Source organism: Bos indicus, chromosome 7 (genome assembly GCF_029378745.1).
Source record: "Bos indicus isolate NIAB-ARS_2022 breed Sahiwal x Tharparkar chromosome 7, NIAB-ARS_B.indTharparkar_mat_pri_1.0, whole genome shotgun sequence".
Classification (NCBI taxonomy): domain Eukaryota; kingdom Metazoa; phylum Chordata; class Mammalia; order Artiodactyla; family Bovidae; genus Bos; species Bos indicus.
The window spans coordinates 43,172,622-43,295,119 of record NC_091766.1 but is presented as its reverse complement, the minus strand read 5'-3'; the positions used below and the strand labels follow the sequence as shown (position 1 = coordinate 43,295,119).

Sequence of the window (122,498 nt, the reverse complement as noted above, 5' to 3'; positions counted from 1 at the left end):
CCCCTGCCACCCACACCTGGGCCTTCCCCGGCTAACCTCTAGGCTGCCCTCGGGAACCTCCAGCAGTTCTGCCCCCTCCCCCACTCAGATTTGCCCATCACCTAGCCAGACACTCTTTCTCCTGTCTTAAAACTCACTCTAGGACATCCCTGGTGGCTCAGTGGTTAAGAATCCACCCGCCAATGGAGGAGACATGGGTTCAATCCCTGGTCCAGGAAGATCTAACATGCTGGAGTAAGCCTGTGAGTCACAACTACTGAGTCCAGGCACCCTAGAGCCTGTGCTCTGCAACAAGAGAAGCCACTGCAATGAGAAGCTTGTGCACCACAACTAGAGAGTAGCCTCCACTTGCCACAACTAGAGAAAGCCTGTGCTCAGCAGCTAATACCCAATGCAGCCAAAAATAAATAAAACCGACTCTAGACTGCCTCTCTTTCTCCCCCGGTCATCCACATCTCCAATTTCTTTCCTCCCATAAAGAAAGTCCCCCTCCCTGGATCTGCCCTCTGTGGTCACAAACAGTGGCCCCTGGGCCAGTCCCCTTCTCAGTCTGCAGACCTGCTTTGACAGCTGCTCCATCCCCCCTCCTCCAGATACCTCCTTCACCTGGCTCCCTCTATTCTGTTTCAGGAACACTTAGGTAGTGCCAGCACCCTGCAGTCTTCAGCCAAGTACATATGCAGTGGGTGCTGTTCTTGCCCCTGTTCTACAAAGGGGGAGGGGGACATTGAGGCACAGAGAGGTTAAGTAATGTGCCCAGGTCACCCAGCCAGCACTGGAGCCCAGGTAGCCACATCTCTTTGCCTTCTGCCGTTTCCTTCCCCCTCCTCCCAGCTTCAGGGCTCAGGCCTGACTTCTGACGTGCTCCGTGACCTCATCAGACTCTCAACTCCAGTCTGCACTGTGAGCCCACAACACCCACATCAGCCTCCACTCCAAGCTCATCCTGAGTTTCAGGCTTGTACCCTACTGTCCCCTGGATGTCTCCCCGTAGGGTCCCCCAGGAGTCCCAAGCTCACTATGTCCAAGATCTGCTCCTGATCTGCCTCCTACGCCTCCCCACCGAGGTCTGTTCTTCCTCCTCTGCTTGTCTCTGTGTCTTTCCACATCCTGTCCACCTACAGATCCTGTGAGCGCTGCCTTCCAGACACCCTGGACCTACCCACAGCTCACCCTTCACTTGAAGCCTCATCTATCTCTGGCCAGGATGGTCCTCCCTAGCCCACTCCTTGGTCTCCCTGTTTCTGCCCTGTGGAGATGCTGAAAATGGCTGCAAACACAAACTTCTCAAACCCAACCAGCAAGGGCTCCCAAGATCTGCCCCACCTGACCTTCTGACCCACAGGCCTCCTTGCTGCCAACACACTAGGCCTCAGGGCCTTTGCACACGCTGTACCCTCCACCTGATACACTTTCCTCGACATCCCCAGGGCTTCTACCCTCTCACCCTTTGGATTTTTGTTGGAACCTTCCCTGACCACATTTGAGAGTGCTCTATTTTTTTTTCCACAACACTGTCTCCTTCTAACACACTGTATCATTCACTTATGTCTACTGTTTCTGTCCTGTCTCTCCCTGGCATGTAAGGATGCTTGGTCTGTTTTGTTCCCCGTCCCTTTGGCTCATTAAATATTGAATCATTGAATTAATATATTACTGAATGAGAAGTTACTGACACAAGTAAGCTGGGCTTAGCAGGCCTGAGCAAACCTCCTGAACGAACTCGGAGGGGAAGGGCCGATGCAGAGGTTGTGCACTCTTGGGGTATCCAAACAGGGGCTGGGCTGGGCCTCAGGGGACAGGAAAGGGGGAGAAGAGAGATGGGTGCATTTCATAAGCACCAGGAACTATACCAAGCTCCTCCCAAGTACGAGCATCTCTTTAGATCCTCTAAAATGGGGGACACTTTATTCTTTCCGTTATAAAACGGAAAACCGAGGCTCCTCTCACACCTCCTCCGACTCTCCAGATTCTAAACACTGTCCAGACTGAAGTTGAGCAAAAACCACCACTCCCGAGAGGGCTTGCGGTCAAAGCATCGCGAGAACTTCCGAGGGGCGGGTGGGCGGTGCTGTTTGAAAAGCTGCTCGCGCAACCAACAGCCGCTTTAGTAAGGCTGGGGCTGCCCTTGGCAGTGCCGCTCCCGAAGGTCGCTGTATTCAGGCGTTCGCCTGCGACAGCCGTGCCCGGGTAGACGACGTGTTGGGGGCCTGATCAGGACTCGGAGTAGGCACAGTGGGCGCGGGTCGTACCGGTCGCAGGCGCAGTGTGTGAGAGCGGCGGCAGTCATGGACGACGAAGAGGAGACATACCGGCTGTGGAAGATCCGCAAGACCATCATGCAGGTGAGCCGCGCGGGGGCCGCCCTCCTTGGAGAACGCGGTGAGGGCGGGCCTGGCTGCGCCAGACGAACTGGGCACGCGGCGGCCGAGGCGTGAACGGCGGGTGCAGGGCCCACTGATGGTGACCAGCCTCTCCATCCGGGGCCGCGCGGCTGGAGCGGAGGAGTCGAGCCCCAGAGCCCCCCGAGAAGGGGTCAGGATCTCGCTCGAGCTGGAGGGAGGGAAGGCGGGACACGCTGGGCCGCCGTGTATTTGTGTTCCTGGAAGGTTGTGGTGTTACAGCCCCTGATCCTTGAAGTTCTTAATCAGTAAGAATTGATAAAAGGCCAGACTAGAAGTTCAGGCAAGGCTTTGTTGGAGCTTATGCTGCAGCAGGAGGGAGCGAAAACAACAGGCGCCCTTCTTAGCTCGTCTTGAATGGGGTGAGGGTGGGCGCGGGTCCAGGGGTCATGCCAGAGTGATGACTTGGGTGGTCTGCCTACCCTCTGGGTGGTGCTGTGTGCAGGGATCACGCCTGGCACCCAGCTTTTGCTCCCGGCACCTCAGAAGTGGCAGTGGAGTTTTTTACTTTTTGTTGTCTATCATTTGCTCCAGCTGGGCCATTGCACAGTTATTTTTAGTCCCGCATAGTTTCTGGGTATTCTTTTGCTGGAGGAGATGTTTGTCCAAGTGCAGGCACTGCTGCAAAGGGTCTCAGCTCCCAGCCTGTCTTATCAGCACCACCTTAAGTGCATAACGCAGAATCCCGGGTTCTTGACGGTGGAAGGAACCCTGGGGCTGGTCTGACCCCTGTCTGGTGGTTACTTAGATGCCTTGCCCACCAACTCAGTCTCAGTGTCACAAAAGTCATACCAGCTTTTTCTGTATACCACATGCTTTAAGCCACCTTGTGAGAGGGGTCCAGTGTGATGCCTTGGGGACTTGATCAAGAGCACCCAGCCTCCTGGGAATTGTGTTGGAGCTAAGGCTGGGCTGTGACCTAGCCTCTCCAACACTTGGCAGAGCTACCCAAGACAGGGCTGGACGAGCTGCGCTTCTACCTGATGGTGTCCGGGCCGCGGGAGAGGAGACCCGGGTCTCTTAAGTGGAGACTCGGTGGGGGGGTGGGGGATGTGGGCAGGGCTGGGTGGCAGCTCCAACCTTCCTTTCTCTGTCCAGGTCCTCACCTAGTCTGTGTGCTCACAGAGCCCCAGTTTCTGAGCAGGACCTTGAACTCCTGGGCCTCACGCTTAGGCCTGGTTTCCCAGCCGACACCCTCCCGGCCTGCTGTACCTGTCAGACCTACATCCTGGGGCCTGGCTCTGGACTCAGCATCCCCGCTTGCATCCCAGGCCTTTCCCCAGTCTCCTCTGTGGTGGCCTCACCCACCGGAGCTCTGGCTGCTGTCCCATCTCCACTGTGCGATCACCTGCCCTTTCTCTCTGCAGCTGTGCCACGACCGTGGCTACCTGGTGACCCAGGATGAGCTGGACCAGACTCTGGAGGAGTTCAAGGCCCAATTTGGGGACAAGCCCAGTGAAGGGCGGCCGAGGCGCACGGACCTCACGGTACTGGTGGCCCACAACGACGACCCCACCGACCAGATGTTTGTCTTCTTCCCAGGTGAGGGCTGCTCAGGGCCAGCTCACAGCAGCCACCTGCTGTGCACCCCAGAGTCATGCACCCACCCTTATCCTTCTGTCCCCTGCCCTCCTTGCTGTGGGGACCCCTTCTCCAGCTTCCCTCTTCTCGATCACCCATCCATTCTCTCTGGGCCTAAAGATCACATTTCCAAATACAGTTTCATTCTGAGATTCTAGGGCCAGTACCCCAACAGAGGGACTTCGGGGGCAGAGTGGGTTAGTGGAATGGGAAGTGAGAGCAGCTTGCGGGGGTGGATGTACTGCACACAGACCGTGGGACTGCCTTAGGTGCTGACCTGCTGGGCTCCTAGGGTCCGGCTGTTCTGTGGTAGGCCCTGCGTGCTGCCAAGATCATGAGGACCCCCACTGCTGCAGCATGGAGATGGGTGGTCTGTGTCTGGCAGGACCATGCTTTCCGGGTCATCTCACCTCAGCTCAAACTCTGAGAACCCCAGCCCTTGTCTTATGAACTCCCAGACTAAACCACTTAATCCAGGGCTTCCCAAACCTCAGAGCCACTGAGTCCTGGGCAAGCCCAGACTCCCAGACCCCACTTCTAGAAGAGGTCCCCGAGGTCCAGGGCGCCTAGGGCACTGTCATCTCCCATGTGACCTGGAGGCAGCCAGCCCCTCCATTCTGGGAACCAGCGCCCAGTTCTTGCTTTGCACATGGGGAGGCTGAGGCCCGAGAGTGGGAGTGGCACCGCAGTGCCTTGGCAGAGCCAGGCTAGAACCTGGGTGCCCGATGGGAAGGGGCCCAGCAGCACAGACCAGCCTGTGCTCTGCCTGCAGAGGAGCCTAAGGTGGGCATCAAGACCATCAAGGTGTACTGTCAGCGCATGCAGGAGGAGAACATCACGCGTGCCCTCATTGTGGTGCAGCAGGGCATGACGCCCTCTGCCAAGCAGGTAAGCCTGCCCCACTGGGGTGGGATGGAGCCTGGCCAGCACCTCTGTCCCCAGGCCCAGGGACCGGCTGCCACACTAGCTCCCAGCAACCCTGGGAGCATCCTGACAGGTGCTCACCTTTCTTGATGTGAGACCAAGGCCTTATTACTGTGCTCAGAGCCTGGGCGGAGTTGGGTGGTGTTTCCCAGTTTATGATGCGAGATGTCTTTCTGAGCCACAAGGGTAAACCTTGCTCCATTTCCAGGGTGCCAGCTGCCCACGAGGAGGAGCTGGGTTGGGGCGGGCCTGGGGGCCACACAGGGGCAGGCAGCTGCCCCTGCTGCACTTGAGGGTTGATGTCTCTTCCAGTCCCTGGTTGACATGGCACCCAAGTACATCTTGGAGCAGTTTCTGCAGCAGGAGCTGCTCATCAACATCACAGAGCATGAGGTAGGGGTGCGGGAGCTCGGGTGGGATGAGATTGGAGACCCACCCCCCAGCCCCTCACCTTTTTAGGAACAGCAGACGTCCGGGGGCCCCCCAGTGTGGAAAGAAAGTAGGGCGATCCAGCCTTCAGTCAGGAGTTGGGGGGCGGGGTGCAGTTTCTATCTCTCCTGGAGCCCTGGCTCCCAGGATTGTGCCCTGTGGCCCATCTGCAGGGCAGGGTTGTAGGCTCCAGACACCACCCCCTCCCTCGCAGTGTGGAGTTAGGACTGGCGCAGACGCCTAGATCCCGAGCTGTACCCATCCCCTGGGGGCTCCCAGGGTCTGTCGTCCCATGGAGCCCGGGTTCTCTTCTCACAGCTGGTCCCGGAGCATGTGGTCATGACCAAGGAAGAGGTAACGGAACTGCTGGCCCGGTAGTATCCTTTCTGGCCCTTGACTGGGCCTAGCTCCTCTCCCCACCCTGCCTTTCACCCCGACCCCAGACCCCCAGTCAGTCCAGCAAGGCCTTTTCCCTGACCTACTACCCAGTAAACTCCGAGAGAACCAGCTGCCCAGGATCCAGGCAGGAGACCCTGTGGCGCGCTACTTTGGGATAAAGCGCGGACAGGTAAGAAGCCCTCCCAGGGTGGAACTAGAGCCAGGGCTTCTGGGCAGGGCGGAGGGAACCCAGGCTGCTACTCCTGCACTGCTCCAGCTCTGCTTCCTGCCCCTAGGTGGTGAAGATCATCCGGCCGAGCGAGACTGCGGGCAGGTACATCACCTACCGGCTGGTACAGTAGCTGCTTGTGGACAGACAGCTGGTGTCGGGCCACGCAATGGTGTTCATCCCACTCCTGTGAGCGCGCCACACCACTTCCCTCTCTGGAGGCAGCCCCAGTTCTGGCCTGGTTGTGCCCAGCTTCTGTGATGAACAGTCACAGATCACACGACTAACTGCCCGTTTTTCTGCCAGCATGTCCCCTGGGGGACAGAGAGATAGATGGTCGTGACCACCCCCTCACCCTACCCCACCCCCGCTGCTCCTGGCCAGGAGTGTGGGAGCTGGTTGCCTTAGGAAACTTGCCTCTGCTTCTCCTGGATCCTAAGGCACTTCGCCTTGGGCCTTGGATCTGCCGTTCCTGGGCTGAGAGTCCCTGCAGCCTCTCCTGGATGCCAAGCCGTGGCCCTGGATCCCAGCTGACGGTGCCTCTGGAGGGGCCAGGACACCTCAGGGTGGCCCGGCATCCTCTGGCCTCCCCTCGCTGTGTCCCCCACGGTGGCCCTGATGCTGCCTGTCCAGGGGCTCTGAGGACAGTAGCAGTGAGAAGAAAACTGGAATTGGTTGCTTTGGAATGCTGGGTGTCTTAAAGAATTAAAGCTATTTTGAGTCATAAGTTCACTCATCTGAAGACCAAGGCAAAACAACGCTGGGTTTGCTGTGAGCAGACTTGCTCAGGCTCTAGGCCACTCCACAGGGTCACTGCCCACTTCCCCTGGAGGAGGCAGGGGTGGGGCTCCAGCACACCCTCTAGCTTTGCTTCTTGGTGCTCTTCCATAGAAGTTGGGGGTCAGACCACCTAGTTTTCCTCTATACTAACTTCAGAGGCCTCCCTCCCCAGGCTAAGTGCCACTGTTTGTATTTCTTATTAATAGCTTCTTTGACGTGCGATCTACATACCATACGGTTCACCCGTTTAAAGTTCGTGGTTCTGTGATTTTTAGTACATGCACAATTGTGCACCACAGTCAACTGTGGAACACTCCATCACTCTAAAAAAAAGCCCCATCCTGTTAGCAGTCACCCCAGCCCGACTACCACTAGCTCTGTCGATCGGCCTGTTCTGGACATTTCCCACCAGTGGAATCACACCCTGTGTGTCCTGTGTCTGCTTCTCTCCTGAGCATTGTGTTCTCAGGATCTGTCCACGTGGTAGCCGTGTCAGGGCTTCTCCTTTTCCTGGCTGAGGGACACTGTGTTTCTTCTTCAGTTGATGGACCCAGGTTGTTTCCATTATGAGTAGTGTTGCTGTGAGCATCCAGGTACACATTGCTGTGATTGTATTTATTTTTCTGGGTGTGGTGTGTACATTGGAGTAGAATTGGTCTTGCAGAAGCTCTGGTCACGCTTTGGAGAAGCTGTCAGACTGTCTTCCCTGTGGCTGCCCCATTTCTTGTTCCTGAGCCCCATAGAGAGGTCCCACTGTCTCCACCTCCTTGCCAGCACTGGTTCTATGGCCTAGGGGATGGGGAGGGGGTACAGGGTGGCCAGTGGTGGCGCTGTGGTTCCGGTTCCCTTGCCAGGTGCTGTGGTGGTGAGCATGGGGCTTGCTGGCTGCCTGTGGGTTACCTCAGATACGTGTCTGTGCACAGGTCCTTTACTTCTTGTTTAACTGGGTTGTTTTCCATTACTGAGTTTTAGGGGTTCTTTATATATCCTAGGCACAAATTACAAAACGGTTTCCCCACGTTTTATATCTCTTAGGTGTCCCCATGTAGTGTTTTTAGTTTTTGACTGCCTTGGGTCGTAGTTGCAACATGTGTGAGATTTTAGTTCCCCAACCAGGGATCAAACCACCTCCTGCTGTGCTGGCAGGTGGATTCTCAACCACTGGACCCCAGGGATGTCCATCCCCCTGTAGTCTTTATTTGTGGGTCTCAAATTCTGGGTTTACTCCTGGGCATCGTGTGACCTGGGGTGGTCACTTTCCCACAGACAGATGGTGCTCTTGACGCTGCTTACTGAGGAATAGTGCTGCCCTGAGTCTCCGCTCTTGGAGTGAACGCATAGACCCATGCGAGTCTGTGTGGAGATCCTCTTTTCATTGATAAATTTAGGTTTGTTTTTTTTTTAATTTCATTTATTTTTAATTGGAGCATGATTGCTTTACAATTCTGTGTTGGTTTCTGCCACACATCAACATGAATCAGCCATAGGTATACATATGCCCCCTCCCTCTTGAACATCCCTTCCCAAAGCTTAGATTTTAAAATCGTAATTTTACAGTACATCTTAACAGGCAAACAGGTCTCCCCTTTCTCCAAAACAGATATACATTGTTTTCCAAAACTGTCTCAGCCAGAATAAGCCAGATGTAGATGGACAAATTCTGTCTGATTCCATTTACCTGGGATCTCTAAGCAGTCAGGTCCACAAAGACAGAAGTAGATGGTGCTGGGGGGCCAGGGACTGGAAGGAGAGAGGGAGTTGGTGTTTCCTGGGGACCAGAGTTTCGGTTTGGGAAGATGAGAAAGTTCTGGAGATGACGGTGGGAATGGTTGCACAACTGTGTCAATGTGCTGTGCTTGTGAACTCTGCAGGTTAACATGGCAGAAACAGTAAACATGTAGTTTACAGTCTTGGATGTTCTTAGATTTTTACTCTTGCTAATGAACTCCAGAATCAGTGCATTGATTCCCTGAAAACTCCTTTTCTTCTGGTTGGGGGCCTAGTGGGGGGCACTGGGTGCAGGCCTGTCCACAGGTATGGGGCCTCAGATGCGAGGTATAGATGTTCCACCAGCGGTACCAGCTCTCCTTTGGGGTCCCCCCCAACCCCCGCTTGTTGCTTGGGGATCGGTTCTGCTGCCGCAAGTCCCTGAGATTGGTCCAGACGCCAGCCTCAGAGCTTCAGGAAGTGGGCACCTTCCCGATTGTGACTCTGGGTCAGGCCATGCCTGAAGGTGGCACAGCCTGTTAAAAGTCCTTTGGTGGGGTCGCGTCTGGAACCGTTTGCAGGCCAGGCCAGGCTCCTCACAGGCACTTGGGTGCCTGGAGCCGGGTGCTTCTTACCTCCTCCATGGAGAAGTGGAGGTCCCCTCTGCCCTGCGGAGCACCTGGAAGTGTTCATAGATCTTTTCACGCATTCTGTCTTAAAAACTTAGGGGTCAGCACACTTGTTCTGTAAAGGCCAGAGGGTGAGTGTCTTGGCTGTGCTGGCCAGGTTGCCTTGCTGCAGTTACTCAACTCTGCTACCCCGCGGGGCAGAAGTGGCCATAAGTCACATGCAACCACAGGGTACGGCCTGGGCTTTTATCTTTGTTTGCCAAACTGCAGGCCACCTTCTGGGCTCTTAGGAAGCTTAGGCAGGGGCAGAGCTCTGACCACCACAGCTGGTCTTACCTAAGCTTGGGGAGGACAGCCGTTTTGGGGGGCTGTCCTGTCAGAAAGGGAGACCTAGCAGGTTCTACCATGATGGGATGTGAATCCATGTCATTCATCTCATGAGTAGTTGGGTCTCTGCTTAGCCATCCCTGGCCCTCCAGGATAAACCTGTAGGAATGGAGGCAGAGCCTCGCCTCTTCCTGGCTATGCTGTCTTGGACAGTGGCTACTGTCTCCCTGAGGCTCTTTAGTCCACGTGGGTTTCCTGAGCCAGGAGTGCAGGGAAGTGATGCCTTGTGTCTATGTCCCCACGGCCACCTGGGCTCACACGCCCTATTGGGGTTGCCCTGCCCTGTGGTGGAATTTCTATTCACAGCTCCCCCCACTGCCCCAGGCCCAGCGAGGAGCTGGGAACATTGCTGAGGAGCTGGGAACATTGCTCAGGCTGCTGCTGCCAGAGGAGGCAGGCTCAGGTTGAAGACTTTATTGTATGCAAAAGGAAAGTACACATTGGAAAACTCCACTGTGGGAACTTCCTGTATCCTAACACCAGTATCCAAACCCGCTCATCTGTAAGAACCAGTTTGTCTTGAGGCCAGCTGGCCCACTCTCCACAAGGCGTCCAGCCCTCCTCCCAGGTGCCCTGTGACCTCCTTGGCCTGGCTCAGAGTGGGCAGGGTCCTCCATCACATCAAGTCTGAGAGCGGGTGTGCAGAGTAGCGCAGGCAGAAGCTTCTGGGAAGGCGGATCAGTAATGCCCTGGCCGCTGTGGCCGGAAGGAGAGGCCTCTCAGTGACGTGTCCACGGGGGCGGGACCTGCCCACTACCCCAGCTACACAAACTCTGGCTGCCTCTTGCAGCTGTTGCCCCCTACCAGCCGCCCACCACGCAGCCTCACAGCTGGCAGCCAAGCTGCAGCCACGTTGTTGCACCGGTTGGTGGCGTTGCACTGGGTGGTGGTGGTGCACTGGCTGGTGTTGTTGCACTGGTTGGTGTTGTACTCGGAGAGCCTCCGGGCTGGCTCCTCCCCAGGGCCCTCCCAGGCCCCAGGCCCGTACTCGCCGGCTGTGGCACCCAGCTGCTCTTCGCTGCCGCTGCGGCTGCCCTGACTGCCCTCTGTGCCTGCCTCGCCGCCCTGCCTCTCCAGAAAACTGAGCCGGTGCAGTGCAGCCCCACCCACCGGGGACTGCAGGTCTGAGGCCTCCTCCAGCTCTGAGTCGGAGTCATTGGAGGCGACATGGGGTTCTGAAAAGTCCAAGGGAGAGGGACAGAGATTCAGAGGGACAGATGGACGGCCTGTGAGCTGGGGGTGGAACCACTGGGCATCTGCCTCTGGTGACACCAAGAGGCTCCCCCACCCCCCCAGCAGGCCTGTCTCCCTGCTCAGAACCCTCTCAAATCAGGTGCAGGGTCTCAGATACATGGGGTTGTTTCCACTTCTGCGTGCCTGTTTCTTGGACCTGGCAAAACACCTTGAAAGGGTATCTCTTTGCAAGGGTTTGTAACAGATTAAAGACAGGTAACACTTGTGTCTGGGGAAACAGTTCAGTCTGCAGCCCTTGACATGGACCCACTACATCACCCCCCATCTGCCCAGCACCTCCAGGGCCACCCAACTCACCAAGGACCCCATCCTCAGCCTCCTCTGTCAAGGGAAAGGCTGCACCCCCGCTGCCCCCCAGGTACGGTGCCTGGACCACCACCTCGGGTCGCTGGCTGGATACCCCATCCTGCAGAAGCAGAAGAGAGGTCAGGGAAGCGCCACGGTTCTGGCCATGCCACGTTCCATTTACTTTCTTGTAAGTTAACCAAGTAAAAACCCTAAAAACCATTAACACCCGCTGCAGCTGAGCATATGAGGGCTCTCAGCCCCCCATCCCATGTCTGGACAGTCTGAGCTCATACAAAGGGGGCTGAGTCCCTATGGACACCAGCACTGGAGCCACTGTCCTGAAGCTACAACCAGGCATATCCCCTCCACAGCCTGCCTCCCCTAAAGGCAGCTGATGAGGCGTTAAAGATGTGCAGTGGGGACTGAGCATGGGAGCCAATGCTGCCTGGAAATAAGACCCTCTACCAAGGAGAGCAGCAGGCTGGACCCAGCTGAGCTTGTGGGAGCCAGGACACAAGGACAGGCTACAGAGCGGGCAGAAGTGGGAAACCAGAGGGGCCAGGACGGCTGGTCAAGCGCAGGTTCCACCCACAGATCTGAACCCACACTTCACCCAGTTCTTTGCTTAAAATGTGCCTTGAATGCCCCGGACAGCCCTGTCCAAGCCAAACATCTCCCAGCAGAACCCCCTGTATAATCCCCCCATAGGCAAGCAAGGTTCCTAGCCCCCACCATGCTCAGCCCTGCATCCCTTGTCCACAGTGGGAAGCCCTCACCTGGCCCCCTGGGGCCTCTTCGGGCTCCTCCTTGAAGACCAGGCTGAAGTGGGTGATGAGGGTCTCCACGATGCAGGCCTGGTGGGGGTAGTCCACCAGGGAGGAAAGGGACACCGTGGCCTCAGTGGGCCGGGGCCGCAGCAGCGTGGGCCCAAACACAATGCCCAGGTTCCCTGGTGTCATCTTGTTGTCCTGTTCCACCTCCACGATCCTGGGGGGTTGTAGGGTGCAGGGGCAGGTGTGAGCAGCTCCCAGGACCCTGCCACCCTTGACCCTGGCCGACTCGGCCCTCACCTGCGCAGGTGCCGCATCAGGTACCGCAGTGTGGCCCAGTTATCCCGAGGCAGGTCCCGTAGGAGTTCCCGCAACCGGCTCGCCATGGCCATGGCTGCAGCCTCCCTCTCTGTGGCATCCGGCCGACCCCGAGATGCTGCCTTGGCCTCGGCCTCGGCCTTCAGACTGTCTTTGGCCATCCCCACAAGCTCATGGTAGAAGCGGAAGGAAATGAGCGGCTCAGGGAGCTGCAAGGTGGCAAGGTCAAGTGTGGAGGGTCAGTAGGCAGGGCCCACAGACTGCTAGTCCTGCACTGGCCCCGCCCCTGACAGCGGCCCCGCCTCTACGTACAGGTCCCATCCACTCAATACTGACCATGCCCCAGCTTAGCAACCACGCCCCTTCCTAGCGCTGGTCACGCCCCCAGCAGGCTCCCTGTCCAGCCTAGGAATTGCTCTGTCTTGTCACCATTTATCTTACCTGGCGCAGATAGAGCTTGAGGACATTGCTGATGTCGTGGGGTGAGGCTTGCGACAATTCCACCAGCTCCTTGCCATTCTCGAAGGCCTGGCACAGCTTCTCTACACGTGTCTTCACCCCATTGACCCGGTAGATGCCCTGTGAAAGCCTGCAGTCAGCAGGGGCCCATGCCTCTCCCTCCCTGTGCAGTCCCTTGGCTGTAGTCCCCGCTGTTGTGCCGGCGGTGGTCACCTTGGTGCGCAGCGCCCGCTGCTCGATCTCAAAGATGCACTTCTTGATGATGAAGGGCACGCCGTCGGGGGTGCTGCAGGCAGCACGGCTGAAGTCCTGGCCAAAGAGCTGCAGACGGCCCTGCAGCTTCTTGTGGCCACACTGGATGGCCAGGGTCTCCAGGCACTTCTTGTGGCAGGCCAGGCAGCACTGGGGGTGGGCAGTGTGAGCAGCCCTACCTGACTCTGGTCCAGCTCAGACATCCCTGGCTCCATCTCCTGCCTCATCTCAGTGCACGCGCACACAAACACACACCCCCACCCCACCCCTGACTCCCCACCACAGTGCAGCTTCTGAAATAGTTTTCACCCTTCAGCCTGGGCTCCTCCCACTGCTCTGGCCCCACCTCCAGACCGCAGGTGCTCTCTCCCGACATGGGACGCACATCCAGGTGCCTGGCTCCCCTGGACCCGACCGGAACCACTCACCTCCTCACACTCGGCGCCCTGGAAGTACACGTAGCTGTTGCATTCCCGGCACTTGGCCGGTGTGCGGAGCTTCCGAAGCCGGTGGGTCCGGGCCGCCTTGGACAGCCCCACGTGGCGGAAGGGCCCGCTGGGCACAGCCACAGGCAGCTCTGGAGTCATGCCATTGAGGTCAGCTGGTGGGGGAGGGGGAAGGTGGTCAGTGTCACCGAGGGAGGTCAAGGCCAGACCCACAGAGAGTCTCCAAACCCTTCCTTCCCCCACTGCCCCGTTTAGAGGCTCCCTCACCCTGATCAAAGGCTGATGCCCCTGCACTGCCCTCCTGGTCGGCCAGCTCCTCGTTGGACGACATGGTGCCACAGGAAGACATACGCTCAAACTTCTTAAAGTCCTCTGAGCAGGAAACAGGGTGTCAGAGGCTCCCCCTGCACCCCCACCCCTGCTGCCCGCTGCACAATGAGCCCACTGAAGCCTGGGATGGGTCGCAGTGTTCCACCTCCCGCTGACCCAGCAGGCCCCTTCACCTGAGCCAGGGCTGGGGTCCAGACTGGCCTCCGAATCGGAGATGGAGATGGGCCACGACTTGTGCACCTGGTGGCCCCGCCCACCTGTGAAAGAAGTATCCCCAGTGAAGGTCTGAGGGGGGCTGCAAGGGGGCTGCGTCCGCCCCCTCTTGGCACTCACCCCTGCGCTCCTTGGCAATCTCTCCCTGGCTGGGCCCGCCGTCCTCCGGGGGGCTACTGGCAGCCTCTGCCCCCACAGCATCGCTGACATTGAAGCTGCTTTTCCGAGCACGCAGGACTGGGGACCTGGTGGGACCAACAGCCAAAAGGAGGGGCTGTGATGGGGGTCACAAGGGCTCCCTGCCCCTGCCCTCATCTCAGGCAGGAAGTCTGGCTCCCTGGGCATGCGCAGAAGGTAGTGTACCAGGCACTGGCGGACACGTGGGGCTCGAAGTCGTAGTGCACATCAGGCTCCTCGCCGCGCTGCAGCTGGCGCACATGGGAAGCGTACTGCTGGCCTGGGTCGTACAGCTTGCTGCTCTCATACAGCATGTGGAAGTGCACGGGCAGTGGGGCCGTCTGCGTGTGCATCATCTGGTAATATGAGATGGTGGCCTGTGGACGGGCGGGAGGTGAGCGCTAGTGGTCCTGGCACCTGACAGGTAGGTGCTCCTCCCACCTCTCCAGGGGAGCCCCAGTGCGCACCGACTTGATGGTCTGGTCACTCTGCCGGATGACCTCCTGGATCTGCCGTAGTGCCGTCACCTTGGTATCCTCCAGCTCCTGCTTCTGTGTCTTAGCATCGGCCACGCATGTACGGTAGGTGGCCATTGCTTCCTCCGCCTGGGGTGGGGGTGGTAGGTGGGCGGTTGCCCAGGGAAGCATTAGCCCACGGTTCAGCCCTCAGGGCATCTTCAGGCCCCACAAAGAAATCAACTAGGTACAAAAGGATGGGAAGGCATTCCTGCCAGGAGGCAGAGCCTGGACAAGGGACCAGAGGTGGGCAATTCTGTACAGGGCGTGAGGATCTGTCACCATGGGCCTTGCCCTCCATCACTGGCCCTCACCTTGTTCTTGGCCTCCTCCTCCAGGCGACGACGCTTGTCCAGGGTCTTGGAGGCTGCACCCCCTGCACCGGGCCCAATGTTGGCTTGCTCCTCCTCCGCCTTGGCCACCAGGAAGCGGGCCTTGTCATGGTCCTCGCAGCGCTGCATGTAGCCCTGCTTGGCCTTGCGGAGATTGGACTCTGCCTCTTGCTGTGGGTGTGGCAGTGAGCAGATGACCCCAGTCAGTCAAATACACATTAGAGACCTCTGCCACCCACATCTCTTGTGCACAGATCCTGTGGCCAGTGAAACAAACGGGACTCTTGGTGGAAGAGCAGGAGGTGACACCCATAGTGGGACCCTGGGAGGAGCCAGCATCTGGCCTGCCCATTTTACAGCTGGGGAAGGTAAGGCTCAGCTAAGCTCTGAAGGAGACACCGACGACATCATCCTCTTGACACCTACACCCACGCCCACCACAGTGACTTGCGCTTCTGTCTCTTTCACTTCCCTTCTTACAGACGAGACCAGTGAGGTCGCCCAGACAGGAAGTGAGGCACCCTCAAAGAGCACTCAGTTAAAACCCAGTGAGCCTTCTGGGGGCCACACCTTACAGCCTACACCATCAGAAGCTCAAACATATAAGAATTCATATGAGTACTAGTAGAAACATAGCACAGGGAAGGCCTTTCCATGTGACACAGAACCGAGAAACCATAAAAGGAAAGACTACTACTAACGATCACGGGTTTCAACTGGGAAAACAGGCCAACGGGTTAAATCAAAAATCAAAACAATAAACTGGGGGTGAAGGAGTCTGTAACACGTATCATCCAAAGCTGGGTTCTCTAATAGGTAGAACGCTCTGGGGAGTCAATAAGAAACAGGCTATTGTCCAGTCCAAGGTAAACAAAGGATACGAACTGAGAGCTCACAGAAGAGGAAGAGCGTGGCTGTGGCTCTGGAGGTCAGCCTCCCACACTCATCCCCCATGACCCAGCCATTATCTTTTGGGCACTGATCTGAGATGAATGCTAGGTCACAGGTCTGAGTAACAGGGGCACAAGCTCATCAGAGCAGTGATGTTTGAAACAGCAACAGCTCAACCACAACTAAACTCCATCAGTAGGGACGTACTGAAATGCGCCACATGGCTCTGTAGCTGAGAATGCCTAGCTAAGAGAAAGGCAGGACGGGTTTCACGTGGACTGAGACGGGGCAAGTCCCTGAATATGGAGGTGTGTTTAAAAGATCAGAAGCAGAATGGGGTACTCGGCAAGCTGTCATCAGGTGTGCAAAAGTTGGGGAGAAGGGCATTTGCCAGACATGCTAGATGGAGCTGCAGGACTCCACTAACTGGAGCTGGTTTCACCACCGACCCTGTTAACACACCTAAAAAGCAACACAAAAGATTCTAGTGCCTTGGAACTGCCCAAAAAGAGGTGAGAAGAGTAACCTGGAGGAAGAAGCTGGAGCATCCACCAGACCTGGTGAGCCCGTTTGGTCTACCCCAGACCTGCTCCTGGCAGCCACAGGTGACCCTGTTCCCCCGTGACAGCGAACTCTGACACTGAGGGGGGCCCCAGGGCCAGGGCCAGGGCCTTTCCTGCCACAGCTTGGAGGTCAGGAGCCTGAAGCAGCTTGGAGGCAGGACCCGCCTCACATGGGCACAGAGCACTCTGCACGATGTCGGTAAAACTCGGGAAATCTTCATCTGGGTGCGTACCAGAGGACTGTGCATGTGTGAGCTGGCCGCCCTGGCCCCTCCCAGCCCCCGTGCCCCACCCGTGGTACCAGCTTCCTCTGGGCGCGGTGCCAGGACTCTTTGATCTCCTTCCTTCGCTTCTCATGTTCGAGCCGCCGCAGATTCAGGGGCTTGGGAGAGACAAGTGTGAGTGGGGACCCCGGCACCTTCCATCCCGCCCACCCTCCCAGGTACAGCCTACCTGCATGAAGGTCTGGGTCAGCAGCGTGCCCACTGCCTGCACCAGGCCATGGCCGAACTCCAGGTCCTGTTCCAGCGCCAGTGAGTAGATGGACAGGAGGGGCATGTGCGGCTGTGGGGTGGGGCCGGCATCAGGGTCACGTGGGGGTGGGCCAGGAGCCCCCCTGCTCCCTCAACCGCCTTTGTACAGACTGGAAACCCCTTTTTTCCGGTCCATCCTGGAGGTATTGAGACTCACATCCAGGCCTGAGGAACCCTGCCCAGTGCCCCACCCACCCAGACACTCCCCCCAAGTTCCCCACCTCCTGCATGACACTCTGTCTGCAGTTCTGGACGATCTTCTGCAGGCCTTTGGCAAAGTCCATCTCTGCAGGGGAAGGGGTGTGAGGGCAGGGGGGCAGAGGGGGCCTCCAGCCAGACCCCACCCTGCAGACCCTAGCTCTCACCCAGCGCACTCCGCTTCTCCAGGTAGCCGATGAGGTCCTTCATGTATTTGGCCATGTTCTTGGCGTACTGCAGGGCAGCGTCCACGCCCCCCTCACAGCGCTGCAGCAGGGTGTCCACGTCCTCCGGGGACAGGCAGCCTGCAGAGTAGACACCCCTCAGCCCAGGCTCCACCCCTGCCCAGCCCTCCCCTGCCCCAGCCCACCCCTCCTCCCATCCACCACCCCAGTCCTCTGCCACTTGCTGGGCTCAGGGACTCACCCGCATCACACTCCTCACCGCTGGGGGGGGCACTCTCACTCGCCTGTCCATACAGGTTCTCCATGGACTATATCAGAAGGAGACAGGTGAGTCCAGCCTGGGCTTGGCCCTGTTTGAGGCCCACCCTGCAGGAGACAGTCGCCACCCCCCTGGACAGAGCGAGTGGCCGTGGTCCACAGAGGGAACAGGGGCACTCACCCGCCCTGCCAGCCTGACCCCAAGCGATATGCAGGCCACCCTTGCTCACCTGGCCTGGGTCCCCAGGGGGCACGGACAGGAGGATGCTGCTGTCCACTTCACCCATGAGGAACTCGGATACACTGCAGGGTAGAGGGGCAAGTGTCAAGGGGCACATGGGTCCACATGGGTCCCCACCCTTCCCCACCCCCACTCGTCCCCACGCCTACCCCAAACTCACGTGCTGCTAAAGGAGACAGCAATGGTCTCCAAGGCCTTCTCAAACTCCTGCTTGTCTGACTCATTGTTGCACTCATAATGGAAGGCTGGGGACAGACAAGGATGAGAGAGGTTGGCCCAGTCTGTTTGGGAGGTGACCAACCGTGCAACTAATTGAGGGGGGAACATTGGAGCTGTTGTGTCCATCACACTCCTATGCATCCTTCAAAACCCACTTCAAACATCCCCTCCTTCAGAAAGCCCTCCCAGACAGAAAGCTCTCTGTGCCTCGTCCCAGCTGGCTGACCTTTGACTTTGGCAATGAGGGTGCCAGCAGCCGTGAGTGTCTCCACAGTGTTCAGCAGTGGGTACTTGGAGATGACCTGGTGCATCACACGGAGGGCCTCACCCAGGCACTCATGGGCCAGTGGCCGGCGGGCCTCAAGGAGTTCTGCCAGGTAGAGTGGGTATGAGCAGGGAGGAAGGGAAAGCCTGTCCACCTAACCACCCAACCCTAACACTTCTCTCCCCAGGTGGGGAGACTGAGGCAGAGGAGGGAGAAGGCAACTGCCTAAGGCTCAGTGTGTGATCTCAGGGGGTGGGGTGGGGTGGACTGTCCCTCTCTGGACTGCTGGCCAGGTCGACAAAGGCCAGATGTCAGTCTAGACAGTCCTGCTTAGAACACCCTTTCCTGTCACTCCAGAAAATAACCTTCCACTGTCGTCCAAGTTGCAAAGCTCTGTTCAGTTCTCTCCTGGCCCTGCCGGCCTGGGAACTGAGGCTTAAACACCCCATTATCTCTCTCCAGACAACCACCCTATGAGGCAGGCCCTGTTATCACTTCCATTTAGAAGATGAGGAAACTGAGGCACACAGGGGAGAAGTCATTTCGCAAGGATCACACAGCTTTTCTAGCTCTGAAGATAGAAGGACACTGCCTGGCTTTATCACGAGGGCAGTGGGAAGCCATGGAAGGTGTCAGAGCAAAGAAAGGTCAAGGTCTGACCTACATCTTTGAGGGAGGCTTTAAGTGCCCTCCTCAGATATTCTTAACTGGAAAAAAAGCAGAGTGTGCAGGCAGAACATGCACCATGTAGTGGAAACAAAACTAAAGAAGCTTGTAGATGGTGAAGGAATGAGCAGACCTGCTGACACCCAGGAGGGTCCTACCTGTACCTCCCCCACCTGTGCGCTTCTGACTCAGCCTGGTAGGTGATACTCAAAAAAAAGGACTCTGGAAATAGGTGTCTGATCCCTTTTCAACACCGAGGACTTCCACTGAATACCAGACTCCCACTGAATACCACCGACAGGGAGACCCCTATGGAGTCCTTGGCCCCAACATTCCTCGGATTCAGGACTTGCGCCTGAATCAGTGGGGAGCTTCGGGAGGCCGGAAGGAGCTTCAGGAATCCAGGGAGGCCGGCCACGCCCCTTCCCCAGACATTCCTCCCAGGCACCCCGCCCCTCGTGTCTCCTGGGCCTCCGCCACCTGGGTCCCCGCAGCACCCCAACCTGGGCAGGTGGGACTCTGACGAAGCCCAGACATGCCCAGCTCTGCACCGGCCAAGGTAAGCGCCCGGCAGCCTTGTGTCCCCAGTGGGCCGGCAAATGCCCAGAGCACCACGTGCTCCTGACCAGAGCCTGCACCCCCACACCCCGCCCATCCCCTCACCTCGGGGCCCTGCCTGGCAGCGCACAGGCCTCTGGTCCAGCGCGGGGTGCACCGTCCCGCAGATACACATGGTATACCATCAGAGCGCAGGGATCGTGAATGCGCACGACGGCCTAGGGTCTTTGGTACCGGGTTTTCATCAGCCAAACCAGCTCTGGCCGGTCCGAAGACCCCGCCCCCGCCGAGGAAAGCTCCGCCCCCGGAGTCCCGCGAGCCCTGGCTGGGGTTCTCGGCTCCCCAAACTCAAGGATCAGGACTCAGACCTGAGTAGACGAGGAGATGTGACTCCATTCGGGATCGGGCTGCCAAGGGCAGACAGAGAAACAGGCCCAGGTACATGGTGTGGAGAGGTGCAGGGAGACCCCGCCCACGTGGATCCCTGCACTTACTGCCTCCCAAGCTGAAAGCCGTTCTGGCTATCCCACAACTATCATTGTAGGCTGAGGACCTCTGGTCACAGCCAGCATCCGTGCAGGGCGTGTCGTTGCCCCATTTCACAGATGAAATACCAGGGTCTCCCAGGCCGGCAGGGGCAACACCAGCATTCAAACCCAAATCCTCTCTACTCCAGTCCCTTCCCTCTGCCCAGGGCTGCCCCAAGGTGCAAAGAAGGGGGCCCCTGCCCTGGCCATCCTCCTGCACAATGCCCACAGGCTCAGCTCCACCCAGGCCTGGCCTCCAAGGAAGCGCTAGGATCGGAAAGGAACCGAGATTAAAGAGTTTCCCCAGGAAACAAGTCCAGCTCCACCCCAGGACCAGATAACCCCACAGGCTGACACCACCCCCACAGCAGAGGCTTGGCCAGCAAGGGAGCTCCCCATTACAGCCTTTAAAGCTGAGGTCCCTCTCCAGGTGGAGGTTGAACCTGGGCTCTGGCTCAGGTGAGCCAGAGTCAGGGGGCCACCCTGGGCCTCAGTTTCCTCATCCGTAAAATGGGCACATGAAAGGAGCAAGCCAGGGTGTTTAGCATGGCACTGGCACTGCGGTTTCCTGCAGGAGAGATCACAGTGCCCTCCTTGGCTGTTAGGGACAAACAGGAAGCAGATGAAAATAACTCGGCAGGAAGCTGAGCTGTCAGCGGACGCGTGGAGAAAACGGAACTGCCATCCACAGCCCGCTCACTCCTGCAGCTTACGTGCCGGTCCTGCCCCTCATCCCTCCTGAGTCTCTCTCTGTCCAGACCTCAGCGTGCCTCTCATTCACTTCAGTCCAACATGCAGATCTGACCTTGTTCCACCTCTGCTCTGACACCTTCTATGGCTCCCCAGCACCCTCAGGATAACATCCAGGGTCCCTCTGCTTGCCATTCTCAATGTCTTCAGCCTTACACATTTCATACACCTGAACCTTATTCCCCCCAATGCATCTCTACTTTGTATTTCTATGCACATGACATTCCCTCTACCTCAATGCCTTTCTTTCCTAGTTGCCACTGAACTCCTATTCATCTGTCAGAACCCTAGCTGCAATGTCTTTTTCCACAAAGCCCTCCGAACCATTTCCATCTGAGCCTCCCCAAGTCCTTCCCCAACTCTGTGCTGACCCCCTAGGTTTTAAGGTCTGACCCTGCTTTCCTCCACCCAGGCCTTGGTGTCCCTGCCAGTTCTCACCATCATGCAGAACACACTCCTTCAGTTTCTCAAGACCCTCGGCAAAGCGGGCCACGTCAGCCAGCAGGTGGGAGATGTCCTCCACGGTGTCTGGGCAGGGTCCCTGGATGGGTGCCTCGGCCGGGCTGGCCGCAGACAGTGGGCTGCGATGGCTGCGGCCCAGCGTCCAAGTGCTGGCCCCCGACAGAGGGAAGCCAGCAGCGCTGGCATGGCGGCTCAGGCTGGTTGGCCTCTTGAGAGTGCCTGTGGCCTTAGCATTCGAGGCCACACTTGGGGGTTCTAGGCTGGGCCCCAGGGACACTGCATCAGCCCCGTCTCTCCTAGGCAGCTCCTGGGAGGGTAGGGGGAGCTGGTAAAGCAGGTGCTCCCATTGGGCCCTGCCTCAGTTTCCCTGGAAGTGAAGTGGGGCTCTGGAGGGTCTTCAGCCTGACCCCATAGGGGTCAGAGGCCACAGGTCAGAGGGCTGAGATTTGGTGTTGGGCCCCTCCCACACCTGTTACCCAACGTCCTCTCCTGGAGCTTTCACAAACAACGTCTCTGCCCAAACCACAGCCGGGGTGGGGGAGGGGCGCCCCACTTCCGGAGGTAAGGAAGGGAGGGGGGTAAGGGGGAAGGGAGAGGGGTAGGGCTGGGGTCTCCTGAGCTGTCTCAGTAGAGGCCACTGCAGATGCCTACTCATTGGTAGACACCTCCTCAGTTCCTGTCCTCTGAGGGTCCAGCAGACTCCTGAGCCCACAGACACCGCAGGCCCTGTAGATGCCCCCAGGCTTGCACCAGGCCTGCCCCCGTGGGTCTCCTTCCACAGTCTGCTCCCTTATAAACCTTCTGCCTAACAGCCTGGCTATAGCTCTCACATCTAACGGTGCCTGGAGACCCCAAATTCCCTGAGCCCCCACCTGAAGGAGTCCAGGCCCAATGTACCCATACCCTGGTACCCACCCCACCACTCCTGGACCCCACAGCCGGCACTGGACAGGGTGGGAGGGTGCATGGCCGTCCCAAGGGCTCCTACCGTAAGCTGAATGCGAGGATCCCAGCCCATCCTGCGAAGCCCCTGCAGTCCAGCCTGGTGGGGGCTGTAGCTGGCTCGTACCCCCCGCCACTGGCCCAGCATGTCACTGCCCGGCCCTGCCCTGCTGGGCCTGATCACAGGGTGTCCTCCTGCCCTGGTGCTGCCCAGCTGTCGCTCTAAGGTCCCCGCCCGCCCCGTGCTCCCCTTAGAGGCTCACTCACCCCCGAGGGCTGTGGGCAGGGGCTTCCCGCCCTGTTCTTTTTCGAGATAGACGGGGTTTTCATGAGCTCTCTCTTCTTCCTGGAGAACATGGCGGGGCCAGGCCCGAGAAGCCCAAGGGGGCCTGGCTGGGGGAGGTAGGCCAGGGGTCTCAGTACCACAGCTCCTGGTGTTGGTGGCCTCGGGACCACATTGCCGCTGGCCACCCCCTCCTCAGCTGTCAGGCTCACGTGACAGGCACAGCCCTCATTGGCGGGCGCTTCCCCCCACAGGAAAAGGCCTCCGGAGGCGGTGACTCAGACCCGCCCCTGACCCTCCCCAGCTTCAGCCTCAGCCTGCCCCTCTGCACAGTGGGCTCAAAGGTGGGGTCCCAGGCCCCACCCCCAGCTTCCGCTTTCCTGAGCTCTGCGTGTGCATGTTTGCTGAGGTGCCCTGCCTGGCGGCAATGCCCCAGGCAAGACACTGATGCCCCAGGCACGATCCCTGCAGGGACACAGCGATTGCAGAGATGCTCACCCCCACTCAGCCACACCCAGATGCACCCAAGAGTGCAGATACCTGAACACGACGGACATGTGGGGACACAGACTTTGACATATGCTCAGAAGCCACCCAGCTCCACTGATGCAATGGGTACCCTGGACACAGGCACCTGCCTTCCAGTCCTCCCACCGCTCCTCTGTGTGGCCGCCTTCCACCCTTTGGCAACTCCCCGTGAAGACCCCAGGGAACAGTGCATGGTATAGTGGGTTGCCTTCCCTCCATCCATCTCCCACCCCCACCCCTGATTCTACATTCTGGGGACACTCAGCAGAACAGGTTAACCCTAACGCTAACTGCTGAGGCCACCATGCCACCTCCTCCCTCCCTGGCTTGGCCCCCAGACCTGGGGTGTTGGCAATGTGTATAGCACTCCCTGTACCCTCTCCCCCATAACCACCTCTTCTCTTGGAACCCCCCTAATCTGAGCCTTTTCCCCTCCCCCAGTCTTCCTCCCCTCCCCTTCTGGAGTCTCACCCTCTCATCCCCTACACCTTCCCCACTATTGGCCCCCACTGACCTCAGGTGGGAGGGGTGGATCTCCCGGGCACAGGGCACGCAGGCCACAGCCCCTCACGGCAAACCCAGTTCTCCAGGCCCGGGTCCATCCACTAACCCATCCCAGAAGGCCCTTGAGGATCCTCTGCCCACCACTCATCGCTCTGGATGCCAGGATCGGAGGGTGAGGGCCCACTGCAGGGCCGGCTAGCTGGTGGGCCTCTGCCTGGTTGGAGGCCTGAAGTCTGGGCCACCCCTTCCGGGCTTCCCCAGCTGCCCCAGACATTCCTGAGCCCTGACCTCATGCCCACTTCAGATCCAGCCATTCACAGGTACCGCCTTCAGGCGCCAGAACTACAGGGGCACTCAGGGGCTCCAGGAGCAGTGTCCAGGCTCTTATGAAGGGCACACCTGCACAGGAGACACTCCCCAGCCACCACACAAGCTTTCACAGCTGGGAGTCCAGCTAGCTATAGCTAGGTTCACATCTGCATCCACACACGCACTCCAGCACACACTCTGTGCCAAGCCCAGTGTCCAGGCACATGTACAGAGCCGTTTTGGGATGAATATGCAACCTGGCACAGGGACACAGGTACACAGTGCTTCACACCACAGCTTCCCTTTATTTCCTCCAGGGCCTCTGGAGTCTGGGTCAAGCTTCAGCCCCTCTGCCCTGCTTTGGTCCCTCCAGCTCCACAGAGGAGGAGGCTCAGAGGACCGTCTCAGCCATGCTGTGGTCATCGAGGAACTGGGTTATGAGTTTGGGGTGCTGCGGGCCTAGCACAGGGTCAGCCCCCACTTCTGTCTCCTTCTCATCTTCCTCTTTGCCCTGATCCTTGGAGAAGTACAAGAATACCTAGAGGTGGATGGCCCAGGGAAACAGGAGGAGAGGTCACCTTGAGGGCCTAGCCCCCAACCCCATCTTTACCCCCAGCCCCGTTCTGGCATGGCGGTCACCTCCTCCAGCGTGGTCTGGCTCACAGAGAAGTCCTCCACGCCATGCTCTGCGCCGTGTGCTGCCAGCAATCCAAAGACTAGCGCCAAGGTGCAGCGCCCTCCTGGCAGCAGCTGGAAGCGCAGGCGGCCACCATGCGCCTCCCGCAGCTCAGCTCCCGGGAATGCCTGGGCCACAAAGTCGGCCGCCAACTTGGATCTCGACAAGGGCACCCTCAGGGTCAGTGTATGGCCAGCCCCGAATCTGGGGTGGGTGGGGGAGACGATAGCTAATGGACCCGCCCATACCATCTTCCAGCCCTCTTCTAGCCCCACCCCTATACTTGGCTCCTCTAGACCCCCAGGCCAACCTGACCCCAACCTCTGCTCCTAGCCCTGGCTACATGCTCATCAGTCTCTAACCCTGCTGCTCCCCAGTCCCACCCACGCAATGCCATGCCCCACTGCAATATCCAGGTCATGCTCACTTGCCGGACCCTCTTTGGCCTCTGCCCATGGACACACCTGCACCCATCAGACCTCCTCCCCATCTCCGTCCAGCCTTGTCCCCTCTCCAGGACAGTCCATGATCCTTGCCTGTTCCCTGGTTAGAACCCAAACTGGCCCCACCTGATCTCCCCTCCAGGCCCACCTACACCTCCACCCTGATCTGCCCGCACCCAGGCCTTGAGGCCTTGCCCCGCTCACCTGCCCTTGAGGTGCTGCGCACTGCCCAGGCAGCAGAACCGCCCATTCACCATGATGGCCAGGCGTGTGCAGAGTGCCTCGCACTCCTCCATGCTGTGGGAGCCCAGTGACGTGAGCTCCAACCAGGCCTGGACCCACGGCACTTGGCTCTGGGCTGCCCCTCCCAGGGACCCTCAGCCTGCAGCTCTGGGCCACCTTGTGCTCTGGACATTTCCTGTCAGTCCCAGACTGCTCGTTCCCCAGGCCCACCTGTGTGAGGTGAGAACCACGGAGCGGCCCTCCTGCACCACGGCCAGAAGACTGTTCCAGAGGAACCGCCGGGCACCAGGGTCCATGCCAGTGGTCGGCTCGTCCTGGGCGCAGAGCAGGGAGATGCTTAAATGCGGCCCCTTCCCCCTCCTCTGTCCTCCCATCCTCACACACATACCAGAAAGACTAAAGCCGGGTCCCCCACCAGAGCCACGGCTGTCGCCAGCTTCCGCTTGTTGCCCCCGCTGTAGGTGCCAGCGGGCTGGTCAGCATACTGAGAGAGGCCCAGGCGTGCCAGGCCGTAGCTTGCTGTCTATGGCAGGATGGAATGGGAAGGGCAGAGTGAGAATGGGGTGCAGGGTGAGTGGGAGGGGCTAGGGAGGGGATATGGTGGTGGTTTAGACGCTCAGTGCTCAGTGGTGGACTCTTTGTGACTCCATGGATTAGAGTCCGCCAGGCTCCGCTGTCCATGGGATTTCCCAAGCAAGAATACTGGAGTGGGATGCCATTTCCTTTTCCGGGGATCTTCCTGACACAGGGATCGAACCCAGATCTCTTGCATTGCAGGCGGATTCTTAACCGGCTGAGCCACCAGGGAAGCCCGGGGATACCGTGGGAAGGTAACTAAAGAGGGTGGGGCCAGAGCCAATACGGGGCGGGGCTGCGACTGGAGACGGGGCCAGACCAAGAGAGGCAGGGCCTGGCCTGGTGGCCGGAAGCAAAGCCCTAACCCAGAGGTGAAAGTAGGCGGGGCCACAGCCAGGAAGGTCTAAGAGAGAAGGGGCGGGCCCCTAAGCAGAGACGGGGCGAGTGCAGCCTGAGGATGGTGGGAAGGGCTGGGGGTGTGGGGGTGGACCCAATGAGTGTGTAGGCGCTCAGGGAGGGCAGGGCAGGGCCAGAGGACCTAAGGTCAGGGGACCAAGAGCAGCAGAGACTGTAGTCCAAGGGAGAGATTGGGGTGGGGACCGGAGGGGTTAGTGGGGAGAGTGATCACCTGGGCAACTTGGGCTTCGGGGACTCCTCGCAGGCGTGCATACAGCTCCAGGTGCTCACGACCGGTCAGCAGCTCGAAGATGGCATCCGACTGAGGGCAGTAGCCCATGCGGCGGTGAGCTGCAGCCGGTTCCTGGGCCACGCTGGGGATGGGGGATGGGGGACAGGGAACTCAGGGCACTGGCTGGCCCTGGCCATGCGAGGGGCAAGCAGGGGCCTTGGGGCTCACCCACCCTGATAAGGGACAGGAGGTAACTCAGGGCCGGGTCCATTGCAGGGGGACTCAAGGCCAGGCTGATCCTGTCCATATATGCGAGAGCAGGGGAAGGTGGGGAGGAACAAGAGCCCAGGAGCCCCTCACCTGTGGCCTTCCAGAATGGCCTCACCCCCACTGGGCAGCGTGTCCCCAGTCACCATGCGGAATGTGGATGTTTTCCCTGCTCCGTTCACGCCCAGCAGCCCGAAACACTGCAGGTATACCCACAGAAGGCACTCATAGAAGCCCGGACAATTGTCCCAGCATCTCTGACTTCTGGGACAGGTTTCTCAGCTTCCACTGGGAGGGCTGTGGGCAAGGGGATCCCTGGGCAGATACTGGGGTGTGTGAGTGGGCACAAGCTGTCACATAGCAGAAGTGCTAGATGACACACAGCATGTATTTAATCAATGGACACAGTAGATGTTCTATAAAGGTCACTTGCAGTCAGTGCTCCATAAATATTGAGGCAAGAGTTGGCTGAATGTTTCCTGCCATGCAGTGGGTACCGACAGCAAGAGCACCTGGTGAGAATTCATGCTGGGCACACAGTCAACCCAAGATGGAGAGGTTGACTGAACACAGTAGGCATTTGCTAAAGAGTGATGGCAATTTATACCAACACACCACAGGTGTTCACAGGTGTGTGCTAGCCCCTAGTAGGTGGCCAGGAAATGGACCACAGCAGACAAGTTTGCACAAAGTAGTTGCTTGAATGTGCATTGGTACAGAGCAGGTGCCTACTAAATATTGGTTGTGAGCAAGTGCTTAATACAGATAAAGTATGGACTCATAAATGTTGGTGTTTGATAAAAGTTGATCATCACAAAGGTGGCATTCAATACACTTTTGGTACACCAATGGTGGGGGGGTTCAACAAGCTTTACTGTATACAGTTGGTACTCAATAAATGCTAACATATAGTAGGTGCACATAGTAACTGGCACATGTATGGGAGGCCAGGAGGTGTTCAATAACAAATTTATCCTCACTAAGATCTTGTTAATCCTATTGCACACAGTGGGGATCAATAAATGTAACCATGCAATAGGAGCTTCATATTTGTTGGCTCTAAATAGGAGCTCAAATACTGACAGCCAGTAGGTACTCAGTATAGGACAACAGACAGAGTAGGTGTTCCATAGGGGGAGGTAGACACAAACATGGTAAAGACCAGTGGGTGTACAATAGGGCAGCCTCTCACCCTTGCACCACCTGGACTTACCTCACCAGGGGGGATCCCCAGGCACAGGCGGTCAACAGCTGGTGTCCTCTGCCCAGGGTACACCTGGGAGGATGAAGTCCATGAGAAAGGTGGGTGGGCCAGTGGAGGCCCCCCCAACCCAGCAGTGGAGGCCCCCCAACCCACACCCACCTTGGTCAGGTCCCTCAGTACCAACACATCCCCCTGGGTGGCCCCTTGTACTACCCGTTCCCGCTCACGGGCCACATCCTCATCCTCCTCTCCCAGGGCGGGTAACGGCCTCAGCTTGGGTCTAAGGACAGAGATATGAGTGGGCCCAGAGCGAGACCCCAGTCCCTGCCACCCTCCCTGGTCCCCACTGACTGTGGTAGGAGGCGGTTGTGGTGCTGAAGCAGTAATGTAAAGAGGAGGAAGATTGGCCCCTGTATGAACATGGCCAAGAGGTTCTTGCCGACCACCTCCCAACGCAGGGGCGACTGGAAATACCCCTCTCCTGTGGGGACACAAAGAGGGATAGGGTCATTTTAGGGTCTTGGTTACTGGGCCTCTCCCCATTCAGGTCACCTTGGGTTCTTAAGGGAAAGCACCAAGCTGAATAGACACTCAACTGAGGTCTAATTGGCATGGAAAACAGTGGCATTGCCACCTCCTTTATTTAGTGCCTTAGACCTCTTGTGACATGACCAAGATGGAGTTAACTTTTATGGCTGCTTTGCTGCACTTTTAACTTTGCCTACCCACCCTTCCAGGTCATCTAAGACCTCAAGTTCTCTTCCTAGGGGCTGCTGTTTGTCCCTGCACTGTAGGATTGACTCTTGTCTGGCACTTCCCCTCCTGGAGAGAAGTTCTCACCCAAGCGCTCAAAGGCATCAGCCATGGCCTGGTTCCGCACCATGTCGATGAGGCCCCGGCCCAAGCAGAAGTGAGGAAAGATAAGGAAGACCTGTTTCAGGATCCGGCTCACCTTCTGCAACTTCTGCTCAGGGGCAGATTAAGAAGGAGGTGGGTCAGAAGCCGAGGCTGAGGCCCAGTCTGACCCCAACCCAAGGCCCAGCCTTGTGGGTCCCACCTGATCAGAGAAGAGCTCAAGCACGAAGGTGGCCATGCTGCCATTGATACCAATGAAGAGATTGATGCAGGTGAGCACAACATAGGCTGTGCTGGGCACGGAGAAGAAGAAGGAGGCTGGGTACATGAGTGGCGTGATCGACCAGCTGAGGGGGAACAGGAGCCACTGTTATTGCCAGACAGGCTGAGCAGCCCTGAGAAGAATATAGATCTCCCATCCCAAACTGTGTTGTAGACCTCTGTAACATGGTCAGGTCAAGATGAGCTTTTAAGGCCTCCTTGGCATACCCCTGAATAAGATCACACTTGGAGTCCTCTCAGATCTCCATATCCTCTCCTTAGGATCTGCTATAGAGTCCCAGCTCCCTCAGCAGAGTTGAGGGAGAACAAGTCCTGGAGGGGCTGGGAACCTCACCCATACAGTAGTAGCAACAGCAGGAGGGCAGGCAGGTTGGCAGGGGCCACATACGCCCTCTGCTGGAAGGCCAAAAAGATGAGCACCACGATGCAGGCTGACACCAAGTAGTTACACTGCATTGGAGATGGTGGTTATACTTCAGTATGCTGAGCTACCAGGGAAGCCCACAGGCATCCTTGGCATTGTGTCCCACCCCAACCTCCCTGTGCTTTGGATAATAGGACGAGGTCTCCATCATCCCCAAGACTTCAGGGGTGCCATCCTAGACAAGTTCCTGACCAGAAAGGGCCAGAAGAGGCAGTGGCAAGTGGTGGCAGGGCCCCCAACCCTCCAGGCGGTCTGCGTACCATGTCCCAGAGAAAGTTGCCAAGCCAGTAGAGAGTGGGGGGCAGGCCCCCCATGCACTGCAGGTGTTTGGCTCGGGTGACACGCTCGTCAATGAGGACAAGGATGAAGCTGGCCGGGACAAAGGACATGGCGAAGACCACGCAGATGGAGACAAGCACGTCCACCGAGGAGGCCATCCTGGGAGTGAAGGGGCATGAGCTGCTCAGAGAGGAGCTGTGCTCACCACTGATGGGACTGAGGTCCCCAGGGCTAGACACAGCTGGTGGGGAATGTCCTGAGCCATTTTGAACTGTTAGGCAGGGAGAGATCGTCCAGGTCTCTAGTAGGATAGAAGTGGATGTGACAAGGACGTGCAGGCAGATGGGGGAGACTGCAGCCCATGAAGCCTGATGATGCCCCATTACCCTGGCCTAAGGGGTGGAGAGGGGAAGTTCTTGTTCTCTGTTTACATAGCAAGAGTGTGGCAGAGCGTAACTTCAGCTTCTACCACCAGAAACAACAGAGAGACCAACCGGGGTGGGGGGATACATGGGACAGGGGGACACGCAGGGTGGAGTGGCACACAAGGCGGCGGGACACACGGGGTAGGGGCACTCACAGTGCAGCCTCAGACAACTGCTCCTTGGTGAGGTTCAGGGGGTGATTGAGCGTGGTGATGCTGTGGGCATGGTGGGAGGAGCCTGGTGGCAGGTGGGCACGCAGGAGAGCGTTGTTGGCTCGGTTTACAAAGGCCACCATGGCGTGCCAGCCCTTGTTGTTAAACCAGATCTGTGATGGAATTGGGGCCAAGGGGTCAGTGACCTGGGATCAGACCTCCCCCACCACAGTGCCAGCTGGCCACCGCCAGTTACCACCTTGAGGCCATCTTGAGTGTCCAGACCAACAGCCCATGCTGTGAGATTGTTCAGGAGGTGGTCGAGGGCCTCGCCTGGTGCGGGGTTCAGCAGTGCCCGCAGTTCCTCCAGGGAGCGGCCCACCTCCAAGCCCGAGGGCAGGCCTGGGTCTCGGCCCTCCAGGGAGAAGCCCCCATACCTGAGGGGCAGTGGAGGTGGGAGACAGCTGAGGGTTGGGAGGGTGGGGCGGCAGGCAGGCAGAGGGCACAGGAAAGGAACCCATGCAAGGGACCCTCCTTACCTGACCTCATTCACCCATTTCTTGGTCTTCAGGCTGTGAGAGAGACAGACACAGAGAGGTGAGTGGGACAGAGACAAAGATGCTGGTGAGTTGAGTGAGACAAATTAAAAGAAGGAGGCACAGAGGGCCCCCAGTAGGCCCCAGACCAGAGCCCCAGCCTGGGCATCCCCCCAACCCCTCCCAGGACTGTACCACATCCTCCCCACTGGACCCCTGCTACAGCTGGCCACGCCAAGTCCAGGGTGGTGCTCACCCTTGGCGCACCAGGCGCGGGTAGGTCTTGACCAGGAAGTCAGACAGGTTTCGGCCCGTTAAGTTCTGGACCACTTCACCAGAGCTGGTTGGCGCCTGGGGTGGCGGGGGACCACCGGCCGCAGCAGGGCAGTCAGGCAGCAGGCGGCGGGCACCAGGCTGGCTGCACTGGCAGGCGGGGGATGGAGACTCCGGGGTCCAGTTGCCACTGGCCAAGACCTCAGCCATGTCCGCAGGGACATCAGGCACCGAGAAGTGGCAGAGGGCAGGCCGTGTGCATGCTGGTGCCCTGTGGGGGTAGGAGCAGGGTGGGGGTGGGACTGGAGGCCCCCTGCTCCCAACCAGGCATGGGGGATGCTCCAGAGCCCAGACAGGGAAACCGAGGCCAGAGAGGAGCCAGGCCCAGGCTGGAGGGCCCTCACCTGCTGGAGTTACTTTTCAGGTAAGGCTCCTCCAGTCCAGCCTCCTCCAGCAGGGCCTCGAGCAGGCGGGCATGTTCAGGGTCCCCTGGAGTGTCATCACTGTGTATAGTGGGTGCAGGGTCAGGGCTGTGCCCACAGGCCCCTGGGCCCCTTCTCCCCACCAGGCCCCTCTCCTCTGCACCTACCTGAAGAAGGACACCTGGGAGCCATACATGCTGGGGCTCAGCTGCAGAGCTGGGTAGTATCCAAATGGGGGTGCAATGAGGCTGAACACCAGCGCCAGGCCCACAAAGAGGGCAGGTAGCACAATCTGAAGGGCCAGCCCATCAGTTCCCCACCCATTGGCTGCCAGGCTCACCTGCAGCCTTCCCTGATCCTGTTCTAGAACCATCCATGGCTCCCCAGTGCTCTCAATAAAAGTGTTCAAAGTGGGGCATACACCTGGGCTTATGGGGATGAATTAGGTCGTAGAGTGTAAGAAAGACACCAAGGGGCTTCCCCCACACTCCCCTACTAGGTGGCCCCTCACCTGAGCAAACAGGCCACGGCGGCTGCGGCGGGCAAGCAGGAAACGCTTGAGAAGTAAGGCCCGGAGTTGCTGGTAGGTGAGCGCCCAGCTGTGTACGAGGCCTGCGGTGGTCGGCCCAGAGCCCTGTAGTGCCTGTGTCTCAGGGGCAGAGCCAACTGTGGGGGATGGGAAGGTCAGTGCTCGGCCCTGGGGACCAGGAAGGGCCACAGGGTGGGGCAGGGACAACTCACCCAGCCCTCCATTCTCCAAGGCTGTCTCTTCTGGCGGAACCTGGAGCTTCCTAGTCGCATCGGGATGAGCAATACCCAAGCACGGGCCCTGCCTGGGCCTACCATCTGCAAAGTCACCAGTGTTGGGGTCAGGCTTAGTGTTTGGCCTGGGGTCTGGGCCAGTGTCAAGGCTCACAAAGGAGGGGTCAGGAATCAGGGTGGAGGTCAGGGCTGTAGGTTGGGTCATGTTAGGCAAGAGTGGGGACTTGGTCTAAAGTCAGGTTGGACTCTGGACCAGGGTGAGGGGTTAGGACAGGGGCCTGCAGGCATACCCTCTGGGCCTGCGTCCACAGCACAATCCTCCACCACCTTCAAGAAGATCTGGGAAGACAAAGCAGGGGGCTCAGACAGAGCCTGGGGACACACAAGAGGGAGGGGGACTCAAGGGCCACATATCCCTCAAACACTGGGGGTCCCCAAGCCTCCCTGAGGGCCTCTGAGCCTCCAGGCCTCCATGTGGGCCCTGCCTCCTCCCTGGGACACCCAGGTGTCCACAGGCAGACTCTTCTTCATCCTTCCAGGCACCACCTCCTCCAGGCAGCCCTCCTCCTGCCCCCCACCTCATCCAGCAGCCACACCTCCTCCAGGCTGGTGTCAGAGATCCCATAGCCAGCCAGTCCCAGCTCCCCCAGCCGCTGGTCCAGATCATGGAAGAGCTCAGCGAAGCTGCCATCCAGGGCACCCTTGTAGGGCAGCGCCAGCACCAGCTCATGTGGCAGATCCTTGACCAGCCGTGTGCCGGGCACGTGGCGCTGCACTATGGCCCACAGCTGGGCTGCACCTAGGTGGGCGGCAGGCATGTCAGGGGCCCTGGGGTCCCATGTTGCCCTGGCTCCTGCCCTACCCCCTTGAGGAAGGGGCTTGGGTGACCCACAAGGGACCAGTCCCTGAGGGCAGAGGAGGTCAGGATTAAGCACCCAATGGCAGGACTTGACCTGGGGTCAGGGCCAGAGTCCACTCAGGGTCAGAGGTAGGTTTGTGTGTCAGCTCAGCTCAGGGGTCAGGTCAGGGGTCAAGCCTGGGGTCGTCAGGCCTGTTGCCCTGAACCAAGTCACTGCCCCCCCACTGGCCCCTCCCTCTGGCTCTCCCAGCCCCATCCACAGCCCCTCACTCAGGCTCTCCCACCCCCGCCCTCACCGGCAGAGCTGGCCTGGCTGCCTGGCTCCCTTTTCTGCCCAGCATCCATGCTGTTCTTCAAGCCGGCTTCACCCTGGGGGCAGAGGGGCACCAGCTGCCATGGCCATCGCGCCTGGATGGGGTCTTAAGAACTGGGGTCGGTCGGAGGTCAGTTCCAGCCCTCACCTTTTTGCTGGTCGCCAGAGGCGGGGGACCCTTGGCCAAGGTCAGGTAGTATCCGGAGCCCAAGTGACGTCGCAGGAACAGAGGAGAGCCACAGCAGCACAGGCGGCCCCCTGCCACTACTGCCACCCTGTCTCCCAACAGCTCCGCCTCATCCAGGTGGTGGGTGGAGAGGATCAGTGTGCGACCTAGGAAGGGGACCCAACCCACACATGTCATCAGGCTGCCCAAGCTGTGGTCCCTGCCCCATGCAGTAAACTCCTACTTATCACTCAAAACCCCATCTTCCATCACCTCTTTGTCAGAAAGATCTGACCTTTCAATCAGCATCCAGGGAAATCTCAGGCCACTCCCAGTTCTTACCTTCACGATATTTGAGCAGTAGCTCCCAGATGCCTCGACGGGAAGTGGGGTCGACACCAGCTGTGGGCTCATCCAGGATAACAACTTGGGAGCCACCCACAAAGGCAATGGCCACTGAGAGCTTCCGCTGCATCCCGCCTGGGTTGGGACAGGGGTCAAGATCTCCACAGTCTTGGGCAGGGCTGCCTCCCTTCTTCCTGTACCTTTCCCTACCCACCTGGACCACAGTGCCTGATTCCTCCTGGGTCCCCAAGTCTGCCCATCTCCTCTGGCATCCCACAGTCCTCAATATAAAGTCCCAGCACCACCCCCCAGCCTCATCTCTGCAGACCTGGAGGCTCCCCCAAGTCCAGGCTCACCTGACAGGTGATGAGTCTGTGCATGCCTCTTGGGGATCAGCCCCATGTCCTGCAGCAGCCGGTCCTGCTCGGGACCCACGGCAGCTGCGCTCAGACCCTTCAACCGCCCATAGAACCAGATGTGCTCATCCACAGTCAGTCTGAGGCCGTGTACAAAAGACAATGGGGGGAGTTACCATGGCAGGCAAGGCCCCAGAAAGCACCCAGCACCCCCACTGCCATGCCTATGGAGACTCACAGGTCAAAGAGCACGTTGTACTGCGGGCAGACACCCAGGCAGGGCCGGATGGCTACCATGCTGGTCCGGACGTCGTGGCCCAGGACAGAGGCGGAGCCAGCCGTGGGTGGAAAGAGGCCACTCAGGATGGACCTGCAGGTGCAGGGGTCTCAGAGCAGCTTCAGAGGGGAGGCTGAGGCTCCCAGAGCAGAGGTACCAGCATTTACAGGGCACCTACTGTATGCCCAGACCAAAGAGGTATTATGTTCCCATTTTACAGGGGAGGGAAGACGAAGCTCAGAGAAAATATTCATCACCTGCCTACTGTGGATCCAAAGTGAACTACAGGGGAGGTCCAAAGGGAACTGGGGCTGGGGGGCTGCAGGGGGGCATCAGGGTCCTCTGTCACTGTACAGATAGGGACCTTCTGACCCCAGAGGTCCTTTCCCTTGAACAAGTGTGCAAGTTGAGACCCAAGAAGAGGAGCTGGAGGGGAGGGGAGCTGTGAGGGGAAAGGAGTGATGGCTGCTCACATTGTGGTCGTTTTGCCAGCCCCATTGTGACCCAGGAAGGCGGTAATGTGGCCCTGGTAGAAGTCCAGGCTGAGTCCGCACAGCGCCGGCTGCGGGTTGCCAGCAAAGCGCTTTTCCAGGCCGCGTATGGAGACCCCCGGAATCAGGCCAGGGGGCGCCTCCTCCACCAGCACTGAGGAAGGAGGGCAGACTCAGTTATGGGCGCCCTCAGAAGCCTGGGGACTGTTCAAGCTGGTCTGTGGAGTCAGGGACTTGTGGGGCTGGGGTCTGTGGGAGTTAGGGGAGCCTCAGGACCTGGGAAAGTCCAGAGAATTGGGATCCATGAGGACCTGGGTTTTGTAGGGGCTGAGAATCCAGACAGGGAAGTGACAGCCAAGGTTTGTTGGGCCTTACCCTTGGGGTCCTGTGCGGTCAGAACTGGGGCAGGACCCTTGGGGGTCTGAGACCCAAACCAGTAGCTCCTCCGAAAGGGAAAGTTCCACGGTTCGGGGATCCCATACTCGCCTGTGGGGAGTGGTGCTCAGTTACCCCTGAGGCGCTCCCCCTGGAGTGTGCCCACCTGGGATGCAGGGATGCAGGTAAGGGGTAACCAGGAAGCCCCGCCCACCTGCCTGCCTGCCCCAGGCCGTCCCTCAAACACAGCCACCAGTGCGCAGGTGCCAGGAAGACCCACCCTTTCATCTGTATTCCAGGCCCCCTCAGCCCCACCCCGTCCGCGCCGCCCTCAGCCCAGTCTCCCCTGCGTCTCCTACGGCCCACCTGGGCACACCGCCTCCAGGTACCAAGTGGCAAGGCCATAGAGAGCAGCATCGAGCAACAGAAGGCCAGAGACCTGGGCCAAGCTGAAGACATCTGCTGTAGGCCCGGTGCCCAAGTTGTGCCACTGCGCGCCCTCGCCCTGCTCCTCCAGCAGCGCCAGGCTCTCGCAGCCAAAACCGAAGGCCACGGGCGACAGAAGGCTCTATGGGTGGGGGCGGGTAGCGGCGGGTAGGTAGGTCAGCAAACAAGGGCAGCTAAGGGTGAAGCACCCCTGCACCCACACGGCCCGGCTCTCACCGCGGCCACGCGGCCGCCCATTGGCAGCTGGTCCCTCCAGGCCACGCACAGCACGTAGGGCAGATAGAGTACGAAGTAGGCAAGACCCCCACAGGCGGCTGCCAAGTTCGCGCGGGAGAAAAAGGCGCTCAGCAAGAAACTCTGGACCACTGTGGCCACAGCGAAAGCCGCCAAGAACAGGAACAGCACCCCCGGGTGGCTGTAGGGGAGGATGTCTCCGAGCTGCAGGAGGACAAGGGAGCTGGAGGGAGAGCGCGGATTCGCCTAGGGACGAGCAACCCCGCGAGGTGCCCCCTGCCCGTTACCTCCCCGTACACACGCACCAGTCCCGAGTCGGCAAGGCGGGGGTGCACGCACCTTGAGTACCAGCACAAGCAGCGCGGTGCTGAGGAGGAAGGGCCCGAGGCAGCTGAGGAACCAGCCCAGCCACAGTGCAGTGGCGCTGAGCCCCATGGCGCGCATCGTGTAGCGCAGCCGAGTCTCCTTCTCACGCACCACGGCCTTCACCGTCAACGCCACAGAGTAGATCCAAGCCAGTGTCAGGAAGAGTGGCAGTGACCGGCTCAGCACGCGCAGGAACCTGGGGCAGTGGGCAGCTGCGGTGGATGCCAAAGACCCCCGCGCTGCCCCCATCTGGCACGACAGTTCCCGCCCTGGGACCCCAAGGTGCGGCGAGGACATTGGCCCTTCCTTGTCCTCGGACTCCTGATGGTGCTGTCAGGTTACGTTCTCCCTGTATCCAGAGACCCCAGACCCTGAAGGATCCCGGCTCCTCCAGCTACAAGGTCACGGGGAGTGGTCCCTCTGAACCGTAGTTCTCAGCTTTGACTGCGTGAATATTCCAGATGGCACCCAGGCCCCCACCCTGAGACCCAGGATCTGGCATCTGGGAGAAGTGAGGAAAGGGTGCTCACGTATCGTCCACATAGCAGGGGTAGGGCATCTGCTGGAGGTAGAGGCCGGCATGGGGGGTGGTGCCTGTGAGCACGCGCACGGCTGCGCGCTCCAGCAGGTCCTGCAGGTACACGAAGCCACCCCACACGTAGCGCAGGTCCGTCAGGGGGTCAGCGGCCGGACCGGGGTCCCAAAACCTGAAAGAAGTATGGGAGTAGCTGGGACCTGCCCATCACAACTTTAGCTCCGCCCTCACCTGTGTACAAACTACCTAGACCCACCTGCCAAGTGCTTTAATCTTATCCCAGAAGCCAAGGCATTGACCCCACCCACCAAGCCCTTGGCTGTGCCCATCACACCATAAACCCCGCCCATCGTGGGTTCCTATTGGTCTAAGGACTTGGGCCCCACCTACCAAGATCTCTGATAGGTGAGATGCTCCCTAGCACTCCCCCTCTGGTTCCGACCCACAAGGCCCCCCACCTGTCCTTGATCTTATTGGTTCTTTCGACATCATCGATATCCATGCGGATCTTGATGCGCACGTGGCCAGGGCCTGGGGACTGCGCGGGGTCCGGGGAGTCCTCGGGCCCCAAGAAGACGATGCCGGCCCAGAAACGGTGCTCGGAGAGCAGCTTCAGGGCCCGCTCCACCAGGGCGGCCTCTGAAGGGGCGGCCTCCAGCTTGTCCAGAGTCACGCACTGCGGAGGAACCTGGGCGTGAGTTCGAGGCCCCAGGGTCCTCCCCTGGACCTGAAGGCGGAGCCGCGCTTCCTCCTAAGAGGCCCTCAGCAGGGCTGCCTCTCCCCTCGGAGATGTTTTCCCAGGTGGACGGTCCCTCACCTCCATCACACGGCCCAGTGTGACCGCCAGGTGTCCCACATCAGCGTGGGCCTTCTGCCAGCTGTAGCCACCGCTGCGGGGATTCAGAAAAGCACGAAGAGCTTCCACTCTGGCCCCACCTCCAGGTCTTGGCTGCCTCCTTCCCTTGTCCTGGATCTGCAGGAGCCTCTGTAGGGGTGTCAGAGAAGATGGGGGTCTGCATTGGACGTTCAGGGCCTGTTACCCCTCTTTCCATCCCAGTGAGCGGCCTGAGCTCACCGTGGATACCACTCCCCACCTCCACACCCTCGCCTGGAAGTCCCTGCCCTTCTCCCAAATCCTCATCAGGGGTGACCCTGCTGCCACACACCCCTGCCCCCCACACCCCTCTCCCACTCCTGTCCTGGCCCCACCTGTAGCATGGCGACATTGGCACTATCGTTCAGGAAGTTGAAGAGCTGGGGTCCCAGCAGCCCCCACACCTCCTGGATGTCCTTCAACAGCGCCAGCTCCTGGAAAGTTCGGTTGACCTGGAAGAGGTGGGTGCTGAGGTCCACACTAGCCTTAGCCGTTCATGACCCTTCCCTCTAGTGAAGCCCCCTGCCCACCCCTCTTGCCTTCTCCCCTATGCTCTATCCTGCACCTCTGAGCACTGTCTGAAATCTGGCAATCCCTCCATTTCAAACCCCGCATCCTGGACCCAGCCCAGGAGCAGCCAGTCTCGGGACTCAGAGCTCTCCTGTGGCCTGGCTCTCTCCTCCTCAGCCGAGGCTGGGACTGAGGGCCCCTCACACTGTCACCTGGGCCATGATCTGCCGGGTGAAGGGTGTGTCAGGCGTGAACAGTACTTTCCCCAGGACCAGCGGCTTCAGGCGCCTCCAAAGTAGGCGGGACAGGGGGTGGGTGTCCAGGCCCCCCGTCAGCTCAGCGCAGGTGGGGCCTAGGGCCAGGGTGGGAGCACCATGAGGCCCTGTGCCCACGTCCTGGCCCTGCTTCCCCAGGGAGAGGGGTAGAAACCAGGTTGGTCACTCACTCAGGCTGTTGTCCCGCAGGGCCTGCGCTGGCTCCTGCCCCACAAGCTCCTTCAGGTCACTGGCCTCATACCAGTTGAGGGAGGGCCCGCCTGGTTTGCTGGGCCCCCTGGCACTGCAGAGGGCTTCTGCCACCGCCTCCAGGGGACCACCTGGCCTGTGGGGTCTCTGTAGCAGGGCCCACAGCTCTCCCAGGCTGGGCAGCTCCAGGAGCTGGAGGAGGGGGGTCACCAGAGGGCTGGGCAGGCTTCCCTTCCGTGTGACCCCACCACCAAGCTATAACCAGGGCAGGGCCCTCCACCAGGAGCACCCTTGCCCTCTCTTTCTGCCCTAGTACCCCCATACAACTACTGAGGACAGGTGCCCAGGGTTGCTCTGTCCTCTCCCCTTCCTGCAGCCCACCCCTCTAGTTTCCTGGCAGGGGCGGAGACTGCATTGGCCTCCTACCTCCTGGGCCATGTCCTCTGCAGTCTCCACAAGGCTGCCCACGGACTCCTGGGCATGACCCAGCACAGAGCCCAGGGACTCCTGGGAAGAAAGATGACAAGATGACAATGAGGTTTGCGGACGTCTTACTCGGGATCCAAGTTCCCAAGGGGTCCATGCAATCATAGCCTCATTTTACTAACAGAGAAACTAAGGCTCCAAGAGGCACCTGAGCTTGTTCAAGGTCTCAGGGCTGGAATCTAAGGAATATCACTGCAGGCTGGCCCCTGAAAGGGGCAGGGTGAGACTTGGTGAGGTCAGGGTCCCAGATCTTGCCTTGTCCCCACCTCACCCCTTGCAGCAGTGTCCCCAGCAGCTGAGTGGCCAGGGACAATCCCTCCTTGGGCTGCTCACTGGGCCAAGGAAAGGCTGAGGGAGTAAAGCACAGAAGACCAGGGTGAGGCCAAGTTTAGCTGGAGCCATGTCCCACTTGTCCCACTCCAAGCTGTGCCATCAGGTGGAGGCGCAGAGCCCAGCCCCGCCTACCACAGGCCCGCCTTCTTACTTGCTCGGGCTGTGTGTGCAGCCTTCAGAATGGGCATCAGCTTTCTCAGGCTAGCTAGCATCCTATGGGCACTGGGGCCCCCCAAAACAGTGCGAGCATCTGCCAGGAGCCGCGAAACCCTGGATACAGAGAGAAGGCTGGAGGCGGAGGCTAGGCGAAGCTGCCCACCCCTGTCCCGCCGCTCCCAGTGGTTTACAGGGAGTCCTTGAAGTTGCTGAGGACGCCAGGCTCCTCGCCAGGGGTTTGCCACGGGAAGCAGGTGTTGTTCACATTGCAGATGAGGCCCTGGAGCCAAGGGATGGTGCCTGCTGAGGGCAGCGGCTTGTTGGGAAAATGACCTGCAGGGACACCAGGTGTGGGGTTCTTGGCTGAGTCCCCACCCCCAGTGACAGAGTGTCCCCCTCAGCCATTATTTGAGCGTCCGGTCTGTGCTCCGGGTTCTCACTGGGGCCCCTGTGCATAGAGTGACCACTGCTAATCCTAATCCCAAAGCTCTGGACGCTTGGGGGCTTACATTCATGCTGCTCGAGTGGGGGGTGGGAATGGCGAACGGCCACCAGGATGAAGAAGAGAAAGAGCGGCCACAACAACTCCACCAAGAGTTGGATCTGCGGGGGCAGAATAGGCTTGGGGAGTGGCGGCCTATGGGGGGCTGTGGGCCGCCCCACCCCCGGCCCACCCGACTGGACATTACCGGCTGCCTCCTGCGATATAGGAAATTCTTCCAAAGCAGCAGCATCAGCTGTGTCCAGAAGGCCATGGTGGAAATGGACAGCAGACAGGACGGAGAGGTCAAGCTGAGGACGTACTGTGTGCTTGCGGGCAACTCTCTGTTCCTCTCTGAACCTCATCATCTATTTCATTGCTCAGCATTCTTGGAAGCTCTGCTTGGAGCCAAGAAAACAGTAGGTGCTTATTAAAGGGGCTCTATTCTCCGGAGGGGTGGAGTAAGCCAACGGGAGACCTGCTCGAATCCTTCCTCACATCTGATTGGTTGCGCGGGATCTGTCGCTTCCTCCACAGCAGCTGGGGTCCCAAAGGCGGGGAATTTATCCTGCAGGGGGCGGAGCCTAGGCTTAACTCTTTCATTATCAGGCTCCACCCTAAGCCCTCCTGGGGTGGGGGGGCTTCCAGGTCCCGTCCCCCAGCCTCATCCTTAACCCAGGCAAGGATTCCCTTTCCCCCCTCTCTCCTCCAATAATGATAGCTAGGAGTATTTTATACTGCTGTCTGGAAGAAGGGCTATCCCAGGCCACCAGAGAGGCGAGTCACCCAGCTGGAAGGGGGCTCCAGCTCTGCCCACCCGTCACGTACTATTCGTCGCTCAGAAGAACCCCAAGATCCAGAAAATGAGTAAGAAGCAGGGGCGCTTCTGGAAGCAGCTATTATTGATAGTGTACCTTGCTTGGAGTCCAGCCTGGCCTACTTCATCATCGTACACACGGAGAAACTGAGGCCGCCAGAAGGACAGGGAATGGACCCAGGACCCCTGACCCCCACTTCAGGACTCATTTACAAATGGGATCGGGGGGCGGGGAGCGGCCTCAGTTTTTCTATTGGTAAAATGGGGGAGAGAGCTTAGCGGCGTATCAACTTGGAGAGCGGCTGCAGGTAGGTGAGTCTATTGCCCAACCTCCTCTTGGAAAATTAGTGGTCAATTCTGCAGCTTCCAACACTCCCCGGCCAGGGAGTGAAAATGAGTGAGAGTCTAGATTCGGGCCACACCCTTTAATTCCCACGGAATCTGCCTCCCTTCTACCCATCCGCACCTCGGCATCCTCTCAGGACCTTCCCACCATTCCAGCCCCCAGCTCTCTCCACTTTCCCTACCCTCCGCAGTGGCCGCGGAGAGCGGCTCCTTTAAGAGGAGCCCTTGCCGCTGGCGAGGCGCCCCTGCTGCGGATAGTACCTAGCACCCGGGGCCTGCGGCCGCCGGTCTCGGGCATAGCCCCGCCCCGTCCACTCCCATTGGCTTCTATATACGCCACTCAAAGACCTGGCCAGCTGGAGCCCCTCGCGCTAACGCGGGAGGCGGTGTCACAGCGAGGCCGCGCCGAGCCGGGTTTCTTAAAGGGATCGCTCTTTTCTTGCTGCATCACCGCGAGGAGGAGGAGCGCCCGGGTCAACTCGCACAGGTTGTCCTCGGCACAAAATCTCCAGGCTCTTTGCACGTTGCATAACCGCCTGCAATACCGCAGCTCTGGGTCTCAGATCTCTTTCTCCCCTCTTTCTCCAGAGGGGGCCCCAGTCCTAACCAAACTCGCCCTGGTACCCTGGGACTCTATTTGTCCATCCAGAAAAGGGGAGTTTGACTAGAATCATTTGTTCATTCATTCATTCCACAAACATTCCTCGGTCCCTACAGTGGGCCAGGCTATAGCAGAGGGGGAGGTGGCCCTCAACATTCTAAGATTAGAATCTGGGGTCATAATGGTCACCCCGATTTTGAAGAAAACCTCCAGAAGTTTCTCCTTCCAGGAAATTGGATATATTTCACAAGATAATGATGAAAATGAAACAAGTGTGTGAATCCACAGCTCTGAAGGTGCTGGGAAGGGTGAGCAGTGTGGGAAGGGCTCCAGAAAGGGGTTGTTGCTGATGGGGCTTTGAGGATGAAGAGGAGTTTGTCAGGATAGAACTCCTCTGTGAGGAGTAAATGCACTAAGGCCTGTAGGCTGGATGAAGCTGCAGTCCTGAGGACCCACTCAAGAGATTTGCCCTTTGCCCGACCCTGGAGGCCCCAGAGGGAATCCAAGACAGGCACCACTTCCAGGTAGTCTTGGACACCAGCTCCAACACCTTCATTTCCAAAAAGAGGTTTTATTTACTTTGGTCCACAGTTGGTATTTTCACATTATTTCTTGGTCCTAGGGCTCCCGGGCAGGGGCTGGTCCCTGTGGAGGCCTTTGGGTGGGGGTCCCTGTGCAGTACTTGGTGGGGGAGTGGGGACAAGTGGGGGGGTGGGGGCTGGCTTTGTCTCAAGCGCTCAGAACTCCACTGTCCTGCCTGGGCCTCAGTGTCCCCACTGGGCCCCTGGGAGGGCCCAGGATTGGTGATCTGAGAGTCCTAGGGAAATCCATGAGGCCTAAAATATTTTGGGACTGTGGCCTGACCTTCTCTCAGCATCCTCACCGCCCCCCGCCCCCATTCCCCTGAACAAAAAGTATTTTCATTTCATTAAAACTGCCTGAAACTTCTGTGGGTACAGAAACCACAAACTGATCGGCAGAGAAAAGAGAAGCAGGGAAGATGTAACCGGAAACCACTTGGGGCCAGTTCCCCTCCTTGCCTGGGTTTCTTCTTCCCCCTAACAGCTTGGCCTAAAGTCTGCTGGGAAACCTGATGTCTGGAGCTGCCCTGGTGGGGACCCCCCACCCCACATGCATCTGGATATGGCCTTCACCCCTTTCCCCCAGAGTCTCAACTGGCAGCATTCAGACATGTAGAAAAACAAGACAAAAATCACAGAAAGACCCAAAAACCCAGATGGGGCAATGATGTGGGGAGATGGCCCGCATGGGTGTCTTAGTAGCCTGCCTCCTCCTGGTAGTAGGGAGGACACTCTGAGGGTTCCCCTGGGCCTGGGCCATCTCCAGCAGCTGCTGGAGCCCCGTCGGCCGCTGGGCCTTGAGGGCAGTACTTGGGGTCGTATATCTGCCGGCCCAGGCCAAAGACCTGACCACTCTGGTTGGCACCCTGTGTGTAGCCCATCTGCAGGGACATGGAGGAATTATCACATTTGTCTGTCCCCAGCTTTGTGTCATAAATGTGCCGCCGGGTCCCTGGAGCCGTCATGCCCACCTGGAGAGAGAGAAAAGACATCAGGGAGGGAAGAGGAGAAACAAACCCCAGAGGAGAACTTCCTGAGGGTTCCCACACCTTTTCCCGCCTCCCTGTGTGCACTCACAGTGGACATTCCTTTTGTACAGATTCTTCCTAGCCCTGCTCGGAACCCGCTTTTTTCTGACTCTGTGTTGAGTCGATCTGACATTTGGGTCCAGATTCCCTGCCAGCCAGGAAGCTCCCCAGGCTGGGGCTCAGGCCTGACGCGGACCTGAATGCTCCAAAAGCATCACACTGATACATCAAACTGATACACAGCAGGAAAAGTGATGACTGCAGGATCCAAAAATATCAGAGTTGGATGGGCCTCTGGGCATCCAACTTTGAAGGAAACCAAGGCAGAGCTGGGTAGTAACTTCCCTGGGGACACACAGAAAGCTGAGGCAGAGTCAGGGCAGGGGGGTCTAGGGGAACTGGGGCGACCCACCTGGCTGGCACACTTATTTGTGCCCATCTGGAGGCTGATGGTCGAGTGGTCCATGGGGGGCAGGATATGGTTTTTGGGGTCATACAGATGCCGTCTGGTGCCATAAGCTGTCATACCGGACTGGCTGGCACATTTGTTGGTGCCCATCTGCAGGGAGGCAGGAAAGGTCAGGCTGCCTCCACAAAGCCTCCAGACCCTGCCCCGAAATTGAGGAGCCACCAGAAGCCCACCACCTATGCACCCCGATGCTGAAGCAGCCAGGTGCCCACCTGGAGCCCAATGACGCACTGGCCCGCCTTCATGGTGGCATCATCAAAGTTTCGCTCCTGCTTCTCTGAGTATTTGACGCCAATGTCCACACCACTCTGCAACCCCTTTGTCTTGGCCTGGGGAGAAAGTGGGAAGGGAGTATCATGGTTGGGGCAGCCAGGTCCCAGGTATCCAAGTCCAGAGGAGGACCGGTGATCCAGCTGCAACCTGGCCTTGTACCATCCACCCAGCACTGTGGACTCAATGGCTTTCCCTGACCCCTGGCTTTCCCTCCCCAGGCAAGAGCAGCCCCACCCTTCCAGCTGCACAGGCCAAGAACTGTGGGGGGCATCCTCACCTTCCATCTCTCTCACCTTCTATCACCTCCTTCTACCCAGCCCCAGCCACCATCTCTCCCCCACACCTGTCCCCTACTCCTCACTGGTCTCCTGGCCTCACTGCCCAAGTAGTAGCCACAGGGGGTTCAAAACACAATTACCTGACACAACCCCCCCAACCCCCCATTCCCATGGCAGAAGCTCGCTGTTCCCTCCTCCTGAAATGCTGTTCCAGCCTGCCCTGGTCTCAGTTTTAGACCCTAGATGTCACCATCATGCTTTCTTCTTTCAAGGGGCTTCTCCAAATTTATAATTTGTAAAGCAATGATTTGAAGAGCAAACCCTAATGTGAACTCTGGGTGTAACAAGGTGCCTGTGGAGGGTCACTGACTGCATGAGAAGTGGGGGAGCCTGTGCAGGGGTGGGGCCATGGGAGGTCTCTGTACTTTCCACTCCATTTTGTTGTGAACCTAAAAATGCTAACAAATAAATTTTTAAAAAATAATTTAAAAAAATAGGTTCATTTATTGCCTGTGCATAAAGGGGTGGACTGTGTCTGCCTTGGTCACCCTTGAATTCATAGTGCTGGGCGCCTCATGAGTGCTCAGAAATCTTTGTAAAAGAATGAATGAAGAGCATCTGAAAAATCTCTGCCTGGCTTGCTGTGTGACTTTGGGCAGGTTGCTGACCCTCTCTGAGCCTCACCTTCCCAGCCAGGGCAAGAAGAGACACCTGCACCTGAGTCAAGTTCCCACTTTCAAACAGGTCGTTGGCCTCAAACAGGTCAACAGGATTCATGCCGTAGCTCACCATGGCCTTGATGAAGTTGGAGAGGTTTTCTAGCTGGGAGGAGACAAGAGAAGGGTGGTGAGGGGCCTTGGTCTCCCCACCTGTCAGATAGGGTCCCCCAGCCCCATTCTGGTTCCACTTCCCTCCCCCTGGTCCCTCACCTGGTGCCAGTTCTGCATGGAGCGGTTGATCTTAGGGACTGAGCCTGGCTGCAGCTTATTCATGAGTCTGAGGAGGACACATGGGGTGGGGGGAAAGGGGGAACCTCCATTAGTGTAGGGGAACCTCAGAGACCCAAGACTCACTCACGGCTTCCTGGCCACCCTCTCTCTGGACCTAAGTTTCCCCTATTACAATCCAGTCTCCACCCACCAAAGAAACAAAGATGCCAAAAAATGACACCAACCAGTGCTGGGAATGCAGTTCAGAACCACTGAGCTATCCAGTGATTCTGGGAATTTCCATGAAGATTTTTAACGTGCAAACCATGGAATGTTTGAACCACAGCTGAATTAGGGGCAGCAAAGAAAGGCCTCCAGAAACCTTAAGGCTCTCCTAAGAGAATGCTCCCTGTTAGAGATCAAAGAAGTAACACAGGAAAAAGAAGAGCAAGACCAGACACTCATCAAGAAGCAGCAGGCAGGAGTCACACACAGCATGACCTCATCATGCATAGCATGTCAGGGTGATGGGCACAGTGCACACACACACTCACGTGCACAATATGATCCCATCCTTCAGACCCTTCTGGAAGTCTGGGCCAACGGAGAGACCAGTGAGTCCCTCAATCCAGCTTCGGAGCTCCGCCTCCTTCTGAGGGTCATATTTGGACTGCAGCTGGAGGGGTAGAGGGCACAGGGTTGGGATGAGCCCAGTGGAGCTCCTCATAGGGCAAGACCCAGTGTTTGCGGAAAGAAGAAACATAGTAGTCAGGAGGTCCCCACACCATTGGAGGAGACTCTTCCCTTTTCCCATCAACACAGATAAACTCCAGTCTCTCTCTGATAAACATCCGGGCTAATCTACCTTCAATGGTGCTAACCCCCCAGGGCAGCCAACATGGCCCTGCCACCACCCTCCACCTAAAGGATCTGCCTCCATGCCTGCCACCTCCCTGTTGTTTTTAAAATTATGGTGAGAAACATACAACATGTACCACTCAAAAGCTCATAAATCAGTGACATTCAGTGCATTCACGAGGTTGTGCAACCGTCATCTATTTGGTTCCAGAACATTCCATCACCTCAAAAGTTAGCCCCTCCCTATTAGCTCTCCCCACCTCCCCAGCCTCTGACAAGCAGGAACCCACTCTCTGTGTCTGTGGATCTGCCTGTTCTGGCCATTTCCCATCAGTGGAATCACACCCTGTGTGTCCTTCTGTGTCTCCTTCTCTCACTGAGCATGGTGTTCTCAGGGTCCATCCATATGTAGCAAGTATCAGGGCTCCACTCCTCTTTTTATATAATTTCATTTGTTTCGCTGTGCTGAATCTTCATTGCTGTGCCTGTTTTTCTCTAGTCATGGCCAGCGTGGGCTTCTCACTGCAGTGGCTTCTCTTGTGGAGCACGGGCTCTAGGGTGAGTGAGCTTCAGTAGTCGCAGCTTCTCGGCTCTAGAGCATAGGCTCAGCAGTGGTGGTGCACAGGCTTAGTTGCTTCATGGCATGTGGGATCCTCCCAAATCAGGGATTAAACCTGTGTCTCCTGCATTGGTAGGCAGATTCGTCACCACTGAGCCACCAGGGAAGCCCTTCACCCCTTTTTCTGACTAAGTGATGCTCCTGTATGTGGAGGGACCACACTGTGCTTATCCATTAACCCGCTGATGGATATTTAGGTCACTTCCATCTTTTGGCTCTTGTGAGTCAAGCTGTATAAACATCCATTTATAAATTTTATTTGAAAACCTGTTTTCAGTTCTTTGGGGTATATACCAGGGAGTAGAAGTGTTTGGTCACATGATAATTCTACCTTTAATTTGGAACCACTGAACCTTTCTCTGCTCCTTGAACTGGCCACACTAGTGGCTGCCTCAGGGCCTTTTCATATGCTGCCACCTTGGACTCATGTTTGCACAGGTCCCTCCTTTCAATCCAGTTGTAGCTTGAAGGTTACCTCCTTGGAAAGGTCTTTCCTGACCACCTGGCTGTGACGACCCTCTGCATCCCCCACCCCCAGTCCTTATTATCTTCTTTTTAAAACAATATTTATTTATTTGGCTTGGCTGTTGCGGCATACAAGATCTTTAGCTGTGGCATGCGGACTCTGAAGTTTCAGCATGTGCAATCTAGTTCCCTGACCAGGAACTGAACCCAGGCCTCCTGCCCTGGGAGTGTGGAGTCCTAGCCACAGGACCACCAGGGAAGTCCCTGCTTTATCTTCTTCCTAGCTTTTTCTACCTTTTGGGGTATGATCTATCTCCTAGCTGATGGTCCAAGCTCATGACAAGTGACAAGACGTAACCCAACTCAGGCTCTCTCTCAGTAAGGAGGCTCATCCTCCCCCATCAACACACACTGCCCACACATACAGCACTGGCTGCCCCCAGGGCAGCATCCCACAGCGTCCAGGGAAGCCTAGGACAGGGTGTGTGTGTACAGCCCCAGGGCAGCTCCCTGGAGGGGTGGTAAAAACCTGAGGACCTGGCTGCCCAGTTGCTTTAGTTGTGTCCAACTCTTTGCGACCCCACAAACCATGGCCCACCAGGCTCCTCTGTCCACAGGATTCTCCAGGCAAGAATACTGGAGTGCTATCCTCTAGGGGATCTTCCCAACCCAGAGACTGAACCTGCGTCTTTTATGTCTCTTGCATTGGCAGGCGGGTTACCACTAGCACCACCCGGGAAGCCCCAACCCCAGACCCCTCTTTCACCTCTACTCACCCTGTGCCCGCCGTGCTCTCTCCTCCACACCCCCTAGAGACAAGGACTCAGAGTTGCCCTTGCAGCCCCCACCTCGATGACCATGGACAGGTTTCACCTCATGCCTCTGTCTCCCCAGCTATGTTTGAATGGTCTTCCTAAGGCTTTCCAGACCTGGGCTCCACTTCCTGCTTCCTGCATATAAACCCCTAGACATGAGATCAGGGCTGAGCTGCTCAGAGTGCAGGGGAGACAAAGGCGGGAGGCTGGCCTGTGAACCTGATCTGTTCAGCCCACTCCCTCCTTGGATCTCCTCCCTCTCCTGTCTCTGGTTCCCACGCCTGGCAGAAGGGTGGTGGGGGAGGAGGGGGTGTTATTAGGGTCGCTGAACTTGAAGCAGGCAGGCTGGTCTGGATCTCTGGCCTGCCTGCCCAGCTGGGCCCCATCCTCGTCCTCGACAGCTCACTGGGGCTGGGGCCAGGGAGGGTCCTGGGCAGGGGTGCCTGGTCTGGCCCCACCCGCTAGGCTGCCTTCCACCCTGCTGCCCAGCTGGCCTTCAGCACATTCCTCCCCACCGCAAACTGCCAGGAATGCAGCCGCTGCCTCCTTGCTAAATCAGGACCAGCTGTTCCCAGCGGTCCAGACCCCCCAGCCAGCCAGAGATCTCAAGGGTATGCACTGGACCTCAGCCTGCCTGTATGCCATCCAGCAGTGGGACTGAAGCCTGGGGTGGGGGGCAGGGGGTCTTCTTCCTCTCAAAGTGGACGGTCTAGAAACAACAGGAACCTGGTTTCCAATTCAGGTGGGTCCCTGAGGTGACTCCGGTGAGGGGGTGAGGGCCCCGCCCATTCTCCAGGCCCGCAGACTGAGGGCTGGTTACAAGGAGCTTCTGACCTCATCCCCCACAGGGCAGGTAACAACCTGCCTCCATCCCACTCCATCACAGGAAGCTGCCCCCACCCCGCTGAGGTGCTGCGCCCTCACCCACTTCCTGCTGCTTCGGGGGAGATGCCCGGCTGCCCAGGAGGACTGCTGGCCATTGGACACTGCCTATGCCAGGTCTGGGTTCGAGTCCTGACCCTGCCTCTGATCTGCTACGTGGGTCTGGGCCGTCTTGAGCGATGTCTCTGAACCCCATGTGCTAAGCAGGGTCTCGGCTGGGTGGGGACTGTCAACACTCTGCACCCACCAAAGCATTACTGCTGGAGTGTGGAATTGTGTGTTCAAGGGGGAATCGATGGGGAGCTTGCCGGGTGACCATGCTCAGATCCTGGGCTTCCCAAATGGGCTAGTAGCTCACAGAGTTGAGATGTGTAAATTCTCCCTCTGGTCTGATGACCTGGCAGAGACCTGGGGGCCAGCAGGGCTGTGTCCCCAGTGTGCCCAGGCAGGCTCCTGTCAGCCGCTTCCCTGGGGCCACATTCCCAGGTGCCTGGTGACAGTGTGTGCCTAGGGGGTGGACAGGGATGACAAACTTCCCTCCAGCTGGAAAACCCTTGTGTGTCCGGCTTAGGACCTCTCCCCCTGCCCTCCAGGGCAGGGATCACTCTCTGCTCCTGTTTCCTTGGATGCACTGAACCTGCTGTGTTACCTTGCAGAAGTCCCTGCCCTCTTGGGCTAGAACCAAAAGCACTTTCTGAAACAGAAGTGTGCCCCATCCCCCCATGCCCTAGCCCGCATTTTCAAGTTACAAAACCCACATGCTAGGGTCACATTCAGGGGACTGGTGGACCTCTTTGCTATTTCTTTAAGTGTGTCAGATGGTGACAAAGAGAATGGGGAAGGTAGGCCCCCTCGATTCTAACTCCCCCCACCCACCCAGTGCCCCACCTCCCAGGTGTAAGAAGTCAGGAAATTCTTCTGCGGGGCCACACCCTTCTCAAAAACACCTGGCCCGCCCCTTTCCTTCCCCGAAGCGTTAAGTGGTCCAAAAGCAGAAGTGGGGGAGGGGATGAGAAGGGGCCGCTGGGGTTCCCTCAGGACCTTCTCAGGCCTTGAAGCGCTAGAGGGGCCCAGGGCTGGGGAGTTCAGAGCGGTGGGCGGGAGGCTTCGGACGAGAAGAGGCTGAGGGAGCAGGGCTGGGTAAGGGGTTGGACCCAACCGCTCCTAGATGTTGGGGTGGGTGCCAGAGCACAGACCTCACTGTTTCCCCAGAGTTTAAGGAGCGTCGGAGGCACCCTCGGAGTTTCGGGGGAGGAGAGCCGCCCCCGATGCCCAGGGAGGCCAGCGGGGCGCCCGCCCTGCAACCGCGGAGGGTGTGACGGACTGGGCTGGCGGAGAGGGCGCTCCCCTCACTCACCCGGTTCTTGACCTCGGCCGAGAGCCCGTACGAGGGCCCCTTGTTGAACTGCGTGGAGCTCATGGCTGGCGGGCGCGGCGCCGCGGGACGGGACGGACGGACCGACGGCCGGGCTGGCGGCCGAGCGGACAGGGGACGCGGACCCAGCGCCCCGCCCCCACCGCTGATTGGCGCGGGGCGCACATGTCCTTATATGGCTGCGCCGCGCCGGATTCCTGAGGCCTCGGGCTTCCTGAGCCCCTGAACCGCCCGACCCCCGCCCCGCCCCCTCGGAACCCCAGGGAGACTGAGGCCGGGAGGGACGGGACCCCGCACAGCGGAGACCCGGCACCCTCTCCTACTCAGTGCTGGGAGCCCCCGGGCGGCTCTCCCCATGCTTTCTGGGCCTCAACTAACCTTTCTACATGATGATGGGAGGGGGACAATGGTTGAATGAGACCCTAATTCCCTTTGGACACTAATGCGGGGAGGGGGGACCCTTCTCTGATGCTTAGAAGCACCTCCCAGTCTAGGTCCGCTTCTGGAAACCCTCCTAGCTGGGTGGTAGGCAAGGGAAGTAGGACAGGCTCTTCAGCGGAGGGGGTCATTGGCGCTGGGACTTTGATGGAGGAGTAGGAGTTTGCCAGTCCAAAGGGTATTGTTTGTCCTGGCAGAACAAAAAGTGCAAAGACTTGGAGGGACCATCAGTGGTTGAAAGTGTGCAGAGATCAATCAGATAGGTTGGGGAAGTGGGGGATGAGAAGGGACCCTAGATTCTGGGTTGGGGGATGGTGGGAATGGGGAGAAGATGTAACATCAGAGAGTTAAAGTCAGGAGATGCCTTGGGGGTAGAGTTGAGGACACCAAGGGAACCAAGCCAGGCACACACTTGCCACTCAATACATGCTGCCTGCTTGTGCAGATAAATCAATAAATTAGTAAAGGAATAAATTTCACTTTTTCAGTAACATTCATTCACACACCTATTTACTTGTTTATCAAAAGCTCTATGACAGGGTCACTGGGCCAATCCCTTGCTAAGCTATACTGACTCCCTCCTGGCTCTGGCCCTGCCCATCCCTGGGAAGACAGACCCTGGCATAGACACTCCCACCCCATGTGAACACGTACAGGACAGAGAGAGGTGTCTGGGGTGGAGGAACCCCAGGAGGGAGTGGGTGCTCCCCTGGAGGGGTAAAGGAAAGAGGCATGTAAGAGTGGGCATGGGAAGTGGGGTTTTGAAGCATAAGTAGGAGTTTGAAACATTTGACAGGTGATCTGTGAGGGCTTAAGAGATTACTCACCCTGCCCTTCCCAGGAACACCCCTCCCCAGTGCCCCACTTTCTCAATGTCTATTGACTCTTTCTCTGACTATGCATCTTCTATGCTATGTGAAGGCTCCTTTCTTCAGAGCTCAAGTCCTAGCTGGATGGTCTTGGGTGAGTCCCTTCCCATCCGGGTCTCAGTTTCAGTATCTGTGAAATAGGGACCAGTGGTCAACCAGACAGTGTGGCTGAGTATGGGAACAGGGTGGTTTCTCAGTGTCTAGGTGGGGAGTTGTTTGGGTGGGGGCTGTACTGGTGGACTCCTTGCAGATTCCACAGGGGGCAGGACCAGGGCACTGTGGGGGCTGGCAGTAGTGGGAAGGAGGCTCGAGCCAGCCTGGTGGGCTATAGCCCATGGGATAGCAAGGAGTCGAACACAACTGAACAACTGAGAACACACTATATTCTTAGCCTCCTGAAACCCAGAAATTCAGATCAGACATATGAAAATTCAAAACCCTGAGGTTCCAAAAGCTTAGAATATTATAATTTGAGAAACTCCCCTCAGGACCTGAGGCTTACAGAACTATGTGGTTCTGTGTAATCTTACAACCTCAGTGGGCCCCACCTGGGTTCAAATTCCCGGTCAGCTGAGATAAGGGCATGTCAAAATCTCAGGAATTTTGGCTCAGCCTCGGAACCTGGCCAAGAGGCCTGGGGCCTCTGCAGTTGCCCTACAGCCTTGAACGCTGGCGCCCATCTCTCCGTCCAGGACTGACCCTGGGGACACTGTAGGGGTAAGGAGGGCTGTGGAGTGACGCAGGCTCACTGGGGACAGATTCAGGTACTCTGGGATGGGGGCCACGGCTGGAGGACTCAGGGTTGCAGGAAACCCTGGAGCCTCAGCCTTGGGTGCTGGGCCCCAGGGTCTGGGTGGGTGAGCACAAGGGGCTGCAGGTGCGATGAAGGCCTTCTGGGCTTTGCATGAGACCCTGGGGGTCCTATGCGCCAAATGATGCAGTAACAAGAAAACAATGATAGTTACAGTAAAATGACAAGCCTGTTAACTCAGGTCAGCATCTCCCTTGCTCACAATCCGCCAGGCTCCCTATCACCCCTCAACAAAGGTGTCCTCCAGGTCCCCAGGTCTCCCTAGCTCACTGTGTTCCAGAGGCATGGGGCTTCTCCTCGCTCTGCCTCCAATAATCAGCCACAGGCTTGCCTCAGGGCCTTTGCTCCCGCGGTGCTCTCTACCTGAAACTCCGCTTGGCTTGTTCACTGTCTCCCCTCTAGAACCTTCTCAGTAAGCCGTAAGCAGGGCTCCCAGCTCCAATGCCACTCACACATCCCAGACAGGTCCCAAGTGACACTCACAGCGTTCTGTGAGATCCAGCCATCTTCTGAAGTCCCCAACAGAAGATGAACCCAAACCAAAAAACAGCAGAAACCAGCACAACATTGTAAAACAGTTATCCTCCAATTAAAAAAGAATAAAATAAAGTAAAATAAAGTCTCCGACTGTCCCCAGAAGTGCGGAGCCTGGTCCTTCTCCGCATCTTTGTCTCAGATTTAGAACTGTTTCCCCCCATTTTCCTTTTTTGTGACAGTAACTTTCATTTGCTCCCCTGGGTCGAGTGTCTCCCTAACATGGAAGTAAGCGCTAGACGGGGATTACTGGTACAGCAGTCGCTTGCCACACGGCCCTACTTCAATACAAATTACCTCAATAAAAATAAAGTTTAAAATTCCATTCCTCAGCTGCACTGGCCACATTTCCAGAACTTAGGAGTCACATATAGCTAATGCATTAGACCTCGCTGCACATTTCAGGGACCCACAGCCTCCTCACTCACCCCCACTGAGTGGCTGGGTTTTCTCCCCAGGTCAAGGGTACATCAATTGGCCTCACCATTATAAAAGATGAGTTTGTGTTCTCCTTTTGTGACCAATAAATGATCTGGGGGTGACCTGTAACAGTGTCAAGAATGTGCATTGGTTGAGCAGCCACTGTATGCTAGGCCCCCATACAGGGCATTCTCTATGAAACAGGCAGAGATGGGATGACCTCAGCTTCCTGTCCACCTCAAGGAAGTGGGGCTCCCTGGATTATGAAGCCAGGCAGGTAGGTCTGGAAAGTTCTCTGAGGCTCTAGAACAGCTGAAAAGTCTCCTCCCCGCCATGCCTGCCTCACACCCTGGTCTTTCTCAGAGACCCTGACTGTCCCTTCTTAATGTTCCCTGGGTGTCCTTCCCCAACGTCTGTACTCAGGTGTCCTCTCCCACACCCAGCCTCTGGCTCCTCCTGCCCTTCCATGCTCCAGGCTGCAGCCCACCCGTTCTTGCTTTGGAGAATGGGGTGGAAGTACTGTACCTGGCATACAATAAGTGCTTAGTGAATGTTGGATTCTGTTACTACCGTGGCTGCTAGGAGGCGCCCGGGCTTTTCAAAGATGAATGAATGAGCATGTCTGTAGTCCATATGTGGGCTCTCAGGTCTGGGACATCTCGGGCAGTCAACAAGGAGGGCATGGTCAGGTATAGACCATTTGCGATCCCGCTTTAGTTGACAAAGGGCTGTCCGCTCAGCCGTCCTGGAATGACTGGAACGGCAGGTCTGGCGCCCTAAGAGCCGGAGAGAGACGGGTGGTGCTGAGCGGCCCGCGTTATCAAAAGGAAAACCTAGTCAGGATGAGACGGTTGGATGGCATCACCGACTCAGTGGATACGAGTTTGAGCAAAATTCTGGAGATTGTGAAGGAGAGGGAAGACTGGCGTGCTGCAGTCCATGAGATCGCAGAGTCCAATAAGACTGAGCGACTGAACAACCAAAAGTCGGGAACGGACCGAAGGCTGGAAGGTTGGGCAAAAGTAGTTCACTTAGCCTCTTCTGGACCCCTAAAATCCCCCGGACCGCCACCAAGTGCAGAGAGGGTGAGAGGTCCGCCAGTCCTTCCATTCACCGACCTCCGCGAGAAGGGGGAGGTGGTACTTAAGCAAGGCCCTGCAACATCACGGGCCTTTATGACGTCACGGCACATCAGGTTAGTCGGCTTAGGGGAACAGCGGTCCCGGCCGAAAGGAGAATTCCGCACACGCTTTCTGGGGACGTAATTTAAAGACCGCAAATCAAATCATTTTTCAGCCAGAACACTCTACTGTGAGCCTATTTTCAGTATAGTTTTCTAGAGTGCAACGTAGAAAACAGCTCCAACAGTCGTATTTCCTTTCAGTATATTTTATCACTTCTAAACGCCTCAGATATTGACTAATTTTGACGCTCGAATTGCAGAGGTGGAGGCTACTGGGGGCAATATGCAAAAGACCGAGGCCAGACGCAGCCCCACCCCTCGGCGCTCCCGAGCCGGCTGAGACTCCAGAAGGCGGAGCCACCGCAGGCCGACCGCCGGCTTCCCAGAGTGCCCCGCGAGCGCAAGAAGGCCGCTCTAGCCTTCGCGGCGACTCGCTGGCGTCAGCTGGGGTGCGGAGGCGGAAGATGGCGGCGGCGGCCCGGCGGCCGTGAGGAGCGCGGCGGCGGCGAAGATTGCCGATGGCGGCCAGGAGGCGCCCTCGGGGAGCCGCGGGCCGTTAGGGTGCTACGCTGGGCGGCATGTCGGAGCACGCGGCACCCGGGGCCCCGGGGCCTGGGCCCAACGGCGGTGGTGGCGGTGGCGGCGGCGGCGGCGGCCAGGCCCCCGCGCGCGGGCCTCGCACCCCCAACCTCAACCCCAATCCTCTCATCAACGTGCGCGACCGGCTTTTCCACGCGCTCTTCTTCAAGATGGCTGTCACCTACTCGCGCCTCTTCCCGCCCGCCTTCCGTCGACTCTTCGAGTTTTTCGTGTTGCTCAAGGTGACCGCAGCCCTGACCCTTAACCCCAGCGGATGGACCCCTTACCCCTGAGTTTCGACCTCTGACTCCGTCCGGGGCAGCGTGCCTCTCCCTCCCGGAGGCATAGACCCGGCGGGGCCGGTTGTGACCCTTCCCTTAAGCCTGCCACCCCCGTCACCCTTCCCAGAAACTTCTACCCGGCAAGGCCCGAGCCTCCCCGAGTTAGTGACCCCTAATCCCGATTCCAGGAACTCACTCCCAGCCCCTCCAGGCCGCACCCCACCGCTGGCCTCGCCCTTCCTGGCGTCCCCACCTCGGGAGACCGGAGCCCAGTCCCGCGACCCTCGACCCTGTCGCCTGGGATCCTCATCCCGGGACGACCCCGTCCCCACTACGAACCTGACCTCTCCGCGAATCACATACCCGGGGATTCCGGGCCCTACCGCCACTGCCGCCTCTTTGGACACACCCCCGGACCGCCCACCTGCACCGGAAGCTGCTCCCCACTTTTCTCTCCCCCTTTTTCTTGGGGCGAGCCTCCTGGACCCTTCTGCTCCAACTCAGATTCTACTCCTTCTGAACCTCTGGGGGAAGGTGACCAGGCCGAGATCACGTCACCAGGGTTCCTGGCAGAGCCCCAGCCAGCGGTGCCACTGGTGGCTCGGTGAGGGGCGTCCCGCGGACCCGCCCCTCGTCCTCCCTCGGCTGTGCAGGCGGTTCGCCGGTTCCTGGAGGGCCGGCGCGGGTCCCTCCAAGGAGGGGTCTTACTCAGGGAGGGAGCCGCTGGGTGCCGGACCCCGGCTGTCTGGCGGGTCTGAGGAAATGGAGAAATGGCTGGTCCTGTTTGTGTCCTGTCCTGGGGGGCCCCCTGGGTGGGGGCCGGGGCTACGGTTGCCGACTTACGAGGGAACTTGAATTCCTTGTCCACAGAAAAGGGTCTGAGGCAGGTGAGGCACGGGCCAGCGAGGTTGGGAGCCACCAGCTCTTTGGGGTTGGGTAGCAGGGGTGCGTGCAGGGCTGTCCTACAGACCTGGGAGTGGGTCCCCACTGAGCCTCCCATTTCCTGAGCAGCAGCAGGTGTCCCCCCCCAGGGGCCTCGACTCTGGAGGGTTCCTCAGTAGGGCTTCCCTTACCTGGTGTGTGGGACCCATGAGCAGCTTGAGAGTGGGCAGAAGGCCGGGTGTGGGCGTGGTTGCCTCCTGGAAGGAAGCCCTGGCCTCCCTGCACCCTCAGGAGGAGCCCGTGTCACCCGAGGGAGTGAGTGCCCTGTGTGAAGTGGGCCCCCACGGACCTCAGCCTTCCTAAGAGTCTGGCCTGAGGCCTTGGCTTTGTCCTTTCACTTGCTTCCCAATTTGGGACCAAGGAGCAAGTCAGGGATTGGGCCGACTGGGCAGACAGGCCACACATCCAGGCTGTGCCCCTGGTGTGGGGGCCCGTGGGATCAGGCCACCCTTAGCTCCCTACATCTTTTCTCTCCATGGAGCTGCGGCCAGAAGGCCCCCCTCAATTCTCAGGTCCTTCCCTGACCCCTGGTGCTTTTGGTTTCCCTCCTTTGCAAAGTGAAGGCTGAGTTAGCCAATCTCTGAGGTTGCCTGAGTTCCAGAAAGCTCTCTTCTTTGCTTTCCGGCTGCCTAGCTTCTGGACTCTTGCTGCAGAGATCAAGTTCCCCTCCCCACCTCACTTGGTCGCCTCTTCCTGTGGCACCTGTTCTGGTCCCACCTGCAGAGCTGGTTCCCACCCCCTCCCGCCCCCGCCTTGCTCCCTGCCACCACGTGCCCCCTGCCACCTTGTGCCAATCTTTGGGACCAGAGATGAGTGGCTGACCAGGAGGAAGAGGGGAGAGGCAGCAGCCACCAGGGCAGGGTCCAAGTCAGAGCAGACAGCCTCAGGCTGGGAGGAAGGAGGTGGGTGCAGGGATGGCGTGTGCAAAGGCCCTGGAGCTGGCGGGACAGCGTTGCCAGTGAGGTGGAATGTTCAGTCACAGGGTACCAGAGGTTGGGGGCTAGAGTACCCAGGGCCTGTGATATGGCCAGGCCAGCTGCCAGGCAGAGGACAGAAAAGGCCTTGGATGGATTCCTGAAATGCTGAGGGGGATAAGGGGGCGGGGCCACCGGGTGTGTCTGCCGATAGGGTCTTAGGAGGCAGCTGTTTGCCAGCTTGTTCCATGGAGGCCGTGGGGAACCAGGTCCAGCTCAGGGGCAGGCCTTGTCCAGTGGGGCGAGACTCTTGGCCCATCTCTAGGCACCCATCCAATTGGTCAGGGTGATGGACCCTACCTGGGGTTTCAGTTCATGGTAGGGGGGTTGTGAGGGGCGCTGGAGGGGACTTCAGGGTGACAGTGGGGACTTGGCCACTCTGAGGTCACAGGTCCCCCATCTATCCATATGCCCCTCTCAGAACCTAGATACCCTGCCTGGTGTTTCCTCCAGGTTTAACTCCTGGCTCCACCCTCTCCTGGCTGTGTGGCCTCTGCCTTGGTTTCCTGTCTGCAAACTGGAGATGATGGCAGGCACGTGCCTTGCAGGGACGAGCCCAGGCAGCCCCTGGCATCGTGCCACCTGCATGTCAGCACTTTCTGTGATGTCTCAGCATGTGGTGCAATGTTGTCCTCATGGCCGAGGGTGAACAGTGTCCTGGACATGGCTCCTGCTGGTCATTGGGGCCCAGGGAACACAGCTGGAGCTGTGGGTCAGCTCTGACCGCAGCCTTCTGCCACTGTAGGCCCCACACTTTGCTGACTCCCATCGTCAGCTCACAGGTCCCCATACACGTTGTGGAGAGGTGGTTGGGGTTCCCAGGGACACTGAGCCTGTGGCCACATCTCTGGCCCCGGTGCAGGCTGGCCTGTGGGAGGCTCTACAGCTGTGGGGGCCTGTACTGGGAAGGATCCTCCATCTGGGGGGGCGGGTCCCAGGCAGCTCCCCCCTGACCACTCCCTGCCCTGCAGGCCCTGTTCGTGCTCTTTGTCCTGGCCTACATCCACATCGTCTTCTCCCGCTCACCCATCAACTGCCTGGAGCACGTGCGTGACAAGTGGCCCCGTGAGGGCATCCTGCGGGTAGAGGTGCAGCACAACTCGAGCCGCGCGCCCGTCTTCCTGCAGTTCTGTGATGGTGGCCATGGCAGCTTCCCTGGCCTGGCCATGGAGCCAGATGGCCTGGAGCTAGAGGAGGAGGAGGAGGAGGAGCTGACCATGGACATGTTCGGGAATAGCTCCATCAAGGTGAGCAGCCGGGGCGTGGTCAGGGCTGCAGGAGACACTCCTGATCTGCTGGGCTGTTTCCCAGCTGTTTACTGAAGGCCTGGTTCTGGGGTGCTGAGGGCAGACAGGCTGAGAAGCAGGTTTTGGGCTTAGAGCTCTGAGGTGATTCTGGCCATCCTTGGTGGTGTGGCTGCCTACAGGATGGGGAACCTAGAGGGAAGGCTGTGCTCAGGTGGCCAGAGGCCAGGGGTGGGTGTGGGCGGAGTGTTGGTACAGACCCAGCAGGAGGCCCCACCTCACTGATCCTATCCCTCACACCCTCACCCAGAAATCTCAGGGAGCTCAGTGTTGGGGTTAGGGCTTTCATGGGTCAGCAGTACATCTCCTTCCATTGGGGGGTGCAGAGACCTTCAGGCCAACCCTTAGGTACCAAGGGCCTGCTGACCTCTGCCTCTCACTGTGCAGTTTGAACTGGACATCGAGCCCAAGGTGTTCAAGCCACCAGGTGGCCCCAAGGCCTTAAATGACAGCCAGGAGTTCCCATTCCCTGAGACGCCCCCAAAAGGTACCACCACTCCCTGGGGCTACGTCCAGTGATGGTGGTGGGGGTGTGGTACAGTCCCCCAAGCCCTTCCAGGAGAGGGCTCCTTTGCTGACCAGCCGTCCCTGCACGCAGCCTGGCCACAAGACGAGTACATCGTGGAGTACTCGCTGGAGTATGGCTTCCTGAGGTTGTCGCAGGCCACACGCCAGCGGCTCAGCATCCCCGTAATGGTGGTCACGCTGGGTGAGTGCCCCTGCCGAGCAGAGCAAGGCCCAGGGGAGGGAGCTCCTTCCTCCTCAATCTTGGGTATTTTCCTTGGGGAGAGGTGACCCAGAAGCACTTGTGTCCAAGGTCTCAGGGTTGCCCTTGCTGCCCAATTGCAGGAAACTTCCCAAGGCTCCATTCCTCCACACTTGTCAGTCACAGCTCTGCTGGGCAGTGGAGTTCTGCAGCCCTGGACTAACATCCCTGTCCCGGTCCTGCCCACAGATCCCACGCGGGACCAGTGCTTTGGTGACCGCTTCAGCCGCCTGCTGCTGGCTGAGTTCCTGGGCTATGATGACATCCTCATGTCCAGCGTGAAGGGCCTGGCGGAGAACGAGGAGAACAAAGGTGCGGGGCGAAGGCGGGGCCTGTTTAGGTGGGGCTTGGGCTGAGGTGCTTGCTCACTGCCTCTTTCACTCCACCCCTCTTGCAGGCTTCCTGAGGAATGTGGTGTCCGGGGAGCACTACCGCTTCGTGAGCATGTGGATGGCCCGCACGTCCTACCTGGCCGCCTTCGTCATCATGGTCATCTTTGTGAGTGCCTCAGGCAGGGTGGGGTGGGGTGGGGTGGGGCTGGAGGGGCGGGGCAGCCATCCAAGGCCTCACGGTGACCCACTTGCAGACCCTGAGCGTGTCCATGTTGCTGCGCTACTCCCACCATCAGATCTTCGTTTTCATTGGTGAGTGTCCCCTCTGGCCATCTCCCTTGCCCCTCCCCCATTCCGGGCGCCTCACCCGGTCTGCCCGCCCGCCACCCTCTCCCGCAGTGGACCTGCTGCAGATGCTGGAGATGAACATGGCCATCGCCTTCCCCGCAGCGCCCCTGCTGACCGTCATCCTGGCCCTCGTGGGTGAGGACCCTGCGCCCCCACACCCTGCCCCCTTACCTGGCATGCTGGCCACCCACCTCAACTGGTGGCTCCTGTCTCCCCCCACCAGGAATGGAGGCGATCATGTCTGAGTTCTTCAACGACACCACCACGGCCTTCTACATCATCCTCATCGTGTGGCTGGCTGACCAGTATGACGCCATCTGCTGCCACACCAACACCAGCAAGCGGCACTGGCTTCGGTGGGCACCAGTGGCCATGTGGTCCGGGGTGGAGGCAGCCGGGTGGGCAGCACCTCATTGTTCCCCTTGCAGGTTCTTCTACCTGTACCACTTTGCCTTCTACGCTTACCACTATCGCTTCAACGGGCAGTACAGCAGCCTGGCACTCGTCACCTCCTGGCTCTTCATCCAGGTGAGGTGGGCTTTCCTTGGGACTGGCGGCCCGAGGGTCCAGCCTTTTGGGGGTCCCTTGCCTGACCCAGTGCCTACCCCCCGCAGCATTCCATGATCTACTTCTTCCACCACTACGAACTACCTGCCATCCTGCAGCAGATCCGTGTCCAGGAGATGCTGCTGCAGACACCACCACTGGGCCCCGGCACCCCCACAGCCCTGCCAGACGACCTGAACAACAATGGAGGCATCCCACCTATCACCCCCGACGCTGCCAGCCAGTCCCCTGCCCTGGGCCCTGGCTTGCCAGGTGCTGGCGGGGGCCCCGGGCCCATGGCTGAGGCACCTAGCTCCCTGGTGGCCGCAGCGGCCTCAGTGGCTGCAGCAGCCAGTGGTGACCTGGGTTGGATGGCAGAGACGGCTGCCATCATCACAGACGCCTCCTTCCTGTCTGGCCTGAGCGCCTCTCTCCTGGACCGGCGGCCAGGCAGCCCCCTGAGCCCTAGTGGGGGGCTCCTACGGGCCCCCCAGGACAGTGCCCCTGCAAGCAACTCTCCAGGGTCTGATGCAGTCTCTCAGACCACCGGCGGGGGCAGGCCCAACCCTGTGTCTACCGATCTAGTGGACACACCGTCGGAGGTCGGCTCCTGAGCCCTGGGCAGCTGACTGCCTCTATCCCTGGCTTTCCAAGCCAGCTGGGTGTGACCTGGCTGGAGCCCTTGGGGGTCAGGGAGACTGTCCCCAGTGGCTCTGGGAATGCTCAGCCTGCCTTGGGTGGTTTGGGGTCCATCAGGTTTGCTGGGAGGCAGGCGTTTCTCCCCCAGGGCATGGGGCCGGCCTACAGCCTGTCTCTGTCCCTGGTGGGTCTCCTCAGCTAGTAAATCAAGACCAGCCTGTGAACCAGGGTAGAAGGGGTGGGGGCTCCATGGAAGGTTCTGAAAGGGTGGTGAAAGGTCTGGAGCAAGCTGCCCCGGAGCAAAGCATCGGGTGGGGCTGGCTTAGCTGGTGCTCTGTCATGCCCAGTGCCTTTCCATGGCCACCCTACGTGCCCGGGCTGGGGGCCCGGGAATGTGGAGCTCGGCCCCGATGGCGCATAGACGCCAACATCTAAGGCAGCCAGGGGAACCAGGGTTCTGCCCTGCTGTGGGTGGGGAGATGGCCGGTGACCCAACCCAATCACTCTGTGAGGAATGCAGAAGAGCGCTCATTCCACTCTTATTTAATTGCAGTGTACAAAATGGTGTTTGTATATAGAATAAACTGTTGACAGCGTCCAGCCAGCGTCTGTGTGTTGGGGGGTGGGGTGGGGGGATCCTGGAGAGCCGCGCGGGAAGGGAGGTTCCACCCTATGGACGGGTGGCCCCCCTTCGGAGCAGGCACTGCAGGTGGAGAAGGGCTGGATCCCACTTCAGGAGGCCACCTCCGGTGCTTCCTCGCAGGCCAGAAGCCATGTGCACGGCGGCTCGCAGGTGCTGTCCCCAAGCTGGGCCAGGAGCGCCCTGCGCCGCAGCAGCGCCTGGCGGAGCCTCTCCTGCGCGCCCGCGATTCGCTGCTCCAGCTCCTCCAGCTCCCTGGGGAGTGGGGCGCCAGACCGCAGCTCCGCGGGCGGGCCATTGGAGCACACTGGGGCCTCGGGTGGCGCGGCCGGATCCGCATCTGGGACGGCCGCGTCGGGAGGAGAGGCAGAGACCACAGTATGCTCCAGCAGGAAACGCACGCGACGCTCCCTCACCGCGGCCCGGCGAATCCGTGTCCAGCCCCCCGGGCCCGCGGGGGCGGCCTGTGTGTTGTTCTGCGGCTCCTCGAGACCCCTGGGGGATGGATGGGCTGGGCAGCCACGTCCTACCCACAGTCCCCGTCTGCCCTTTAGGGTCAAAGTTCCTGAGGAGGCCGCCAGTGGAAGGTGTGGACCCAGTCGAGGTCGGAGGGCAGGTGTGGGAGTTGCTGGGGTGGAGAACCGCCCCCCAAGCCCCTTACCTTGACTCCGCCTCCTCCTGCCCCTCTGGTGGCTCTGTGTTGAGGGCGCGATGAATTCTCTAGGAGCCAAGAATTTGGCTCAGCGGGAAGACAGGCCCCCCTCCCCCCCGCCCCAAGCCCGGCTCCCGCCCCACCGCCGGCTGGGTTGGCCAGCTCCTCACCTGGCTCGTGTGCAGCCAGTACTGCAGCTTGTTGCCCCTTCGGATGCGCGGCAGTGCCAGGTGGTAGAAGACGTGCTCACCCAGGGAGCTGAGCAGAGCACTACCCAGACCCAGGCAGAGCAGCACGAAGAGTCCGGAGAAGTGGTAGACGCCCATCTGCAGGGTCTGTGGGCAGGATGCAGGCACATAGTCCCTCCAGGTCATAGCAGACCCCGGGGGAGCCCGGACCTTGGAAGGGAGCGGGAACAGAAGTTGGGCCAGAGAGAAGGGCCTGGGGCTACATTTTCAGAGGTTTCATGGACAAGAGGGCACTAGAGCTGGGGTTTTGTAGGATGAATAGAATGCACAAAAGCAGGCAAATACACTGGTCTTGGGAATGAGCAGAGGTTGACTACCCTGGTGAAGGACCACGGAGGTTCGGGGGCTTCCCCACGCCGACCCCACCCCACATGCGGGGGACCTGCCGCACCTCCGTCACGGCGAAGACCCGCTTCCCACAAGGCACCATCTTGTACCACTTGTCGTGCAGTAAGTCGATGAAGCCGGAGGACTTGTAGCGGCTGATGAATTCGGACAGGTTGGAGGTGAGCGGTGAATTTCTAGGGAGTCCGATACCATAGCCTGGGGGAGGCCGGGCAGTGGGTTGGGACCAGGCTGGACGCAGACCCAGAGGAGCGGAACCCTCCTGGAGCCCGCAGATCACTGGTTCTGGGGACTCCTCACCCTCGATGACAAAGGGTTTGCCCACGGTCAGCAGCCTGCAGTCCGCGTCGATGGACACCTCATAGTCCAGGAGCGACTTGTCCATGATGAAGGCATTGAGCTTGGGGGGATCGCTCCTGAGGAGGGCATGGGGACAGGATGAGCACCCGCGCCCGCCCGCGTGGCCCCGCCCCGCGCCCCGCCCCGCGCGCCCTCCTCACGTAAGCATGGCGACGCCGTGGGGAGTGGTAGGTGCACTATGGCGCCGCACGTGCGAGTACATCTCCGGGAAGCTTTTCTTGATGTAGGCCTCAGCGCTGCTCTCCCACACCGTGCCGAAACGGAAGCCCTGAGACGGGTGGTGCAGCTGCGGGCCAGTGCCCAGTCAACACAGAAGGGCCTCGACCCCTGCCCCCGCTCCCCCCTCGCACCCCACTTTCGCCGAAGAATTGATGCTTTTGAACTGTGGTGTTGGAGTTGAGAGTCCCTTGGACAGCAAGGAGATCCAACCAGTCAATCCTAAAGAAAATCAGTCCTGAATATTCATTGGAAGGACTTAGGCTGAAGCTGAAACTCCAATACTTTGGCCACCTGATGCAAAGAACTGACTCCTTGGAAAAGACCCTGATGCTGGGGAAAATTGAAGGCAAGAGGAGAAGGGGACAACAAAAGATGACATGGTTGGATGGCATCACCGACTCGATGGACAGGAGTCTGAGCAAGTTCCAGGAGTTGATGATGGACAGGGAAACCTGTCATGCTGCAATCCATGGGGTAACAAAGAGTCTGACAGGACTGAGCGACTGAATTGAACTGAACTGAGGCCACACTGACCGGGGCCTCCTTGGTGGGGCTATGAACCTCCAAAAAGCTGGACCTGAGGTAAGCAGGGCTGTCCACAATTTTCTGTGGAAGAAAAGGCTCTACAACTGTGCTGTTCTCAAATGGCTGTTGCATGCTTTCAATTAATCAATTTAAAAAGTAGCCACATGTGGAGAGTGGCTGGCCCATCTAGATCTCCTTAATGGTTTACAGAGGACACTGGGGTGGTGGTGGATTGGGCGGGCAGCATGTGTGCTAAGTTGCTTCAGTCATGTCCAACTCTTTGCGACGCTATGGACTGTATAGCCTGCCATGCTCCTCTGTTCATGGGATTCTTCAGGCAAGAATACTGGAGTGGATTGCCATTGTCTCCTCTAGAGAATCTTCCTGACCCAGGGATCAAACCCATGTCTCCTAATATGTCTTCTGGATTGGCAGGTGGATTCTTTACCATTATCGCTAACTGGGAAGCCCTGGATTGGGAGTGGACAGAAGAGGCTAAACACCACTCAGAGACAAGATCAGCCAGATCCAAACACTGGGAGATACTATGGGGCAAAACACAAAACAACTTCAACAAACAAATCACTAGTGAAAAAGACAGGAGTGTCAAAATAACCCTCTGGGGCCTTCTCAGGACAGACCACCCCCTTGTCCTCTGCCTGCCTTTTGTCTATAGGAAATAGCCTCCTAGGTCTTCCCTGAGTTCAAAAGAATAAATCAAAGAAATGACAAAATACAGAAACAAAGGAAAAGAGTCAAGACAAAAATAGTTTAGTCATTAAAACCAAGGACTTTTAATTCCTTCTCAGGTGCTATAGCTAATATCCAGAGCCAGCGGATCCTCGGTGGTCCAGGGGTAAGATTCTGCACTTCTACTGCAGGGAACATGGATTCAGTCCCTGGTCAGGGAACTAACAGCCCATATACCATACAGTGTGACCAAAAAAAGAAAAAAAAAAAAAAAAAAAAATCCTGAGCCAGAGGTCCTTTAAGCTGTTTCCCCCACCTCCGCCCCCAGATGGTAGAAGTTAACTATGCTGCCCATAAGCACAGAGGCCCTAGGCTAATTAGAACCAGAGGGTTAATGATGTTGACTCCTGACTACCTCACCACCAACCAGTCAGAAGAATGTCCACCACCTGATCAGGGTACAGGGTACACATCCTAAAACCCCGCCTCCCTCACCCTGTCTTTAAAGTCTTTTACCCAATATTAAAAAACAAAGGAAAACCACTTTTCCCTAAGGGCCACCTAGGCGTTTGGGTCTTAAGCACTAGCTGCCTGGACTCCTTGCTTGGCACCTGCGATAAACCCCGTGGTTTCCTTTGCCATGACCCCATGTCAATAGAATGGTCTCACTGCCCACCAGTGAGTGGACCTAAGTTTGATTCAATAACTAAGAGGTTTCTGCCATCCTCGATGTCTGTGCATTTTGGATCCAGATTCAAACAAACTGTGGCAGGGTTGGGCGAAGACAACTGAGAAAATGGGTCCCTGATGTTTAAATTTCCCAAATATTCATAATGAAATGACAGGAGGCCTGGGTCTTACTTTAGGATAATTCAGTGACTGGGGTTGGTGTGTGAATGAAACTGGCCAGGAGTTATTTTAGAGCTGGGCAATGGTTTCATTCATGGTTGTTCTTGTTCCAGAATATTAAAATTTTTTTCATTAAAAGAGAAAAATAAAAAAAGATAAAAATAAAAAATAAAAGAGAAAAATATGTAGGCCAGGGTATGCCCTGCTCTGCCCACAGTCCTCTAGGACTCCTGGAGAAAATTCTAACCAAGCTATTTTCAAGGGCCACATCCTCCCACACCTGCAGGCCCTCCCCTGTCCCCTTCCTGCCCTCCCCTCCTCCCTCTACCCTCCTCAACCCCTCTTCTCCAGACACAAGGCTTCCTCGCTGCTCCTCCAATACATCAAGCACAGTCCTGCCCCAGGGCCTTTGCACAGGTTGCCACTGCTTACCACATTCCTCCCTGATACCAAGCACCTCATATGTCACGCCTCTCAGAGGCATTCCTGACCCCCACTGGAGAAATCTTCCACTCCATCGTGCCCTGTGTCCCCAACTCTAATTTTCCTCCATGGTCCTTTTTTGGGGGGCTGCGCTGGATCTTAGTTGTGGCATATGAGATCTAGTTCCCCAACCACCGATGGAACCCAGGCCCCCTACATTGGGAGCACGTAGTCTTAGCCACTGGACTGCCATGGGAGTCCCTGCCTGGAACTTGAGCACCACCTCACACACCATCCTTTTTGCTTCTCTCTCAGTTCTCACCAGCACCCTTGCCTGTGTTGTCCCAGCTTGGGGCTGGGCTCAGTATGAGTTTGAGAGAAGGAACAGCTGCCCTCTCTGGGGTGAGGATGGGGGTGGGGGGATTAGACTTCTCAGCTCTGACCACAAACCCCTTGCAGTTGCCCACCTTGGGGTCGTGGATCCCAGACAGCTCCTCGAAAGTCTTGTCCCCAACCATGACGGCAGCCAGGTTGGCTGTGTAGCTGGACAGCACGAGCAGGCAGAAGATGGCCCACAGGTTCATGAGGAGGCGGCCCGTTGGGCACTTGGGCGTCTTGCTGGATACCGTGCGTCCAAAGAGGATGGCATAGCAGAGGTTGAGGGCAGAGGAGTAGGAGAACACGGTGTCCCGGTTGCGTCCGCGGGGTGTTAGGCCGAAGGGGCTGCGCCACTCGTAGAGGGTGAGGAAGAGTGCGGTCAGGTGCAGCGCAGCGAAGACGCCCAGCCACATGGACCAGTGCAGCGGCCACATGAAGGCGCCAATGGGCGACGCCGTGTCGCGTGCGCGCACCATGATGCCCAGGCTGGTGGAGAAGAAAGGGCTGGTGAAGTCCACCACCTGTGAGCGGGCCGAATTGATGCTGAAGCTGGTGACGGCCATGTGCGCCCGGCCGGCCAGCAGGTCGCCCACCAGGCCGGTCCAGCGGCCGTCGCGCAGCGCGCCGTACTTGCCGTCGCCCACGATGTAGAGCTCGAAGTCGAAGGGTGCATCCTCCGCCAGGCGCTCCAGCAGGTCGATGCAGTAGCCGTAGCAGCACCTACGCAGTGCGCGGGGTGCTGAGCCGTCGGCCAGCGCGGCAAAGAGTGCGTCCAGAGCGGCCGAATCATTGATGCCAGGGGCCAGGCACAGTTGCCCTGCCGGGCACCGCCCATCTTCGTCTGGCTGGCGGGCGAACACAAACGGATGCTCCACCAGCGTCACCACCCGCAGCTTGGGCCGCTCCTGGGCGCCTGGCAGTGGTGGGGGCCGTTCGGCTGCACCCCACGCCTCCGACTCCAGCTGCCCGTCCTGCCAGCGACCCAGCGTGGCCCAGGCCGGAGCGCCCCTCAGGTCCCGGCGGAGGCTCCACAGGCGGAAGCGCCGGGAGATGTGCACCTGCGAGGAGTTGGTTACCCACACCGGCCCTGTGCGGCCCCAGAAGGATGTGTTGGCCAGGAACCTGGTAGGGGTGGGGGCGGCGTCAGGGTAGAGGGATCCCTCCCTGCAGGTGAGACCCTTGGCCTTGCGGCTCAGACTCACCCAGGGCCACTGGAGGCTCTATTGAGCCCCCCATTCCACGACCCCTTCCAAGCGGGGTACCCACGCCCTGGGGACTGGGGCGACGTCCCAGCCCTGAGCCAAGGGCTGCTGCCCAGTTCAGAGGCCCAGGTGGGGCCTTCTGGTTCCCGGGCGGTGTCCCCCTTGAGGGCCCTGGCGATCAGAAGGTGACTGATTTCAGCAGTCTCACTCATTTCTTCTCCTCCCTTCCCTCTTCTCCCAAAGCCCCCACCCCAGCCCTGCAGAATCCTCTTCTTAGGTTTTGCTTTCATGCAAGATCACAGCAAACACTCGATCTTGTCACCTGTCATGGCCCACTGGCAGAGGTGGCTTCCCGCAGCCAGGGCCCTGCTCACCGTGTCAAGAGGCGGCCCGAAGACTCGGGCTCTGGTGGCGGTAGGTCACTGCAGTTGACTGTGGCGGGAAGCAGGGTGTGCTCTGGCTGCACTCGGGCAGCACTGTCCAGCGCACGGGCCACTAGTTCCACCACATCTTGGATGGCAACCTCTAGCGGGGGCCGGGCCACCTCACCCAGTGCCAACACTCCAGGTGGCAGGCCCTCAGTGGGCAGGGCCTCAGCGGGCAGCGGTGTGCCCAGCAGCCAGCGGGGACCAGGGGGTGCAGCCTGCAGCACCTGTTGGGAGTGGGCCACATCGCAGCCTAGGAGTACGGCTGCGGGGACCGGGGCCTTCCCTCCAGCTGGTGCCCCCAGGAGTGCCAGGCGTGCGCTCAGCCCTGCATCACCCAGCTCCTGCCGGCTCAGGTCCAGCACAAGCTTCGGGGCCCGGCCCGCCCGGCTTGTCCACAGGACCACCAGGCTGCCAGGGTCACGTACGCAGCAGAGCACCAGGCCGATGTCCTCCCAGGTGTGAGCCTGCAGCACGGATACCAGCACATCCAGCAGTGTCTCAAGGGGGCTGGCCCAGTCCAGCTGCAGGTGGAACGGGTTCTGGCAGAGGGGTTGGTCAAGTTAGGGCTGGCGACCTCACAGTCCCACCACACTCTTCCCACCCCCATCTGTACATGTCCAATAAACACATATCACCTTGAGCCGATGTCGGGAGTGGGCCTTATGGCAGCCCAGGAGTACAGCTGCGGGGACCAGGGCCTTCCCCCAGCCCCCCGTCCCCGTCTGCTAGTGCCCCCAGGAGTGCCAGGGGTGCACACAGCACCTGCTCCTGACAGGTGCTACAGGCTGCGTCCCCGTCCCCTGGCTGCCGCTAGCTACTCAAAGGACCTTGAGTCTACCTCCTCCCACCCCAGCCCCTGCTCTATACCCCTCTGTGGCTCCCCATCGCCATCAGCACAAAGGGTGGCCCTGCCTTGACCTGCAGGGCCTGCTCTTTTGACTCCAGTCACTCTGAGGCTTTTTGGATTCCCCAGCTGGAAGACCTTTCCTCATCTAGGTCAGCCAACTCCTACACATCCTTCAAAACCCATCTCCATACCATCTCTCTATTCAGACGTACCCAGGCCAACCAGGCACTGAAGGGCCCCACTTTGTGCCCAGGACACCCCGAAAGTTCTCCTGGATTTGCTTTCAGTGTGGGATGAGAACTTTACCAGACACCTAGGATAGGCAGGATGTTGTCTGGGTGGGGACAGGGTGCTGAGTGCCCGGAGAAAGGCTGGAGACTACTGCTCAGTCCCTGGCGTAGGCAAGGAGGGGGAAAGGGAAAGAGGGGGCAAGCCATTATCCCCACAAAGCCTGACAGGTCCAACTGCAGGGGTGCAGTTCCTGGATCTGGCTGCAGAGGGCCCCACAGGCTTGGATTTGGGTCCTGCATCTCTCCCACTGGGAAGGGGCAGGAACGGAGTGGAGGTGGGTTAAAGAGACCCCAGGCCTCCGCTAGGATCAGGGTCTCCCCGCCCTCAGAAGAAGGAAGACCTGGAGGGGGCTTCAAGGTGGCTTGGGAGGCCCCCTACCAGACCCCACAGCCGGGCGTTGGGCCCCTCCCAACGTTGTATCCTGAGAGGAGGGGTCTCTCCCTGGGGCATCGCGGGGTCCCCAGAGCCCTGCCAGTCACCCTCTCTCCTCTTTGTCCCATTGTCTACTTATTCGGACCCAAATTCCAGTCTAGGGGTGGAAATAAGAAGAGAGAATGAACTCCAAGGTCGAGGAGTGGTGGAGGAAGACGAGGGTTTTGATGTCTGGGGGAGGAGGCTGTGGGTCAAGGAGGCTGTGGGTGGGGGCGGCCTAGCCTCGAGGGCCTCTGGGAGGATGCTGACGGGAGGAAGGCTTCCAACTTCAGCCTCTGAAACTGTTGCCCCTGGAGAGGGGACAGGGAGACCCGCTTCCCCATCCCAGCCTCGCGATCCCGCCGGGTGGGGATCCGAAGGCGCCCTCGGACCCTACAAGGGGGTCCCGCTCCCAGGGGGTCTACACTTCCAAGGCCCAGGGAAGCGCCCTGTGGGATCAGCCGTCTGGAGTCCAGAGGCGTCCCGCGGGGTCCCAAGCCGCAGGTCCGTGGCTCTAGGTCCCTGCGTCCCAGGGCTCCAGTCTTCCATTCCGGGTCCCTGAGCCCCGGGGACATCCGTGGTCCAGGGATCCTGGGCCTCTGTCATCCGGACTCCGAGTCTCCGCTCTTCTACGGTCCAGAAGTCCGAGTCCCGTGCGTCCCAAGGACTGTCTACAGACCCCCGGACCCCACGCCCCAGGAGCTTCCCGGGGCCTCTCCCATCCGGCCCCGGATCCCCGCGCGTACCGGGGAGCCGAGGGGCGCGCGCGCTTCTCGCCGCAGCACGCTGAGCACGGGGGTCTCGGTGGCGGACGCCAGAAAGTGCAGCTGCAGCAGCTCGGGTCGCGTCTCGGGGAAGGCGATAAGGGCCGCCACTCCCGGTGCCGCCAACACCTGGCACAGACCGCGGGCTAGCGAGGCGGGGTCGCGGGCGGGGGGAGAGGCGGCTACCAGCTCCAGGCTCAGGTTGTGGGGCAGCCGCGGCCCCAGGGAGGCCCGGGCTAGGGCGGCGCGGGCGCGGGCGCGGGCGGCGGGCGCGCGGGGCAGGAGGACGCCCAGGCGCACCGAGCCCCCCAGGCGTGCCAGGACGCCGCACGGGTGCGGGTGGCCCCCGGCGGGCCCCGGCCCCAGCACCAGCGCCAGGCCGAGCCACAGCGCCGGCACAAACTCCATCCCAAAGTTGCCGGCGGGTTCCACGGGGCGGAGCCGCGGATGGCACCCCGGGAGGCAGGATCTCGCGCGCCCACGCCGCACCCTCTCCGCCCCTGCCGGGCCGGCTCCTCCCTCCCTGCCGGAGTCCACCCGCCTTTGCCCGCCTTCGCCCGCCCTCGCCCCTCCTGGTCCCCTAGTGCCAGGGAAGCCACTTGGGAGGAATCGGATCCACGACGCAGGGGGAGAAACTGAGGCTCAGATGATCTCAACAGGCGGGGGTGGGGGTGGGGGTGGGGTCTAACCACCGCTATCCCTGGCTCTGTGCCCACTCTACAGATGAGAAAGCGGAGGTTAGCAGCAGGGAGGGATTTTGCATCAAAATTGGTCCCCACACTCACCCCTGGATCCTTCATCCCCCTCCTCCAGCCTGGAAATATTTCTCATTGATAAGGCAGGGAAACTAAGGCCCAGAAGGGGTCTGTTTGCCTCCACAGTCACACAGCAGCACTGGTTCCTCCCCCAGGAAACAGTGTCTACCCTGACCAACCCCCCGGGTGCGCTCTACCATCGTGGGCAGCTGGAGAAACTGAAGCAGACTTGTCTGATGGGAACCTATAGGGCAGATCTCATGCCCTCCAGCTGTGGGCAGGAAACTTGACTCAGACAATTCTTCTTCACCCTTCAAGACCCAATGCCAAATGCCCCTGCTTGAAAATTTTCCCTGAAAGATGCAGAACAGCCACCCTCACCCCTGCCTACATTAACTCCATCACACACTTGTCATCTTTTTTGCTTTATTTACTTTATTTAGTGGTCAACTCTGGGAGACAGGAGTGAGCCTGGCTTGTTTAATGCTGTGTCTCCAGTGCTTGCACACAGTAGGCACTCTGCTTGAGCAACTGTTTGGACAAGGACACTTGATTACATGACTCTCCACTGCTCTAGAACCTTCCATAGCTCCCCGCCACCTACCAATCCCTCAGCCTCCTACGTTCTCTGTGCCTCCCCGTGAGAAACGGCCCCTGGCATGCAGCAGATGCTCAATGAACACTGGTCAAGCAAGGGCCCCAGCGGTGCAGTGCATGGACTCCTCCCACTCCCATCCCAGGTGGGCGAGCAGAGAAAGCCTCCACAGGAGGGCAAGACCCCACAGGGCACAGGGCAGCAGATCTGTCCAGATCATTCCAGCTCTAATGGATGAGTCTACACTCAGTTATTTTTTTCACACGCCAAAAAAAAAAAAAAAAAAAAAAATCATCTCATTTTGGAGCCAGTGTTCGAGAGGCAGGGAACAAACTCCATTAGATGAATAAAAATGCCAGCAGCATAGATTGAATTTTGAGATGACTAATGAGGGCTGGGTGGCTGACTGGCTTCCAGGTGACAAGGCCACCTCATCCAGCCACCTGGCCAGGCATCCCAGGACAATGACGGTCATACCAGAGAGCCCTCCCCTACCCCATTCTTCTGGGTAAGGTGCTAAATTGCAAAGGGTCCTCAGGGACCACCAGGACATTATTCCACCATGGGGAGAGATGCCTTTGCCAGCATGAGTCCTCCAAAATAGGGACCCAGCCTGGGGAGGAACACTTCCTCACCCTAACATAGCCCTCAGCACAGTCATTCAATAGACATCGCTAGGGCTGGTTCTAGGAAGCAGGCACACACCAGAAGGCTCTTCAGGCCCTCCTGGGACTCATGTGGGGGCAGCCCCGGGAGCCCCCACATCTCCCCTCCCCCCAGGCCCACTTGGCCACTATCTCCCCATCTCCTGGGCCAGTGAAGAAGGGACCTGATGGAAACTGGGACTGCCCCCATCTGGGTGACCCGAGGTGGGCGCCTGGCCTCTGCGCCTCAGCTCCCAGCTTTACAGGGCATTGGTAGTAGTTCACATCATACACAAAGACAGGCGAGGTTTTTTCCTTAAATGTAGTAAAATATATATAATGCAAAATTCACCATTTCAACCATTTCTAGAGTCTACAGCTCATGCCATTTAGCGCATTCACATTGTTGTGCAACCAGCCCCACCGTCATCTCCAGAACTTTTTCATCTTTCCAAACAAACTCTGTCCCCATGAAACACTCCCCAACTCCTCCACCAGCCCCTGGCCCCACCATCTACTTTCTCTGTGGATCTGACTCCTTTAGGGACCTCCAGTGAATGGAATCAGACAGTGTGTCTCCTTCTGGGTCTGGTTTATTTCACTAAGCATTATGTCCATCCTCAAGGTCCAACCAGGTTGTAGCAGGTGTCAGAATCTCTTTTTAAAGGCCGAGTAATATTCCACCATGCAAAAGGACCACTCACTCATCCATCATCTTTGACAATTTGGTTGTCTCCACTCTTTGGCTGCTGTGAATCACACTGATGTGAACACGGGTGTGTAAACATCTCTTCAGGCCTCCTGCTTTCATTTCTGTGGGCAAGGTACCTGTAGAGGGATTGCTGGGACACATGGTGATTCCACGCTTAACTTTCTGATGACCCTCCTATTTGCTAGAATAGCTGTACCCTTTCACCTTCCCACCAATGATGCACAAGTGCTCGGAAGACACCTCCACCACATTCTGACACTTGTTTTTTAAATAATGGCTGTCCTGGCCAGGAGAGGTTTCCATCAACTCAGTCACCTGAGAATGTCAGATGCAGTCTACACCTCCCCTTCTGGCAGTGATGGCCCAGGATTCAGGGTCAGGTTGGATTTCTACAGATTCTCAGACAAGCAACAGGAGTACTGACTGTGCTGGGCACCCGTACAGCTGCACACTGGCTCCTGAACTCCTCACGAACCAAGGAGGTACACGTTTCCTTTGAGTGACAACACAGTCTCAGGGTGAGGTGTGGCTTGTCTGAGGCCATGTGGGGATTTCAGGGAAAGGGGCCAGTGGGCTCCAGCCCTTCCAGCCTACCAGGGACCTTCTCTGGACTGTGTGGCCTGTGGAGGGGGAAGGGGACCTTCCAGGCCCCCATGGACTGGTAGCAAGGAGAGCTCGGGCGAGGCTGGTTGCACATTGATTGAAAGCTCTCCCTAGGCCCTGCTGGGACTACCTCAGGCTTGAGTCATCACAGTGACCACCCCAGGGTGGGACCCCACCATCCCTGCCCAGGGGTGCACACCCTCAGCCCCACAGGAGCCATGAGTGGCCAAGGTCCCCTCAGCTGCAGCCACAGATGGGGTGGGCAAGCCAGGAGGGACCCCAGGACCCAAGTCAGCAGCTGAAGGTCCAGAGCTGTGCTGAGGGCACCCCGGAACTTCTGGGCAGTGACAACAGTATCCCTGCTGCTGAGGGAAGAACCCTGAGCCAGTGGAGGTGACCCCCAGAGGCTGGACCCCTGTCAGCTCCTGCCTGGGACTTGACCAGATACAGAGAACAGTACCCAGGTCTCCAGAACCAGCATCTCCTCCCAAGTCACTGAACTATGAGCTGAGTGCAGATGGCCGGGGTGCAGAGAAGCACCAGGCACAGGATGGCAGCGCCTGGACATGGGGCCAGGCAGGAGAGGTGGCCCTAGGCCCTGGGGGAGCCTCAGCCAACCCTGATGCCCTCCCCACCTTCCAGACCTCCTGGAGACCAAGGGGCGAGGAGGGGAACACTGAGCCCCCAGGTCCCCTTCCCCCACCCTGCTGCCAGGGACCAACCAGGAGCCCAGAGCCTGTTGGAACCTTATTCTGTGTGGGGTGACTGCAACGTGCAGGACTCCTCACCTGACAGCCCCAAGTAAACCTGTCTAGGTGTGAGGGCAAGGTGGGCTGTGAGGGGGTTGCAGGGCCCCAGGAGAGAACACCCATCAGCTAAAAGAAGGAGATGCAGTTACTATAGCACTGGCTAAGTCACATGGATTTTCTGGACCATTAAACAGACTGTCACTTAGGGGCAACTTTCTGGAAGCTTCCATGGGAGGCTTAGGGCCCAAGTCTGGGCTGGGCTCCAGGTTCTGGCTGGCAGCTAGCGGCGTCCCCATCTACCGTGCAGTGTATATGTATGTGTGGTGCTGGAGGAGTGGTTGGCTTCTCTTGGGCCCTTGACACCAAGAACTTTCTGGTCGAGATGACTCTGGCCCAGAACTGGCTGCCACCCGAGTCGGCTGCCCAGAGCCAGGCTGGGGAGACAGGCCTGGTGTAACCACCCTGCTGTCCCTGAGTTACTCTTGCCCTGGGGACCTGGCCCACAGCCTGGCCCCCTGGGAGCTGCACAGGGCTGGCAGGTGAGGGAGCAGGTGAGAACCTAGGCTTCTAGACATTATGTCTGGGACTCGGACTCTGTGATAGCTGTGGCAAATCCCCCTGGCAGGTCCCACGGCGAGGGTCCTCAGCCCAGCGGGGGCACAAGGAGGCCGAAAGGTAGGATTTTAGGTCTTTTGTTAGAAATAGCAGAGCACTCATGTGACACGGCAGGTCACGGCAGGGCAGCCAGTCAACCCTGGACTGAGACCCTGGTGGGGGTGCCAATCCAAGCGATAGGACCTTGCAGAGGACAGGCTTGGGCCATGGGCTCTGCTGGCTGAGGGCGAGTCCAGACGTGTCACTTGGTTGGGTGTGTGATGATGCGTGTGGAGAAGTCAAAGAGGTCGCGGTTGATCTTGCGCAGGTTCCGCACCTCATCTTCCAGCTCAGTCACCCGGATCCGCAGCTGGTCCTGGCCTCCCAGGACATTCTGGGGGAGGGGCGGGGCGCTCAGACTGGGCCGGGGGGTTGTGGAGGGGGTGCTCAGACCTCTGCCCTGCTCTGAAGGCCACTGTCGCTACAGTCCGGGATGGTGAGTGGGGGCATAGGTAGATCCTCTCCAATAGTCTGAGCCAAGACTGCCCCTAGGAGCCCACCTGAGGTGAGCCTGGCCATCTTGAACCCAGCCCCTTGCCCACCCTGGGCCTCTCCCCTCCAGGCTCGCTCTCCCACCTTTGGGCCCTGCCCCTTCCCCATCTTGGGGTTGCTCCTCCTCCCACCTTCTCCAGTGTGCTGGACATCACCGCCTGCAGCTGCTCCACCCGCTCCAGATAGCTGGGCTCTGACCCCTGAAACACAAGAGCCGAATCAGTCGGCCACTCCCAGGGATGGCCAGGCGGTCAGCTAGTGCCTCCAGCCGGTGGGGACAGCCTGCCGGCCTGACAAAATGGTTGGACCCTGCTGTTGTTCCAGGCCATTTGTCTCCTGCTGGACACCATCTGGGCGCGCTGCTCTGGGCCAGTAGCCAATGCTGGGTACAGGCATCCATCGAGTCCCCTGGAAGGGTGTGGAAGCCCCTGCAGTCTTGTGTGGTTCTGGGGCACAGAGACAGCAGACAGAGCCCAGCCTCAGTGGGAAAACGTGCCCTGCCCTTGCCAGGTGAGGCATACCTGCTGGTGGAGGCCTAGGCGCAACATGAGGCCCCCGCGGTGTGGCTCGTCCCCGTGCTCTGCGCCTAGCAGGTGCTTGTTGAAGTGGGGCAGGGGCAGGCCTGGTCTGAAGTCGGAGCTCAGCATGCTGACGGGTGCAAGCATGATGCAGGCATTGGTCACGGGGCCTAAGGGTGGGGTGGAGGAGGTGGTCAGGACCACCCTCAGCCAGGCTGTGCCCTCCACGAGGCGGGCCCTGAGTCCTTCCTCTGCCCTGCCTGGGTTTGGGGAGCAGTGGTGGTGACCACGCCCACCTTTGAGGGTCACTGTCCTGAGGCACTGCTGGCTCTGTACATCCCAGAGGCGAACGGTCTCATCGTGGGAACCCGATAGCAGCACGCTGCCATCCGTGGACACCGACAGGCAGGTCACCTGGTTCCTGATGATAAATGCATCAGCTGGCTCCCAGGATGCTAGGGCTGGGGGTGGGGCAGCAGCAGGACCAGGCCTGCATTTGTGCCCCAGGGCAGCAACCTCCCTCCAACCCCTGTCCCTGCCTGGTCCCCGCACCTGTGCCCTCTGAACACCTTCCCGTGCTCCTGCTCTGGCTGGAAGCTCTTCTCTCTCTGCCCGGGCTGCAAATGCAGGAGGGCAGGTGAGCAGGGGCCTGGCAGTGCCTCAGCCCCAAGCCCGTCCCCTGACCCTGCTGCCCATAGACACTCACCCAGGTACAGAGATCGACCTGGAAGATGGAGCCGTCGCTGCCGCCGCAGAACATGTAATGCTCAGCCAGGTCCATGGTCACGGCCAGGATGCCCACATCAAAGAGTACGGACAGCAGCAGCTCACCTGAGGAGACCTCCCACAGCTGGGGGCGGGTGGCGGTGTGAGAGCCAAGGACCAGGTGGGAGGCTGGGTCCCACAGAACCTCCGACAAGCACTGTCACCACAGAGGTCTCGGGGGCTCAGGGACCCCTGTCCACCACCTACTTCAGTGACTGTCAGCCCCCAGGCCCCCAGCAGGTCAGCCCTGAATCCCCCAACCATGGACAAAGATCCGAGGATGCCCTTGAATCCCGTAAGGCTTGGTTAGGAGCCGCCAGGAGCAGTGGCCAAGTGGGAATTTCCAAGCTGACAGAGGCCTAGACTGTCCACCCTCTGGCCGTCCTTGAGGCTGGAAGCGTCGGGGGATCAAGAGCTGTCTGGAGCCACTGGCTTGGAGGAGAACATTATGTGCTGGCTCCCTTGGGCCAGGAACCTGCCAGCTGGGCTCAGCTCACATCCACTGCGGGGGACGTGGCAGGGTGAGGGTCCTACCTTCACTGTCTGGTCCAGCGAGGCGGTGGCCACCCGGGCTAGGGGCCCCCCAAAGCCGCAGTGCAGGTCTGTGATGGGGAGGGTGTGGCGAGACCAGACGTGCCGGGGGGCAGGGGTCCGGGAGGGGTCTGCCTGCAGCACGCTTGGGGAGGGGGTGGGCAGACCTCAGCGGGCATCTCCACGCCCTCACCTCATCTCCAGGTGGCAGCCCGGCCCCCGGTCCTCCTGGTACCAGCCCGCCTGACCCAGTGCCCCTTGCTTCCCGCCCTCGTGGCCAAGGCCTTGCCTACCCAGAGGCCACAGCTGGACAAGGAGCCACCGGGGCCATGGTGCTACCTGCAGAGGCTCCAGGCCAGCACTAGGCAGTCCTTGCCCCCTGAGATGAAGTGGCTGCTGTCCCCCGTGAACTGCAGGCATGACACGTCCTGATAGTGGCGGCTCAGGATGACCAGAAGGTTCCCTGTGGACACCTGGGGGGAGGGGCACTGGCTTGGTGGGGGCCTGCAGGGAGAGCCTACCCCCATGGCCCCTGCACCAGGGCTTCGCAGCTCCTGTGACAAGCCGGTCACAGTTGCAAGCAACTGCCTTCTGAGCTAAGGGATGGCAGTGGTCACAACCGCAAGTGACCACCTTCTGAGTTGGGGGTGGGACTCATGCTGGGAACCATGGGGGATGGGGAGCTTGGGTTCCAGGAGAGGAGGCCCCTGGCGGCAGGGACACCAGGGAAGGGCTGGGCAGGGGTGAGAGGGCAGAGAAGCTGCGGAAGGATGAACTTTGTCACCCAGATAAACATGTCCACACCCCAACCTCCAAAACCTGTGACCTCACTTGAATATAGTCTCTGGAAATATAATCCATTCAGATAAGTGACATGGGAGTGAGGTGACCACTGTCTATGTGAGGACACCTGGACACAGACACCCAGGCGCTCACCCCGCAGAGGGGAGGGGAGAAGGTCCACAGAGTACAGGAGTCAGAGCCCAAGCCAGAGCGGCCCTGTGGGGCGCCCCCTTGTGGTCATGATGCACGTTGGCCAGGAATTCTCCTAGAGGGTGGGTCCCTCCAGGCCAGACAGCCTCCACCCAGACTGTTCCCCCATCAAGAAGGGCCAACCACTGGCAAGCCAGCGGAGCCCTCTAATGATGGTGGACCAGCTGCTGAAATCTGCCCACACCCCCTGCACTGGCCTGACCACAGCAGAGGAGGATCTCTACCACAGGGTGAGTGCCTCAGTTTCTCTCCCTGCACTTGGGCAAGGCTTCCCTAGTTTCAGAATCGCGCAGTGAGGTTGAAGAGCTGGAAGTGAGACTGCCAGCTCCCTCTCCTCTGCAAACTGGTTGCGGGCAGGCGTCAGGAAAGGCTTTGTCCTGGGACCTCGGACACTGCACTATGCACAGGAAGGGAGGTGAGTGTTTCCCCAAACATAACAGCCTGTCCATGACAACCCGCTCAGTGGTCTGACCAGCAGCCCACCAACAGGCTGAGCCCACCCTCGTGTTTCTGAGTCCTTGGGCTCACCTCCCACAGGTATATGTTCTCTGAGATCCCTGCCAGGACGTAGAGGCCATTGGGCGATGTGGTGAGGCAGGTGACTGGTCCCGGGCACATGATCTTCTGTTGAAGCTGGTCCTAGAGACAGAAAAAGCCTCTGAGTTTCATGGGGGAGGAAGCTGGGGAAGGGGCAGGCGACAGCTGGTAAGTCCAGGAGTAGAAAGAAGGTGGGGGTGGGTAGGGAAGCGAAGGATGGGATACTCTGAGCAAATCCATGGTTCAGCAAAGACGGACCCACTCCAATTGATGCTACGCATTGTGGGGGTGGAGGCCTGTGGAATCTCTTTCAAAGCAAGACAGCACCTCTCTGGACTGGGGGTCAGAGGGACCCCCAGGTGTTCGGGTGGGGAAGGCACAGAGGGTCCAGGAGGACCCAATGGCCACTTGGCTTTTGCCCTAGTCCTGCATCCCCACTGAAGTGTCGCCTAGGACCTTGAGCCTCAGTTTCCAGATCTCTAAAATGGAACAACTTCTCAAGTTTGTGTGTGGACCACACCAGGAAGAGACAACACAGAACCCACCCAAAGAGATGTCAGCTGGCAAAAGCAGGCAGCAAGCAGCGTCAAGGGCTGCATTTTTAAGTTTCTCTAATCGTGGGCCCTAATGGCAAAAGGTATGGCACCCCACTCCAGTACTCTTGCCTGGAAAATCCCATGGACAGAGGAGCCTGGAAGGCTGCAGTCCATGGGATCGCTGAGGGTCGGACACGACTGAGCGACTTCACTTTCACTTTTCACTTTCATGCACTGGAGAAGGAAATGGCAACCCACTCCAGTGTTCTTGCCTGGAGAATCCCAGGGACGGGGGAGCCTGGTGGGCTGCCATCTATGGGGTTGCACAGAGTCGGACACGACTGAAGCGACTTAGCAGTAGCAGCAGCAGCGTCTCTGGGGACGATAAATGCACTAGACTCCTGAGTCACCCTTCAGCGGGCTCCCTCAAGCCTCGGACCTTCACCCTCCAAGCTCAGGATACCGACGGAACCCCTAATGCAAACACTTTTTAACTAAATTTCTCGCCTAACGCGCCGGCTCCCACGCAGGGCCCCCAAGGGACCCACCCCCGGCCCTCCTTGTGCGCATGCGCACAGCTAGCAACCCCCACCCCGAAGCAGCTGCCCACCTTCAGCTCGGCGTGTGCGCGCAGCGCCTTAGCCGCTCGCAATCACAACGGGCGCGCGACTCCTTACCTTCCCCCAAAAGACCCCAGACCCGCGCGTGCGCAGAACACCTTAACGGGACTACCCACTCCTAGCCCGGCTCAGGGTCCATGTAGCCTCCACCGCCCTTTCCCCCGACCCCTGAGCGCCGCGCAGCTCGCCAACGGCGCCCGGGAACACGCCGTCGCACCTTCCTCTGCAGCTCCCAGGCACAGATGTAGTTCTTGCCCAGCTGTGCGGCCAGCAGGTACTCGCCATTGAGTAGCGCCAGGCCGCGGGGCCCTGCCTGGCCTCCGCGGTACGTGAGCAAGTTGGCGCCAGAGTGCAGCTCCCACACAACGCAGCTCCATAACTGGGCCGCCGAGTCCGTACACACGGCTACCTCCATGGGCGCCGCCATCTTGCCTTCTCCACCGCCCCGGACGTGCGTAATCATCAGCGAGACGCGGGCGACTGCGCCGTGCCGGATAGAGCGGCGCACAGGTTGCCTGGCTCAAGGCTGCCGGCTGTCCTGCGCGCGCGCACACACCTCAGGGCGGGGAGCGGGGCACTTCCCTATGAACCAGGCTGAGTTATCTTCCTGCTCTGCGAAAAATAAGGGGTGCACCGCCTGGTTAGAGCTCTTAGAAGGATACTTCTTCCAAAAATAGATGGCGAAACCAAGGCGTAGAGTCTCCTGAGAGCAGTTAGTAGCTTCAGAGCCTGGAGGTCTGGCTTGGCCCTTTGCACTGGGCGCTTTGGCCAAGCACGCAACTTCGCAGATTCTTCTTCTTCTTCTAATTGTGCAAATACTGAGTACCGACCTCACAGGATCGAGACATTGCACGTAAAACAGGCTACGCTCCTAACATAACAGGTAGTGATAGTCGTGTCCGACTCTTTGCGACCCCATGGGCTGTAGACCACCAGGTTCTTCTGTCCATGGGATTTCCCCGGCAAGAATACTGGAGTGGGTTGCTATTCCCTCCTCCAGGGGATCTTCCAGACCCAAGGGTCGAACCTATGTCTCCTGCATTGCGGACAGATTCTTTGCCGGCTGAGCCACCAGGGAAACCCCAACAAAACGTACCTGGCGTTCAAAACAGCCAGTTAGATGTGTGTTCGTGGACCCAGGGTCCGCCTCCCCCTGGACCTCGCTTCTTCGGGGGCCACAAAACCCACATTTTAATTTCAGCAACTTGGTGCAGGTCGAACAAATCGTGAGGTCTAGGGAGCACTCAACCTCGTGCTGGCTGCAGGCTGTGTCCGCAAACAGTACATTTTATTTTATTTTTTAAACAGTACATTTTAAATAGGGAATTAGTTGCCAACCTTTGGAAAGGGAGAATTCGCTCAAAAGTCGCGGTCTCATGCCTGTCCTGGGCGGTGTACCCAGAAGCAATATGGGGACTGGGTGCTGTGTACGTTCCCCAACCCCGCCGCGCGATCTAGGAGGAGAGGATGGGCAGGAGAGGGGAGGAGGGGGCCTACCTGGAGAAGGCGCGGCGCTGGAGCCGGGGACTCCGCAGGCCCAGGCCCGGCCGCCAGGTGGCAGGCTCGAGCCATTCACCGAGATGCTAGAGGGAGTCGCTCCAAGCCCGGGGGGCCAACAGCAACAAGCAGCAACCGGGGAGAGGGGGCGGGACGCGTCAGAGGGTGTCAGGGGGTACCGGCCTGATCGGTCGGAAAGGCTTCCCTGAACAGGTGTCCAGAAGAGAAAGAGGGACAGACGCGCGAACAAAGGCCCTGAGGCTGACCGTGGTGGGGGGAGCTGGACATGGGGACCTGGGTTTTATTTTATCCCAGGGAAGTTGGGGGGAGGGGTGTGGAATGTGAAACTGAAGGACTTTTGTAAATTGGAGAGAGGTGGGTGTCCAAATCTCCAGAAGCTTCCAAAAGGGGAAACTGAGGCAAGTACTACCTAGTCTGAAGATGAATTGGAGCTAGAACCCCGCTTCCTCAAACTTTTTTTGTTCTTAATGTGAATAAGAAAAATGAAACACTTTGAATGGTTATTTACATTTTCCAGATACCATTTTCCCCAAACCACATCTTTCTCTGAATCTTGGGCATTCTCTGGAACCCCAGTTGAGAATGGTGACACCCTGCACCTCCCAGGGGTGGGCCAAGGTGGCCTTTTTCCAACCCCCAACTCAGGGCTTGAACCCGGTCCTCCTTCTGAGCAGAGGGGCAAGTCACTGCCCAGCTCTGGGCCTCAGTTTCCCCAGGGGCCAGTCGGGAATGCTGATTTGAACCCTGGGTCTGGGTGCTCCTCTGGGGAGGTCTTCCCTGGCTAAGTTGCCAAGCAACTTAGCCTCCTGGGGTTCCAGGAGGAAAGGTGGGCCCTGCAGGTGCAGGTCGAAGGGGGACCTGTTACAAACAGAAGTCGAAGACGTGGAAGCCAGGGCATGGGCAGGCCAGGGCTCCGCTGGAGGGCAGGCAGCTGCGGTGCAGTCCCGGGCCCCCTCCTTCCCCTCCTTCCTTTTCCCCTCCTCCCGTCACGGGGGGACCCAGCTCAGCTGGGCTGATGTGTGAGGTCAGAGGTCACCCCACCCCCAGCCTGGTTCCGGAATGAGGACAGACCAGTTGTGTCAGAGGGCCAGGACAAAAGCCACACTTTGGGGGCCTCTCGGACCACCCAGTCGCCAGACCTCCTTGGTGCCAGCCTGGCGTCCCATCCCAGATCCACTAACGCTCCTAGGCCTGAGGACGTAAGGGTGGGGGGGGGCAGAATGGGGAAACCGAGGCACAGAGGTCTGCAAAACCGCTCTGGGTCTAAGCCCCCCAACCCCGTTCTTTATTCCCTACTCGGGTATTAAGCGCCTTCTGTTTGCAGGCTGAGGGTACACACTGCCCGGTCTCCCGCCCTGCCCACCTGGAGCCGGAGCCCAGAGAGGGGGCACTGTGGGTTGGCGAGGACCGGGAACCCAGGCTCAAATCCAGCGCCTAGCCTGCTAAGTGCACTAATGGCGTTGCGGAAGGCTGATGACTCAAGCGAAAACCCTCTTCTTCGGGCTCCGGGCTGGCTCCCGCGGCTCTGCTGATCAGACGTGGTTTTGAGTTTCACCTCCAGGGAGGCTCCCCCGGCCTACTCACAGGCACGGAGTGGGAGGCTCAGCGGGGATCTGAGAGGCTAGGGAGGAGGGGGTGGGGCCCGACCCCCTCCCTGCATCCCTCCCCAGCCTCGGGGCTGTGTAACCTCAGGGCCTCTGGGCCCCTCTCTGGGCCTCTTCAGAGGAATGAAGATGCTGGACTGGCCGATCCAGTTTGCCCAGAAGGCCTTAAAAAAAAAAAAAAAATCACTTTTACTTTACCTCCGAGACCGGGAGGGCAGGGGGGCTCTGAGAGGCAGGTGGGTTAACCCCTGTCCTCTGAGTTCCTCAGGTCCCCCTGGTTCACAGAGGCTGGGACCACGTGAATGGGCTACAGGGAGGCACATGCACCAGGAGGGGTGAAATTGTTTTTCCTCCCTCAATGCAGACTTAGGGGCTGACCCAGGCAGGAGAGACCGGCCCAGGCCAGCGGATGCTGGGGAGCCAGGTGGCAAGAGGCCAGTCCTACCCACCATTTGGCCACGCTGACCTTGAGGCCATTAGTCCTCTGTTCATGGGGTGGGGGTGAGAGGTAGATGAAGAAAGGATACTTAGAAAATGCTCAGGTGTTTCCCTCCCAGGTGTGTTGAGCCCGAGGGTCCCAGGGCTAAGTCTGCCTCTTGGTCCGCTTACTTTGGGTCCTCAGGTCAAGTGTAGAAGTGTGGACTGAACCACAGCCGGAAGGCTGGGGAATGGGTGCTGGGTGGACCCATATGGCTGCCAAGACTGCCTGGGCTCCTCCTGGTGGGCGTGTGGGGGTCCCTACATTTCACCCACAAGGGCCAGGCACTGCCGACTTGGGGGTGGGTTGTCCACTGTCCCCTCCTCCCCCCACCATGGCACCCACTGGAGGACATCGGGGATGTGGCTTAGTGGTCCTGGGGGGCACAGTCCCCACTGGGGGACCTCACCATCAGGCCCTCAGCCTCCTGCCACCAGGAGCAGAGTAGGGGTGGGGCGACGCCCAAAAAAAACCACCAGAGGAGCCGTTTTCTGTTAAAAGTCAGAAGTGTTTTGTCTTGTTTTAATATTTCATCAGCTTTACAGGGTTACAATTGTCTTAAATATTTCTGAAGTTTAAATACAATCTGCATAATAATGTTATAAAATGTAAACTTTCAGTGTTCGTTTAAATTTCAAAATCACACTTTTTTTTTTTTTGTCTTTTCCCCCCTTCCTTTTAATACCTGAATATCCTGCAAAAACTGAAATAAATCGTCACAGGCTGCCCTGCCACAGCCAAGGTGCGACAGGTTGAGCCCAGCCAGAGGTAGAGAGTAGTTTTACGTCTTTTTATTGGAAGTTTTTTTTCCCTTTAACCTGAGTTCAGGCGTGCTCCCCACGCCTTCTGACAAACCCCAGAGAAACTGAAATTTCACAAGTCAGGCATGAAAGGCTGAAGTCGTGTTTGCCAAGAAAAAAATGCAGAAGCAAAATTAAGGGAAAAAAAATGGTGGTGGGCAAAAATGCTAACAGTGAGAAAAGTGACTGTACAAACACACAACTATTACAAACCAACCCGCCACCCCGTGCCCACCCCCCACCCCCGCCCACCCCCCAGCTGGACAGCTACAGACCTGCGGCCAGTTTGGAGGTCACAAGGAAGGTTCTAGAAGCAGCCCATCCACAAGCATCAGCAGATCAGGGGTACCCCTCGAGCCCCTCTCCACCCTGAGTTTGGGGGTCCCCATCCAAGGCATGCTGCTAAGCCCCACCTGTTCAGGAATGAATAGCACTCAACCCCGGTCCCCCGGGTTTGCATAAAGGGTGCTAAGTGCACCCCAGAAACCCACACCAATAGGTAGCGGTGGGGCTGGGAGTGTGGGGGTGCTGATTGAAGCGACCTAGGCAGAGGCAGGGCCCCTTGGAGGACGAAGTCCCTCCTGGCCCCAGGACCCCCTGCTATTCCCATGGCTGGTGGGTCCCCCCTCCTGGGCCCATGCCCCCTCCCCTACAATCATCAGCGTTGCCCAGCACCACAGGCACACCCTGAGTCAGATGCAGGGTGGGGTGGGGCATTGCCTGCACGAAGCTCTGTCCCCTGATGCCAGGTCCCCGCGACACAGGTCGATGCAACAGCACACATGCGTGGGACCCTGAACTGGAGGCTAGGGAGGTGGGCACCTGGGCGGGGGTTTTGGCATCAAGAGTCAGACCTGAGGTAGAAACCGAAACTCGCAGCAGACACCCCCCCTCTATGAGGCCGGCAGGAAGCGGGTAGGGGGCAGAGGGCAGCCCCACACTCTCTCGGGGTCAGGTGAGGGAAGAGCAGAGAGAGAAGAGAGAACGGCAAACAAGAGGGGGCAGATTGTGTCTGGGAACAAAAGGATCACCCTCCCACAATGATTGTGCCGCTGCAGTGGGAGACGACAGGAGGGGAGACTGTTCCGGAAGCAGGAAGAAAGGCCCAAGCCCTGTGCCACCCTCTCCTGGGAAGGTGGGGGGCGTCAGCAACCCTGAGATACACCAAAGAAATGGGTTCCCTCCCAGAGACACACCTCACCCCACAGGAAGGCAAACCCGATGAGACTGGGGGCTCAGGACCACCCCCAAGGTCTCCAAGGCAACAAGATGACGCCTGGGTTGGGAGACAGCAGGCTGCTGGTGGCGCCCCACCCCTCCGGTCTGGTTAGGCTGGGCTCCAGGGTCCAATTAGAGTTTCCAGGCTCACCTGGGAACAGCTGCGTTCTTCCCAGCCCACCCCCACCCTCAGACGGATGTGAAAAAGCGCTACCTCGCTACCTCGCATGAGGGAGGCACAGCCCTAGCCAACACTACCTGGTCCCATGGACGGAAGGAAACTGGGCCCCCAAAAGCACACCTGGGCTTAAGGAGGACGGATGTGCAGGTGCCCCTGACCCCCAGCTGCATGCCACCAACGCCTGCCTTCTGACCCAGGGAACAGGGTTGAGGAGGGGGAGGAGTGCAGGGCCCCCTCGGCCTGCAGTTCCTCGAGTCACTGCAGGGCTCCCAGCATTTAGAGGGACAAAGTTAAAGAGATGAGAATGGGAGTGGGGTGGGGTGAGGGGGTTCAGGGTGCCATGGCCCCAGAAACCTCACCCTGAGCTAAGGCCGGCTCACCCCCATCCCCAGACATGGCATCCCCAGAAGCAGTGCTCTCAGGCAAGGCCAGTCCCCAGGCCGTGTTCATCCCTGAGACAGGAGCCTGGGGTTGGCAGGGGAGCACCCCCCACCCCAGCAATTTCTCCTTTTGAGTTAAGACTTCAGGGCTCCCGACTGAGGAGCCCAGCCTGAAACACAAGTCCGGTGACATCTAGCATTCAGCATCCCTGCCCCTCTTCCCCCAGGACCCCGCCATGCACCCCCCACCCCAGCCAGCCCAGCCCAGCCCACAGCACCTGAGTTCATCGGCTCTGCTGACTCCAGCCCAGGCATCCAGTGTCCTGGGCCCACTGCACCACAGGAAATGCACAACCGAACCCAAATCAGTCATGGGAAAAATAAAGGGTATTACTTGGGTTTTTTTGCCTTTTTTTTTTTTTTTTCTTTTTCAAGTCCAGTTTCCCTGAATGAACACAAATATATAGATATATATATATCCTTTTCCTAGGTTTGATTCCTCCCCCAAGAATAAAATAGAATATTTACAAAACAAAACCCCTAAAACCTCTTAAAAACCCTATAGAGTTTGAATTTCACTATTTCTTTTAAAAAAACAACAACAGTTCCCAAAAGCAACAACAAAAAAATTCAACTGATCTTGGCTCAGGGGTTTCATTCAACACAAGGAGCTGGGTGTGGTGAGTGTGTGACAAATGGACAAAAAAAAAAGCAAAGAAAAAAAACAGATAAAAATGAAAAAACACAGTGCAGGGATGTATGAGGTAAACAGGATTGGCCTGTTGAAACCAGACACCAGTCCACATGGGTCCACCAGGGCTTCAGGAGAGCCCTAGTAGACATTTGCCTCTCTCATTTCTAATTTCCTTTGATATTCTCACAATTCATCTCTGAATGTCCAAAACCTGAGTAATTCAAGTGTTCCTTGGTTTTCCCCTGTTTTATTAAATTTTCTTTATATATATATATATATATATATATATGTATATATATTTTTCTTTTCTTTTTGGCGTTAAGCTGTCGCTCCTCTGTGGATACCTCCCCTCCCCACCCGTATCTTCCGCCATCCCAGCCCCTGCTTGGCCCACCTGGACCCCCTGCCCATTCTGGCAGGTTCCCAGGGTGGGGAGTGTAGCGGTTAAGGCAATGAGTTGTTTGAGGTAGATGTGGGGGGTGCAGACATCCCTGCCGGCCCTGCCTGGCTGCCTGCACTGCTGCTGCTGCTGCTGTTGGTCCCGCTGTTTCCTCCCCGGCTGCTGCTGCCTCCACCTTTGCTGGGAGCGGAGGGTGGCGTGGGGGCCGGCGGCTGGGCAAACAGCACTCCTGGTGCAAGGACAGGAGGAGAGATAAGTCGTGGAGAATGTAAAAGGTCACATGACAGGGGCAAGCCATTCCTGAGCGATTCCCAGCAAAGTCCCTCTCCCCCAGGACACCACCACTTCCTCAAGCCTCCCCTCATGGGGTCTTTACAGCAACAGAGCTGTTCTGTGTCAACATTGCCACCTGGTGGCCTATAGGAGTCATGGGTCTGACCACATTATTTTTGAAGTACACAACACGTGATATGACCATGCTGAGCACTTAGTACTTGCTGAGCACCTGGCCAAGTATAAGACACAGACTATCTCTCATACTCTAGTCTCATAAGGGAAGAGCTCTGGGCTCAAGCCAGCCACACCGGAGGGGCAACCAGGACTCCGGAAAGACATGGTCAAAGTGAGCGTGCATGCCAGGCCAGCCTACCTGTGTACATGATTCCATTAATCTCTACTGACATGCTAATACTGTTGCTGCCGTTGGTGCTGGTCAGGTTCGCAGCCGAGTCCTGGCGGCTCTCGGAGGCTGCGGGAAGAAGAAAAAACACCCTTTGTCACCGAAAACCAGCCCCCATGCAATGAGCTGTATCATGTGGGTCCTCCCCACCAGATGTGAAGCTTCACAAAGCTTCAGACCTGATCTCTCAGCAGCGCACACAGTAGGTATTCAACAAATACTTATTGAATAAGAATGTATTTGTCTTGAATTTGCTTTTTTGCATGATTACAACTCTTGTTTTCCCCTAATAATTAAAAAAATTTTTTTTCTTAATTTTTTGGCCTCACTGCAAAGCAGGTGGGATCTTAGCTCCTCAACCAGGGATGGAAGTCTCGTGCCCCCTGCAGTGGAAGTGGAAAGTCTTAGCCACTGGACTGCCGGGGAAGTCCTTTTCTAATAATTTTTATTGGAGTATAGTTGATTTACAATGTTAAGTTTTTCAGGTGTACAGCATGATTACAAGTCTTAAGCAATGTGCTTGTGCTTAGTCACTCAGTTGTGTCCGACTCTTTGCAACCCTATGGACTGTAACCCGCCAGGTTCCTGTGTCCATGGGGATTCTCATGGGGCAAGAATACTGGAGTGGGTTGCCATTCCCTTCTCCAGGAGATCTTACCGATCCAGGGATTGAACCTGGATCTCCTGCATTGCAGATTCTTTATTGTCTGAGTCACCAGGGAAGCCCAAATCATGTCATTCTTTTTAATGGCCAAAGTATTCCAGCCTTGGTTCATTCATTCCCCTACTGATGGACACACTAGGGACATCATGCAAACATTTGCAGTGAACATCCTTGGACACCTGAGTTTCCCTGAGCCCTTGCATCAGCTCTGCTCTAGATACCAAGCAGAATCACCCAGTCCTGGGGCAAGTACATCTTCTATCTTTAAAAGACATTCCCGGGACTTTCCTGGCAGTCCAGTGGTTAATGCTCCATGCTTCCAATGCAGCAGGCACAGGTTTGATCCCTGGTCAGGGAACTAAGATCCCACATGTTCCGAGGCACAGTCAAAAAAAAAAAAAAGACTGCCAAGTTGTCACCTGTTTACACGCCCACCAGCAGGACCAAGGGAGCCCATTTCTACCACATCCTGAACAATATTTGATATTATCAAACTCTGATGGATGAAAAATGGTATCCCCTAGTTAACTTGCAGAGCCCCAAAGACATGGAGTTGAACAATTTTTCCTATTAGTTTATAAGTTGTACTCCCCAGGTGACTCAGTGGCAAAGAATCCATCTGCCAATGCAGGAGCCACAGGAGACGTGGGTTCAATCCCTGGGTTGGAAAGATCCCCTGCAGGAGGAAATGGCAAACTACTCTAGTATTCTTGCATGGAGAATCCCATGGACAGAGAAGCCTGGTAGGCTATAGTCCATGGAGTTGTACAGTTGCATACGACTGAGTATGCATGATGAGTCCCAGCTGCCCATTCCTTGTACTGGTCTGTTAATCTTTTTTTTCTTGTTGACCTGTAGGCACTCTTTACATATGTTGGCTATGAGGCCCTTCTCTTGTGCTTGTGCAAGAAGCACAGAGGGTCTGAGTGCTGGGGTGGTACCTTGGCTGTTGATCCGGATGCTCATAGGCAACTGTGCTGTCATGGCCAGGAAGTTCTGCTGAAGTGCCCGCTGCATCAGCCGCTGCTGTTCCTCTGCCACCAGGGCCATCTTCTTCTCAGGAGGCTCCCCAGACTCCAGTTTCTCCCTAAGTTGCTCCAGGGCAGCTGCCTGGGCTGCCACGGCCGCCTGGGCTGCTACTGCCTGGGCCGCCACCACTGGGTGACCTGCCAGGGAGACTGGCAGGCGGCCGGGGACTGTGATAGGGATGGCTGCATCCTCCTCTGGACAGGAGAGAAGAGGAGTTGGTGGCCAGAAGGGAATGGAGGTAGCTTAGTCCCTGCTTCCCACACAAGGCAGGAAGGTGCCTCCTTGAATACCTTCCCTGATGGGGTGCTCATTTCCTCTCCAGGGATGAAGTGGACAGATTTTGGAACAAACAACAAGTGCTAAGAGCCTTTCTACTCTCAGGCTGACATCAGATACTGCCATAATGGTGACAATACTAGTGATAGTATACAGTACTGCTTGGCATTATTAAGTAGTATTATACAAAGACCATAGCAGCACACATTACATACACATACAATACTAACTGCAAGAAGAGCTCGCCACATCTTGTCTAAAGCACTTAATGTGAACCATCTCAACAGCCCCATTTCTACCTAGACACCCTCTTCTCCACTTCACTGCTGAGAAAGCCAAGGCTCAGAGAGGATGGATAACTTTCCTGAGGCCATTGAGCTGAAGAGAAGTTGAGCTGAAATCAAACGCATGCAGCCCAAGCCCAGAACCAGCTCTGGACCATTCTCCTCTCCAGCGGTTGAAACAAACAACCCCATCATTCCCACTCACTGGTCCCACTGTGACCCACTCTCTCTTCTCCCAATTCTTCCTCCTGAGTCTCTCCCTAGTGGCCGGGGGCTGCCTCTCCAGGTGGACCCCATTGCAACTTTTGCACTTGCCAGCCCCTCTGCCCTGGAGTCTCTGCAGCCACCTCTGCTACTCTTGGCTCCAAAGAGCCCCTCGGACCCATTACAACCATCTTTCCCCAGCTCCCTCATGAGCTCCATCGGGTTCAGATCTCTCTTTTGTTCCCCACTGTCCTCCTGAGCTCCAGCACAGGGCTCGCAGAGAACAGATGCTTAATGATATTCACAGGTATGGCTGTGACTCCCTGAGGCTGGGGTGGGGTAAACAGAGGCCCATGGAGGTTGGAGGAGCTGACACTGGTGAGATCTCCTTCACCTTAGATCTAACCAGCCCTGAATTCTCAGGGTGCTGGGAGATCACCCTGGATACCTGGGCCAAGTCTGTGACATAGGGAGTCGCAGTTCGTGTGGCAGATGAGAAACGGGACCTCGGACAGGTGCACCAGCCTGCTTGAGGCCAGGCCGCCACATGAGCTGTTGGTGATTCTGTGTTAGGAAGGATTCAGAGGCTCCGTGATCGACTGGTAATGTCTGCCACAGATGGGGTCTAGGGTGTTGCACGCTGGGCATTTTACACACTGAAGGTCCCCAACAACTCCACAAAGGTATAATCTCCTGCATATTTACCCATAACGAGAGCTAGGCTCAGAAAGGGGCAGTGAGCACTGAGCAATAGCTTCAAGGATGATTACACAGTTTGATGACCCACACTGGGACCATGTGTTTAGAAGAATTCTAAAGCTCAAAGGGAAAAGAATACAGTGATCAACTAGCAATGTCTCCCACATGCAAGGGACTAGAGATAACCAGGGGCAGCAGCCTGGACCAATGCTACAATAAAAGAGTGATTAATCAGCAATGTTTGCCATGAGCAAAGGATAGGAAAATTGGGCATGGTTTGCCTTGTCCACCTTGGCACAGAATTGGAGGTAACAACTATTGATTCGTGATGTACACCAAGGGCACAGGTTTAGGGGAAACAAATTGATTAGAGATGTCTGCCTGCCATGGGCCAAGGCTGGAAGGAACAGCAATTGACTAGTAATATCTGCCATAGGCATACCACTGGTGGGTAGGTAGCCCCCTTCCACACCTACTTTGGGGCCTATCTTCCTGGTCACCCAGAAAGGGAAAGAGACATCCCCATCCCTAGGTCACACTGCCAGGCTAAAGGAGAATCATGATCAGGCCCCAGGCCCTGCGCAGCCCTCACCTTTCTTGATCTTGGGGGCTGGGGTGATGGAGCTGCCGTTGGTGCTGGCGGCCAGGCCCAGGGAGGACACAGGCAGCTTGGGCGAGGACAGCATGCTGTGGGCCCCGCCCGGCGAGTAGGCGAAGAGGGAGCCCCCAAAGCTCTGGCGCCGGCCCTCCCTCCGATTGCTGTCGATGGCTGCCTGGAGCTCGTTGGGGTTGCTGAGGCCACGCTTCTCACACTCGTAGGGGTACAGGTACTTCATATACCTGTGGGCAGGGACAAGAGGCAGGATGGCACCCAGGACACCTTGGGGGTCTGCTTGAAGCCAAGCCCCACCTCCCTGCCTGGATGCCCACGGGTCCTCTGAGCCCCTGTCCTCACCTATGCTGTTCCCTCTGTCGTGATGCCTGTCCTGCAGCACGTCCCATCCCCACGACCACCACCTGCTAATTCTTGAGCATTCAACCAGCAGGGCCGAAAGGCCGAGACTTTCCATGACCCCCTGCTCTGTGGTCCTTTCTACCTAGGGTCCTTTCTGCATGGTGTGAGCAGGCACTTACTGGGTGCGCAGCGTGAAGGCAGCGCTGGTGATGGATGTGGGCAGGTTCAGTCCCTTGGTGATCTCCCGCCACAGCTTCTTGTTGATGACCTCCACCAGGCCACCCTTCTCTGTCACCAGCACGTACAACATGAACAGGTCGAGCACCTGCTTCGCCATGATGGGGATGCGGTTCACAGGTGTCCCTGTGGAGAGGGGGGTGCTGTCACTTGGCACCTGGTACATCAGTGAGAATGGGTACCCCGGCACAGCTGACCCAAGGCAGCTGGGCCTCTGGAGGGCTGCCCCTGGCATTATACGGGGTAAAGAAGCATCCCTGCTCCACCCAGTGTGACACTCAGCATCCCCTGGGGGCAGGGTCACTGGGTCAGACCCCAGCTTGCAAGAGCCCCGAGGCAGCTGTGTCTCTCAGTGTTTCCATCAGTGATCTGGGTTCATGCTGTTCATCTGTGGATGAGGGGGTGCTTCAGGGCCAACCTGGGGGCCCAGCATGAGAAACACAGCATCTGTTATTCCTTCTACAACCAACAGCTACTAAAACAACTCCGCTGTGTTCCCAGAGGCTGGCTCCCTCCAGGTCCCCCAGGGCTCTGCAGTGGGGAAGCAGGGCTGGTTAATCTACTTTGCAGTTTAGATAGCAGAGAGGTGGGCCATCCAGGAGAGAGGGGCCCCTCCCTGCAGGCCTTCTCTCCACTTCTGCCCACCTTGATGGTCTGAGCCCCTGAAAACGTGCCTCCCAGCCAAGGGAGCCCCCAGGTCTCAGGTCAGTCTGCCTGGCACCTTCCTGACAGTGGAGAAGCCCCCAATTATACTTCTCCCCTGGGCAGTGAAATAACAGGTTTACTGTCTGTGGTCCCCACACTGTCCTGCTCACATGGAGTACCCCACCTCGTGCCCAGCTGACATACAGCAGGTGTCAATAAACAACAGTGAAGGCTGCTGGGCCCCTATCGTGGCCCTGAGGGCAGGCCTGCCTCCCCTGCAGAGATGGAATCTGGCTCCCGCCCCCTCTGTCCCCACTGCTCCCTCCGCCCCCACCACAGTGCCCTGGACCTGGGAACCTAGTTTCCTCTCCCCAGCCCCAGCAGGACATCTCAGAACCACCTCCTGCCAACCCTTGCTGCTTCCTAAGTCGCCAAATCCCCAAGGAACAAACAGCCTGGAGGGGAGGTGGTAAGATGGGCCTCAGATCCCCCCCAACTTCATTTTCCAGCTCAAGAAGGAGAGAGACAAGCAACACCAGGTGTCAGTGGCACACCCCGCCCCAGAGGCACCCCCAGCACCCACCTGGCCCACCCGGGATGCTGAGTTAGGCTCTGAGTTAGGCTTCTCCCAGGACCCTGGGCCCTGGCTCAGCAGCAGGCGGATGTTTATAGAAGACGCAGGGCTGGGTGAGCACAGAGAGGCATTGATGGAAGTGGGCAGGGGGGTGATAAGGAAGGGTGGAGAGGTCGTCAAGGAAACAGCAGGAGGGTGGGGTGCAGGCAGGACCCCTCCCCCACTTCTAGCCCCGGAGACTCTGGAGAACCATCCAGTTGGAGGCTTTGACTTTGTGATGGGGGCAGGGGAAGGAGGAATTACTGTCCCCCTGGAGTGAAGGGAAGGGGCTTGTGGGATGCAGGACACGATATCCAGATTCTCAGCCCCAAAGCCCTGCAGCCCAATTATAGATAGAGGGTTCAACAGGAAGGTGGGAAAGCAGGGCCTTAGAGCTGGGCTCTGAGGGATGCATAGGAGTTTGTTGCTTCCTATCCTCAGGAGCACCTGGCTTGGTAAGGGAGGCAGGGCTGGACACAGACCCTGAAAGCCCGGGTGGCCAGGAGCTGGGGCCTCAGAGAACCTGGCCTCACCAGCACCCCACTCCAGAGCAGCTCACCATATTCCCTCTGTGCCTCCAGGACACCAGGAACCCAGTCTTGGGCAGAATGGGTGGGCTTTGGGCCTAAGGGCTTGGAGCCCCATGGTTGAGGGGACAGTGAGGGGCTTGGATAGGTGTGGATGGGGCTGATAAAGGGTGGGGTAGGAGCTCTCTGACCACATAGGGGGCAGCTGGGCTGGAAGATAACTGGGCTGGGCTGGACTCCTCCACCCTTGGCACAGGAGGGGTTAAAGCGGAGGCCGCAGCCCCCTCCCCTTTCATCTCCTTCCCTTCCGGCCTGGGCCTGTGTTTACAGAAGCTGCTAGCAGGGAGAGGCAGGCAGGGGCCCTGGACAAAGAAGCTGCCTGGCTGGCCCCTGCAGCCCACACCGGCCCCACCCCTTCCTGCCTCTCAGGCCTCAGTTTCCTTCCCTGAACGGTGGGGGCATGGGGGTATCAGGGAAATGAGCCCACGGTGCAGTGGGTACTCCTAGGATGTGTGTCTGGCTGGAGCTCTGAGCTGGGGGTAGGGGGATACTGGGGGCCCTCTGGGCCTGGCTCTCCCTGAATGCCCCCCTAGGCCTGGCCTCTGTCCCTGGTCATCTCCTGTTTGCAAGGCTGTGTCTGGCATCTGCCAGACCCCGGGGGTGGGGGTAGGGGGCAGAGGTGGCTTGGGCCTGGTACCCTGTATTTGCATAATAACCGTGGCCCTGGCACTCAGCACATGTGGGCACTGACTGCCACACGGCAGGGGGTGCAGGTGGCCCATCTCACAGACTGAGGAACTGAGGCCCCAGGTGAGAGCAGGGAGAGGTCGGGATCCAAGCCTCCCACCAATTGCAGCAGCAGGAAGGCTGGTCTCCAGTCCGCCAGGAGCTTCTGCCCACCACCCAGCGCCTGCCATCCTGGGAATCCAACCCTGTTCCCCACACAGAGGCAGGCCTGCTATGGGGGATCCTGGGAGCAGCAAGGGAGGAAGCCTGCACTGTTACTTCTGGGTTGGGGTCCTGAGACCCCCCCACCCAAGGACATAGCCTTTAGACTCTCACAGCTGTGCCTCCCCAACCAGACCTGCAGCGCTGAGCCTCCTCTGTCAGACACCCATGGCAAGACGGCGCCTCTTCTCTCAGACGCTTGCCACCATGGCAGGGCTGTGTCTCCTCCTCAGGCATCTCTTGGATGCCTCCAGCCATGGGGAGCTCACTTTCTGACACACCTGCCCCAGGCTATGGCCAGCAGGGCCCATCCTCCTGGCAGGCAGACCTCACCTCGTTTCTGCATGAAACTGAACAAGTCGTCCAGGAACTCCTTCCTCTTGGGGTCTGCATCCAGTTCGTAGAGCTGTGAAGGCAGGGAGGGGATGGGTGAGCGGGTGCCGGAGCTGGCAGCATGTCCATATCACTTGGAAAGTTAGTCAAGGGAACTGCCAGTAGGAGAGGCAGCAGGGGGTCTCAGCCCTGGCCCTGTCCCCCAGCGTCCGAACATCTGCCAAGGTCCTGCTCAGCAGGCAGCGAGAGCCTGCCCCTGCCATCAGACAAGGACAATGAGACACTGTCCTGGGGTGGCGTAGCAGCTGACCACACGCTCAGCTTAAACCACAGAGATTGATTTATTCCTGTCTGGTTCTGAGACCAGCCATCTGGAGTCCAGGTATGGCTCTAAGGGGGATTCTTCCCATCTCTCCCAGCTTGCAGGGGCCCAAGTGCCCCAGGCCTATAGCTGCACCACCCTGGTCTCTGCCTCTGTCTTGCCGTGGCTTCTCCCTGGGGATTTGTCCAAAGTCCCCTCTTCCCATGGGGCACCCACTCACTGGCCAAGGGCCACCACATCTCCATCCTTAACTGCTCACACCTGCAGATACCTGACTCCCACGTCATGTTCTGATCACAGGTATGTGCTCAAGCTGAGTCTTGAACATACAATTTTGGGGGACACAATTTGTCTCACCCAGACCATCGCTACCATGAGGGCGGTGGATGTCTGGCACTGTCCACCAAGCCATGTGTGTATGCTCCTGCAGGGCAGAGAGGCAGGCCTGGGACAGAGTCAGGACTCTCAGGAGCTCTGTCTTACATATCCCTTGCCTGGGTCCACCAGTTATGGAGGTCTGCAGTATTTGCAGAGCAGGGTGTCCTAGCCTCAACTGTCAGCTCCCAGGTGCTGGTGGGCAGGGGAAGCCAGTAGAGGTAATTAGAGAGCAAAGCTTGGAGGGGGGATGGGGGGTTGCCCAGGAGGGCCAGTGCAAATAGCAGGCTTCAAATTAAGCTCCAGGGAATGTGCCCCCATGTCTTCCAGGACACAGGGCCAGCAGGACTGTGGCGGGGGGCCTTGAAACCACCAATTAGCTCCAGCTGGGATAATCTGTCATCAAGGCCTAAGAACAGGCTAAGGCCCAGCTCCTGTGGGAGGAGACATCCCTGGGCCTGGGAAGGCAGGGTCCTCGGGGAGGCTACCCTTAGCCATCTGACCCTTCTCTGGGCCTCAGTTTCCCGGTCTGTGCAGTGGAGACAATGTGGGGACTGCAGGGAACAGGCTGGGAGAGCTAGGAGTCCAGCCCTGGGTGGTCGAGGCCCGGCCTTTGTCTCCACCCTGCCCGGCCAGGCCAGCCAGCTGCATTCCTGCACTGATTTATGGTGGCCAGAGGCGTGCACCCATCCGGGCCCCTCCGCTGTCCCCGCCCCACCCCTGACTCCAGCCCACACAGCCCCCAGCACTGTGTGGGCCCCTCACCCCTTCCTCAGAGCCCATGATTCACACCCTGGTCTGTCTGCCCAGGGAGTTTGTCTGTTTTGTTTCTAGTGTCTAAAATGGGGCCTAGCACATAGCAGTTGCTTGACAGATGCTCGTTAAGTAAACCGATTGCTCAGCCGCAACATGGGCCAGGCTGGGCAGAGAAGACCAAAGAGACTTGTGGGGGTTCATCTTCAAATTTCCATCCACCCAGAACCTCAGGACTGGACCTTGTGCAGAAACGGGGTCTCTGCCGATGTCATTAATCATGATAGGTTTTCACAGTAGGACGACTGGGGTCCTCATGAGAGGAAGACAGGCAGATACATGGGGAGATGAGGCAGAGACTGGGCTGATGCAGACACAGGCCAAGGGACGCCCAGAGACCCAGGAGGTGGAAGAGGTGGGAGGACTCGCCTCTGGAGCCTCTGGAGGGAGCAGGGCCCTGCCATGGCCTGACCCTGTCCACTAGTCCTCCAGAACCGAGAAGATCTCTGTAGATCTAAGCCATCCGGTGTGTGGTCAGTTGTCCCGTCCAGTCAGTTGTCATACCTGCTCCAGGAAGCTCACGTGGGGTTCACCCAACCTCAAGCCCGTATTGACAAGGGGCAACACTTCCTCCTGTAAGATCCCAACCCCAGTGGAGGGGGACCCACCCTGCATGAACCCCTTCCTTTCCGGGCCTAGCCCCCACAAGAGATCAGAGCACCCCTCCTGCCTCAGTTTCCCCATCTTTCAGGGACAGTGGTTGATAAGTACAACAGCTTCACCCAGCGCTCCCGGCACCATCAGGATGCCCGTATTCCAAGTGGGCAAACAGAGTTTCAGGGCAGAGACCAGCTGCCTGCACAGGCGGCCCAGCTTAGAGGGGGTCCACTCACTAACCCCCAGGCCAGACAGTGAGCAGAGGTGGTGGCATGGCCAGACCCCCACGGGCTGGGGCATTATGTGAGGTCATAAAGGGGGTGGACACGTCCCCAGGCAGCAGGCAGAGGAGGCAGCTTTAATGGCCGTTGCTGTGGGCAGCCGACAACGAAGACGGACAGTAAAGGCCTCCCAGCTTTATGGGGCTCTTGCCCCAAGTTCCACACCCCTGTGGGGTGTGTCCTGCCCTGGTCAGCTGGCCAGGGCAGCCCACCAAACCCCAGCCAAGGGGGAGCTGTGGACGGTGTCCGCCCCCTCCCCCGCTACCATGAGCTGCTGGGCCCAGCTACCTGGTCTCACAAGGCTTTCAAGCCATATAGCTAGGCCAGGACACCTCCCTGGCCACGCCCAGGCCTCCGGCCCACCTGGGTCCTCTGGCTGAAACCCTGCTCCTTTCCGGCCCAGGAGGTGCTGTCATGCCTAGAGCTGCAAACCCAGGCTGGAGGTTGGGCAGAATCTCAGGAAACCCCCCTGGGGCTGAGGTGGAAGATAAACTGCCTGGCTCTTCCCTCCCCAAAGCTGAGCGCTGGGGCCACAGGTGCTGTGATCACGGGGCCTCCTCCGGCTGAGGGCACCCCACCTCCCTGCGGCCACGTGGTCCTGGAGGACCTGCCAGGGCCCTCCCCACTGACCTCTCACCGGCCTTCCTGCAGCTTCTCAAGCCCGCCAGAGGCTGTGGTCCCACCTCCGGCCTTTGACCTGGCAGCTCCTCTGGCCTGGAATGTTGGCCTGGCCCTGGCTGAGCTCTCTGCCCCCCAGGCTTCCCTGTCACCCAGGTCTCTGTGCTGAGGTCACCCCTCAGCTGCGCTCTCACTGGGACCAGGTCCGCCAACTGTGGGCAACTCTCTTGTGTACCCCACCCCACCCCGCCCTGTCCCCTGCACAACTGAGCCACATGGACTCACACTGTCCTCCCTGGGAGAGTGTCGGGGGTTTTCCCAGTGTCTAGAATTGGGCACACAGCAGCTGCTTCAAAAGTGCTCATTAAAGTGGACTTTGATTTCTCACCACAACCTGGGGACAGGATCCCCCCATTCTTTCCCAAATCCCAGACACGTCTGGACACGACCCATGTTCTGGGGCACCTGCGGCCCAGGATTGGGCAGACAAGCATCTTGGGGGTTCCTAGGGTCTGCCCCGCTGGATTCAGATTCTGCCCTCCCCAAGCCCCACCTGTGAAGGGGGCACAGGAGCCTGAGGATGTGGGTGTGGATGTGTGGGCCTGGGCTGGGGGTCCCCAAAAATGCTCCCAAGTGCACACCTCCCTTCCCATTTTCTACCTGCCAGGCGGGGTCACTGGGACATGGCCAGGTGGTCCCTCCACCTGTCTGGGCTGTGGCGGGGCCCCCACCCATTGGTGGAACTTGTCTGTCATCTAGTTACCAAGGCTTGGCTGCCCGTGGTCCATCTTCCTCCTACCCAGCACCACCCACTTCACAGAAGGGAAACTGAGGCACAGACCAGAAAGAGCCCAGTCCCCACCTCCCCTGCCCTGCAGTCTCCCATCTCCCCATCACCCCAGTGAGAACTATACTTCCCCTGTGGTCACTGCTGACCCTTACCTCCCTCTGCTTAGCCCCTTTAGACCACATCATGGTTTCGGAGCAAAAGGCATAGAGCCCACCTCAGGGCCTTTCCACCTGTGCTCCCTCCCCTGGAGAGCAGTTTCCTGGCCCCTCCTCATCCTCTGACCCCAGCCTCAGCCTCAGTTTCCTTTCAGGCAAAGACACAAGCCAGCCTGGTGCCTCATATGGCTTTCTCAGTGGACACCTGACCACCCTGGGGAGGTGGGATGGATGAGCGTGAGGGCCTGACACCTGCCTTGCTCGGGGTCCAGCACAGGTGTGGGAGAAGGGTGGAGGGGGTACGGAGCAGGGATCTTTGGAGGGATCCCTCCCATCCCACTCCACCCCCCCACCCCATCCCCCACCCCCGCCCCATGGAGGGTGGAGGAGCCAGTGTCCAGGAGGAAGCAGATAAAGCCAGGCAGGCTCGGGGCTCCAGGCTCAGGTAGTGGGTGGGGGAGGGGCTGCGGAGGAAAAAGTGAGATAACCTCCCCCTCCCCCAACTGCTCAAGGGGCAAACAGGAAATTCTTGTTTGTGGCGAATGGTGAGCATTTCCACCACCACCACCCGGCTGCTGACCAGGCCTCCAGAAGCCCTGGCTGCAGCTGGGGGTGGGAGTGGGGATTGGGGTGGGAGTGGGGGTTGGGGTGAGAGGGTCCCTCACTGGAAGCTGCCCTGTGGGGATAGCAGACACCTCAGGAGCCAGGGCACCACGCACACTGAGACACCACCTGCCAGCCTGGAAAAGGAGGACAGGCCTCTATCAATCTACAGGGGGGCCCGATGCAGGGGGGAGGGGCCCCCAGGACCGCCCACACTCGGGAGACCCCTCCCAGACATCACGTCCCCAGTCCTCACGGGGCTGAGGGAGAGGACTGCGTCAGGCCCAAGGCTGAGGGGGCCCTAGCTATAAAGAGACCGCCCGCCTGGGGCCCCTGAGAGGACCTTTGCCCCCTCAACAGTGTCTGCTCGGCCCCCTCCTGCCACCCAGGCGGCTCCAAAGTCCGAGGGGCCCTGTCTTGGATGGAAGAGGCCACTGGGCGGCAGGGGGACTCTGGGAGTGAGGCTGTGTCCTTGGACAGCAGACACAGGGACTCAAATCAGGAGAAACTGGAAGGATTCGGGATCGCGGAGACTCCCCCAGGCCCTGAGCAGGACAACCCTGTCCCCAGCAGACACTGATGCAGCTCGGAGAGCCCACAGCTGGGGGCAGGTGTAAAAAGGCCTGTTTTCACACTTGTGTCCAACCACAGCTCCTGGGAACCAGAGAAGGATGCTTCCTCCAGGCTGCAATGGGGTGGGGGTGGGGGGAGGAACAGAACCCCCACCCCACCCCCCTGACCCCCCCACCCCCATGGGGAGCACAGGACTCGGGAGAGGGTTAGGGAAGGGATGAGGGATGGAGGAGGAGCCAGGCAACAGGCAGGGCTGGGCGCCACCTTAATCTCGCCTACTTTATCCTGGATTGTTAAAGAAAATATTTATGGAGGTGAAAGTCACGTACCATAGAATTAGCTGTTTTACAGTGAATGATTCAAGGGCCTTCTGCGCACAGTGTTTGACAACCACCACCTCTGTTCGTTCCAGAACCTTCCATTCCCCCCAAACATACCCTGTCCTCCCAGAGCCCCTCCCCCCCATCCCCTGACAACCAGGAGCCCACTCCTTGTGTCTGTGGATCTGCCAGTTCCGGATGTTTCTCATCAGCGGAATCATACCCTGTGTGTCCTTCTGTGTCTGCTTCTCACTGAGTATTGTGTTCTCAGGATCTGTCCATGTGATAGTGAGTGTCAGGGCTTCTCTCCTTTTCGTGGCTGAGTAATATTCCAGGTGTGTGGAGGGACACATGCGTCCATCCATTCACCACTGATGGACATTTGACTCTTCCCTTTTTTGGCTATTATTACAAATCTCACCTATTTCTATATCCTTTGGGTTTTGGACAAAAACAGATTCATCATACCACCAGTAAACAAAGTGAAACTGCAGTGAAAGAGCAGAGAAGGCCCCAGAGCTGGCTTTTAATCCTTCAACGTCCCCCCTCAGAGCAACCAAGATGACACTTCCCTGCAGCTTCTCAGAGTGGAGGGTCCAGGGAGCTTTCAATCTCTACACCAAGATCAGGCTGTGTCTGCCCTGCTCCAAGGCTGCCCTTGGCTCCCTGCCTCTGTCAGGAGAAGCCAGATCTCCTACCTGCCAGGCGGGGTGGGTGGGGCTGACCCCCTGGATGCCGGCACCTGGCGCCTCCCCAGTACTGGCCCCTCACTGTCCCCATCCTGGTCCTGTCTGGGGCCTCTGCATTGCTGGTGCCCCCACCTGGGTCCCCCTCCTCCACCCTTAAAACCCTCTTTGGCTCCTGCTCTGACTCCCAAGCCAGGGCAACACCCTGAGTAAGACTCCCTGCCCTTCCACCCCCAGCATCTGTCACGGGTCACGTGACTCTGCACTTATTTGGGGGATGGTTTCTTTCCCTTCTTCATTCCCACCCAGACGACAGCCCCCAGGGCATAACAGGTAACAGGGGGTGGGCTTGGTATACAGCAGGTGCTAAAGAAGAACTTACATTCCTACCCACCTAGGTGTTCTCCATCACAGCTCAACCCTTTGTCCCCCGGGGGACCCCGCCCCGGGCAGATAAAGCCCCTCCTCACATTATCTATCCGGCTGGGAGGCCTGGGCCGGGGATGACTCAGCACGGGCAGCCGTTGCCAGGTGGGCCCAGGCCTGGGCCGGGTCCCTGGGGACCACTCAACCGCGGACCCATTCATAGAACCGCCCACACACAGGCTGGGCGCAGGGCTGGGGGCGGGGCCGCATCGCATCCCCACAGCCCCGCCCTTCACGTCCACTCTGCACCCGTGAAAGTAAGGCGGGGGGGCGGGGCTCCATGCGCACTGGTGACCAGTATCGGTCTGGCTATGGTGCTGCCCCCACCAGTTGCTGAGCCACTGGGCCCTATAACCGTCCGTAGCATCTGCCCAGGGGGTGCGCTTCTGCCCCTTCTCCCCAGAGACTCCGAGGGGCAGGGTCAGATGGATGAAGCCAGGACCATGGCCGAGCTGTGGGAGGAGGTGGGGTGGGGTGGAAGGACCTGGAGTCTGGAACCCTCCCTGTCTGCCTCAGTTTACCCATCGTGGCAGGTGGCGGTACCTGGCCGGGTGGGCAGTAAGCAGAAGTTGGTGTGGTGCCCACAGCCCTTCTGGGGGTGGCAGGGGCTCAGGAGGAGGAGGGCAGAGGAGGAGGAAGCCAGGGAGAGCAATATCAGCCCTCCAGGTTAGGGCCAGGTCAGGCCATTTTACAGCCATAACTGAGCACCTTCTTTGTTGGTTTTCTTGTGGGGGGGCCCACACTGCACATTTGGGGTGCAGGGTCCATAGGATCTTAGTTCCCCCACCAGGGACTGAACCTGGGCCCAATGCAGTGAAGTGCTGAGTCCTAACCACTGGACTGCCAGGCAAGTGCCATCCTTCTCTGTGTGAAGGCCCATACTGGATGCTGGGGACACAGTGCACCCAAGAGAGACCTGGCCTGAAAGGGCAGCAGAATCCCACCCAAGGGTGGCCAGGGCCCCTGGCTCCAGGGTCCCTGGAGGGTTGGGAAGGGCAGTCTGGCTTGTTGCTGTATACAGCAGGGGCTTAATAGTGTCCACAAGGTGACAGGCCCTTCCCACAAGTTGGCCTCCCCATGCACCTGACCCCTGGGGCCAGCCCCGCCCCAACCCAGGCACAGGGCCACACGGCCCTTTCATTTCCCGTCAGCACTCCAGGGCTGCAGGGGCCCCACTCGGCCGGCAGGAAATTGGGGAAGTGATTCTGGGCAGGGCAGAAACATCTGCCTGCTTGGCCACCGCCCCCCCCAACTGGTGTGTGTCCCCTCTCAGCAGAGACGCAGCACCCCCACCCACGACACAGATATTAATAAAAGTTCCAGAAACAAGTCACAGAGCCTGACCGCAAAGTCAGCGATGAAAGGCACTTCTTTCTGGATTTCCGGATTGCGAGGTTCTGGGGACGTGCCCTGGTCTCCAGTCAGCCTTTCATGTGAGTGGGGGCCCCCGGAGCCTCAATCTTCCCACCTGGGAAGTGGGCAGGGGTGCACCTGGGGCATCCAGGTGGGGGAGGACAAGGGGATTGTGGGAACAGGCTGTGCAGAGAGAACAGTCAGGCCCCGTGTAACAGCTGGGGATGCCAGCCAGGCCTGGCATCGAGGACGCGCCCAGAACAGGGAGCAGAGGAGAGAAACTTCTAGGAAGGTAGCAGCCCCAACATGCAAATCCGGGCGGCGGCCTCCATCCACCTGGGAGCCCCCCGCCCACGGGCTTGGCTTGAGTAGACCACTGTCCATGTGGCAGCCCGTTTCTCAGATAGGGAGACTGCGGTGCTGAGAGAAGGCACAGAGTGGGACTGGGACCCGGGACAGAGCCCCTTGACGCCTCTGGCCACGTCAAGAATCTGGTGGGACTGGGGGTTGGGGTGGGACTCCCTGCCCAAGAACACCTGGCATGCACGGGGCACCAGGCAAAGGCTTTGGGGTCATAAAGTGAAAAATCCAGCATCTCCTTCTCCACCCCCTCCACCTGCAGTTATGAGCCTGATGGTCCTTGTGTTCTGGGGTCCTGGGACCCCCACAACCCGAGGACAACAGTGTTGTTACCGCTTAGCTGCTGGCTCAGGGCAGCTGAGGAGTCTGAGCCCTGCAGCCAGAGCCTGGCACCCGGGAATTAAAACTTCCACCCTGGGGGACACTTCCCTGTGCTCCCAAAGCTTCGATCCCTGGTCAAGGAACTAGATTCCACATGCCACAATTAAGACTCGGGCAAGCCAGATAAAAAAACAACAAACAAAAAACCCACATTGTGCAGGAGTAACTTCTGAAAGAAAGTAGCCCCGTCCGTGTACCTGCAGAAGAGCTGTGGGCAGCCCCCAATAGGCAGAGAGGGACCCTCCTAGTGGTCCAGTGGCCTGTAGAGCTCCACCTGCTCAGGGAGTGATGTTGCCCATTGCCCCCCACCCAGGTTCACTCAACGGAAGCACAGCAGAGTTGTGGGGGCAGGTCCCACCCCTCCCTGGCCCTGCTGACCGGGTCCCCACCGTCCGGGGCGCCCACAGATGGGGCCGGAAGGAAGGGGGCTGCTTCCTGCCTCCTGCTCAGGAGTCAAGAGGAAGGGGCCCCGGGGGGGCTCAGGTTCTGGGGTTCCCGCCAAACACACCTGCAGGAGCTCCCATCAGACCTGAGCCCAGGGTGGAACACAATCTGCCTCACAATGGCCAGCGGACTCAGGGTGCCACCAAAACCTGCCCCCTGATGGCAGGGGAGGACCACTCTCCTGGAACCTCCCACCTCCCCAGCTGCCACCTACATCAGCTGGGCTGGGCTCCCCCAGATAGCCATGGCATGGAATAAAGGAATAACCCCCAGGACTTCAGTGGTTAGGACTCAGCACTACCACTGCCAAGGGTGCCGGTTCAATCCCTGGTTGGGGAAGTAAGATCCTGGAAAGCATACTAAGTGGCCAAAAAAAAAAAAAAAAAAAACCCACCCACAATAACCCCAGAAGTGCCCTAGGGCCCCACTTCCAGTCTAAGAATCCAGCACCCTGTCAGCGGGCACATGGACCTGCCAGAGGGCACAGGGAGGGGCTGGGCGGGCTGCTGGCTGGGCAGAGTGCCAGGTGGGGCAGCAGCCACCAGGCCGGGAGAGGTGGCAGCTGGGGCCACGCACACTGTCCCCAGGCGCTCCCAGGAAAAGGGCAGATGAGTAATTACATGGTGATGGGGGCAGGATGGGCAGAGGGGCATTGGGGTTGGAGATCAGAGACAAGAAAGGAAAGAGAGAGAGCCATGAGGGGGAGACAGAAACTAGAGACGTGGAGACTGATGGACGCAGTCGGTTTCCAGGCCAAGGCCCGGCTCCCCCAGTGCCAGGCATGGTGGCCTAGCAGGAGGGGGACAGTTCACATTGGTTCCAGGCTTCAGTGAGGACCCAGGGCCGGCTGGAGTCCTGGGGAAGAACTTATGGGGCTCATCCTAAATGAGGGGGGATAAAGAACAAGAGGCTTTCCCGGTGTGGTCCAATGGTTAAGAATCTGCCTTGCAATGCAAAGGACACTGGTTCAATCCATAGTTGGGGAAGATCCCATATGCTGGTGGGGCAACTAAGCCCGTACTCCACTACTACTGAAGCCCGTGCGCCCAGAGCCTATGCTCTGCAGCAAGAGAAGCTGCTACAATGCGGAGCCCGCACGCAACAACAAAGACCCAGCACAGCTAAAATAAATAAAAATTAAACAACAATAACAGAAGGAGGACGTGGTCCACCCCATCCAGAGTTGGCAGCCCTGGGGCTGGGGGAGCCCCTCCCTGGGTGGGGACCTCACAAGTCCAGAAGATCCACATTGGAAGCAAGGGGGTGAGGTTGGGGGCATGGCCTAACAGGGCAAAGGCTATAGTGGCCACGGGGATCCTCAGAGGCCCCTCCTGGGGGAGAAAGAGAAAGTGGCACAGCACCAGGGCCATGGCAACTGCAGCCTGGATAGAGATGCCAGACACCCCCTCTGGAGGAGGCTCCATGGCAGACACTAGCAGGATTCACCCCACCCCAAGAGACACAGACACACCACACAGCCCCCCACCTGGACCTGCGTGACTGTGGACACCCGTGTCTGCCCCACGGCTGCACATGGACCTTTCCACCCCCGTTTGGACGTGTGCTGTCACCCCCACATGTGGGCCCTCCCAATGGACACCCCCCGCAGGACAGGTCCCGCCACCCCACTGTGGTTCCCAGGCACACATGGACACACCCGTCCAGCCAGACACAGACACACACAGACACACCCTTGCCCGGCGGCGGGCTCGCAGATACTGGGCCCAGACGCCCCGCCCTCGGCTGCCACACCCACCAGGCCCACTGGGCCCGGAGCCCCCACTGCCACGCAGCCACGTGGGCGGCACTTCTGTACGCTTTGTTCTCAGGCACACCCCCAGTGCCACACACACACACACACACACACACACGTGCACATACGCACGTGGGTGTGCAGCCTGGCCTCTCTGCCCACAGCAATCCACGATGCCATGGACCACTCAGTCAGGGTCTGGAGGAGGCTCCATGGCAGACCGGCCCCCTGTGCATCTGCCTGGCACTGCTGAGCCCCAAGAGTCAGGGACCCAAACCCCTCACTGGACTTTGTGTTCATTTCCTGCAGTGGCAACAGGCCGGGGGGCTTGGAACAGGGGTTTGTTTTTCCACGATTCTGGAGCCCAGATGTTGGGAATCAAGGTGTGGACAGGGCCATGCTCCCAGAGGCTCCAGGGGAGGGTCCTCCCTGTCTCTTCCAGTTTCTGGGGGCCCTGGCCTTGTGGCCATATCACTCATCTCCCCCTCCACCCTGACATGGCTATTCTCTGCCTCTGTGTGTCCCTTGCCTTTCTATAAGGACCCCGGCTGCCCTCCTCCACTGTGGCCTCATCTTAACTGCATCTACAGAGACTGGATTTCCAAACAAGGTCCCGTCACTCTGGGGACACCATTCAGCCCCCAATAGATTTCTCTCTGGAACATGGGGTTTTATCTGTCCCTGGTTTGTCGTCTGGAAGGCAGGTGTCCCCAAGGGCCACAAGCCTGCTGGGGGCAGGCGGTGCTGACTCTATGCCCTCCCTGCCCCTGCCCCTACCCCTTGGCCCCGTGAGACACCCGCCAGCCCTGACCGAGGGGCAAGGCTGAGTCCCGCGCTGGGGCCTCCACAGGCAGATTGGCTAGTGTTTAACCCCATGACCCCCAATTGTCCTCTGGCCGAGCGCAGCCGGGCGAGTAGAGGAGGGCGGTCCGGCCCCGCCCCAACGCGTGCCCACCCATGGCCTGCACCCCCAGCTGCCCCAGACCCTGCCTGGAGCAGGACCCAGCAGTGGGCAGCCATCAGTAGACGGGGTCTTCCACAGGGCCTGAGACGCCCCTAAGTCACGGTGGAGGGTGAAGGCTCAGAGTCAGAAGGATGGGGGGGCTGAAAAGGCTCTGTCAGATGGGGAAACCAAGGCACAGAGCAGGGGAGCCATGCCTGGCATCCCCCGACTGCACCTCTGCATCAGAGAGGGTGTACCCCAACCCACAATCACACAGCATGTGAGGGGAGGAGGATGGGACACACGATGAGAGCCCCTGCAGCCCAGAGGCCCTCGTCACACCTCGCAGCTCCTGGGGCTGCGTCAGCAAGGCAGCACGGGACGCTGACCTGTGTCCAGGCCACTGATCCGAGCCAGTGACTGGGGCAGCTTGACTTTCTGGCTAACGGTTAATGGGCCCCACTACACCCTTAAGATTGCTGAGACAAGGGGCTGGGGGGGCGGTAGGGGGCATGAACGTGTGTTCTTGCAGACCCCCAGGTACACAGCCACGTGCAGAGGAGAGGGTCACCATGGGAGAGGGTCACCCCAACATGCACGGCACTAGGGTTGATGACTCGGATACACAAGCTTGGCCACCCTCAAGTGTGTCCAGACCCCAAGACACACTGGCAGGACATCCACATGGCTTGGGTCCATGTCACGTCCGGGCACATGGAGATGTACACAAACACTCCAGGTGCAGAGACCCACCAGTAGGCATCTAAGATGACAGATACACATAAAAGATGCCGTAGGTGGGTCCATATGGCCCCAGATCATTCAAATGAACACATGGGAGAGCCACACTGGCACACGCATGGTCACAGACACCACGGGGTCTCACAAGGCCCCCAGAGACCCAGCTCCACAAACAGACTCTGACGCACATGGGGCCCCTTGAGCAGGGACTCCACGTAGCCAGCCCTTCCTCACGTGCACACACGTGCCCACGTCAGCGGCTGGACTCCACGTGCTCCCCATGCCCGCTGGCCACCACGCCCTCCACAGCCGCGTGTGTTATTAGAAAGCGTGGGGAGGGGCCAGGCACTTGGCAGCGGCGACCAGGGTGGGGAGCAGTGGTGGGCGTGGGGCCAGGCCACAGTGGCGGTGACCCCACAGCGGTGACCGGGCAGCCAGGCGGCGGCGCCGGGGCCAGATAAGGCTCTTCCGGCTGAGTCAGTGTGGTTCCCAAGGCTGGCACGGGCGGGGGCACGGTGCCAGGACTGTCAGGCGGGCACCCTCCCTGCATCCGCCATGGCCCAGCTGGCTCTGTGCCAGCAGCCACAGTGGCTTTGATGAGGCAGGTGCTGCTCCAGGACGGCAAGGCTGGGCTCCTGGGGGGCTTCACAGCACTGGTCCCACCCCCAGTAGAGGGCCCAGGGCCCTGGCTCCCCAGGAAGATGCCTGGCGCCGAAGCTGGCCCACAGGACCCACGGGCCTGGCCCCTGGCCTGTTCCACCCCCGGCATGCTGGCCAAACGTCACTGGGCCCAGAAACCAGTGCCTGACCTCCAGCCTGTGCCCAGAATACACTTCTCCACCCAAAACTTCTCACCCTCTTCCCTGGCCCCACAGGCCTAGCTGTGGTGCCCGGCCATGGATCCCAGCAGGGTTCTCCCAGTGTCTCTCTCCCTCCCCTAGCACTGCTAAATCCTGCAAAGGCCCCCTCTGAGCCCACCTTGGCTTGCCCTATTGTTCTGCCCACCTCTACCCCTCCCACTTCATGGTCCAGCCACATGGTTCCAAGATACAGACCCTAACCATTCTCTGGCCATCTGGCTGACTCTTACACATCCTACAAAACCCCAGTTCCAAAGCCCATTCCTCTGGGCAGCCTTCCCTCTAGCCCAGCCCGGACTGCACAGCTGGAGTCCCTGTGTCCATCTCTGGCCTTCCAGGTGAAGAAAGTATCTGCCATATCCTCCTGCAGCCCCAGCAATTTCAGCTCCCCACCCCCACCCTACAAAACCCCAAGAGATGTTTACTGCAGTGTTGTTTACAACTGGGAAATAGGAAAAAAGACCAATGTGTTGGTATCGGCCCCACAAGGGAAACTGAAGCAGCTAAAAGAACCAGGCTACTCAAAACACTGATAAAATAAAGAGTGAAAATGATGCGAAAAAACGAGAAAAGCAGTATGTCCAGCTCAGTGAATGGCAGACCCCAGCAACCCCCAAAAGACCACACATCAATATTCTGCCCATCACACTTTAATACCCTGCCCGTCCCACTTCTGTGTAAGTGGACAGAGAAAGGCCTGGAAAGACGGTGTGGCTGACACCAGGAAGGTTGGGGAGGAGGCTGGCAGGCTCAGACCTCACTGGAATCCTTCCTTTTTTTCCTACAAGAATGGTATCAAGTGTCACTTCTGAAATCAAAAAAAGGACTTTAAAAATATATGTGTGTATATTTTCTATAATTAAAAAAAAAAAAAGTGAACTGTAAAACCCAGAAAAAAAAAATGTGACCACAGCCCCTTGCTGCAGGAGCATCTGGGGCCCATGGCTGCACCCTAAGTTGTCTGAACCCATTTCCGGGGCCACAGAAGCTTGTGTGGAGAAGGACACCCATGGGAATTCAAGGGGCCCCAGGAGGCCCGGGGCAGGGAGGGGAAGGAGGGACAGGCAGGGTCCACAGCAAGGACGCGGCAGCCTCTCAGGGTCGGGGACCTGAGGCTGATGGTGGCTTTCCTGTCTGGGGGCCTTTGTGTCCAGACCCTGGGTTCTGACACCCTGCTGGGGGGCCCTGACTGACCACCTTCGTTTCAGACGAGGAGACGGAGGCTCAGAGCCACCCAGGTTCCCTCCAAACCCTTACCAGTGGGGCTCGCCCCCTGCCCCTTCCCATCCGTCCACTCCTCTGGTACACCCTGTGGTCAAGTCCCAGTCTGACAAATCCCCCGTGTGACCGTGGGCAAATGGCTTCATTGGTCTATGCCTCAGTTTCCCTACCTGCACAATGGTGCAAACGCAGCGCCCCCCACCAGCACCAAGTGAGTATACACAAGACACTCGCAAGACGCTCAGCCTGCCGCCTGTGCATAGTTAGGTGACAAACACCGCCTGGAACCATCATTTCTACACCTCTGAGCTTATTTACTAGTGATGGTGAGCAGGCATGACCTTGGGAAGCAGGGGGGAAAAGATCCCAACATTTAATGCAAACTGAAACCACAGGGAGATAGCACACCACCCCTGGAGGGACAGCTGGAATCAGAGTCATAACCACAAGTGTCGGCGAGGACGTGGAGAAACTGGAACCCTTGGCTTGGATGCAAAATGGAGCAGCCACCGTGAACAAGAGCAGCTCCTCAGAAGACTAAACACAGAGTTATCATATGACGCGGCACCTCCTCTCCCAGGTACATGCCCGTGAGAACCGAAAGCACACATTCACACACAAACTCGTGCACACACATTCACAGCAGCCAAAGGGAGAGACAACCCCAGTGTCCATCAGGGGATGACTGGGTAAGTAAAATGCAGTGTGTGTGTGTGTGTGTGTGTGTGTGTGTGTGTGCGCGCGCGCGCGCGCGTGTGTGTGTGTGTGCGTGTGTGTGTGTGTGTGCGTGTGTGTGTGTGTGTGTGTGTGTGTGTGTACAGACACACGCACAAAAGCATGGCATGTGCATAATGGAGCATTACTCAGCCAAGAAAAGGAGAGAAGCACCGACACACACTGAGAACAGGATGCTCAGTGAATGAAGCAAACACAGAAGGACCCACAGGGCATGATTCCACTGATGGCAAACGTCCAGAAAAGGCCGATCTAGAGACTGGCTGTCAGGAGCTAGGGGAAGGAGTGGGCTAATAGTGAAAGGGCACATGTTAAAAGCTTTATTTTTGAAGTGACAAAGTGTTCTAAAATTGAAGGTGGTGATGGCTGCACACCCCGTGAATGCATGAAAAGCCACTGAATTGCACTTTCCATGGCTGAATCACATGCTACATAAATTTCATATCAATAAAACCATGAGCAAAAATCCCAGCATTTATCTACAGAGTCACTGAAACTAATGATTCAAGTCCTTAAGTGGCTGAAGACCCGCGATTGAGTCTGTTTGCTTGACAACCCCACGATAGCACTTTCTTGAGAGCCCTGCACAGCCCTGCTGGTGACAGGAAGCCACTGGGATGTCGCTAGGATGCGATATCTGATGGCAGGAGGCAAGCTGCTGATTGCGCCCTGTGACACACTGCAATCCTGGCCAACCCTGGCCTCCATCAGCGTGTGTCCCTGGGGCCGCCCAGTAGCGAGGCTCTCGGCTTCCAAGGAAAGATTCCGTGGCCGTGAGCCTGCTGCTCCCGGCCCCTCCCCAGCCTGGCTGCCCCCCAAACCCTGCGGCTGACAGCGGGATTTCACGGCTGTCGAGGGTTTTCGGGCGGAAGTCAGGCCTGGGCCCTGCCAAGACCGGGGAGGAAGAGGCAGAGATGGTGCCAAGCAGGCGGCCGGCCGGCCCGGCTGCCACGTGCCAGGAAGGGGGTGGGGCAGGCGCCAGAGTCAACACAGCCCCAACATCTGTCGGGCTGGCTAGGCCCGGGCCACTGTTGACACTGGCCGCACAGGTGCCTGGCCAGCTGGGCAGGAGGGCAGTGCAGGCGGCTGCAACTGCCACAGCTAGGCAGGAATAAGACCCTGCCATATCCCCACCACCCCCAGCCCCCTCCATCTGGGAATTCAATCCCAGGCCCTTCAGGGCCAAGCACAGTGGCAGCATCTGGCCTCCACACACAAGCCATGCTACATCCTACCCCAGGGCCTTTGCACAGGTGCCCCACGGTACAAGTGCCCAGCTCCTCTGCCAACCAGGCTTGGCCCATGAGCTACATCCCCCAGTGGCTGCCAGGCTGGGTCTTATCTTCCCACCCATCTGTTTACAGACCTTTTTTGCCCCTGGCAGGGGAGCTGGGCATCCCATAGACACTCCACAAGCATGAGGCTGACTTATGACCTGCGTTCCCTGTGCTTCTTGGGCCTCAGTTTCCCCATCTGTGCCCTGACCCTGGGGGTCCTCAAGACATCACCCATTTCCCAGACCAGCAGGACAACAGCCCCTTGAGTTACTTTGCTCCTGATGGGCCGAAAGGGCTTTGCAGTCAGAACACCTGACCCCTGGCCTCTGCCGGGCCTAGCCAGTCAAAACCAGGTTGGGCGGGGCTGTCCCTTCCTCCTGCTCAGCAGTGACCCTGTGAGATGCGGGGTGTCTGTCTGGCTCTACCTCCGGCCTGGGGCTCCCTGAAGGCTGAACTCAGGTGGCAAACATTGATGTAAATCACACATGAGACTCCTGTTTCGTTACTCTCACCCCAACAGACGTCAGGAGCTCAGTTCTGAGAAACCCACCACTCCCTCTGTCCCCCTCATGCCTTGCCTGTTTTCTCATCTGCACAGGTAGACGGACAGCAGCCCAGACATAAGTGGGGCCCCTAGAAGGGGAGGCAGACTGAGGCAGGTTGCAGGTTGGGGTCTACACACCAGGATGGGGACTTCAGGCCGAAGGGGGCAACCAGGGTCATGCGTGAGGAGTGGCCAGCCACACCCTGGGAAGGTGACGTCTGCTGGGTGTCATTCCACCCCCCGCACTGCGTGCCAGGACCTAGCCGGAAGCCAGGGCAGCCCCACCCAGCCCAAGATGCCCAGGCAGGGGATTAACCCTCCTGCCTTCCTCAGTCTGGCCTCCTCCCTCAGGCCACTGCCCTGGCCACGCCCACTCCAGGGGCATCTTCCCCTCCTGCCTTTACACCTGCCCCTGCATCATCCACCACCGCCTTGGCTCATCCCCCTCATGCTGCATGTCCGCTTCTATACTTTGTCTGAGTTTTCTGAGGGTTACCAGGGTCCCAGCACCCTTTCCCCACATGGCGGCGGCGGGGCCTCCTGCTCCCTCGAGGAGGGTCCCACTGCCCAGCCCGGAAGCCAGCATGGGTTGGGGGGTGCCCCAAGGCCACACACAGCCACCTCCCAGCTCCCATGTGCCTGGCGCATCCCCAGCCCCGTGGAGCCCAGATGAGGGCTGGGCACTGGGCCTGGGAGGCCAAGTCCCCATGTCCACTCTCGGAGGTCAGGGCAGGGCCCAGCTGGCCTCAGGCTGGAATGCAAGCCCAGCCGGCTACCCCAGCCGCCATCTGGTTTCCATCTGCCCGGCCTGGCGAGGCCTGACTTCAAAGGCTCCCCCGCCTGGCCACTTCCTCTGCCCTGGCCGCCCGCGGGGACGGCACCAGGACGCCTGCTTCCTCCCCGCCCCTCCTGAGCCCAGTGAGCTGCTTGACTGGCCGTCCACACCAACGTGGCCAACCCTGCTCAGCCCCTTCCACGGCCACAGCCTCAACAGATCAGACACGATGCCACTGACAATGCCTCTGGCCGCGCCTGCTGGCTGTACCCGTGACCCCCCGAACCCAATATAGGACGGTGGCCTTTCCCCAAGCCAGGGCCTCCACTCAGAACCCACTTTGCTTAGGTCTCTCTGCTCGGTCTTCTGGTACAGACAGAGTCTGCCAAACTTCCCTTCCTGACTCCTGTCCCCATGTGTCCCCACGTCCTTGCATTTACCGGCCGGCCCATCCCATCCACGGGCCACAATCCCACACTGGGGCTTCCATGGGATGCCCCAGGCCCAACAGGCGAGCTCGTGGCCCTTGAGGGCAGGTCAGAAAGACTCTGACAGCAACCACCCACAGCCCCAATTACGACGCAAGGCCCACCTGCTTGAACTGCTCCTCATATGTCCAGTCCCCGTGGTCTGGTGGCTGCAGCTGAGGTGCAGCATGGGCAGCCCCTCCAGGGACAGCCGGGCCAGTCCCCGGGCGCTCCTGGCCACCCAGCGCCCGGGATCCACTGTCGCCACGGAAGGCCTGGAGCGGCTGAGCCTTGCGGGGGAACAGCGCTGCGGGGCCCAGGCTGGCGGCGCCTGGGGGCCCAAGCCCCTCCTCGTCCTCGTAGTCCTCATCCTCCTCGTCCTCTTCATCGTCTCCCAGGTCTTCCTCCAGCTCCTCCTCCTCCTCCTCCTCCTCCTCCCATTTTGGCTTCCTGGGGCAGACAAGGGGCACAGGTCAGGGGAGAAGGCACCAGCTCAACTCAAGCCCTGGGGCAAGGGTCCCACTGTATCCAGCCTTGGTTTCCCTGTCTGGACGTGGGTGAGCTGTCAAGAGCACCCATGAGCAGAACTGCTCAGGGTGTGGCCCTTACTGCCCTGTTCCCAGTTAGCCCAGAGCAACTAGAGGTGTCCCTGTGGCAATGAACCCCCCCTACCTACCTGCTAATCCCACCTCTCCCGTCCTCGGCACAGGTTTCTTTACTAGGCCCTGAATACATGGACCCTATTTCTGCCTTGGGGCCTTCGCTGAGGCTGTTCCCTCTGCCAGGCATGCTGTTCTCTGCTCCCCTCACCAGCTCCTAAGGGCTGTCACCTACACAGGTAGACCTTCACTCACAATGCCCCAAAAGTTGATTCCAGCCCCAGCCACCCCTCGCCTCAACATCCCTGCTTTATTTTCTTGGCATGATCACAGCCAATAATCATACTCATGTGAGACTTGTCAAACTTCTTCCCAGGAGGATCCTACCAGTGCCCAGCTTGGGACCCGCATCAGACGCTGGTGAGACACACACAAGGGCCAATGGATGCCTGCTCTGTGCAGGCTTCTCCTGGGCCGTGGACTCTAAGTCTGCCCCCATCACTAAACCTCCTACAGCCTCGCTAGGTGATGGGGGCCACCGATCTCATGTGAGTAGCTCCATTTTAATTAAGGTGAAATAAAGCTACAGATGCAGAGTGTGGCTGTACTGGCCACGTGTGTGTTAGCCCTCTGGGACAGGAGGCCCCCATCTTGGGCGGTATAGATGGAGAACTGTCCACCAGTGAATTCTAAAGGATGGTACGCCCCGGGAGGTCAGCAGGACAGGAGTTTTGCCCTTCCTCTATGGCAGTGCCCCAGGGCTGAGAGTGGCCGGTGCAGGGCATGTGGTTGGCACAAGGAGCCCACAGACCCCGACTCACAGGTCATCGTCGGAGCCTGCATCCTCAAAGCGGCCATCGCCCATGGGGAGGCTGGCTGCCTCCCTGCCTCGGCTGGGTGGGGTGGGCGAGCCCGGTGCCCCCTCCAGGGCCACATCCTCAACCTCCGAGCCGGGGGGCCCATCCTCTGAGCTGGGACTGGGTGCATGGCCAAGGCCGGCGGCAGCGGCCCGCATGGCAGCCAGGGCAGCCATCTGCGCCCGCTGCATCCGGGCGCTCTCAGGCTCCCTGTCCTCCTCCAGAGTGGCCCTGGTACGGGCTGGGGGTTCAGAGGGCGGCGGTGGCTGCCGGGCCTCCAGTTCTTGGCGTGCCCGCTGCTGCCGCTGCAGGAGCGTCTCCATCACAGCCTGCAGCTTCATGGCCCTGCGGGCCGGGCCGCCCCGGGCACCAGGAGGGGGCGGTGGGGGCGGCCCCTGTGGGGAGGGGGCCCGGCCGCACTGCAGTGTGGGGGCTGCAGGGGAGCCGGGGCAGTGCAGGGTGGCAAGGGGCAGGGGCAGGCGCTGCTGGGCTCAGGCTGAGGGCTGGCGGGGCATGCCAGTGGCAGGCGGGCAACACCTCCTTTCTCACACTGGGCACCAGGGGGTGGCGGCGGCTGGCGGGTGGCTCATTCACGTGTACAGAAACCTGGGGGTGACAAGAGACCGTCAGATCGCACCTGGGCTCCTCCCCACTGAGGTCAGACCTCAAAGGCCTCTGGGAAAATCCCTTCCATCCACCATCATCAGGGTGCAAACCTGGGGGCCTCCCTGGAGGTGGAGGAGCATGCTCGCCCCATCTTCCCCCCTCCATCCACCCTCCAGCAGGCTGAGAAGCTGGGTCACTCTGTACTGGACTCCTGAAGGCCTTGAGGCGGCCCCCACTCGTCTGGGCCACAGAGAAACAACACCCCCCAGAAAGAGCTGGATTATGGCTTCATAAACAGAGCAAGGGGACCAAGTATTCCCGGTCTCTGATTGGTCAAAGCCAGCTACTAGGTGCCAGAGTCCAGGGGGCTCCGGGTTCCAGTTCTGAGTTCTAGGCACTGCTCACAGACATGCTGGTGCAGCCTGACCCAGGGGGTTCCAGGCACCCTCCTTTCTCATAGAAACCATGGCTGACCCAGATTGAGCACCTGCTGTATACAGGCTCAGGGTTCCCTACTCAAGCTCCCACCTCATCTCTAAACCTCAGTTACTCCAGGCCTCAGTCTCCCCATCTGCAAAACAGGGCCCATACAGTACCCATCTCCCTATGCCAAAGCAGGAATGATGCAAGTTTGTGATGATGCAGGCACAACCCCAGAAGGCACTCGCTAGACTTATGGAAGGAGGCTGGATGGGCCACGTTTCACAAATGGAGAAAATAGGCTTGAGTTGTCCTGCTGGAGGGCACACAGCAGGTTCCAGGCAAGACTGGGGGTCGAATCCAGAACTCAGGTCTAGGGGAACGCTGGGCCTCCTAGCAGCCCCCACATGCTCTCTGGCGGTTTCCCTGCCCTTTGGGTCCCCAAGTGGGGCCCAGGACCCAGAACGCAGCCCACTCTGCCCCCTGTCCCCCTCCCCAAGCCTGGGGTCCCTTTGGATCACTGCCAACCTGCTCTGCCAGGGCCTTGGGCGGGCTCCAGGCATAGATGTCCCAGAGCCACCACCAAAGATAGGAGGATGTAGCCCCCATCTGCATCCCAGCCCCCACCCCAGCCCAGGCCACACCCCCACCCGCCCAGGCCTCCAATAAAATAGACCAGGCAGAACTCAACAGGCCTGGCAGAGATACCCAAGATGGTACATCACTGAGACGCTGTGGGGGGGCGGACAGGAGGGTCCAGAAGCCACTCCAGCCGTCCAGTGACCCCCACAGGCTTCTGAGCATCTCTTCAGGCAGAAGGGGCCAGTGGGCAGGGGCTCCTGGTTGACAGCAGACACAGGCCACCAGGCTGGCTGGTCTCCCAGCCCCTCCTGTGACCTGCTAAGAGAAGCCTGACCCCTCCCCCAGGGGAGTCTTATAGTAGAGACCCTCCCAACCTCCCCAGTCATGGGAGGGGGCCCCTCCCCAGTGATAGGGTTCCCAGCAGGACGGGTGAAAGGGCAGTGGGGGTGCAAGTGGGGGCCCCTGCAGTAAAGTGGGGAGGGACCCATCCCCAAAGGGCCTCAGTACTCAGCAGGGGCAGGGGTCCCAGGGCACAAAGACCCTCTCAGAGGCCATACTGCTAGAGAGTGACCAGCGCAGCCTGCCCTTAGAGGCAGCAGAAGAGCACCCAGCCCCCACCCCCGGGGATGGGCAGTCACCCGTCCCCCCACAGCCCCAAGAAGTGCTGAAGGGACATTTCTCACCCAGTGTCTAGTCTGGTCTGCTGCCCCTCCCCCACCATTGACAACTTCAAGATGAGCCCCCCTTCCCCACGGAAATGCTCTGGGCATCGCCCCCTCCCTTTGGGGGGAGCAGAAGGAAGAGGCCAAAGGAAGCCACTCCCCCCCAAGCCACCACCCCCAGGCCTACTGGGTTTAATGACCCTTCCGGGTCCACGGGTGGGGGAGGGGAGCAGAGCAGGACTCCACGTAGGGGCTGGTGGAGGGGGCAGGTGGGAACCCCAAAGTCCCCTGGGCCTGGCCACCCCTCCCCCGCCACCGTGGCTGCCATTAACCCTAGGCTGAGGACGCCCACCCCTCCAGACCCCTCCCCCCAAGAGCCCTTTGTCCTTGGCCCTACCCCCACTTTATGACAACCCCAGGGGAAAGGCAGTCCCAGGCAGGGACCGGGCTGGGATGGGAGGGGGCTGCTGGGGGTTCGCTGGGACCTGGCTGGAGGGGGCGGCAAGGAGGGATCTGAGGCCACACCCTCTCCCCCCTCCCAGGCCTCCCGGAGAGAGGTCACCAGCTCGGCCCAGGGCTTGCAAAACACGGTTATTTAAAGAGTTGTGCAAGGCTGGGCCCCGCGGGTGGCGAAAGGGGGCCCTCACTTCACGAGGGGAAGAGGAGGGGGAGGGCGGGGCAGAAAGGTGGGGAGGGGGCTAGGAGAGTCCGGAGGGGGTGGGCCGGAGGAAGTGAGAAAAGAAACACTGAAGAGGGAGAAGAAATTAGACGACAGAAACCCAAGTCCGATTTCAAAGGCTTCTTGGAAAGCGACCGATTTGCATGGTGGTGGTGGTGGGGGGGGCAAACCCTCTGGGCCGGGCGACTGAAAACGGAAGATTATTGACAAACCGGCCACCCCGGGTCCGCGGAACGTTGGAATTGACCAACGCGCTCTCCCCGCGCTTCCTGCGCCCGCTTTTGTATGTGGGGGGTACTTAAAGAGGGAGGGGGCTTTTCCAGAGGATCCCCGCCAAAGAGTTAGGGCTCGGGCCGAGCCTCCCCCGCTCCCCGGCCGCGGGGCCCGTGGTGTCCCCTCTAGGGGCCCCTTTCTGCCCCCAGAGCCGACACTTTATAAATAAACCATCCAGGCTGAGGAGGGTCACCAGAGAACTGCCCTCCCGACCCAGCGCTCCCTTTCCCCTCGAAGCTCCAGAATAAAACACGGATTCCAGCGACAATAAATGAAATAACCCCGAACATAGCCCCCCGCGCGCGCTTAAAGACCATTTCCTTCCGCTGGGGGTGGGGGGAGACGCACACACTCGCGACCCCTGGTCACTCCCGCACCCGCGCAATATGGTAGGGGGTGAGGGCTCCGAGGGCGTCGAAGAGAAAATCGCCCCAACTCCGACCCACTCGGGTAGCCTTTCCGCACCCACGTTCCTGACCAACTTTGGGGACCCCCCTCATTAGCTTCCAGGGCGCGCGACGCCCACCCGGGACGAAACCCGCGTTTTAAAAGGCCGGCCCACCTACTACCCCAGCCTCACCGCGCGGGGCCCGCTCGGGGGGCGCAGGGCCCGCTCGGGGGGCGCATGCCCCACGCCTGGCGTCCGGCCCTGCCCCGGCCGCGCCTGGCCTCCGGCCCGGGCCGCGAGCTGCGCTCTGCTGGCTCCCGGCCACCGCCGGGTTTGTGCCGCGCGCCGACTCACCGAGTCGCCAGCCGAGTCCGCGTCTACACCCCCCACCGACCCGATTGGTAAAAGTCTCCCCGCGCGCGGCCTCCCCCGCCCCTCCCCTCCCCCCCACCGGCGCGCTCACCGCCCCGCAGACAAATCACCGGGTGACAAATCGCTCTCAGATGCAAATACCTCGCCGGTGATTCAGCGCCGCGGCCCGGGACGTGGGGAGGGCTCTCGTAAGGCCCCCTCCCCCTTCCCAGACACCCCCTCGCCCCCCGCGCTAGGTCTGAAGACGCTCCAAGAGCTCAGGGGTGTTAGGGAAGGGGACAGAGTGGACGGAAATTTTCAAGTCGCGGCCCCTTTAAATGATAATAAATAATAAAAGGGAAGGGGAACAGGGACGCGGTATGCCCCGCCCCTATCTAGGGACGGTCGGTAATGTGCTCTCCGCGGGCCAGAGTGTATAGGACACCGAGTGGGCAGGCAGGGCTGGAAGCGACCCAGGGGAAGAGGGAGGGAGAAAGTTGGGGCTCCGCCTGGATGGGGTTAGGGCACAGGAGCCCGGTCCGGGACCTCTATCTATTGTAACGACCGCCGAGGATATACCTACCGGGCTCGGAGTTTCGCCTCTGTCCCTTGGACCTAAGCTACTAGCGCTAAAGACTTCACCCCCAGGAATGGTGCCTCGGTTTCCAAGTCTGTAAAGTGGGGATTAGAGACTTGATAAACAAAGGATCTGCGGTGACAGGAAAAGAAAGCAGTGCTGGGTCGGTGGGAGGGGACCAGGGCTCTGCGATATGGGCGCTGCATGGTGGAGGGGGGTCTGGGAGAGGGAGAGGCTGCCAGCCGTGGGCACGGCACTGGCAAAGCCGTGGGATGGCGTCCAGGATTCCTGGTTGGGCTCATCGCTAAGTCCTGATGACCCCTACCCTCCCCACACCCCACCCCCTACAGCCCCCTCCTCTTGGAAACCTGACTGCCCACACCTTCTAGAAGGAGAGACAAGGTTATCTTGTGGGTAATCATAATTCAATAATAATTTCCATCTTCTGAGCAGCGCTCAGTCTCGCGGACACGTGCCCAAACGCATGAAGTTCACATTTTTGTGTAATGCAGACGTCTGTCCACATTTCAGACAGCAGGGGAAACTGAGGCCAGAGTAGGTTGGGGTAAGGTGGGGCTTGGGGGTGTGAGCCCCTGAGGCCTCCCCTGGGAGCTAATCTCAGGGGCCCAGGCTCCAGCCCAGATAAGAGCAAAGTGAGAGCATGGAGGGCAGGCAGGGGCCACCCAGAGGGCCCCTATGGGGAGGGACTGGAGTCCCTGATCTTGAGTTGGGGTGGGAGGGGGTTGTGTGTGCAGCCCCTCCAGTACAACAGACAGCATTGCCATCTTCTGGGCGTCCTACCCCTACTCAACATCACCCACCCCCATTGAGGCTCTGTCTCTCTGGGGGATTCCCAAACCCAGAGGACAGTGCAAGGGAGCCACCCCTATCCGTGATGGGTGGTCAGAGGTAGAGTTCTGCCTGCTCCTTTCTGGAACCCAGCCTTCCAGCCCCCCGGGCCATTATAGCCTAACAGGTGACAGGGAGGCCTCCACCTTGAAGCTATTAAACAGCCACCCCCCAGCTGCCCACCTCACCACCCCTGCCACCAGAGGGGCAAAACTGCCCTCCCCCAGGAGAGAGGAAAGTTTGGAGACCCAGGTGAGCTGGGGGAGGGAAGCTATCCTTTAAGGACCAGGCCCCAGGTCAGTTCCAAAGTGCAGGAAAGCACCCCCTCCACCAAAGAGCCAAACAGGATTCAAGCCCTGCCTTACCCCACACAGGAGGATGAGCCTCACTGTGCCTGTTCCCCCGCTCTAAAATGGGTCAATTTACATTCACTCCTCCTTCAGTGGTTTTGAGGATCTCATTCTCCTCTGGTCAAAGGGAAGGAGGCAGGGAGGGGAGTCTTCTGGGGGGCAGGAGGGGTACCGCCTAGCCCCCCACATTTTCCAGAGGAAAGCAGTTGTCTTTAAATAGCCGGGGGCAACTTCCCAGAGGAGCCTGGCCCAGCAGGATGAGGGGCTGCAAGATTCCCAGCTGCCTCTAGTGAAGGGGGTCCTATTTTTAGCCCAGGGAACTAGCTGGGAATTGACCCCAGTTTTTCTGGTTCCTCCAGGGATAGGCAGCAGGTATGGGCTGCACCTGGGTCCTGGCTGTGTGATTTTAGGTTAGCCTGGACCCCTCTCTGGTCTCTGTTTTCCAAGCTGGAAAATGAGTACAGCGACCCCAGCCCTGTAAGGTTTCCTGGCCAAACCAGCTTGTGGGCCACCTGTGAAAACCAGCCTGATTCTCACTGAGCCCCTCAAGACACTCATCCTGCCCTCCATTCAGGGTTGAGGGGCACCTTTTTAAAAGTTCACCAAGGGACTTCCCTGATGGTCCAGCAGTTAAGACTGTACTCCCAATGCAGGGGGCCCAGGTTTGATCCCTGGTCAGGGAACTGGGGGTCTTCCCAGGTGGTGCTAGTGGTAAAGAACCCACCTGAAAATGCAAGACTCCAGAGACGAGTGTTCAAGATCCATGGGTCAGGAAGATCCCCCAAAGGAGGGCATGGCAACCCATTCCAGTATTCTTGCCTGGAGAATCCCATGGACAGAGGAGCCTGGAGGGCTACAGTCCATGGAGTCTCAAAGAGTCGGACACTACTGAAGTGACTTAGCATGCACGCGTGCAGGAAACTAGATTCTACATGCTGCAACGGAGTTCCTATGCCACAATTAAAGATACCGCATGTTTCAACTATGACCTGGTGCATCCAAATAAATTAAAAATAAATTATTTAAATAAATAAATAAAAGTTTACCCAGAT

The 122,498-nt window shown here is 58.8% G+C and overlaps 8 protein-coding genes across 38 annotated transcripts; 2 read left to right on the top strand and 6 right to left on the bottom strand.

The window, feature by feature from the left end:
• The first annotated feature begins 2,103 nt into the window (after positions 1-2,103).
• POLR2E (RNA polymerase II, I and III subunit E) lies at positions 2,104-6,670 on the top strand. 2 transcript variants are annotated; one of them, XM_070793477.1, is made up of 7 exons: positions 2,104-2,345; positions 3,770-3,944; positions 4,756-4,871; positions 5,220-5,300; positions 5,616-5,713; positions 5,826-5,904; positions 6,011-6,670. In XM_070793477.1, the coding sequence occupies exons 1-7, from the start codon at positions 2,289-2,291 to the stop codon at positions 6,074-6,076; spliced, it is 672 nt and encodes a 223-aa protein (XP_070649578.1). In that variant the 5' UTR covers positions 2,104-2,288; the 3' UTR covers positions 6,077-6,670. The 2 variants fall into 2 exon arrangements, with proteins under 2 accessions (XP_070649578.1, XP_019820407.1); XM_019964848.2 differs by having other exon boundaries at positions 2,107-2,345; positions 5,655-5,713.
• A 3,175-nt stretch (positions 6,671-9,845) lies between these two features.
• ARHGAP45 (Rho GTPase activating protein 45) lies at positions 9,846-22,566 on the bottom strand. 6 transcript variants are annotated; one of them, XM_070793467.1, is made up of 23 exons: positions 22,326-22,566; positions 21,093-21,423; positions 18,115-18,258; positions 17,830-17,914; positions 17,659-17,731; positions 17,412-17,478; positions 17,153-17,290; positions 17,009-17,073; positions 16,708-16,818; positions 16,556-16,636; positions 14,783-14,971; positions 14,421-14,558; positions 14,140-14,330; positions 13,897-14,021; positions 13,737-13,820; positions 13,501-13,605; positions 13,216-13,388; positions 12,749-12,937; positions 12,518-12,655; positions 12,059-12,285; positions 11,765-11,975; positions 10,998-11,106; positions 9,846-10,621 (listed from the first exon to the last, which is right to left on the bottom strand). In XM_070793467.1, the coding sequence occupies exons 1-23, from the start codon at positions 22,413-22,415 to the stop codon at positions 10,209-10,211; spliced, it is 3,477 nt and encodes a 1,158-aa protein (XP_070649568.1). In that variant the 5' UTR covers positions 22,416-22,566; the 3' UTR covers positions 9,846-10,208. The 6 variants fall into 6 exon arrangements, with proteins under 6 accessions (XP_070649568.1, XP_070649567.1, XP_070649572.1 ...); XM_070793466.1 differs by lacking the exon at positions 22,326-22,566 and adding an exon at positions 22,105-22,271; XM_070793471.1 differs by lacking the exon at positions 21,093-21,423 and having other exon boundaries at positions 22,326-22,547.
• A 1,401-nt stretch (positions 22,567-23,967) lies between these two features.
• On the bottom strand, positions 23,968-41,604 carry ABCA7 (ATP binding cassette subfamily A member 7). 17 transcript variants are annotated; one of them, XM_070793455.1, is made up of 46 exons: positions 41,481-41,604; positions 40,406-40,595; positions 40,226-40,319; positions 39,908-40,049; positions 39,712-39,830; positions 39,499-39,575; positions 39,168-39,248; positions 38,723-38,933; positions 38,490-38,629; positions 38,103-38,219; positions 37,711-37,878; positions 37,352-37,569; positions 36,889-37,065; positions 36,332-36,554; positions 35,975-36,196; positions 35,678-35,879; positions 35,312-35,422; positions 34,919-35,090; positions 34,407-34,538; positions 34,169-34,308; positions 33,810-33,947; positions 33,450-33,634; positions 33,285-33,357; positions 32,726-32,928; positions 32,420-32,468; positions 32,109-32,213; positions 31,879-32,033; positions 31,535-31,659; positions 31,350-31,448; positions 30,929-31,216; positions 30,676-30,708; positions 30,396-30,573; positions 30,140-30,309; positions 29,541-29,718; positions 29,191-29,306; positions 28,777-28,921; positions 28,560-28,683; positions 28,071-28,200; positions 27,729-27,999; positions 26,609-26,715; positions 26,249-26,390; positions 25,433-25,567; positions 25,255-25,358; positions 25,006-25,098; positions 24,322-24,562; positions 23,968-24,220 (listed from the first exon to the last, which is right to left on the bottom strand). In XM_070793455.1, the coding sequence occupies exons 2-46, from the start codon at positions 40,469-40,471 to the stop codon at positions 24,074-24,076; spliced, it is 6,546 nt and encodes a 2,181-aa protein (XP_070649556.1). In that variant the 5' UTR covers positions 40,472-40,595; positions 41,481-41,604; the 3' UTR covers positions 23,968-24,073. The 17 variants fall into 17 exon arrangements, 10 of the variants coding, with proteins under 10 accessions (XP_070649556.1, XP_070649558.1, XP_070649557.1 ...); XM_070793457.1 differs by having other exon boundaries at positions 41,542-41,556; XM_070793456.1 differs by lacking the exon at positions 41,481-41,604 and adding an exon at positions 40,696-40,712.
• A 911-nt stretch (positions 41,605-42,515) lies between these two features.
• On the bottom strand, positions 42,516-50,672 carry CNN2 (calponin 2). Of its 2 annotated transcripts, none has more exons than XM_070793476.1 (7): positions 50,515-50,672; positions 46,073-46,194; positions 45,519-45,585; positions 45,379-45,411; positions 44,251-44,367; positions 43,982-44,128; positions 42,516-43,512 (listed from the first exon to the last, which is right to left on the bottom strand). In XM_070793476.1, the coding sequence occupies exons 1-7, from the start codon at positions 50,575-50,577 to the stop codon at positions 43,237-43,239; spliced, it is 825 nt and encodes a 274-aa protein (XP_070649577.1). In that variant the 5' UTR covers positions 50,578-50,672; the 3' UTR covers positions 42,516-43,236. The 2 variants fall into 2 exon arrangements, with proteins under 2 accessions (XP_070649577.1, XP_070649576.1); XM_070793475.1 differs by having other exon boundaries at positions 45,274-45,411; positions 50,515-50,671.
• A 4,544-nt stretch (positions 50,673-55,216) lies between these two features.
• Positions 55,217-62,098, top strand: TMEM259 (transmembrane protein 259). Of its 3 annotated transcripts, none has more exons than XM_070793473.1 (11): positions 55,217-55,608; positions 58,535-58,810; positions 59,255-59,354; positions 59,466-59,576; positions 59,823-59,945; positions 60,031-60,131; positions 60,220-60,277; positions 60,368-60,448; positions 60,537-60,669; positions 60,742-60,841; positions 60,928-62,098. In XM_070793473.1, exons 1-11 carry the CDS (start codon positions 55,366-55,368, stop codon positions 61,471-61,473), a joined length of 1,872 nt encoding a protein of 623 aa, XP_070649574.1. In that variant the 5' UTR covers positions 55,217-55,365; the 3' UTR covers positions 61,474-62,098. The 3 variants fall into 3 exon arrangements, with proteins under 3 accessions (XP_070649574.1, XP_019820404.2, XP_070649575.1); XM_019964845.2 differs by having other exon boundaries at positions 60,365-60,448; XM_070793474.1 differs by lacking the exon at positions 60,368-60,448.
• GRIN3B (glutamate ionotropic receptor NMDA type subunit 3B) lies at positions 61,892-71,178 on the bottom strand. The gene is made up of 9 exons (XM_070793478.1): positions 70,753-71,178; positions 68,404-68,996; positions 66,917-67,949; positions 63,884-64,029; positions 63,684-63,799; positions 63,430-63,581; positions 62,961-63,125; positions 62,800-62,858; positions 61,892-62,633 (listed from the first exon to the last, which is right to left on the bottom strand). Exons 1-9 carry the CDS (start codon positions 71,176-71,178, stop codon positions 62,231-62,233), a joined length of 3,093 nt encoding a protein of 1,030 aa, XP_070649579.1. The 3' UTR covers positions 61,892-62,230.
• Positions 71,179-73,339: 2,161 nt separating this feature from the next.
• WDR18 (WD repeat domain 18) lies at positions 73,340-80,934 on the bottom strand. The gene is made up of 10 exons (XM_019964844.2): positions 80,692-80,934; positions 79,310-79,420; positions 78,128-78,261; positions 77,792-77,933; positions 77,199-77,342; positions 77,045-77,109; positions 76,789-76,913; positions 76,496-76,662; positions 76,106-76,174; positions 73,340-75,816 (listed from the first exon to the last, which is right to left on the bottom strand). Exons 1-10 carry the CDS (start codon positions 80,899-80,901, stop codon positions 75,685-75,687), a joined length of 1,299 nt encoding a protein of 432 aa, XP_019820403.1. The 5' UTR covers positions 80,902-80,934; the 3' UTR covers positions 73,340-75,684.
• A 3,627-nt stretch (positions 80,935-84,561) lies between these two features.
• Positions 84,562-119,983, bottom strand: ARID3A (AT-rich interaction domain 3A). Of its 6 annotated transcripts, none has more exons than XM_019964841.2 (9): positions 119,833-119,983; positions 115,674-116,315; positions 114,379-114,703; positions 95,841-95,913; positions 92,717-92,900; positions 92,175-92,422; positions 90,032-90,313; positions 88,397-88,495; positions 84,562-87,976 (listed from the first exon to the last, which is right to left on the bottom strand). In XM_019964841.2, exons 2-9 carry the CDS (start codon positions 116,048-116,050, stop codon positions 87,792-87,794), a joined length of 1,773 nt encoding a protein of 590 aa, XP_019820400.2. In that variant the 5' UTR covers positions 116,051-116,315; positions 119,833-119,983; the 3' UTR covers positions 84,562-87,791. The 6 variants fall into 6 exon arrangements, with proteins under 6 accessions (XP_019820400.2, XP_070649553.1, XP_019820402.2 ...); XM_070793452.1 differs by having other exon boundaries at positions 119,783-119,972; XM_019964843.2 differs by lacking the exon at positions 119,833-119,983 and adding an exon at positions 119,674-119,758.
• Between the last annotated feature and the right edge of the window lie 2,515 nt (positions 119,984-122,498).

Bases quoted from the DNA above. Each gene is read 5' to 3' on its own strand.
- POLR2E (XM_070793477.1), top strand. From the start codon at position 2,289: ATGGACGACGAAGAGGAGACATACCGGCTGTGGAAGATCCGCAAGACC. The intron at 2,346-3,769 runs GTGAGCCGCGCG...TTCTCTCTGCAG, and splicing joins TCCGCAAGACCATCATGCAG to CTGTGCCACGACCGTGGCTA. The intron at 3,945-4,755 runs GTGAGGGCTGCT...CTCTGCCTGCAG, and splicing joins GATGTTTGTCTTCTTCCCAG to AGGAGCCTAAGGTGGGCATC.
- ARHGAP45 (XM_070793466.1), bottom strand. From the start codon at position 22,206: ATGCTGGGCCAGTGGCGGGGGGTACGAGCCAGCTACAGCCCCCACCAG. The intron at 14,972-16,555 runs GTACCACGGGTG...CCACACCCACAG, and splicing joins ACCGCGCCCAGAGGAAGCTG to CAAGAGGCAGAGTCCAATCT. The intron at 13,606-13,736 runs GTGAAGGGGCCT...TTTCCTGCTCAG, and splicing joins GGACCCCAGCCCTGGCTCAG to AGGACTTTAAGAAGTTTGAG.
- ABCA7 (XM_070793455.1), bottom strand. From the start codon at position 40,471: ATGGCCTTCTGGACACAGCTGATGCTGCTGCTTTGGAAGAATTTCCTA. The intron at 34,309-34,406 runs GTGAGTCTCCAT...ACACGGCCTCAG, and splicing joins TACAACGTGCTCTTTGACCT to ACTGACTGTGGATGAGCACA. The intron at 25,099-25,254 runs GTGGGCCTGGGG...GGGCTCCCACAG, and splicing joins GTGGTTCTCACCTCACACAG to CATGGAGGAGTGCGAGGCAC.
- CNN2 (XM_070793475.1), bottom strand. From the start codon at position 50,577: ATGAGCTCCACGCAGTTCAACAAGGGGCCCTCGTACGGGCTCTCGGCC. The intron at 45,412-45,518 runs GTGAGGGACCAG...GTCTCCTCCCAG, and splicing joins CCATGCAGAACTGGCACCAG to CTAGAAAACCTCTCCAACTT. The intron at 43,513-43,981 runs GTGGGTCGCCCC...CTCTCTCTCCAG, and splicing joins CAAATAAGTGTGCCAGCCAG to GTGGGCATGACGGCTCCAGG.
- TMEM259 (XM_019964845.2), top strand. From the start codon at position 55,366: ATGTCGGAGCACGCGGCACCCGGGGCCCCGGGGCCTGGGCCCAACGGC. The intron at 59,946-60,030 runs GTGCGGGGCGAA...CCCCTCTTGCAG, and splicing joins GGAGAACGAGGAGAACAAAG to GCTTCCTGAGGAATGTGGTG. The intron at 60,670-60,741 runs GTGGGCACCAGT...TTCCCCTTGCAG, and splicing joins AGCAAGCGGCACTGGCTTCG to GTTCTTCTACCTGTACCACT.
- GRIN3B (XM_070793478.1), bottom strand. From the start codon at position 71,178: ATGGAGTTTGTGCCGGCGCTGTGGCTCGGCCTGGCGCTGGTGCTGGGG. The intron at 63,582-63,683 runs GTGAGGAGTCCC...GGCCTCCCCCAG, and splicing joins CAAACCCTTTGTCATCGAGG to GCTATGGTATCGGACTCCCT. The intron at 62,634-62,799 runs GTAAGGGGCTTG...TCCATCCCCCAG, and splicing joins CAGGAGGAGGCGGAGTCAAG to GGGTCTCGAGGAGCCGCAGA.
- WDR18 (XM_019964844.2), bottom strand. From the start codon at position 80,901: ATGGCGGCGCCCATGGAGGTAGCCGTGTGTACGGACTCGGCGGCCCAG. The intron at 79,421-80,691 runs GTGCGACGGCGT...TTCTGTCTCTAG, and splicing joins CCTGGGAGCTGCAGAGGAAG to GACCAGCTTCAACAGAAGAT. The intron at 76,914-77,044 runs GTGCGGGGACCA...ATTTATCATCAG, and splicing joins AAGGTGTTCAGAGGGCACAG to GAACCAGGTGACCTGCCTGT.
- ARID3A (XM_019964841.2), bottom strand. From the start codon at position 116,050: ATGAAGCTGCAGGCTGTGATGGAGACGCTCCTGCAGCGGCAGCAGCGG. The intron at 114,704-115,673 runs GTGAGTCGGGGT...TGTCTGCCCCAG, and splicing joins GCAGGCTCCGACGATGACCT to GAAGCCAAAATGGGAGGAGG. The intron at 88,496-90,031 runs GTACCACCCCAG...TTCTTCCCGCAG, and splicing joins CATCCGGATCAACAGCCAAG to CCTCCGAGAGCCGCCAGGAC.